Source organism: Sceloporus occidentalis, unplaced genomic scaffold (assembly GCF_023333645.1).
Source record: "Sceloporus occidentalis isolate IW3139 unplaced genomic scaffold, rSceOcc1.0.p SCAF_11, whole genome shotgun sequence".
NCBI classification, from domain to species: domain Eukaryota; kingdom Metazoa; phylum Chordata; class Lepidosauria; order Squamata; family Phrynosomatidae; genus Sceloporus; species Sceloporus occidentalis.
The window spans coordinates 23804125-23948303 of NW_028316991.1; the positions used below are offsets into that span (position 1 = coordinate 23804125).

Here is a 144179-nt window from a genome sequence, read left to right on the forward strand (position 1 = left end):
GTATACAATATATTATTTACAGCTTTTACCTGTATGGCAACTTTCATTAAAAAAATTAATTATATACGTAGATAAACATATATATATATATATATATATATATATTTATATTTATATATAATGTCTGAATTACTTGAGTACTTAAGTAACATTCTTTTACTGATTAGTAAATGTACTTGATGTTGGCAACCCATGAGATAAATGTTGGTATTGGCAAAAAAGTTCCCCACACTGAGCTGAAGCTTTATGGCCATGCTAAAGAAGTCCGTTCCTCCATAGACTTTCATTAGTCTGAGTGTCCATCTGGGTGATTGAGACTGAGCTGTTCCATTGTCGGGGTAGTTAGTAGATTGGGGATCAGATAACAGAGCGAGAATCATACAAACGGCTGATATGCAGCTGCCTGAAAACTTTATATTATGGGGCAAAAACTACAACTTTTTTTTAGTCTGACACTAAAAATAAGAAATAGTTGGATATCCTCTCTAAGCTTGTATGGAATGGGCATAGGACTATCCTAGAACCAAGTAAGGTTTTGACCAGGTAAAGAAATGGAGTTGTTAGGTGAGTTTTCGTACTGTGTGTATTGGGAGTCTGGCTTATGTCCGAGAGTACGGGAAGAACTGCGTCTTTATGAGACTCGTCTGCACATTTCAAAATATTCCAGAAAAATACACAGAAAAAGTTCACACAGATGATATCTTAGATACGTGGTTCCCATGCCTCCAGACACAAGACAGACAATATCCCTCAGGCGTTTAGTGTATCTCCAAGACACGGAAATTACTAATCCCTCAGACAAAGGCAATGGGCTTCGCTCGACTTCATTGATGTCAGCAGAGGTTAGCGATTAATATCCATTCAAAAGGGAGCCCCAAAGTTTTAGCACAAGTTAAGTGGATACATTTTTACACGTACATTCCCGACATATGCCACCGAATTAGAAGTTCCATAGACTTATTTATTACCACATTCACATAAACGCTATCTAACATATGAACATAGAATCTGCCGGCAGATCGGCCCCATTCGGCCCCCGCCTAGTCCGCCTGTTTCTTACTGGTATAAGGACGCAAACCTTAATCAGTCGTTGGTCTCGTCTTTGATTCAGGAGCCGTATGCTTAACTTGCCTGGAACATATTATCTGCTGAGGTAAAATATTCACAAAGAGTTAAACAGACATCAGCAAAACCACTTTGCTTCTGGCTGAACCATAATGGCTGTAATGAGCTTCATCTGTGGCAACAACCTGCGCTGAGACCACTTAGAAAGTTTGTGAGGCATGGAATCAGAACACGCGGGGCCGGGTGCTGCGCAGTCTTGACTTTAACCCCTTAAGGACAATGGGCGGTCCCTAAAACCCATTTAAAACAATGCATTTTGAGCCCGTAGCTTTGTCATTAAGGGGTTAAGCGAGTTATCGAGGTGAACCAAAGTCTGTCAGACATACCCCATCAGGCCTGGACCAGCAGTCTGGAAGCCTGGGCAGTTGCCTGGTGGGCCGGTGGCCAGTAGGGTTGCATACTTACCGATACTGAGTATAATAATGCAACATGCGGTCGCACCTATCCAGCCGGTGGCGGCACTTACATCATTTGGTGGGTCGCTGGCCTTAAAGTGCCAGGGCCGCTTAGTCATCCCTATTCTAGCCCAAAGTCATAGACAGACAATGTTAGGTATGTACGATAGAGAGGCTACTAATCTCTCAGAGAGACGAGAGTTTTGTCAAGGGTTATCTCTAATGAGCAGCCTAACATACATACTAACACCGGCAAAACAACTTGTATGTTTACTACCACGCCAGCTGCTTGCGACTTTAAATGCTGAAGTTACAAGAGAGGGCACACAAGTTGAATGACATCTTGCATGCCCTTATCTACAAGTCGAAAAATCTTTAAAAAAAATTAAAGAAAAAAAGGGAAAAAACTATTGCAACTCACAAGCAACTTTGGGTGTTGATGATTTTGCTCGCTTTTTTTTCAACTTGCATTAATTTCAGGGTCCTTTTTTCAGACATAATAAAAAAAAAAATCAATAAACCGATGTTCTGCCACATGCAAGGAAAACATATGCAAGCAGGTTAAAAAAAAATCCTGAAACCAACATAAACTCAGGGTCTCTTAAATACCAAGACTAGAAGAAAGAAGAGACTGTTCCCGGAAACCGAGGCCAGTTGGATGGCACGACGATTCGTTTCTATATACAAATTCCAAAAACATTGCATATGCTTTCAGTAATGGCAAAATAATTTATTGTAAATATAGATTAAATGCTCCTTGTAAGCTTAATAATAATACAAAGGAAAATAAAGAAAAAAAAAACGCCATTCTTGAAAAAATTTGTCTTCATAAAAAGTCACCCTTTTAACAGCAGGTTAAGTATCCCGTGTTTTGGAATGCATTGTTATTGTTAAGGAACGTATCTGCAGTTATATGGAAGGGTTGGTGTCCAAGGTTCTCAGGCCTGGTAATCCTACATCCGCTCTCTTGGGGGGTAACTGCAGCTCGAACATCCTGGCTATATGAGGGTGCTACTTTGTAGTGGTAGGCTCACTATAGCGTTAGATATCGCTGTGATTGTCCCCGAGCCCTTAGAGTTTTTGTGCAGACCCACAATATCTACGTTGAGTTGCTCCGGGTGATGCTTCCTGAAGATGCTCCTCATGGTGGACTGAAAGTTGTTGGTGACAAAGCAGTAGACAATAGGGTCCATGCAGCTGTTGAGGCTGCTGAGGGTCACCGTAACATGGTAGACAATGAGGCTGACGTTGCGTGATATGGAATTGCTGACGCATATGGCCACCTGGCTGACGTGAAAGGGCGTAAAGCACACGGTGAAGATGATAAGGACGGTGATGAGGAGCTGGACGGCCTTCATGCGCCTCTCGCGGCTTTGGTTCATGAGGGTCGACCTGGATAAAGCCCACATGATCCTCAGGGTGTAGAAGGTGATAATGATCAGAGGCACAAAGTACTCGAAGAATGTCAACGAAAACAGCTGAAAGAGACAGCACGATGGATGGTTAATGGTGGTGGTCAAGATTGTAAAGGTGACCACCACTGCAAATATCCAAATTAGGATGCATATCATTTTTGCATAGTTGGGGTTCCTCCACTTGCGCGACGCCTCCACTTGGACAATAGCCATGTAGCGGTCGACGCAGATGCAGGTCAAAAAAAGTATACTGCAATACATGTTAACAAAGTAGGTGAAACTGTGGACGAAGAAGCACGTGGAGCAGCTTCCCCCGCTGTAGTACATGATAATACGCGTCGGCAGAGAAAGTCCAACCAGGAGATCGGTCACTACCAAGTTTATGGTGTAGATAACCGATGTGGTCTTCGACTTTGTTCGAAAGCAGAAGACGTAGATCGCTAAACTGTTCAGCACGATGCCCACCAGGAAAATCATGCTGTTGATGACCATAAGTGCAACCCAGAGGCTGTAAAATGTTACGTGGAGGGTCTTATCTAGATCCGTTAACTGGTTTATAGGAGGGGAGTCTATATAAGAAGAAGTGCGGTTCATATCTAAAGGATAAACCGTGCCGTTGGTTTTCCGGTTAAAGAGACACTCCATCGTTACTTCTTCTCAGATTATCTGGGGGGGGGGAAACAGGACAGGAATTAGAAGCCTGGCCACTGGTAACATACACAATATAAAACATATATATAAAAATATATCATTTTTATGTGAATAGAACACATAATTAATAGAACACATATAATTAAATCTATCTTGGCTAAAAAAAAAAATAAATAATTTAGCGACCTCCTCGTTTTTCCAAATTGCGTAGTAGGGGGTTGGCGAGACTAAGATGATTTTTTAGGTGTCTAAGATGGTACAAGTTAGTTGACGCCATCCAACCTGTGACTTAAAAGAAGATTTCATGTTCGGCATTGGTACAGTAAAAGCAGGAAAGATACGGAATCCGCCTCCTAAAGACTTTGCATTAATTAAAAACAACAGGCTGTTTTTTAATACGTAAAACATCTCCGTGCGCAGGTTGGATAAATAAATCTTACCTTAGTGTTCTTTGGGGGAAAAAAACAGAGGTCCTGTAAAATGTGTCTGGCTCTCTATGCATAGGATGAGGATGTGACACCGGGCTGCAGTAACAAGCGGCATGGACTTTTCATGGAACCTTTAAGGTCCTACCACACAGACAGACGCCAGACGGACATGCCTGAAACAAGAAGGAGGCGTTAGGTATTAATATATACCCCCTGAAATTCTGCCCTCTCGGGGCAGAATAGATTTCTATTTATCTTTCTTTTTATCCACCTATCATGAATGTATTAATGTATCTATCCACAACCCTTCTGACATTCACATGAAGGTACATACAATTAGACTTAATAATATTATAACGCTCACTTTTTCCTTCTTTTTAAGGAGATTTTTAAACCGGGAACATATTATGTACTATTGCAAAAAAAATCACAAGCTTTGGTCGAAATTTTAAATGTGTATTTATTACAATTGAGATTCTATAGAAAGCATAAGGAACTTATCATCTCTGTCATGTAATATTAGTGATGTCATATATATCGTAATATATTATCTTATTATAAAAACCTGGGGAAAGAAATCAATTGACTTCTCAAAAGGCCCCAAAAGATAAATAATAAAATTATATATATAATCTCAACCGTGTATTATTATATTTTAAATACAAAAATCTCCCATTAATATCGGATTTTATTATATTATTTATTATTATTATATGCAGGAGCCGCCATCTTGCTGCTCCATTACACGGTTTAAATTAACCCCCCCCCCCCGCCCTACGATATTTGTGATAATAGCTTTACAGATGAACCTGCGCGGCTGGCAACAATATTTAGCGGTAGAGGCTAGTGTGTCAGGAGACTCCAGGAAGTGGCATACAAACTTCCTGTTTGGGTTGCCAATAGGATTCTTGTGCAATGTGCGCTGGGAAATGAAGAAAAATTTGCATGAAATGTCCGAAATATGCGTAAAGTGGATTAGAGCCAGAAAATATATATTAGAATTTAAAGAAAACATTAAATAAAAAGAATAATAACAAAAGATGGCGTTTGATTGGGTTATGATTCTATCTCTGATGCGACAATTTATTTTTGCGACATTTCAAAATGTGAATTTTCCTTTTCTTTGTTTGGATGAATCCTGAACGAGCCGGAGACTCGGGAACTGAAGGTGGACGGAGCTTTTGGAACATCTGCCGCGCGTGAACTAATGTTAATTTTTTTTTTTTCTCACCCGCGTTCCGCTCTGTTTAGTAATCTGCCCTGCGCCGTTTCAGTTTTTATGATTTAGCCTTCTGTGTTTTCAGCGAAGGGTTAAACGATCTGAGTCATTTTATTTAAATCTCTTAACTTATTTGACAGAACAGTTTTGTGAAATTTACCAAATATGGCTCTACAAAGAAAAGGGGGGAGAATTGTTCTCCGACTTGAGGACGAAGTACCCTCCGCGGCTCTGTCCTCCCATACATGTCACAACATCTCTCTGAACGCTCTCTTCCCATGACCCAAGGCTCCCGTCTTCCATCATCGTCTCCGTCCATTATTGAAAATAAGGCTCATCAGACTGTTTTATTTTCTTTTGATTTACTAAAACTTAGAGATGCTGTTCCCCCTACTTGCCAGTAATTGGATACAGCATTACAAACCCCGGTATTCCTAAATACCTGTAATCATCCATTTTTGTCTCGATCTTTTGCCATTTTTGTCATCTGATGCTAAAGCTGTTGCCGTAGGGAATCACTATTGAAGCTATATATATATATATATATATACTGTATATTAAAGCCCTATTATAGGTGTACTCACTAAATAGTTTAAAGGAACTCCCTCCTACATTAAACATCTTGCACTTTTCTAGTTCTGTTATCTGAGTCCCGGTCTACTAGGCAAACGCTCCGACTCCTTATCATACTGCCTGTGGGAAATAATAGAATGACTCGGTCTTAATCACCCAGCCGCACATTCTGACTAGTGAAAGTCTATGGAGGAATGGACTTCATTAGCATCACCATAAAGCATCAGCTCAGTGTGGTGTTTGAGCAGGGAAACTCACCCAAAATATCACATGACTGACAGCAACGGCGGCTCCAGGACTGCAGATAAAGGGAGTTTATTGGGACAAAATTAGATAAAATCAGGTTTTTGTCAATGATATTACTGTATACAGCACTAGGGTGTAGTACTCTATACGGGGCTGGGGGGTTATATTACTGTATACAGCGCTGGGGGGTTATATTACTGTATACAGCGCTGGGGGGTTATATTACTGTATACAGCGCTGGAGTTCATGCTGAAGGAGAGATATTTCCCATTAGACGTACCCTTTGAAGGCAGTAGCATTATATTAGTATGTAATTATTCAGTAATGTATCTACTGCTGGTATCACCTACAGAGACGTGACTCAGACAATGTTAATGACATCATTATTTGTCTCACGTAATCTCTATACTATACATGGAATGAACCTTTTATTAGGGTGAGCTTACCTCATATAGTTATTATCTAAACACTGAGTCACTGAGAAATCAAATAGTGATCCCGTTATTTATTATTTACGCGAGCGGATGGTGTGAAACGCAGACTTTTCAAAGACCCTCCTCTAGCCTTTTATAAACAGAGCACAATAATGACGAATCCTCTTTAAATACGAGTCAAAGAATGGATGACTCAATACGATAGAAAGAATACTTTCATTCCGTCCTTCTGAAAATTACAGGATGTCTCCATGGGTGGGCAATATAACTGTATATTATCCTATATAAATCTATATATATCTATATATATTATTTATGATGTCCTGATGAAAGTCTAATAAATAGACTGAAACGTTGATTAGAAAACTGCAGTTTCTGGAGTGATTACTTAAGGAAGTCCCTGGAGTACCGGTAACTATTTTTGGATGTTTTATATATATTATTCCCTATATATATATATATATATATATTGTTCCCTATATATAGCTATATCTATATATATATTATTCCCTATATATATCTGTATCAATATTATTCCCTATATATATATATATATATATATATATTGTTCCCTATATATAGCTATATCTATATATATATATTCCCTATATATATCTATATCTATATTATTCCCTATATATATATATATATATATATATATATATATATATATATATTTGTATCCAATATGTGTGTGTATATATATATATATATATATACTTATATTTAAAGAGGAGTCCTTCATATACTTTCCCTTTGACATGCATTAGGGTCTGTCCCCAAGCCTTAAAGTGACAGGACCTGATTTACTACCATGTTAAAGGAACACGCACATACGGTATATTGGATAAAAAAAAGGGGTGACCTGAAAAGAGATTTGTTAGAACAAAACAAAGTTTTCTGCAGCAGAAGGTGTATTGATATTGGGTCCAGTGCCGAGAACATGACTCGATTAGTTATAATACTAATTATAATACTAATAATAAAACCAAAATACATAATAAAGCCATTGACTCCTTCGGGATTTCAGTAACGGGCATTTCACATTTAGCCCTAAAATGGGGGAGCAGTAAACATACGGAGTGCACTTGGCAGAGTGACCAGGAGGAAGCAAAATATTTTTTTTTTGAGCATACTTTTGTTTTAATTATAATAATAGACATTGTATAATCAATTAATGTTGGTTTTATTAAAAAAAAATGATTTGCTAAAGTGTTTTCACCATTTTTTTTAAATGCCTTTTTCTACTTATGTTTTTTTTTGAGGTTGCTATTTCCTAGGGCCATCATCAGAAATCTTGGGGCCAACAAACCTAAAGACAAGACCACCCTGCCCATGCTTCTCCCACCACACCTCATACTCCTCCAACCATGCGGCCTCATGCATCACAATGGGGCCACCAGCCTCTAAAGCTCATAATGGAGCCACTAGGCCCCAGTGTCCTGGAAGGAGACACTAGGTATGGGAAGGGGACATTCAGTCCTAATCTCTAGACAGGAGCTCCTGGGCACCAATCCCTAGTAAAGGGCCATTTGTGCCCCAAAGCCCGCAAAGAACAGGGGTAGCAGGCCGTGAGGACCCAGTCCTGGCTCAGGTAGAGGGCTGCAAGGGCACTGTCCACAGAGGCCGATAAACCCTTTTCTCATCCTCTATGTCTAATATCATGGAGAGATGGAGATCGTATTCCACCTATCTGTTCTTGGAGAAACCAAAGCATTAAATTACTAAACCTGCTTGCTGTATATAGGAGGTACTGGGATGACCCTGGTACATGTATATATTTATAAACGTACACATTTATACACTGGGTAAAATATACACCTACATGTATATAATATATTTTTTAAGAGGACAGAGTGATGTGCTTAGAGTTTATTTCATACCCAGAGAAATAATCGGTACGATGAGAAAACCCTTTGACAGCTCAAGAATAATCTTCGGTGTTGAGATGTGTAAACGCCTGCTTTGTAACTGCTTGCGAAATGTAAATTCAAGGATAAGCGCAATACATAATTTGTTGTAACTGGTGGAAAATGTGTAATTCATGTGTTCTTTTTTTAAATATCGTAAGACAAACATTTGAAGAGTCTGTAGAAGGAGCTGTCACACAGAATAGGGAAATATATTGTATTTGGTCTACAAAAATTCAACAAGACACGTCGCAGATGAATCTTTTATTGTTAGGTATACCTGCCATAGGATATGGTAAATGCAGCAGATACATTCATTTACGGGTACAGAGGCTTTCTCATTTATTTTAAATACCGATTGATGAGAAAAGAGCCTTGATGCAATTTTTTTTTTTTATTTAAAATTCTTTTTTCCAAAACAAATGAGCAGATGATGATTACAAAAATTCAAGAAAAATGTAAAAAATAAGAATAAATGAAAAAAAAAAAAAAATTCCTCCTAACCCTTAATTCCCTAAAAGGAAAAAATAAAAAAAAAGCCTCAGTAATCTTTAATTCATTGATTAATTGTATTAGAATGTTGTACTATGGCTATGGAAGGGCTGGTGTCTGGAGCTTGAGTAAGAAAAGTTATTAATCTGAAAGGAAAGTAGCACCAGGGGTTACTCGTGGGATTCCCACCATGTATCCATCAAGTGACCACTTGTGACATCACTGGCAACATTTTAAGTAAGATATTGTGTGGGGGTGACGTCAGTGGTTGGAAATTGCCAGTTTCTGTCCAGTTGATGCTAAAGTTTTCAAAAAGTCAGATTTTCTTGGTGACTTAGGCAGAATATATTTTTTTATTTACTGGGGTCAACCACTGGAAAATATTAGCCCACAAGCCTAACCCAATTACCTGTTTATATGAGATTCAACACACATTTGTCTGATGGCACACTAAGAGCGCATTATGTAGTCCTGCTGAGCATCTGTTCAGCAAAAGGACCACAAAACTGATCCAGTCAGGGTGAAAAGGTTGCCAAGCATTACTGCGTTTTAGACTCCCCGGTGGCAATGAGTGGTATTGCAAGGGAAACACAAAAAGACCTGCCAAGCTTGCCATAAAATAATATCCAAACACCGTGATCTGTGCTCGCAAGGCAACCCATCACTGCCCGAAAAAAAGATATACGACAAACACGACGACAAAAACAGGGATCTGCTTGGACTTTCCAAGTGTAAAACAATCTGGTAGGGTTCTAGATCTTCTACCTTTTGTTAATGTAAGAAGGTGGTGACTTCTCAGTAGAGACCCCTTGGGGTTGTCTGTCTGCCATATGTGGGTTTTGGTAAGTTCACCTAAAAATGGGTTAACGTTGGTATTAAGAGAACCACTTCTATATTTGATAATGAAATAGGCTAAGGGACTGGCGGAAGAATTATATGAACAGAGATGGACCAAGATAGAAGAACAAGCCGATGGCAGCAGAGAGGGAAAGGCAGGGTAGATGATAAAAAGTCAGATATTAAAACTTTTTTTTGGAAAAGTGTTAATTACGGTAATATTGGCAGCAAATATTATAAAGCCTTTGATCAGCATTGGTCATCGGAACAGGGTTTTCTCTGAGAGATGTCCATTAAAAATGTAATAAAAATGTATATTTAATACCCTGTTTATATCATGTTGACCAACTTGTCTCCAGTTTATCGCAGCTTTACACAGTGTGTTTGGGGCATTTATCCAAACGCAACAAAAGCGACCGCTCTGGACTTCAAACCATTACTCAGATCTTTTTGGTGGACACCAGGGAGAAAAAAAGAGTGTTTGTCGTTTCTAAGAACCTCAGCCAGGGACCCCATGCGGGGGGGGGGGGGGTCTCAGCTGCAATGGAGGCTCTAGGGCAGTATTTATTCGGAGCCCTTTGTAGCAAAAACACACTCACATACTAACATGCAAACTTACTCTAACACCACACACTTTCACATACATGCACTTTGTCCCCCTCACACAACTAGGCTGTTCCTACACTATATGCTGGCACATACTCACGCTAACACCATATACTAACACCGAAATGATGATAATGCCATACACTAACACAGTCTAAAACCATATGCTGGCACACGCACCATAAACACCATAAACTAAAACACACACTCTAACACATTATCCTAACACACACTCATGCTGACACCATACACTAACATTTACACTTAAACTAACACCATACAGTAACAAGCACACACATACTTACAGCATACATGCACACATGCTAACACCATGTTCACAGTTATTATATATATAATATATTTTGGATAATATATATTTATAATTTTAGTGTTTTAGTACTGAACTAACTTATCCAATATCCAGCTGTTTAATTTTTTTACCCCGCTATATTTTTCCCTGGAAAAAAACAAAAGTAAAAGTTATTTTTGCAAAAGACGCGTACGTCATGCCAACCACAAGGGTCAAGCACTTGGATACAGCGGATGAGGAATAATCTTCACTGAAAACATCAAACCCACTCAGCGGTGCCGCAGACGGAGGATTGGATGGTACGTGTTGGGGGGGGGTGCAAGGAGTCTGGGAATATTAATAGTTCAAAGAAATAAATACTTTAATAACTAACAATGATTAGTAATTGACATTTTTTTTTTTCTACAGTCACATGGATAAAAAATAAGAGCTCTGCGAAGTCTAGGAGCCAAGGAACCTTGGGGAGATGCCACCTCATCTCAGGAGGCATTCTGCTGCAACTCTGGAGCTGCAACTTCTCCTTAAACGAAGCAATTAATTTTATTTATTATCGCGGGTTTGAAAAAAGTGCTTACAAAGTACTTTAGAATGCATTCTTTTTTTTTTTCAAGTCCAGGCACATGCCGCTTATGAAGACCACAACTCTCAGCCAGCCACCAGGCAGCTACTTGTAAACAAAGGCTGCTGATTTCTGTTTAGAACAGGGGCGTCCAACCTGTGGCCCTCCAGCTGCTGCAGGACTACATCTCCCATCCTCCTCAGCCAGCCCCTTAGCTGAAAGAGCATTATGGGAGGTGTAGTCCTGCAGCAACTGGAGGGCCGCAGTTTGGACGCCCCTGGTTTAGAAGCACCGGCCCTCAAGCCTGCACAGCAACAACAGCAAAATGTATGTGTATGTAAACACATCATACGACAGACACAATTGTGCCTTTTTTGCGTGTGTATACACACCCGTATATAACGCCAGAACCTTCACCAGGACAATAAGCGTATACATGCATTTATATATAGTTATTATTATATCATGTTGTATATATTTAGATATAAACCAGGAAATTCCAGGCGGTTTGTGTGTTTATAAAACGTGTTCCCCGGTGCGGGTATTTACAGAAAACACTCGCCGTGTATATAGTTTGTCACAGAAAGCTCCCTGTATCCAGAAGGTAGAAATCCATAGGGGAAAAGAGTCTTTATTCCTTGGTCAGGTGATACTATATAACCTGCCGCTGTAAACGCGAAGGTTGGTGGTGAAGAAATGAATATGAGGCCAATAAGATACCCCCCAAGTGTCCCTGCTTAATTTGTCCAGTCCCTACTTGGTACCCAAACCTCTGTTGAGAGACTCATTGTCCGTAGAAGTCGTAAGGATATTCGGCGCGTAAAAATAGGAAACCGGACCTAGACGCAAGATATTATTTTGCCATATTGGTAAACACTGTCACATATGGAAGGTAGATGGTAGCTGCAGCCTCTGTCTAATGGTTAGCGACCTGCTGCTGTGAATAGAGACGTTAATGTTGTTCTCTCTCCCTATATTTATCAACTTTTGGGGGTCCCACGCTGGAACGTTTAAGCATTTAAGGCTCCACTCACACATGTGGGCAAGAACCCTCTATCGACCCACAATTCCCACGCCCAGTGTCCCCGGTACTTCCCAGAGTAGGCCACCGGGAGCTCTTCCTCTTCCTAGGGAGTGGATTTGTGAAGAGACGCCTTTAGTGGGAGGGAAAAGGGTGGGGAGAAGGCGGGAAGTGGGAGGTAGTGGGTGTGGCCAAACACCGCTCCCCTGCAGAGGGAAAGAAGAAACTGACCCGGGGAAGTAGGGAATCAACTGGAGACTCCAAATCCAACCCGGTGGGGGTATGAATATGAGCTGCACACCAAAAAAAGTGTGTTAAAACGGGTGTTAAATGTTCAGAAGAACGTTAGATATATTAAATATGTATATATGCTTTATACATGAATAAAATGCAGACACCAAATGAGATCCTCAAATGATCGAGATCGATCCCCGGAGAGCAGGGGGCAAGCAAAGCCTTGGGGGAGCTCAAGTGGTTCCATTCTCATGAACATCATTACTTTACATTAATATAAGAACCTTTTTTTTTCCACATTCTGTAAAGTGTCCTTGCTACAAATACTTACTTTCATTTATTTTTCTTTTACCCCAATATTTACAAAGCTTAAAAATAAATGACGGGAACATCGCATTCTTTTTAAGACTGGGACTGCATAAATTAGAACGCTTTTTTTTTTTTTTTTTTTTATGGAAAATGCTACAGTTTAACTACTGTCTAAATTGTTATGGAAAAAAAAAGACTGTATTTAACTCCTTTCAGAATTTTGTAGCTCCACGCATCATATAAAACATTTACCTTAAAGCAGCCATATTTGTAATTGATTTATCAATAAATCAAATAAAGTCGAAGGAAGCTGCTATGAGAGACTCTTTCATGGCTAAAAATTAAATCCTTGCTTACAACAAATGCAACATGTGGCCGCATGTATCCAGCCGGTGGCCGGACATGCATTTTTTAGTGGGCCATCGGCCTTAAAGTGCCAGAGCAGCTTAGTCATCCCTAGTCCGGCCCTGGTTATGCGAACCTACACGTGCTGATTTCGTTTAGGTTATGCGGGCAAATAATGGTGATTTTTCTATCTCTATCTGTATCTAACCCCAAACCCCCCAATATGTAAGTTTTGGGGTACACTAAAGATGATAAAAGGGTTATCATAGTTAAACGGGCATATGCTAAATTCACTAATTTAACTTCAGGTTTTAGGGAGCACTATACCCTTAGTAAATAAGGGGTTAAAAAAGAAATATCATCACCATACAAACCAAGGGAACGGTCTAATCACCCAGCCCCACAGTCAATCCCTTATCACCTATTGTTTATACCCAACGTTATAATAATCTAACAAAATAATAATATTTTGATATTTAATTGGAGTTCAGCATAACTGGGAACTCTACAGGTCTGACCCGGAGTCTCTGGGAGAACTGCTGCTTTCCTGAGTCTCCGGGTCACTCTTCACTTTCTATGGGCAGGGGCGTGGCGGCACTAGCCACACCCCCATGAATGGCTAGCCCTACCCCTACATGAAGCCACTCCCCCAGAAAGGGAGCGCTCTTGTAGTCTGCTCTGGGAAGGTGTGCGGTTCAGTTGACTCTGATGAATCACCACTTACTGTTAATGCAAATTATTGGCAAAAAAGGTATTTCAATTGCAAGTTTAGTTGGTTTGGTGCCAGACAGTCGCACGTCGATGGGTCCCACATGGAAAGTTCCAGCACATAATCCTCAACCCTAAGATCTACTCGCAGACAACTATTACTAGACACAATCATGTTTCATACGTACCAAGAGCCCCCCAAATATCTCTTTCCTCCCCTGATGCCCCTCTTTTTCCCGGCGCTCGGAATGTTTGCTGGGTATGAGGGTATCGCAGGGTTCTACAGCCCTAAAAGCCCCGATAATGTGTATAGAAACAGCAGGAAATGGGTTAATAAATTAAACTAAAATCAACCACTTTACTCTATTTTTAAATGCTTTTGTTACATAAACAGCTAAAAAAAAGTCACATTAAATGTCTGGACAAGTAAAAGTGTCCCCCTCAGGCCACTTAAAATATCGTAGCGGTATGATCAGAATATATATATACATATATAATATATACATAGAGACATACATACTTACATATCACTACCTAATGATCATACTTGGGAGTAAAAACTAGCCAACCACCATATTGCCCCCACCACCATCCAAGCATTTCTACTCAATGTGTTTATCACCCCGCCTGCAAGTATTTTATGGGTTCTTACCCTTTCCTGAGTATAGAAAAAGTGGATTCAGCCAAGTAACCTTAGAAGCTTGCAATCGATTCTACATACGCAGTCTGCAGCGGCTGTCGTATTGCCCTCCACTCATTATAAGTAGTAAAGGTCCTATAGATGCCGGCAATGATTCATTTATGGATAGTGGACTTTTTGCAGGTTAAATAATCACACGCATATCCCCCCCGTGTCCGATAAAGCAGTGAAGCTGCCATAAGGAGGTGGGGCCAGCCCCCAATAGACTGGAAAGGGGTGGGGAGTGGGTGGGATCTAGGCGGGGCCAAATGCCGCTTTCCCCGCTTAGCACAATGTAGGGGTCTTTCGTGACCAAATATCACTACATGCAGAGGGGTTTTTACCCTGGGAACCGCCCTAGGCCTGACCCAAGGCAGCACTTACAGCGGCCCCCCCAGCCACGACTGCCCGAGAGGTTGATCTGCCCCACGGTTTTGTGGAAGGTGGACTGCTGCCCCCCTAGACCTGCCACCCCAGGCCAGAATATGTGGCTGATTACATGGAAACCTTTTATGATAGCACATATTATAAGAATAGCTTCCTTCCACCCCTGACTCCGTCACGTCTTGTAGGCACTACGAGAACCCATCGTCTACAAGCCACTTATTAGTTACCGTAACAGTATCTTAAATATTTTAAGTGCACTTGAACTTTCCCAATAAACGTTTCATGGGGAAAGTCTAAGCTTATGTAAATAAAAGCTTCCACTTCAGGTCGGACCTCGAAGCCCTTGGTTTAGCTGGAGATCAAAAATGATTTGTACCAGGGCAACCGCGCCAGAAATAAATGGTTATTTTTATTGGAAGAAGCCAGATGGGAGGCTTTAAATTGTTTCTCATGTCGTTAAGTAAAAATACACCACGAGACAAGTCCAGGGGGGGGGGGCGAAGGATCGAGAAGAGCCATTGTCTGAGCGCAAGACCCGATTAAGAAGCCTGGGGCCCTAGAGCACAAGAAGGGGCCCCTCTTTTTTTTGCCCCTAACTATAGACCCAGCGCACAAGCAATTGCTCCGTATGCCCCCTGGTTAATCCAGCCCTGACCCCGTGGCACTGAACAAGTTAATTGTACAACCAGCGGACAATTCTAAATTTATAATTGACTTATTTAATGTATATTGCAACTTTTCAAGTAAAAAAAAAAAAGAAAATAATATAAAAAAAGTGAAATTGTTTAAAACTTCAGTTTTGTTTCCTGGGAGAAACATATATTTTTAGAACGGAAAAATACCATAAAAAAATGCCTGATCTACAACCGCGTCCCTAGATATTAAACTTAGAATATATATTTTTTGTCCGTGTCTAAAGTAAAGCAAATAAACTTGTTTCCCGGGAATCTTAAAATTAACCCAGATATTGCCAGAGGGCTCACGATGTTTTTTCCATTAGCCACTTGCAATTAATAGAATCTGGCAAAGTACCACAATTCCACTGGCCGTGGAAGTAGAATATAATGTTAATTCTTAGGATTTTTTTTTTAATACCCAATAAATTCAAAATTTCCAGAGTTCTGTTCTCAGGGGCATTGAGATAGTGGGGGGGGGGGTTATTCGGTCGTATCTTGATTTGTGTCATTGCGATAAAATATTTATTCATATTAATCTAGACCTTACAGGGCATCGCCTCCATCCAGACAATATATCACTTATTCTAGATTATGTGATAGAATGCAGATCACATGGCATCCCATTGTACAGCGCTGCGGAATATGATGGTGCTATATAAAACAATAAATAATAATATCATAAATATCATAAAACTTTACCTGGGCTTTGCTGGGTCAACTAGGGTGACTGGGGCGGCTGGTTTAGCGGGCTAGCAGTTCCTCGGCTCTATAGCCCATCCCTGGCTATTTAAGCTTTCTTAAGGGGGAAGACCCCCTGTGAACATGCGTTGGAAAGCCTTCCCATTGACTTCAATGGGAATGCCGTCCTGTCGCTGATTGGCTGCTTCAATCAGTGAAGCGGATTGTTGGACCATGGAGGAGGCATTTGGCTGCAGCTTTGGAGCTGCAGCTTCTCTTGTATTTATACATTTCAAAGAATACGTATTAAAGTACTCTTCAAATATGCATTGAGCTGCCGGTGGCATAAAAATTCACCGTAAACAAAGGATTTCAATGAGTAGCAGATGGCAACCAAATATGACATCACTACATACAATGGCGGCCTGCAGATAAGGTTAGTTTAAAGTAAGAATAAGAAATACATTTTCAGTTCAGAAAGAAAAAAAAATCATCTTTTTCTACTGGGCTTTTCTTTCAATTTAAATATAAATTCATGCCTCTCAAATCCTGATGCCCCCTTTCCTCCCCTGATGCCCCTCTTTTCTAGGAGGTCAGAATGTTTGCTGGGTATGAGGGGATCGCAGGGTTCTACGGCCCTAAAATCCCCCATAATTTGTATAGAAACAGCAGGAAACGGCTTTATGAATTAAACTAAAATAAACCACTTTACTCTATTTTTAAATGCCTTTGTTTCATAAACAGCTAAAAAATAAAATAAAAACAAAAAAGCAGGAAATGGCTTTATAACACCATGTCAAAAAATGTGATAAAGCCACGCCCTAGCCACACCCACAACCACACCTCCTCTAAAAATATATTTTTTAGTAAATTTGACATTTAGAGGGTACATTTAAATTTTTATTAGTTTTGTTTTCTTTTAATTTAGGGTGGAAAGGGATTCCCCCCCCCCAGACTACACGCAAAGCGATTACGTGTTGGTATTTGGCGAGCTGGAGATCCGGGCCCTTTAACGGAGTCACCTGTAGAGTAACATCCTTACATCAGGAAAAAAAAATTTAAGAAAATGTGCTTTTTTAAATGAACGGCTGCAATACACAAAAGTTAAAAAAAACACGGAGAGCCCTAGCGGGGCGTCCTTCCGAACGTCTTACAGGAAAGCGAGGTCTTCAGACCGATGGAACGTTTGTTTTTTTCTTAGGAAACGCGATAAGGAGACCACGGCCTGCGTGATGTCTTCTGGAACGGGGCCAAAACATCAATTTGTCATCTTTTCCAAACGGTGCCACTGGATCTGATCTGCCCACAGGATGGGCAGGGCACACGCGTCCTATCGACAGGGCAAGAGGACCGGCGGCCATGGAAGGAGAACAACAAAAGGCCGTCCTATAGGCTCTCCAGAGCCGTAAACAAGATAATTAGGCTCTGGACTTTTTTTTTGTTCCATTTTCCTGTTTAATTTATTCTATTTTTATAAATCCCTTTTACTTTTCATCGCGTGTTGTGCTTACGCTGGTTTAACATTCGGTGCTTACGGCTCTTTAGTTTCGAGAATAAAAACGACAGATTTAAAAGTAAGGCCAAATTTCTGGGACGATCGCAGAAAATAGGTAGTGTAAAAAATACCAAGCGTTGGGATGCTCTGTAATAATGTGGGTTCCGAAATATTTTTCCATGGAAATATATATTTTTTATTATTTATTATATATATTTTTAATCTTTTAATGGGGTTGTAGGGACTATCCAGATTTCAACAGGTGGCGTCGGGAATTAGAGATGATTACCAGGCCTATGGGCCAAAGTGTTTCATTTTCACCAGCTACGTACCCTTTTCAAGGTGATTTGGGAGTTACCCCACCTCTGTGGGCCGTTTAAGTTGCCCCATTATCTCAGACATGATCCCTTCTGCCCCTTGTAAGAGCGGGAGAGGTGGGGGAAATCTTGGGGGCCAGGCCCTGAGATATTCCTAGGTATGGATATTGTTCAGACAGCACAAGCTCTGATAAGGGCATTTAGGGCAAATATATCCCGGCTCCTGAATTCTGCCCCAACATAAAAGAAAAATGAACAGCAAATCATGAAGAGGCGATCAGGTGCGTCACGGGAGAGACATCGTGCAGTTGGTAATGGCCAACAATTAGGTGGCCGCGCTAATTATACACCCCGGTACTGAATTTAATAAGACTACTAAATTAATGACCAATCAAGGCAATGATTCTAGGGCTCCATTTAGAATGGTAGCCATGGTGATCTCTGCATCAGAGATTGGGATGAGCCTGAAGCCACCAGGACTTCTGGATGAGAAGGACCTCTCTATGGTTGGAGAGGAACTTCCTGAAGCCCTTTTGCCCCTTAAGAAGGGTTTTTCCCAGAGACAACGGTAAAAATACAGGGTTTTCAACCCGAGACAAATCCAGACACCCCGAACCATTCCAGATATTTAGATATTAAAGGGAAAGCATCCTGTCCTACTCGAGCCCTTTAACTCTCCTTTCCTCCATCTGCAGTCACTTCGTAGTTGTGACTTTGGCGGTCGAAGCATAATAAACATTCACATCTCTGAATGAAAAGTATGTGTTCGTGGTTAAACATACCCACCAACACGTGGATTCCATCATTTAGAATTACTATGATTCTTAACCCTTTAATGAGTGCCGGGACAGCCCAAATATCGAGGGGGTTGTGATTGAGTTATACCACCTCCGAAAGGCATAGAAGGGTAAACAGCCTAATTTAACATTATTTTATTATGTGTACACGGCTAAAGTTGCATCTCGCCCCATAAACCCTAAGGCATAACTGCCGAGGGATTTTTGGCTTCTGTTTTAGTTCTGTTTATTAATATCCCTAAAAAAATAATATTTTTTTAAAAAAATTCTGTAAAAAGCATGTTAATAAACATGATGTCTCTGAATAAGACGAGTTATTCAACAGCAAATTTAGATGGGGTAAATCCATTTAAATTTCATATGAATACAGATCTGCCCAGGTAGGTTTAACACTTAACTTGGTATGGTCCAATGTGATTGGTATGGTCCAAGCCAGACACGTAGATAACTTCACATAAGTGAACAGCAGAAGTGGTAGAGGGTAATACAGTGAGGGTATTAAACACGCATGGGATAGACATACGGCTCCTGAATCTAAGACGAGAGCAACGACTGATTAAGGTTTGAGTCTTTACAGCAGGAGAAACGGGCGACAAGACGGGGGCCGAATGGGGCCGATCTGCCAGCAGATTCTATGTTTCTGTGTTAATAGCTTTTTTCTATACCGAGGGCACAAAGTGATTGAATGACATTTTATATTCACACGCACAACTATTAAAATCAAACATAAAACAAGCCTCCTCTCCAAAGCCCACCCTACACACTAATATCACAACGGGTTAAATATCCCGTTCCACTCCAATAACTCACATTCTAAGTCTTCTTATTACAAATCATCATTTTCTGAACTTACTAAATCATCAAGTATAATCAACAAAACTCTAAATCCTGTACTCCCCCCCCAAAAAAATATCACTGGCAGAACTTAACCCTTTGATTACTCTTAGGGGGTGGCAAGGACCCATACCACAAAGCGAAGAGTTAATAATTTAATATACATCTTTTTTCGCATCATACTCCAAAACAATAATATTTTACAATGTGACGGCGATCCAGGTAATCGGGCAGAATAAGGTATTTACACGTATAATAATAAAACGATCTGTAGCCATGACATCACAGTCGGTTTCATCGCATCTATTAGCAGAAAAAAAAAGGTTTAAAGAGGGAAAGTGCAAATAATGAGAACATTCTAAAAAAGAACGCGCAGAATGCGGGGTTATTCCGTCTGTTAGCGGTTCAGCGGAGTATCCCAGCGCAGAGCGACACGCAGAGCGACACGGTACTTACACGCGGTGTGCATGGGAAGCGTCCCAGACAGATGTTGCACACTTTGGATTCGGAGGATAAAGCTCTCACTCTTCGGCTCGTCTTCCTCGCACTGATACAGGAACCAGACCACTTAGTTTACTTTTTCTTTGACGTCAGCTGTTTCCCTCGTATCCCCAGTTCGGTTTAGCTAAAGGCAGTCCTTACAAGCCTAAAAAAAAAAAAAAAAAAAGCCGCAGACTGGATTGAAGTTGGAGAAAAGTCACTATGCTATGAACCAAGAACAGATTGCAAGCTCTTGGGCTCACGATCCCCGGATACGTCATGTTTCTCAACAATCCCGATGGATTAATTAACTCCTTTGTTCTAGAGCTATATATGTAATGGAATAACTTTAGATGCTTCCCGTCGTCATCATCATCATTATCATCATCATCATCATCATCATCATAACAAAAGGGCTTCATTAGATTAGAGAGAATTCAAGGCAGGGACGCCAATTTAGTAGAAAAGACCGCCTTGATAACTGCGTTATTATAGAAAGTAAAAATGGAATTGGATTTTGGAAAGCTGAAGACGAATACAGGCAAGAGGTTAGGGGGCATTTGAAGAAATTAATTATTTTACGGATGCTACATTTGTAGGTCTGCCACCCAGCAGAGGTGGTAAGGAAAATAATGTAAGGGACTGTTAAGAGAGTTTAGGGGTATGGATAGGGTGGAATGTTAAATTACATGTTAACAATGTATTTTTTACGCATTGAGATTTATTTTTTGCACAAATATTAGCGTGTATTCACAACATTAAGTTACATGTTGATATACAAATAGTAACAAAACCACAATAGAAATTAATTACAGGCTGGTGAAACCAAACACGCATGGTTCTATAAACATGTATAAAATCTTCCATTATTCTAAACATCATATAGACCTCTTCATATAGACAAATATGAAGAAAAAAACATAAAATCCCTGCCGCAGAGATCGCTGCTGCATGCTAATTATATATTTAATTATAATAAATATTTTATTATAATAAAAATAACCGCATGCTGGCAGCCGGCACATAGAAACAATTGTCTGATCCCCGCTAAAATGCCCGAAACATGCACTGGAACATCGATCTGTACCGCAATGATGATGAGGGTCATGGGAGTTGGAATCCACAGAACGGGAAAACTGCAAAAGGAGTGTCTTATTTATGGAAATTTGTATTTTATGCCTGGATTTGGTTTCTTTAGTATAATTTGGGGCGTTTAACGCCAGGTTGTGGGTGTCTACCTGCCATGTGATGGGTTGTGTAGCATGAACTGTTAAATTAGGATAAAATCCCTGAGACACACAGTTTAAAAATGGTTGGAAAAAAAATAATATAATATATATTATAATATAAAATATATAAGATATAATATATAATAAATATATAAGATATAATATAAAATATATAAGATATAATAAATATATAACATATAATATAAAATATATAAGATATAATATAATATATATAATATATACCCGTAATATATATTAAGAGTGTTTTATTCTGCTTTTGTCACGTTTTTACCAGTTATGTAAAATAAGTTTTTGTCTTAAAGGGACAGTCCAGTGTCACACAGAGCACCCTGAGCAATCTATGTGTATGAACTACATCTCCTGCATGGAAAATACAGGGCAAAAGGGGCAAATTCATGTGCTACGGAATATGATGGCCCATATAAAACAGTAAATAATAATAATAATAATTTGGTGGATTCAGCATAACCCCCCATGCGTTGGTAAGGGGGGCATCTTATAAAGAGGCCTCGCAGTTATTTGCATTAAAGTGCAGATGATGGATCCTCATTATTTTTCCTTTAAGGGACATCGTATTAGCGCCCAAACTTTCCCCCAATCACATTTTGCTGCATTCAAAGTTTAGGTTGGGAACACTTAATTGTCACATGACACAAAATGAGCCACTGATAGGCTGTTTCTATAGCAACAGGAAACGCTACTTTTATTCTGTTTATATGGTTAACCCTCTGCTACAGAATGACTTGCTTGGAATACAAGACGCTACTTTTAATGATAGCATCGCTTAGCTTAAAATTCTCCAGGGGTAATTTACTAAACATCAGCGTAGATTGTAAATCGGGGTCTTTTACCAACAAATGAGCAATTCATTTTCATATCTACTACACAGAGATTCTGGACCTTTCTAGCGTCTCTGATTGTAAAACGCTATGGAACCTGTAGGCGCTATATATATATATACTGTGTGTGTGTGTGTGTATATATATATATACTGTGTGTGTGTGTATATATATACTGTGTGTGTATATATATATATATATATACTGTGTGTGTGTATATATATATACGTGTGTGTGTATATATATATATATATATATATATATACTGTGTGTGTGTGTATATATATATACTGTGTGTGTGTGTGTATATATATATATACTGTGTGTGTGTGTGTATATATATACTGTGTGTGTGTGTGTGTGTATATATATATATACTGTGTGTGTGTGTGTGTATATATATATATACTGTGTGTGTGTGTGTGTGTGTATATATATATATATACTGTGTGTGTGTGTGTGTGTATATATATATATATACTGTGTGTGTGTATATATATATACTGTGTGTGTGTATATATATACTGTGTGTGTGTGTGTATATATATATACTGTGTGTGTGTGTGTGTGTATATATATATATATATACTGTGTGTGTGTGTGTATATATATATACTGTGTGTGTGTGTGTGTTTGTGTATATATATATACTGTGTGTGTGTGTGTGTATATATATATATATACTGTGTGTGTGTGTGTATATATATATATACTGTGTGTGTGTGTGTGTGTGTATATATATACTGTGTGTGTGTGTGTGTATATATATATATACTGTGTGTGTGTGTGTATATATATAATATATATACTGTGTGTGTGTGTGTATATATATATATATACTGTGTGTGTGTGTGTGTGTGTGTGTATATATATATACTGTGTGTGTGTGTATATATATATATATATACTGTGTGTGTGTGTGTATATATATATATACTGTGTGTGTGTGTGTATATATATATATACTGTGTGTGTGTGTGTGTGTATATATATATATACTGTGTGTGTGTGTGTGTATATATATATATACTGTGTGTGTGTGTATATATATATATACTGTGTGTGTGTGTATATATATATATATACTGTGTGTGTGTGTATATATATATATACTGTGTGTGTGTGTATATATATATATACTGTGTGTGTGTGTGTGTGTATATATATATATACTGTGTGTGTGTGTGTGTATATATATATATACTGTGTGTGTGTGTATATATATATACTGTGTGTGTGTGTGTGTGTGTATATATATATATACTGTGTGTGTGTGTGTATATATATATACTGTGTGTGTGTGTGTATATATATATACTGTGTGTGTGTGTGTATATATATATACTGTGTGTGTGTGTGTGTATATATATATACTGTGTGTGTGTGTGTGTATATATATATACTGTGTGTGTGTGTGTATATATATATATATATATGTAATGAACCTTTGATTTCTCGAACATTTATGATCATCCTCAACTGAAAGCTCCATTTTTTCTTGGACCATTTCCCTTATTTTGGAAAGCGAGTATATATTGGAAACATTGTGTTTGCGTATTCTTGTGTTTTTTCTCGCGGTTCCGTATATCACCCGGATGGAACGTCCTTTCCTGAGAAGCGCTGTAGACATAAAACCTGGAGCATTTTTCTTTCGTCTAAATCACATTTTGAAGAAATACATCCAGAGAATGAATGGAAGTCCTTCCATCCGTCATATAATGCGTCTAAACGCGAAATTGTTTGCCTTAACGCGGAATTCCGGAACTGTTGGAATGCGCTTAAAGCTACCAAAAAAGAATTACAATGAAAACAATGTCTCTATTCTATGAAGCCGGGCCGGGACTGGCCATCTGGCACACTGGGCAAATGGCCCGGTTTGGCTACTGGTCAGCATCGCTCCAAGTTCATAGCGGGCTGGTGCAGTCACGGCTGGTTGCTACGCGATCGATACGCAGAATATTCACGACGGGCTATTGTTTCGAGAGACTCAGGACATAGGCGGTGGAGGACAGGCCATTGGCATACCCGGGAACTTTTGGGCTACCTGGAGCCTACCCTTGCGGGATGAGGCCAGCTAATGTTGTGGGACCCCCCCATTTAAGGGTTAAACGGGTGGGCAGTGGGGCGGGTCAAGATCCCGCGGCCCAGAGGATTCAGGTGTCGACCCGGAGAACCGGCGATTGTCCTGGAGCCCCCGGGTGAAATCTGGAGAGTTCCCAGGTATGACCGTTGGGGGGGCGCCATCATAAAGCCCCCTTCCTGTGTTTCGCATGCTTTGTAAGCCTTCCATTTATTCCTGGAGGCCACTGAGGACACTGAAGAAAGAGGAAGCGGACCTCGGGACCCATTGCCAAATCCTCAGAGCTCCTAGGTATGCTAACATCTAACATATAGGCCTGCTTTCCTGGAACCGTGAAGGTAAATTCAGGACTTTTGGCAGCTATGAAAAGCCAAACAGATATAAGGATGACTCCTGTAGCTCCTCTCGTTACACGGATGGGTAATGGATGTGAGTTTTAGCGCCGGGGGTTAAATATAACGGGTTTCGCTGCGTCTCCTCCAAAAGCACCCATCAAATCCGATCCATTCTGGTGTTTGGAGAAGCAGGTGGATAATCTTTATAAACGTCCAGGAAGAACGGAAACAAACCCCAAAAATAAACAGGAACGTGACCTTTACGCAAAGCTTTAAACGATCAAAGAGCAGCGGGCGTGCGACTCACACGAGGATTTTTCACTCTCTAAACTCGCATTTGCGCCGATCAACGGGTTAATTGAGCCGCTCCACAAGAGCACTAATTATTCTCTATTAACCCATCCGTCTAGTCGCCCGTTTCTCCCGCTGTAAAGACTCAAACCTTAATCAGTCGTTGGTCTCGTCTTAGATTCAGGAGCCGTATGCCCATCCCATGCATGTTTAATACCCTCACTGTATTACCCTCTACCACTTCTGCTGGGAGGCTGTTCCACTAATCATCCACTACCCTCTTAGTAAAGTAAAACAATGTCAGCTAGATGCTGGCTATACGATGAGCCCACATGGACCAATTTTATATGTAAAAAATGTAATATATATTTAAAATCCAATAAAAAAATGCATCAACAATAAAAAATTAAACTTTTATAGATGATGCCCAACGGGGCCTATAAGTGGAGCCGTCATCCTCTAAAATCACCAAAAAAAGAATGATTTTTTTCCAGGTTATTTCTACCCAAAAAATATCTCAATATATAGAAAAGCCCACTTCCATCACAGCCTTTCAACGAAGCTTTAAGTCCAGATGTCCCTACATTCCCTCGCATCCATTGCATAAAAAAGGGTGTTTTAGTTATCTAATTCTGACATTTATCCCTTTGGTCAGGGGGGACCTGATTGGTCGTTTAACAAACACACCTATGGACCCATCGCTTTACTGTGTAATAAAAGCATTTTTTCAAAAATGTTGGTAATTAAGTGGCTATGGGTTTTTGGCATTCATTGAGGACTGACCTAATTCATCCTTTATAGTCCCCTGGTGGTAGATAAGTGGAACAGCCTCCCAGCAGAAGTGGTAGAGGGTAATACAGGGAGGGTATTAAACATGCATGGGATAGACATACGCCTCCTGGATCTAAGACCAAAGACTGATTGAGGTTTGAGTCTTTACAGCGGGAGAAACGGGCCGGACTAGACGGGGGGCCGAATGGGGCCGATCTGCCGGCAGGTTCTGTGTCTTGCTATTGATTGCTAGCGTTTGAGTTAAAAAGTCCGCGGTTCTGTTGTCTTGTGATTCTAATGTAAATATTCCAGTCCTTCTGTTCCATGTCACGGTGACAAGCCTTGTAAGCAGGAAGCAGGTAAGGTACAGCCGGCGGACGGACCCACCAAAACTTCCCCATCCATCTGTACACATTTCACGAAATTATGACATCGGGACGGAAAATTTATTACGCCGGGAATCAGGTTTATTGCAGACACAAAGCAGCCCACCAATCACCTGCGAGTAGTGTTATTTTTCACATCTATTTTCTCAGGGATTCACTGTATAATACCTCCCGACTGTCCTGGTTTTTCGCGGTACAGTCCTGATTTCCGGGGGCACGGTGCTGTTGCCCCACTAAGCTGCCCCAATCGACTTATAAAGCCCACTTGGGAGGACGGACCCCCCAGAACCAAAGAGAAAAAAGGGAACCTACTGGAACTGCAGCCAGGCACTGCAGGGGAAAGAATGAACGAGCGGCTGGCTGCAGAGGGTTAAAATAGCTCTTTGTAACATTGTAGCTGTGAAATAAATCAATGGGGCAAAAGATCGTCTTTTAACATTAGCCTACGATGGGCTACACAAGCATAGCTCCCAAATACCCCCGATTAGGTAATACTTCCCTGAAGTCATTCTTAATCAATCATTTAGCAATAATGCTGGAAATAGAACTTTGTAGGTCCGGTAGATGCTGACGCTTCGCAAACTTTGGTACCGAAGAGTTTTAAACTTTAAACTATCATCTTAAAGAGTTTTTTGCCCCGTAATATAATGTTTTCAGGCAGCTGCATATCAGCCGTTTGTATGATTCTCGCTCTGTTATCTGATCCCCGATCTACTAAACCCCCCGACTCCTTATCACACTGCCTGTGGGGAACAATAGAATGGCTCAGTCTTAATCACCCAGATGGACTCTCTGTCTAATGAAAGTCTATGGATGGACGGACTTCATTAGCATCGCCATAAAGCGTCAGCTCAGTGTGGTGTTTGAGCCGGGAAAGTCACCCAAAATATCACATGACTGACAGCGACGGCGGCTCCAGGACTGCAGATAAAGGGGGTTTATTGGAAGAAAATGAGATAAATCCAGCTTTTTGTCACTGGGGGGGTTATTATTGTATACAGTGTTAGGAATTCGTGATCACTCGGCACACTCTGCTCCGTCAGACGGGGGGGGGGGGGTTTGATGGGTCACTCGTGTGTGATTTAGATGACGGATCTATAGCTTTAAATACAGACAGCTGGATGGTCTCAAAACCAGCCCTTTTTGTGAGACCCCCCCGGAATATAAATAATTATTCAAAATAATGATTTTCCGTTCCCAGCCGGAGTTACTTTATACCTCTCTGTTTAAGAGACATAGAACAGCGCTATAGATTTAGCGAATTAGGGCCACGTCCAAAAATAATCATTATTACCGTCATCTCTATAGGGTAGTGTAGAGAAACAGATGTGTTATATGGGATACGTACTTACCCCTGCCTCTTACCCCAACCCCCCACCTGCCTTAAATAATGGGGGTTATGCTTTGTATATACTATGGGAGCAGCCCTCCTGTCCTTAGGATCTGCATCATTATTCCTCCCCATTACGTTATCTCTTCCCTTTCGTTGAGTTACTGCTCGTTTCTGATTGGTTCAGACAGTCTTTGTATTGTGAGTTGGGGTTGGAAAGGAGAGAGAGACCTTGATGAGATAATGCTGGCTCTGCCATGGGCTGCCATCGGCCTCAGTGTAACTTGTCTTAGAACTGGTGCAGGAATCGAGTAGAGAAAACGACAATTAAAATGACCCAAGCTTCGTAGGATTTTATTAGAAATATATATATTTTTTAACCATTTCAATACCGTGGTTATTTATCATATGGAGAGCTTTATGACTTCGTGACCCGTGAGGATCTGTTGGCGGGAGACGTTTCTTCCAGCGCCTGGGTCGCTCGGTATTTTTCTCATGCTCGCTCAGCACTGATTTCCTGGATTTTGAGTCCCGGCCAAGATTCTAAAAGGCAAATATTTGGCATACTTTCCGATGGCACAGCGGGCTCGTCAACATAAACATGTATGTGCCCCCCGATCGCAGCCGCACGACAAATATATCTTCAGCAAAACATACAGTTTTTTTTTTTTTTATATCTTCCGAATCATCCAATGGAAGAGCGGAAACTCGCAGCCGCTACGAATATGCAAATCGTTTCCGTTTCCCGCCTGCCGCGGATGCTCCTGCTTTCTGTATGTTGGAGATTTCTGATAATCACGTTTTTATTTTCGGGTTGGATGATAATCGCAATCATTAATTATGTTTAAAAAAAAAATAAAAATTTTGGGAACTTGTACTCATAATCGGTGTGTTTTTTCCCCCCCTTTACTTTGGATGACCCCTCGCTCTGTGACAGCTGTCACTTGTGGGGGGGGGGGGTTATAATGATCAGATGGCTCCTATTGGTCAGGGGTGTTCCCATCATCATCAGCCCAGTCCTGACTGGCTCTGCAGCAGTTAGAACATTAACCCCTAAATTCTGAAATCATGGCATTGAAGGGGTCAAAGCTGCACAAGGGAGCAAGGGAGGGTCTAGGTGGTCCGATTCAGCCTCTGTCACCGAGCCCCTGCAAATAGCGTTGGGCTCAGAGCACCTGCAAGATTTTAATACGGGTTGTATATATACGTCCGCAGGGTTCTCGAGCGGGCCCCACCTTGATATCTGACGGCCGCATATGGCCTGCTGGCCACGTGTTTGAGGCCCTTTGTCTAGGGGTCTGTGTTGGCCTCCATTCGGCTGCCCCACCAGATTAAAAGGTATGACCCTCAGCCATCTCTATAAGAAAAAAATAGATATAACCGTATCAACCCAACAGAAAATGGAGTCTTTAGTCGAAGTTGTTAACTTTTATTGGGCCAACAGGAGATAATGTTACAAATGCTTTCGGGACCTCAGAGGTCCCTTCTTCAGACATCTTACAATCCACTAGAATCTTCACTCTGTGAGTTTGTCCAGAAGTGTTTATTACATGTAAAGACCAGCTCAGAGCCCGCAATAATAAAACTAATGACTCTCTTTAAACCGTGGGATCGGGACCCCTAGGGATTCGTTATGAGTTTACCTGGGGTCTGCACAGACGCCTCTGCTGCTATTTCAGGACACAATTTCCTTCCTAAGCAGAGACACGAGCACTAAAAAAAAAAAAAGTATTATTTCGGCCTTCGACAGCTTTTGAACTGAGAGTGTGCTCAGAAATCTGTACTGCTAAAATTTCACGGAAAACAAGGACGTTTCAGGCTGTAACATAATTACAAAAGGGTTTCTAACCATCAATTAGCCTTTTAAACTTAAACTTGGATCAGCGAACACAACGTGCCATTGGAACACAGGAGTGATGGGAGTGATAAAGGGCCGTTGGAACACAGGAGTGATGGGAGTGATAAAGGGCCGTTGGAACACAGGAGTGATGGGAGTGATAAAGGGCCGTTGGAACACAGGAGTGATGGGAGTGATAAAGGGCCATTGGGACACAGGAGTGATGGGAGTGATAAAGGGCCGTTGGAACACAGGAGTGATGGGAGTGATAAAGGGCCGTTGGAACACAGGAGTGATGGGAGTGATAAAGGGCCGTTGGAACACAGGAGTGATGGGAGTGATAAAGGGCCGTTGGAACACGAGTGATGGGAGTGATAAAGGGCCGTTGGAACACAGGAGTGATGGGAGTGATAAGAACACAGGAGTGATGGGAGTGATAAAGGGCCATTGGGACACAGGAGTGATGGGAGTGATAAAGGGCCTTTGGAACACAGGAGTGATGGGAGTGATAAAGGGCCGTTGGAACACAGGAGTGATGGGAGTGATAAAGGGCCGTTGGAACACAGGAGTGATGGGAGTGATAAAGGGCCATTGGGACACAGGAGTGATGGGAGTGATAAAGGGCCTTTGGAACACAGGAGTGATGGGAGTGATAAAGGGCCATTGGAACACAGGAGTGATGGGAGTGATAAAGGGCCGTTGGAACACAGGAGTGATGGGAGTGATAAAGAGCCATTGGAACACAGGAGTGATGGGAGGGATAAAGGGCCATTGGAACACAGGAGTGATGGGAGTGATAAAGAGCCATTGGAACACAGGAGTGATGGGAGTGATAAAGAGCCATTGGAACACAGGAGTGATGGGAGTGATAAAGGGCCATTGGAACACAGGAGTGATGGGAGTGATAAAGGGCCTCTGTACGCCTATGAAGAGATTCCATTAAAAAATCATCCATTTCCAGCTACAATAGACATTTACAACATTAACCCCGTCTGCGCTGGATTTCTCATCCATTTCAAGTTATTTTAATGGACAAAATTAGGTTTTCTTTTAAAAACACGGACATTTCTATATATATATATATACGTCCGCATGGTCCTCAGGTGGGCTCCACCTTTAATGTCTGGCGGGCTGTATTTGGCCTGCAATGTTGGCCACATGTTAGAGGCCCTCGGTCTAGAGGTCTGTGTTGGCCTCCGTTGTACTGCACCCTCAGATTAAAAGGTATGACCCTCAGACATTTCTATAAGAAAAAAATGGATATATATAACCATATCAACCCAACAGAAAATGGAGTCTTTAGTTGAAATTGATAACTTTTATTGGGCCAAAAAGGATATAACATTACAAATGCTTTCAGGACCTCAGAAGTCCCTTCTTCAGGAATTATATGGTAAGTAGTTTGCATGATCATTAACAGCACAGCGTAACTAAGATAATAGCCCTGTGAAGGGCAGTAGATATTATCTATCTAGATTTCAGTAAGGCGTTCGACACTGTCCCCCATAAGATGTGCTTTTGTGCAAAGGTCTGCGATAGGGTGGTCCTTCTTCCAGGTGGAGCAAGTCAAATGCGAATGATTTAAGTAAATGAGAAGAATGGTTGCGTGTGGCAGCTGCAGTTTAATGTTGATAAATGTTAAATAATGCACTTGGGAGGTAAGAATCCCCAATCCCTGTTCTGTCAGTGACCCCAGAAGAGAGGGACTTAGAAGTAATTATTTCTGATGGCTTAAAGGTAAGCAGACAATGCAATAAAGTGCCGGAAAAGCAGACCGGATGCTGGGTTGTGTATGGAGAGGATTAATAGCAGGAAGAGGGAGGAGGTTCCAGGTCTTACCAAAGGTGTTGGATGGGGTTGAGGTCAGGGCTCTGTACGGTGTGCTGAAGGGGACATACCAAGTCATTTTGGACAATGCTTTGCTTCCAACTTTATGGGAACAGTTTGGCGAAGACCATTTTCTATTCCAGCATCACTGAGCCCCAGCACACAAAGCAAGCGCAATAAAGACATGGCTGGATGAGTTTGGGGTGGAAGAACTTGACCGGCCGCACAGAGCCCGGACCTCAACCCCACCGAACACCTTTGGGATGAACCGGAACGGAGATTGCGAGCCGGACGTCTCGTCCAACATCAGTGCCGGACCTCACAGACGCTCTACTGGATGAACGGGCAAAAGTTCCCACAGAAACTCCCCAAAATCTTGTGGAAATCCTTCCCGGTAGGGTGGAAGCCGTTATAGCTGCAAAGGGGAACCAACTACATATTAATGTCTATGTATTTAGAATGTGATGTCATCAAAGCCCCTGTTGGTGTAACGGTCAGGTGTCCCAATACTTTTGTCCATATAGTGTATGTAGAAGAGCCTCCAGAAGGGGTAAAGACTGAGACAGACATACGGCTCCTAAATCTAAGACGAGACCAACGACTGATTAAGGTTTGAGTCGTTACAGCAGGAAGAGCAGGCAGACTAGACGGGGGCCGGATGGGGCCGATCTGCCGGCAGATTTTATCTTCCTATGATTAATACAGGTAGACCGGTCTGAGACGGATGATGAGACTGCATGAATTTATCATTTTTTTATAAAAGTGTTGCTGGCACGTGATAGGTGCAATGCTTTTATACATACATGCGATTCTACTGCTAGGAGATCTCTATCATTTATTATGCAAACGGTATTTTTAGAATACTATATATTTTGTTATATTATAAATAACGTGTTTTTCATATAGGATGTTCTACATTTTATAGCCTGATTTAGCTCCTTTAGATTATTGTATTTAACTTTTTTTGCACGGCTGATCCAATGGATGTTAGACGTTTGCTCGCTTTTGCAACATCTCAGTCCTCCATTCATCTCCCTGATTCCTACTGCATGCAAAAGGGGCAGCTACCCAGGACAGTGTCCAAAAACCATGACTGTCCTGTGAAAATTGGGACTGTTGGAGGGTATGCTGTGAGTTCGATACACTTACAAACCAGGATTACATGCGATGACTATTACTGTTCTTTTAAAGTTCTTTAACCACAGACTTTAAACGTATTACATCTGCCCCTTGATCGATGTCTGTGAGTACTGGGCTTCGGGCAAAGGCCGTGAACAGAGAGCCGCTGCTTAGGAGACGTACCCCTCTTACAAAAACATTTAACCAAATTCCAGCAATAGCAGAAAATGGCACTTTCCACCCTACAGAACATTTACTGGATTAGTTTTCTCCTTTCCTTTCTCTTTCTCTCTCCTTTTCTTTCTTTCTTTCTTTCGCTTTTTCCTTCTCTCCCCATTCTCTCTCCTTCTTCCTCTTTCTTTCTCCTTTTTCTTTCTTTCCTTCTTTCTTTTTTTCTTTCTCTTTTTCCTTCTCTTTTTCCTTCTCTCCCCTTCTCTCTCCTTCTTTCTCTTTCTCTTTCCTTTCTTTCTTTCTTTCTTTCTTTCTTTCTCTCTCCCTCCTTCTTTTTCTTTCTTTCTTTCTCTCTCCCTCTTTATTTCTCTTTCTTTCTCTCTCCCTCCTTCTTTTTTTTCTTTCTTTCTTTCTTTCTTTTTCTTTCTTTCTTTCTTTCTTTCTTTCTCTCCCTCTTTCTTTCTCTCTCCCTCCTTCTTTCTTTCTTTCTTTCTTTCTTTCTTTCTCCCTCCTCCTTCTTTTTCTTTCTCTTTCTTTTTTCTTTCTTTCTTTCTTTCTTTCTTTCTTTCTTTCTTTCTTTCTCTCTCCCTCCTTCTTTCTCTTTCTTTCTTTCTTTCTCTCTCCCTCCTTCTTTCTCTTTCTCTTTCTTACAGATGCCCTGTGCACATCAACTAATATATCACCCCGAGATAAATGTTTTATTTTTAACTCTATGACAGTTTTTTTTAAACACAGATGAGTTAATTTTTCTAGATGTGAAACACTCGCGGGAACCTTTCCTGCAAACACATCCTATAAACTAAACTGAGAGTCCAGATCAGGTCACCTTTGGTACGATGCCCACCGCAGAATAAAGGCCAGCACCGGATCGCTATTTCATGACTAAAAACGTATTTATAATTTGAAGAAGAAAAAAAAAAAAATAATCAGCATTTCACTTTAACCCTTTCAGAGCCAGATACTTGAGCAACACTTTGAGGTTACTTATTGCAAAAAAGGCTTAATGGAGATGTGTAAAGTCTCAGCACAGCGGAGGGCGAGAAGACTGCTACAGAAGAGAAAAAATAAGAACATAATCCTGATTTTTCAACAAGAAACTACAGGAAAACGACGCATTATATTATTATTTTTTGAAGATGTATACACGATTTGGGTTTAAAACATTGCATTAACTGGAAAGAAATATAAAAAAATGTTTTCCCATATCTGGAGGAACCTGAAGTATCCGTTTTCAGTTTTTTTCCGCAGTATAGTCCATCACGTCCCTTCTAATAAAGCCGCGTCTATTTTATTGGGAATTCCTACAGTGTAGGATTACCTCTCGACGCACGTTTATGTATAAAAGCGAGTTTGATGTTTCACTCACTTAAGTGAACGTTAAAATAAAACTATCGCTCGACAAGAAGAGTTCTGGCCGGGGGGGGGGGGGGCAGCGTGATCGGGACTATAAATAGGGGATCACTGAGACGTCGTTCTAAACAGGGAGATAAAAACAAAAACTTCAGCGGAATCCATTGGTTTATAATAAAAGTTCTTTATATACGTCTTTTTAATAACGTGCTAAAAGTGACGTGTTTATGTAACTGCTGGGATTACGGGCCGTTTCTTTATACTTTTATTTCATCTGGGGCCCTCGAATGATTACATCGTCGCGGGGCCGAAAGCAGGCGAATTACCGTTACCACCCACGCCTTTCATGTATGAGAATTAAAGGATTAGACCTAGCAATAACATATGTCTATCCCATGCATGTGTATTAGCCTCTACCACTTCTGCTGGGAGGCTGTTCCACTTATCTAGCACCCACCTGCTCCTTATTGTGGCCCAGGTCTATAAAGCTCCTGTTTAACCCTGGGAGGGCAGTGTTTTGCCGGGATCGCGCATACTCACTAGGGCTGGTCTCCAGGAGATCTACCCCACCTTCTCCATATCACAATAGCGGAAAATGTTACTTTCCATCCTACAGAAACTTTAATAGAAAAATGTTATTTCTTGCTCTTTCTCACTCTTTTTCTCGCTCCCCTTTTTCTTTCTTTCTTTCTTTCTTTCTCTTTGTCTTGCTTGCCCTCACTCTCTCTGTCTCTCTGTTTATCTTTCTTTTTGCTCGCTCTTTCTTTCTCTCTATTTCTTTCTCTGTCTCTATCTCTTTCTCTCTCAATTCTTTCTTTCTGTCATATATTGTTACTTTTTTCAAATCAATTGAGGCCTTCTTTTGTGACAACATCCATAGATTTAATACAGTTATTAAAACTACATAGTATAAAATGGGGTAAAATTAAAAAATCAAATAATCACCCAAAAGAAGCAAAGTCAGTAAAATAAATAACTCTAAATAAATTCATTTGGTGGTCTTGAGTTTGGAAACACGTCACATGACTAGGATCGCCATCTGTCCTTGGTATTTACAGGCAGAAGATGTCGCACCCCATTTTTCCGCTATTACGAATCAGAAATCATTAAATGAAACGTACGACCAGGAGAGAACAGACTGAGGAGAATAAGACGGCTCTGGTCCTTTAAGGCCAGTGGTCGGCTTATGGTGTAAGCATGGCCGATGGCTGGATGTGGCGTCTCTGGGTGAAGCGTCTCCAGAGAAATTCCGGGTTGTAGGTTGTCACCCACTGCCAGCCCACATCCAACGCACAACATCAGCGCAGCCCACCGATATCAGCGGGACCACCAACCAACATCGCCCTACGAGCAAATAAAAACAGCACTAGCACCTGAAGCCCATGCTTAAAAGTATGGAAGCAATTTTACTTTACTGAGAGGGTGGTAGGTAAGTGGCACAACCTCCCAGCAAAAGTGGTAGAGGCTATTTTAAAATTATAGGATAGGCAAACGGCTTCCGAATCTAAGACGAGGCCAACGACTGATTAAGGTTTGAGTCTATGCAGCCGATTTTGTGTTTTACAATCTTTTAAAAGGTATTTTTTTCAATTTGATATTTGACGTCTTCCAAGTGGGGTCATCGACCGTCTTACTTTGTCTTTTTATTTTCTCGTATCAGAAAATTTTTTTTTTTCCGGATTTGATGCTTGACAGAGGATAAGACATATCTTGGCAAAAAACTAATTTCATAACAGAGCACGGATTTGTAGACAGTAATCCCGGCAGCTGCAAGAGAGAGAGAGAGAGAGAGAGGGAGAGAGAGAGAGAGGGAGAGAGAGAGAGAGACAGAGGCCAAAAGTCCTTCTTCTGTCACGAGGATTCCGTAACAGTCTGTAAAAAGAAACATTTATTTTGCAAACCCGGTTTGTTGAATGTCTATCATGAGGCAGTTTCTATGATTTCCTCGGCTGGCGCAGAACATCCTTCCTGATGGGAGCTTCCATGTATGGTCACAGAATAGAGAGCAGGATTAACCCCTTGAGTGCTGGAGGTCGGGACACATTTTTCCACCCGGGAGGCCGGGACGATTTTCACAGTTTTGCTTTACTCAGATTCAGGTGGCGATCTTATAAACGGATCACACTTTATCCATAAAACTATAAACCGAGGCCAGGTTCCGCAGACAGACAACTGCTCTGAGCAACTTGGCTTGGGAGGAATGGGGATTTGAGTCCCCCTGGCAAAGCAACTTAGAGCAGCTTGGCCTGGGGAGACCAATGGCTTCGGTGCCAGTATTTAAATTTTGTCTATAAGAGGGACTCTATTGGTCGCCGGCAGGGAGCTCCTCTGGCTTCAACCAATGAAGGGCAGCTGCTCTTCCTTGGTTGATGCCAGAGGAGCTCCCTGCCAGTGACCAGAAGAGTCGCCTTATGGACCTTTAACTCCTGATGCCGAAACTTGGCCTGGGTAGACCATTAGCTTTGTCGCAAGGAGACAAAGGTCTGTAAGAGCGACTCTATTGGTCACCGGCAGGAGCCTCCTCTGGCATCAACCAATGAAGGTATCACAGGGTTCTACAGCTCTAAAAGCTGTTATATTAGGGACACTAGTGATCCTGAGGGTTTCTTATATTTCTAAAATAAATTTAATCAAACAATGCAATGCGTTTTCTGTCATCAGGAAAATATTTTATTTGAGCTAAATTAGTTACTTATTAGTCTATAAATTATTTACTTATTAAGTGCAAAATTTGATTAGTTAAACTATTATCAGCCAATTTTTTGGGGAAAAAAAAGTGAATTGAAAACAGAAAAAAATCTGGAAAAAAGTAAAGAGAAGCATGTTTCCAAGAACACGAGCCAGTGAATCCCCAGTGACTTTGTGTCCGAACACCGACGGAAGTGGGATAAACAAGGTGACATTTGTAGTCACAAAAGTACAGAGAATGAACAGAGCATTCAAACTGGAAGCAGCGGTGAGGGGGTAAAAAAAAGTAGACAATAGGAAGTCTTGGGAGGGGGCTTTAACTGCTGCCTTCCGGGGCAAGTACAGCTGAGTTTGCCCCTTCTGTAACATACACTAATGTTATAACACATATAACAGACTTACACACACACTTACAGATACACACTCTAACACACTTACACATACAGACTAACATTAACACACACATGCACACCAACATTAACACACATTTACACATACACACTGATATTACCGTTATGTTTTTATACTCATGTAGCACGCGGTCTGGCATCTCCAGCCACTTTGCCGACCACGGCTTTGTAGACCAGCGTCCCGTTGGGCATTTGCCTGGTTTGCCAGATGGCCGGTCAAGACCTGACAGATAAAATCAATGATACTCTTCTAATGGAAATGTAGAAAGTGGATATAGAGGCAAAAGGTGATCATTGTTGGCCTTATTTGCATGCGCCTACCCAGAATCCCTTGTGGTTGTGGCAGCACCATGAGATTTCTGAGGGAAAAACAAGCATTCTGGCTTGTCTGGTGTCTGTAGATGAGTGTTTAATAAAACTTCTTCTAATGGACAAACTCACTCCACCTTTTTTTAATGTTATGGTCATATGGCTGCAGAAACCACAACTAAATTTAATCCAACATATCGCCATGGTTACCCCTATGTTTCTTCTCCCATACCCTAGGTGTAAAAAAGACCTAGTAGACCAGATTTAGGATGTCCCCTTTTCTAAGGTTTCTCGCAATCTTCTTTATGTTACCTTTATTATCATTATTTTTTATTGTTTTAACCACAGGGCTGTTCGGCTCCAGTGTGCCCTGGGCAAAGGGTTTCCTCCCGGTCCAGGCTCCTGGAAGCTGAACTGTGCCCTGTTAGAGAGGCAGGAAATCGTGGATGAGCTGCGTAATGTATATTCTGATTGTGTCAGTACCAAGTATCTGTTGCCCACTGTAGCCCAGTGGTGGGAGTAAAGCTGCGCCCTTTCTTTCAGGCTAAAGGAAGACTCCAGGCGTGTGAGAGGAAGAGGAAATTCAGACGGCTGCAACGCAAGCTGCAGTCCCTGTTGGACCTCCAACAGTGCGGATGGGACGTGGATGAGGAGCTGGAGGAGACCAAAGAGGGCCTGAAAAGGCACTTTGAGAAGGAATCGTCTTCTTTTGAGAAGGAATCGTCTTCCGTTCCAAGGTGGAGAACCTGGAGAAGGGTGAGAAATGTAACTTTTTATTTTTCAGGAAGCTCAACTCCTCCCACACGCCCCTGACGGAAATGAGAGACAGCAAAGGCGTGGTACTGGAGGAGGTCCAGAAAGTGGTAGTCGACTACTACCGAGATCTCTACTCCCCCAAAGACACAGACCCGGAGGCTGCTGAACGGTTCCTGTCAGGTATCACTAACACCATTGATCCCGTAGGTCGTGCAGCCATGGACGCCCCCTTGACACTGAAGGAGCTGCACTCTGCCGCCAAATCCTTCAGGAAGGGCAGGACACCGGGCAGTGACGGTCTCCCAGCTGAGTTGTACACAACGCTGTGGGACCTCATCGGATGCCCCCCACGCTGAGAGAGGGAATGATCACGATCCTGTATAAGCGGAAGGGGGAGAGATGCGACCTGAAAAATTGGCGTCCCATCTCTCTCCTGAACGTGGACTACAAGATCCTCGCCAAGGTACTAGCCACCAGGTTGAAGAAAGTCATCAGGACACGATCTACTACATCAAGGACCGCAACGTCCGTGCCGCTCTGGTCACCCTAGACCAAGAGAAGGCATTTGATCGTCTGTCTCATGGTTTTATGGGTCAGGTACTGCGGAGGTTTGGGCTGGGGGAGATGTTCTGTTCTTACGCTAACCTGATGTACCTTGATATCCGCAGCTCGGTGCTGGTGAACGGCTGGAAGACTGACCCCTTCCCTGTCCTCTCTGGGGTCAGACAAGGCTGCCCTCTCTCACCTCTTCTTTTTGTCTGTTGTATAGAGCTCTTCGCCGAGTGCATCAGACGGAATCCAGAGATCAGAGGGATCACTGCGCCGGGCAGAGACAAGAAAGAGATAAAGTGCTCGCTCTACATGGACGACGTGACCATCTTCTGCGCGGATCGCCGGTCGGTGAGAGCACTCGTCCAGACGTGCGAGGACTTCAGCCGAGCTTCAGGTGCAAAGGTCAACTGCGGGAAGTCGGAGACCATGCTGTTCGGGCAGTGGGACCTGACTTCTGAGCCGATCCCGTTTCCCGTCAAAACCGACTTCCTAAAGATCCTGGGAGTCTGGTTCGGCAGAGACGGCGCGGCCCTGAAAAGCTGGGAGGAGAGACTCAACAGGAGAGACGCTTTATATAGCGTCATCAAATTCCGTAGCTCTGTACAATGGGTAGAATACATTTATTTTGTTTGTATTTATTTTTTCTTTGTATTTGGTTCTGTTCTTGTTTTATTTATTATGACCAAGGCTTTCACGCTGCAGCTGACAGGGCTGGACATGTTGCTGGTTCCTCAGTGAGGTTTCATATCTCAATTAAGCCAGGATTTGAGAAAGACGTTTTTCTTTTTCTGATTTATGGACATCTGGATCCTATTCCATGTACATCTTATGCTTTACATTTTGAACTTTAAAAAGTTATTAAAAATCCCCAATATTTATCATGTACACCGTTATATGTATATCATGAAAGCTGCCATCTTAACCTTCTGTTCTCAAGATTAGCATGCTTTTTCCTCCCCATTAATTTATCCTTCTTCTGCTATTAAGTTGCTGATTGTTGCTTATGATTCAGTGCAAGACCACAAATAACCCTACATTTTTCCCGGCTCAAACCATGTTATTTTTTCACATGTCCAAATTTTTTTATTTTTTTTTAGCCAAATAAAATATTATAGTTTATTGTTTCGTATCAGACATGTTGTCATTACATTAAAACATTTCAGTATCGCAGCAGAACATTCCGTTTGGGAATTCTGTCTTGATAAACAATTCGGCCTCGTTCTACGTGGACATCCAAGAAAATAATAATCTATCGCGTCAAGAGAAGAGCTAGATATGGATCTGGTCTGATTCCTTTTTACATAGAATTGTTTAAATTTCCCTATATTTCAGCATAAACCCTTACACCTGATTGATTATATTTGAGCCCAGCGGAGCCTTAGCCAACTGTCTCAGAGCCAAAGAAGTCGAAATATCCTATTATTTTACATGTGAGGTACTAAAAAGCATCAGAATAATATTTTCAAATAAATTCATATATATATATATATATATATATATATACACACACACCAATAGTTAGCTGAGATATGAAGGCCGGTTTATGAGTGAAGGATAGCGGCCCAATCTAAGCCCATTGATGTGGGGATGAACACTCATTGGACCAATTTAGACCTTGAACAGAGGACAGTAACAAGCCATGTCTTCTTTAAAAAGAACCTTCGTCAATCTAAACCAGGAATCCCATAAGACACAATGAGAAGAGATGACCCAGGTTGTTGGACTTGAATACTAGGTCAGTAGCTTTAGGTCCGTTGACTTTTATTAAAACACCACCCTGTCCCAGAAAGATGGACTCAAATCAAGGAAAAAACATTTGAACTAAATCAAACTATGCATGGAATCTGTAAATTAACCCATAAAAAAACCCAAGCCATCTTTTCCCCAGCACTGAAAAAATACATAAAAGGATTTAAAAACATAGGAACCCAGAACCTGCCAACAGATCGGCCCCTTTGGACTCCAGCTAGTCGCCTGTTTTTCCTTCTATAAAGACTCAAACCTTAATCAGTCGTTGGTCTCGCCTTTTAAACGTTTACCCAAAAGTGCACGATGGAAAAAGGAAAGCGTCACACATATGAAGTAAGATATTTTATTTTAAAAATCTGGGCTCGTTTTGCCAAAATGGTCCAGTTGTTTTTTTTTTGTAGCAATTTTTTACATCTTTTATATTTATTGTACTAGATAGAAAAAGAAATGGACATGGTACAGTACCAATGAGATAGCTCGAGCATCTCAGCCATGCCTTTCAGATTGGAAACCCCTAATGCCAGGGTGTTTGCGGCATTAATCGTTAATGACTTTTTGCGGCGTGTGGGGCAGCAAAACCCTGGCAGGTGAGTTATCTAGAGAGGAGTCTCTCACCTGCCGGGTCACCTTCAGAACCTTGTCCCAAAATGGGGTGATCAAGGGGCGGCTCCACCAAATGTGCCCCGGCTGGTGCCTCCAGCACCCATCAGAGAGAATTGGGGAGAACCTATGGAGATCAACAGGGGGTCTATACCATCTTGTATGAAGCTTATACGAAGCCCCCTGTATCTTGCGGGAGACCGAGAGATCTGCAGGTCGCCCTCCCTGAGTCGTAAATAAAAGGGTTTTGCGTCGGTGGAAGAACCCGAGAGAGCAAATGTCGTTGTGGATTTTTTAATGCACGCAGTTCTTCATATGGGGTACGTTTTTGGCAGCATTTGGGGTGAGGTCACAGACCTAACATGATGTATTAGCCGGTGGTAAGATAGCAATGGATTTTACATAAAAGAACAATATTGAGTTTTGATGAATAAGAATTTAGAATGTTGCTGATGGAGCTAAAAAAAAAATAACCATTAAACTGCCAATTGTTATCTGTTCATTTAGGTTAGGATCTTCCAATCCTAACCCCTGCTGTACATTCAAATGTAAATATTCAGAAGACATAATCAGAAATGTTTCCGGAGACGAGTTCTGGAATCCCCTACAATTGACTAAATTGGCACAAAATAGTGTCTTAAGTAATGAGTTAAAATCAAATTTCATTTAAATTTACAATCATACAGCAGCCACCCAAGGCACCGATATCATAATGACATTAAGACTGAATTAAGCGGGTAGGATACAGCCGCTATGTAGGGTTGAACGCTTAGCTACATCCACTTGTGTTAGGAGGTACTGATGTTCCGGGCAGCAGCCAAACAGGTAACACGAACCCTGCAATATGTATGGAGAACGCTTCACCTTCGTACAGCTTTAGCGTCTTATAACAGAACTCACAAGACGCCGTCAAATTAACTCTACGCGACATCATTCTCGCGACAGTATACGATCTTTCATTAGTTCGGAGATAATGTCTGCCCTGGAAGAGGGAAACGAATATTAACCCAAAACAGGCTACTGACTTGGCCTTGGGTCTCAGGTCAGCCATGGCGTCTCGGTATTCCGTAGTCTAGAACAGGAGATGTTACGTTAGTGGATTCCATTCTGGAGCTTTGCATCAAGTGGCCGGTGAAACGGGGGCTTCGTAGACTTATCTGTACGGCGAGCGGCTTCCTTTTCGAAAATTGCCACGTCCGATTGGCCTTTAAGGGAGAGATACCGGAGGACCACGGCGTGCCAGTTTGTGATTTCATCCACGTGCACGGGGCCTCCTAAAAACTGGTTTCGATTTAATCCACCTGTGGGAATAGCGGGGTACAGAAAAACATGTCCTTATGTAACTTAAATAAAAATATATTTAACCAGTTACATAGTTACCATGCCAACAACCAATCTACATTTGAAAGAAGGCACCGTTTTATATAATTCTTATTATTTGTATTGAAGGAAATTCTTGTCTATAATTGTTTAGATTGCCCCTTTCCATATCTGGATGATGAATGTTTCCTAATGCTTTTATCACAAGAGGTCAGGATAACCTGACTGTAAGATCATTCCGAATCGTTCACATTTTCCGATTTGCTGAAATGTAATTCGTGTCGTGGAACAAAAAAAAGACAGAGCCACCTACATTTCTGCCCTACTGCTTTCCAGATTTTGGTGTTAGGAAGATTATCTGAGTTAGTATGAGGGCAGAAAACTACACAAAGAAAAAAAAATTAAGGATCAGGCGTCACAAACGCAAAAAGTAAGGATTCAGACCAAAAATAGAAACAATGAGTTTTGGGTCCTGTTTGATGACAATGAACGAAAAGGAGCCCTGGCTAAGAAAACGGCCATCAAAAATGAGATTTTTTAGATGTTTTGAGCACCGGATCCTCAGTTACATCAATTACATACAGAAACACACCATGGCGGACCCTCACAGGGACGCTCAGAGACCACCGAACTGCAGTTTATTTGGGAATGTTATCGCCGATTAAGCGAATTGACCCTGGTAACGCTGCACAGGGGCTGCCGTTTCCCAGACCTGTCACCTTTGGCCTTGTTGGCCCAGTCAGTTATATACACAGCTGCTTACCCCTATGGGAATACTAATAGCTCTCATTCTTTTACCCGGAATACGCCACAGATCAAGGCAAGAGATTTTCTTCCAAAACAGTTTTTCCCTTTTAGAAGCTAAAAAATTAACGGCAGTTGTCCTCTAAAGAGCAGATAAAAGGTGAGACTCCAGAATTTCACTATTATGTGGAATATCATGAGTTTCTTTCTTTAACTCTTATTGAAACTATTCTTCAGGTACTTCTTCTTTTTTTATTTTATTTTTTAAAGTAAGTCTTTGACATTGTTATGTCCCAGGAGCCAAGCTGTTCCAGACTCCCCACACCGAGCCATCTTAAATACCTAAAACAGACCATATTCCTGGCCATTTGACTCTCCTTTGGTCTCTGGGTGTCCTGCCAGCCACCTCCCATGGCCATGGCACTTTCCAATAGTCAATGGGATCGAACTACACCATATGCTTGGCCATCTGACTCCTTAATGGCTCTGGGGAAGCTCAACTTACCATATCCTTGGCCAAGTGACAAGTAATGTGATTTCTTTACTATGTCCACCTCTCTCTCTCTCCCTGTCTCTCTCTCTGTAGAAGTCTATCATTACCTGCAATTTCATGATCTCTAGCTATGGTTACAATGTGTTTTTATGCATAATTAAAGTAATTAACCAATATGTGGGGGCTTTGAAGAGGTTACCTTCTGGTGATACTTGCATTGTTCTCTTGGCAGTGGTTCTAAGCCATCCAAGCGATGTATGTGCAAGAAAGTCAATAGAATGCGTGTCCGAAAATCCGTCAGCATCCTCTTCATTCATAACGTTCCTGGTACCGGCGGAGCAGACGTTCCCTAAAATGAAAACATCAGTAATAATTCAGATTTAAGGCTATTCACTTGCGTCGCTTGCCCAACTAAGTCCAATAACCCAACCATTCCCACAATTATCATTTAAAACTAAAAAAATGTTGCCCCAATATGAAAACACGGGATAATATATTTTTGTGGGCAGAAAAATCTGTTTTACGACACCCCGGGTTTCAGGCGCATACCTTTGTACTTGCACAGTAACTTCACGTAGTAAAATAAATTCGTGAGCAGGTTGAACGGAGACGGGGCTCCTGGTTTTCTGGTCATATCTCGGATAAGCGTCGCCCGTCCGAATTTCCACTCCGTGTCCGACTGAGCTTGTATCCGCTGGTAGGTGTCGCTCATCATGGCGATCAGCAGATTGATCAGAACAATTAACGTGACAATAAGGTAAACGCCAAAGACGAAGCGGACGATTACGAACGTGAACGGGGGAGTCCGGTCGAGGCTCGGAAGACATTCTGGTTCGACGAGACCGAAGAGAGAAAAGAATAAGAGGACGGTGATATCGATGGGATCCTGGATGTTGGAAATGTTCTGTTCGGGAGCGGTTTCATTATAAGTCCGATTTGTTTTAGATTCTGGATAGACGGGCTGGTAGACAGCAGACAGTTGCATGGTGAAGGCTACGTGAAACAAGCCTAGAATGACGGCAAAACGGGTTAGGTCCTTTATCAGATCTCTTATGATAATGGCCCATGGTCCAAAGAGGTGGTGAAAAGTGAGGAACTCCAGGAACTGGACAAAGGAGAGAGTCATGGCTACACCGAGGAAAATATTTCTGGCAAAAAGGCAGTGCAAACGTTCCGTATCGGTAAACAGGAACGCGAGTAAGTGGCAGAAGAAAGCAGCCGCAGAGAATCCCAAGACGAAAACCCGTATCCAGGCCAGTCCAGAGCGCTCCCCGTGGTGGGTGAGCTCCGACACCAGCGTCCCCAGTAACCAGACTAACAGCAGCCACTCGTTCCAGTACGGTATCGTGCGCCCTTCGTAAATCGGACTCACAGGCGGATAGACGATGGTTAGGATGAACAGCACGAGCAGGAATATATGAGAGGCCAAGTAGCTCATGAATTTTATGATTGGGATCTTGTGAAATCTGTGCTTCAGAGGCAGAGAAAACACAAGCCAAACCGGTGGACACGCCAAGAAGGTAAAGAAAAGAAGCACCAGTTTCCACGCGGCCCACTCTAAATTTCCGTACCAGACCTCGGACAAGTATTTTTGGACAGCGGGATGGGCAACGACGTCCTTTTGTTCGCACTCGATGAAGCAGTCCAGAATAGTCGTCCCTCGGTGGTCCACGGCTCTCAGGATATAACCTGCATTTTTACTTCCGGAAGCCACGGTAAGGAGTTCAGTAGCCATGTTCTCGCTGTACTTAGAAGCGTTTAGAAGGTCTACTGCCCTCTCTTTCTCCTTCAGGCTCGCAACGGCGAACGCTCTCGAGAGTTTGACAGCGGTGTCCAGCGGTGCCGCGGAATTAAGAACATATTCCGCTATTACCCTGTTGTTGTTTAACTTCCCGCAGACCATGAGATCAAAGACGAACTGGAAACATAATAAAATAATTATTTTACGAGAGGACCTCTGGAACGGAGATTTAAAACGATGTTCGGGTAACGAGAGGAGTTACCTTTCTGTCTTCCGTTAGCTTTAAAGTATTGCGGTCCTTCTTCAGTAGGAAGCTCACCACTTCATGGTGGTTTTCTGCGGCCGCGTACTGGATGGCTAGCTTTCCGTCTTTACACTCCAGTGCCGCATTGGCGCCACATTCAATGAGAAAGCGGACGGTGTCTAGGAAGCCAGACTTTGCAGCGAAATGCAACGGACACCACCCATTCTGGGGAGGAAAAAGGGCCATGGATAAAATGAGGACAAGGCAAGTATAAGGGTAGTATAATAAAAAGTGCAGTGTTGGATTTTGTGGGGGAAATTGACCCAAATATACTTCAATTGGCTATAAAATGGACATGTCATTGAACCACTGGAAATAAAGGACTGTACTGCACCTTGTCAGTCACATTTATTTCAGCTCCTTGACCAACGAGCGCCCTCATCAACTCGTTGTGGCCATTGGCGGCAGCCAGGTGGAGGCACGTTCTTCCTCGCTTGTCTTTCATATGCAGCTGGGACGTGGACTTACTTAGAAGGAGGCCGACAACCGACGTGTGACCGTTGTGCGCCGCGAGGTGTATTGGCGCCGAACCCTGCGGAGATCATATGGTGCACAGATCAAATACTTGGGAATGCGACTGTGTATTAGAGTTGTGACTACGGGGTCAGTGACCTGTCCACATAAGAAGACTTTTGGTGTCAGGCTTGTCCCGTGTCACACAAGGTCCAGCTGCCGACTTCAACCTACGATTACCCGGCTAGGCACCCAATGGACACCGACCACACCATATGCATGGAGAAAGAAGTAGGTAGAGACATCAAACAGAACATTTGATGGCTGTCTGTTATAAGAGAAGGGCTGCAATACAATGACAGTCACATGGAATGTCAGCAATAATTCGTTCCGTACCTGCCGGTTGGTGGCTGCGTCGGCTTGGACTCCTGGATAGTTCAGTAAAAGCCGGACCAGACTTTCGTGGCCGGATTGGGAAGCCAAATGCAATGGGGTATATCCTGACTTAAGATAAAAAAAAAGTGTTTAATGTAATAACCGGATGTGAAAAAGGACCGGGCAGAGAGGGTCGCCCTATGGAACCAAGCTTAAAAACTCCAGGTAGAGAGAGGGAGAAATAAAGTGCTTTGTGTGTATTGAGTTGATGTGGAAGAATGACCGGTAAGAGCAATCTAGAACGTGGCAGTTTATTTTAAGCAATCGCCAGTGAAAATAGCATAGAAGACATCATACGCTTACATGAAAAGAGACTATAATGGCCCGGGGTTGCTGTGTCTCCTGGCATTATTGTAAACGTTTCAATAAATTATGATAATAAATACCAATTAATCTGCAACAATGATTAGCATTGGTTTTCATTCATACCTCGCCTCCTTGATCTTTCATAAATAATAAGTCCGAGGCTGTTTTGGGGGGCTCGCTGTGCATCGAGGCGGGCACTTTGGTTAGGATTTCACGGACAAAATCGAGTTGTCCAAATTGAGCTGCCACATGAAGAGCTGTAAAACCGGTCTAAAGAAGGGTAATAATAATAATTCTTCATTAACTCCAAACTCAGCAACGGGGTACTCATGCAATGGCTTGTGATACAGAGAGAAGAATAAAGTTCAACTATTTCCAGTTTTGTACTGATCCAGAAGACCCCATTGAAGATTACATCTCATATTTTTATTCAATAAAATGGGTAATCGCCAGAGACCAGACATATGCTTATTTAGAGCCTGTGCTTTTCTCCTTAAGGTCACAAGAAGATACTTTCTAGATGGCCTTTTTAAAAGCAAGATATCCCTGCCCTTCATAGGCTATAAGTGATCACATTTGACCTTCTCATGTTTCTCTGAAGACCACGCCTTGGCGAACCTCTGAAGACCATGCCTTGGCGGACCTCTGAAGACCACGCCTTGGCGGACCTCTGAAGACCACGCCTTGGCAGGCCTCTGAAGACCACGCCTTGGCGGACCTCTGAAGACCACGCCTTGGCGGACCTCTGAAGACCACGCCTTGGCGGACCTCTGAAGACCACGGCTTGGAGCATATAAAATGACTTTACCTTGGAGCTGGTAATCCGGAATGAGATGCTTCCCTTTAAAGCCTCCAGGACATCGATATGCCCGTTCTTAGCTGCCAGGTGAATCGCTGTCATCCCCTCCTGCCAGGTACAGACAACACATTCAAGATTTTTTTTAGGAAAAAATTGAGAGATTTATTGGAATCGGGATTAAGAGGACCGTACAGTAACTGAGAGGGACCAGACTTTACATAGAAGACACTCCAGCGCCAGGTGCTTGGTTTGAGAATCTGACACTATTCCCCAGCATTGCAAGGCACAGGTCACTTTATGGGTGGGACTGTATCTGGATGTTCTAAAAGGTCTATAATTTATGTATAAAAAATACAAACAAGGAATAAGCAAATCTCTTCTGCCGATGGGATCCAACAACCCCAGACTACGTTTTGGCCTACATGGGTCTCATCAGCGAGTTGTGGTTGGTATCACAATTATTCATGTGAGTTCAAAGATGTTACAAAGTTCTTATTTCAACTTACTCCATTCTCGTCCGATGCAGACGCTCCGGTTTCTAACAGAACCTTAACCACCTCTGTGTGACCTCCTTCGGCTGCCAGATGCAACGGCGTGGAGTCGCTGGTCTGCAGCATCCAGAACAGAAACAAGAATCGTTTAAGACAAAAGCTATTTCTGGAAGCGCCGTTCAACCTTGATTTCTGCTCTAAAACAATAGCCGAGCGATGCTCGAGTTCCACATTCCAGTGAAAAAAATATATTTGAGGCCAAAAATGACATTAAAACAGAAGGAGACACGCACTTCGCCTGTACTTTCACCCTTTTTTGTTTGTAAGTTTTTATTTGGCAAAAAAAAGTTTGTTTGCCTATTCCGCATGCCACCAGTAGGGGGCTCGCGCCACCGGAATTAAACTACCGTATTTGCTCGATTATAAGACGAGGTTTTTTCAGAGCAAATGTTCTGAAAAATACCCCTCGTCTTATAATCGGGGTCGTCTTATAATCAGACCTCAAATAGGTCTGACTATGAGACGACTAAGATCCAGATCCCCGCAGCTGCAGGGAACCTGGATCCTCCTGTCTCCCCCGCCCCACTTACCGGTACTTCTGAGTCCCCGGTGTGTAGCTGGGGCAGCGTGTAGTCGTCTACGCGATTCGCGTAGACAACTTCCGCTGCAGCAAGAAGGAGGTGTGGCTAGCAGCGGGGGTTGTCTGCGTCCATCGCGCAGACCTTCCCCGGCTCTCAGAGATCAGAGTTCCCCGCACCGGTGCCGGTGCTCTGATCTCTGACAGTCGGGGAAGGTCTGCGCGATGGACGCAGACAACCCCCGCTGCTAGCCACGCCTCCTTCCGGATGCAGCGTAAGTGCGAGGGATCTACATCCTGCCCCGGCTACATGACAGGGAAGTCAGAAGCACCGGTAAGTTGGGGGGAGTGTTAAATGGGGGGCATAAGGCATTTCTGGAGGCAGAGTGCTCTGTGAAATGCCTTTTAACCCCCTTAATGCCACTCTGCCTCCAGAAATGCCTTTTTAACCCTCTATACGCCACTCTGCCTCCTGAATGCCTTAAACCTCCCTATATGCCACTCTTCCCCATAATATGCCTTTTAACCAGGCCCGGACTGGGACAAAAAATAGGCCCGGACATTTAAGCCTGAGCAGCCCATTTTTTATTTATTTATTGTTAAAGCCCACCCTTCATGTACCATCTTTGCATTTACTCACTCATTCACACAAATCATTAACACGTTCATTAATGCAGTCTCACAAATCATTCAAGCAATTCATCCACACATAAATTCATTAATTGTCATACGCATCACACAATTCATCCAAACATTTACTCATTCATTCTCATACGCATTCACACTACCCCCTCTCCCCATCTTATCTGCCCCTTATCACTATGTTCCTCCTTTTCACTATGTACCCCCTCTCACTATCTATCCCCTCTCCCCATTTCTCACTATCTAACCCCCCTCTGCCCCTTCTCACTGCACTCCACTACCTCACCCTACTTACAGGCAGGGCCGAATTGACTTAGGGGCTGATGGAGCTGCAGCTCCAGGCCCCTACCTTAAAATATGCGGCCTCATTAACACAGGGCCCCTTTAGCCCGCTGCAACTGCGACCGGGTCCGCCACTCTAAGGAGCCGGGAAGCCCCCACCAGGGCCGGCCTTAGGGGTCTGCGGCCGCACACGGCTTAAATTAAAACATCGGGTTTTTGGTTTTTTTTAACTTTATTTAACATCCTCCATGTTAAATAAAGTTAACAAAAACTTTATTTAACATGGAGGATGTTAAATAAAGTAAAAAAAAACAACAAAAAACCCCCCCGATGTTTTAATTTAAATCCTGTGCGGCCGCAGACCCCTAAGGCCGGCCCTGGTGGGGGCTTCCCGGCTCCTTAGAGTGGCGGACCCGGTCGCAGTTGCGGCGGGCTTAAGGGGCAGGTGCCCCTTATGCCCTGCGTTAATGCGGCTGTAGAGGCCGCATAGGCCCAGTCAGTCCGGTCCTGACTGGGCCTATTTTAAAGGTAGGGGCCTGGAGTTGCAGCTCCATCAGCCCCTAAGTCAATCCGGCCCTGCCGCGGCTCGGCCCACCGGGCAAATGCCAGGTGTGCCCGATGGCCAGTCCGGGCCTGCTTGTAACCCTCTAAATGCCAGAGTGGCATATAGGGGTATGAGGCATTTCTGGAGGCAGAGTGGCACATAGGGGGTCTAAAGGCATAACATGGGCACAGTGGCATATAGGGTTAAAAGGCATATCATGGGGCACAGTGGCATTTAGAGGGTTAAAAGGCATATCATGGGGCACAGTGGCATATAGGGGGTATTAGGCATTTCTGGGGCAGATGTGCATAACTGGGGGGGCAGGTTGGAAAATAGAAGGAAATAAAACCAAAATATTTTTCTCAATTATAGCTTTTATTAAAAAAAATAGTTTAGATGAATTAACATTTACTGGTAAAACTTTTTTCCTATAGGGTCGTCTTATATTCAGGCTTTTTCTTTTTTTTCCCTAGATTAATATTCAGATTTGGGGGGTCGTCTTATAATCGAGCAAATGCGGTATTTATAAAGTACCCCAAAAGTGTGTGTTTGTGTGTATGTGTGTGCAGGGGTGGGGGGTTCGATTAGGATGCTCAGATATCATTAGGTCAGAGTAGAATATAAAAAGAATCTGCCCATTCACCCTGAGAATTTGAGATCGGGGTAAAAGCCCTGTCAGCGAGAGGCTTTATTTTCATACATTTATAGAACACATACTGTATGTGAAATATACTCTCAGGTCATTTATTCTTCTGGCCCCTGTTGGATAGCGAAAAAAACTGACAGATTTAAAGGTTGCCTTTACCAGTTGTATAGAAGTGGCAGTGGATGCACGGAAAAGCCTTTCAACAGAGGAGTCGGCTCCAGACTATATGACCCCGATAGTCTGCCCATTAACCTAGAGACTGGGTTGAAACCTTGTGACTCAGGGGCAGACCCCAAATGGTTCCCAAAATTCTTGATGGGCAAAAGGAATAAGAAGAAAGAGAGGGGGGGGGGAGAGGAAAATAATCGCCTATGGGCTTGATTTTATACACCTGTCAGCCATAATCCCGGCTGAAACACCTAAACCCAATAATTAGGAGTGAGGGCCACATACTTTCGAATATATATATTTAATGTATATGATTCACTACACACCAAGCTAATTCACAGATTTAATATAAAAATGAACAGAATTTCACTGTTTGATACAATCTCGTACTTTTCCCAAAACCACAACGAGTCTAATGATTTATAAAACATTACGCAGAATTAACCATCGCTTAATCAATAGTTTTTTATAACAGCTCGGAGGCTGTGATCTTTTTTGCCGTTTCTCAGAAGGAAGCAGAATAAATCATCGGCGGACAGAGGCCTCAGCGATGATCGGTCGCCTGCCGCAGAACAATGGAAGCAGAGAGGAAACGCTTCACAGAAATCTCATTACCAGCGGCGCACGGCCGAGATCAAAAGCCGCCAGGAAAGGCGAGGACGTCAGGAGCCGTACCGCTACCATGTGAGGACACTCAATGAGTCCCCGTCAACAAATGGTGATTTAGAACAGAGACGCGTGGTCTAAATGAATGATCTAATCCCGATATAGTATTCATCCACTTATTACGTTAAAAAGCGTTTCTATGATGTCATAAATATATTCATAAAAATAATTATTATGTCATAGACAGGTGGTTAATGTGATAAGCGGATTTGAGATGCCCACAAATATTCCCGCAGAAAATATTTATTACATCATAGAAAGCCTTTTCACTTATTATGTTAAAGCCTTTCTATGATGTAATAAATACTTTCATAAAAATATTACATAATAAAGACACTTAATAGAAAAAAAAACCCCAAAAAAACATTCTGGCTATTTTTTGTGGTATATGGGGTACATTATATATATATAGAGAAGTGTGATAATGGTGTATGCCGGGCTCTCACCTTGTTGCGAGTTGTGGTGACGCCAGTTTTGTTGAACCTGAGGAGCTCCTTAATGACAGCGACGCTTCCCTTGGCGGCAGCGATGTGAGCGCATGTGGAGCCGTCCATATTGGCCAAAGTCACCAACTCCGGCTTCTGCTTCAAGAAGAGTTTCACCACTTCGGAGTGATCGTTCTCAGCCGCCAGGTGGAGCGCAGTCTGTCCATCCTACGGTGAAAGCGGCGAAAGTCGGATTTAGAAACACGGACAGAAGATACGTCTGGAACTTAAATAAAAGGATGAGAAGGGACTACAACTTGTGCCCAAACTTCCAGTTATTTGAATATTTATCCCAGTGGATGTATAGCTGCTTTGTTCCTATATTACTGACATTGACCTTCATACATATTTACCAACGCGGGAGCCGTAATAACCACCCTCCCAGCGCTGTATACAGTAATATAACCCCCAGCGCTGTATACAGTAATATAACCCCCAGCGCTGTATACAGTAATATAACCCCCCAGCCCTGTATACAGTAATATACAGTAATATAACCCCCAGCGCTGTATACAGTAATATAACCCCCAGCGCTGTATACAGTAATATAACCCCCCAGCGCTGTGTACAGTAATATAACCCCCAGCGCTGTATACAGTAATCTAACCCCCCAGTGCTGTATACAGTAATATAACCCCCTAGTGCTGTATACGGTAATATAACCCCCCCAGAGCTGTATACGGTAATATAACCCCCCGTGCTGTATACAGTAATATAACCCCCAGCGCTGTATACAGTAATATAACCCCCAGCGCTGTATACAGTAATATAACCCCCTCAGCGCTGTATACAGCAATATAACCCCCCAGCGCTGTATACAGTAATATAACCACCAGCGCTGTATACAGTAATATAACCCCCCCCGCGCTGTATACGGTAATATAACCCCCCAGTGCTGTATACAGTAATATAACCCCCTAGTGCTGTATACAGTAATATAACCCCCAGCTGTTACAGGGTCACCGTACCCAAGGCTGGGTACCCCTGTTTGAGGGCTGAGGAATCACCAGTCAGTCCCTCATACGGATCGCACTCAGCTATCCACGGATCATCCAGACCACCATTCGTAGTAAACCAAGAAGAACTCTCTTTATTACAAACACACAGAACTTATATACAATCTCAATGCAATGTGTACCGAACCCAACCCCCAATCCCATCAGCCACATCCCATCACAAATCCCATCAGTATACAGGGGATGTATCAGGTGAGGGGATTACAGAATACAATGGGTTCCCCCACCTGTGTTATCCCCCCTGTAGTGCGGGGGCCGTCTGGGCAGACAGGGCTGTGTTGGCTGATTAAGAGCCCCAGCCAGATTATAGGATCGTCTCTTTGAAGGCTGGGGCTGAATCCACATCAGTCTCTGGGCCGGTTACACAATAAACACAATATAATATATTACCGGGTCACAGTATACAGAACCGGACACAAAAGTGCTCCGTGACCCGGCTAAACTTCATATGACACATGAGCCAGCTAGCCTGGCCCTGTCACACCAGCGCTGTATAAGTAATATAACCCCCAGCGCTGTATACAGTAATATAACCCCCCAGCGCTGTATACAGTAATATAACCCCCAGCGCTGCATACAGTAATAACCCCCAGCGCTGTATACAGTAATATAACCCCCAGCGCTGTATACAGTAATATAACCCCCAGCGCTGTATACAGTAGTCAGCCAGCATTGACAAAAACCTAGTTTTATCTCATTGCTAATTAAGTCTTCATCAATCAGAGTGTCCGTGATGGTGATTAAGACCGAGTCATTCTATTTTTCCCCACAGGCAGTATGATAAGGAATCGGGGGGGTTAGTAGCTCGGGGGTCAGATAACAGAGCGAGAATCATACAAACGGCTGATATGCAGCTGCCTGAAAATGTTATATTATGGGGCAAAAACAAGAACTCATTTCAAAAAAAGAAAATAGGGCAATATTTATAAATGATTATTCCGGAACCAGCAGTAAATTGTTTAGCGGGGGCTCCTTTATTACCGGCCGTTACGCTGCACGCAGATCTCATGGGGTTTTCCGCCTTTCAGAAGCGTCTGGGAAAAGCTCCTAGGATTGCATGTTATACGGAGGCGGCCGAGGGGCGATCGCCGGTATCAGACTCAGATAATCACAGAGAGGAAAGGGAATAACTCGACGGGAAACTTCCCGGCAGAACCGCTCGGGACTTCATTCAGGAAGAAATAGAGCTCGCTGCAGACGGCGTGGGCTTTAAAGATCCGCATGCCAGCGGCAGTGACCGTGTCTGCTTACATATATCAGAACAAATATTATGGGAGCGAAATGCGTCATACTACAAGGCATAAATAAGGTTAACTACGTGATAACAATGCACAAATGTGTCGACGTTTTAAACAGAAATGGGAAGGGTGGACCGAAGAAGAGGCTATAGCATGATAGTGGTTTTAGGAAGGGTAGGGGATGCATGGAGTAGAATTCCAGCAGAGGTGGTGGAGGTTAATACGAGAAGGAGAATTGAATCTGGTTTCACCCCCTTATGAAGCTATAGAGGACATTGCCCCCTATTATGTTCCTACTGTGCAAAACAAAATTAACCCTTTGGAATGCCCATGAAAAGAGGCCACCGCTGGTTGGGTGGGATCGGGTTTATATACTTCCACCCACCAAGTGTTTAGAGTATTTATTGTTTCCCAATAAACCTGAATGGAAGGCAGTAGTAGCGCTCGGGAGTATACGCATGCTCCTGCGCAACCAGCGGCCAAATTACAATCTGTTACCAGGTATTTTTCTGCAGTTTCTTTTATTGCTTGCTTGTTGTTAACTTGCGTGACATCGACACATTGGTGAATGCAAATGGTACGTTGTTTTATGCAGATTGGCAGTAGTGGAACCGCGAATTCCCTGCAGCTGAACGCAGGCATTTTTGTTTTTTTTACAAACTCGCATGCACTCGCACTTTAATGAAAAATGAAAGATACGATCATCCTGACCTCACTCGCTAAACAGAAGAATTCTTAATATCGTCGTTGTACATTAAGACCTGAAGGGTAAAACACGTGATGTGAAAGGAAAGCATGGAGATTTTCTTAAAAATCCGATTTAAGAAGAACAAGGAGTCCTGAAAATAACATCTATTTTTTTAAAGCATTTTTACTTTTACAGCATTTTTTCCCACCTGTATAACTTTTGCACAGAACGATATATATATATATATATATATAATATAAATGCTGCTTACGGTATCGATTACATTGACATCCGCCTTCATTTTTAGTAGACTGCTACATACATCCAGCTGACCATTCATGGCAGCCAAGTGAAGCGGGGTCCGCAGGGTCTAAAGAAGATTAAAAAGAAAGTAATGAATGGAATCTGTATCATTCTTGTTGGTGTTATTTAGTGAAACGGGATCCTTGATGGAAAATTCCCACATCACAAATTCACCGTGCGTTTTATTTTACGGATCTGGTAAAGATGAGAGCCAAACCGGGAACCAAAGAGGCAGAGAAAGCACCTAAGAAGGAGACCTCAACGCAAAGCAAAATACTTACAGAACAAAGAAAATCAAGAGTTTGGGATTTTTCTCTTTATATCTGGCCACAGGAGATATTAACCGAGCGCAACAACCTAGTCCAGGTTACAGTTTCCACCCTTAGAAGGGTAAATACTGGATGGCAATAACCATACCCCCCAAGCGTCCTGTTACCCTGGGACAGTTCCCGTTTTCAGGTAATGTCTCGTGGTTTTGCAGGCAGTGGGGGATCTTGGGCTGGGATAACAATAATAACGACGACATTGTATTTGTTAAATGTGTTATTATTGGTGATATTTGGTTTTGACCCTATTTTTTTACCAAGGTCATAGCATCGATGCAGGCCAGGTGGGTCTCCACAAGGATCTTCACCAGGTGGTTATACCCCTTCTGAGCGCACAGATGGAGCGGCGTTAGACCGAGCTTGGTTTTGGCGTTCACAAACGCCTTGTGCCGAAGCAGGACGTCTGCTATCTCGTCGTGACCTTTCTCCGCTGCAAGGTGTAGAGAGGCTTTGCCATGCTGGATAAGGAAAAAACGGTGTAAAAAGAAATAAAAATAACTAAAATTAAAAGCAGGGACATTTCAGGGTTCTCGAGGAATTAGTGAATTAACCCCTATGCGTCTTGATTAATTAACCTCCATTAATGTCATCAAATCAGTTGGGTCTATTCACTAAAGGGGGAGGTGACAGGAGCGCATGCAGTAAACTTATGTTTTCACCATACATTAAAACAGTCCAATCCCAACCCTGCTCGGTTGGCCCTGTATAATGTATAGTTAAATCCCTGAGGTTTCTTTAGATTCGTTCATTATTATTTGAAGGGATACTACAGAAAAATAAGTTCTGATTTATTGTGAATTTAAAAAAAACAAAAAAATAGTATGTATTCAGTGACAGATTCCAATGTCCATAATCCCCCCCCCCCCCAAATGGCAGTACACAGGCATTTAAATAAAATAAAATAAAAATGTATTACATCTTTTATTTAAAAAAAAAAAAAAAAAGTTTGGATTTTAAATAAACCTTCATACCTCATCAAATACATCAACACGTGCATGATTCTGCAGCAGGATTTTTACAACCTCAGTGTGACCCCTCTCCGCTGCCACCAGGAGTGGAGACCACCCATTCTAGTTAAAAAAAATAAAATAAAAAATGAAATATTATGCAAAAAAATATAATTATAATAAAGGAAGCATAGTTTTTTTTTTTGTTAAAACGTGTATTCCGTAAAATCTCAGGCATAACGAGCACCGCTGTATAATACTCAGGTATAACTTTACGAGTTATTATTCATTCGATAGATAATAATTTGTTCGGTTAAAAGTTGTTCAAAAATATATATTGCACAATAAAAATAAAAAAATTAAAGTTTGCTTATAAGTGAAAGTTTAGGCCACGATCAGAGAATCTGATCAATAATCAGTGACCTAAAACATCACTAATCAGTGATCCATTATGTAATAAAAAAATTTAAAAAAATAATAATAAAAATTATTTATATTAATAATGAGGCCTGGATGCCCCCCCCCCCCCGACTCTCTCTGATGGGAGGTGGAGGGGTCTGCAGAGACCTGAAAGCACCTTTGACTCCAGGTCAGTGCTGTTGAAGATTGTTTTTTATTATTACTTTTTTTTTGGGGGGGGGTAAACTCTTTCAGTCCTGGTGCTCCATACAACCAAAGCATTGATTGTGACAGGGTCCTTAAGACGCCAAGGTTAACCCCTTCAACACCAGGATTCTTGAAAAAGGGGTAAATTGTGCGTATTACATCAGAGATTTTACAGTAAATATATTTGTTACTATAGTCATGCCTCCCGGCACAGACTGTGCTACAATAGACCTTGCACCATCTAAGCACCATCAGGCCACCTGAATAAGAGACCTCTGAGGTTCTGAGAGATTATAAAATTTTGCATTTTTAATATGTTAGTGCAATAAACGTTATCACCTTCAGCTAGAAAACCATTCTGGTGCAAACTGAGTTTTTATACTGAAAAATCCAACTGAACGAATGATCCACAACGAAACAAACCTTTGCCTGCTTGTTCATCGCCTGCTGGATTTGGTTGCAGCCTATATGTCTGATCATTTCAAGTAAGACATCTTCATTCCCCACCCCGGCGCAGTAATGCAACGGCGTCTCTACCTTCTGCAACATGAATTGAAAATGTATCTGAATTAATAGTCATTTATATAAACTTTGAAATCATACACGTTTATGGTAAACTCAATTCCCTCCCAAATCCTATATTTATATTATTATTATATATCAATATTATCAATATATACCTATATAATTTTTTTATTTATTTATATATTTTTATATATTTTATACTCTTAAGTTTTACTGAGACGGTGGTAGATGGGTGGAACAGCCTCCCGGCAGAAGAGGATAAATCAGTGGATATACATACAGTGGAAAGAAACAAGATGTGAAGGATAAGCGTAAAAAGAAGCCTTTCCGTAAAATCTGTGGCCCTTTCCCCACTGTATCCCCCCTCCCCCGCTAAGCATGAATCACATGTCGATTTATTTTGCGGAAATCTATTATAAAAAATGTAAAAAAATCCAACCACCTTTTGTATTTTTTGATGCCGGCTGTTGCCGGGGGTTAAAGTTCTGAACTTTCACCTTAAAGTACTTTGCGTTTATTTTTCAGACTCTACGCATAAATATTAATTTGGGGAACAGGCTGGATCTTGGCAGTTTGGGAGAAGGCGAGAGGCTTTCATGTATCGGGACTGTCAGAGGAAGCAGATGTTGGAGCCAAATTCCAAACACCGTTTACAAAAGTCGAGGGATTTATCATAAACACAGAGACGCGGCTCTAAGCGGGGAAATGAAATGGGATATGGGGCTGGATGGTATCCCTGACATTAACCCTTTAACGGAACCTCCAAATCTCTTCTAGACACCTTTTGGTTCTTCCCCGTACCCCATCTTTTTGATTTCCTTTAAACCACGGACGGCGATACGAAGTCGCTTCATTGATGCCGATGGCACTTTAAGTGGGGAACGAGTCAGCGGCTTGACACTGGAAGGGTTAAACAACCTAACAATAATATGATAATATGGAACACTACGTCAAATTAATTGCATGTTGTTGGGGTGTCCTGTCCATAAATTATGTTTATTTTTTATTTTTTGTATTTTCAAATATTTTGTATCCCAGTACATGTACCCAGACATATTTTTTTAAGGAAACTCCACTCCAAGGGCTCAGTCTCAATCAGAAGGACTTCATTAGCATCGCCATAAAGCATCAGCTCAGTGTGGTGTTTGAGGAGGGAAAGTCACCCAAAATATCACATGACTGACAGCAACGGCGGCTCCAGGACTGCAGATAAAGGGAGTTTATTGGGGCAAAATTAGATAAAACCAGGGGTATTACTGTATACAGCACCAAGGGTGGGTTATCTTGCTGTATACAGCGCTGGGGGGTTGTATTACTGTATACAGAGCTGGAGGTTATACTACTGTTTACAGCGCTGGGGGGGTAATTTCCGGTATACAGCGCTGGGCGTTATTACTGTATACAGCGCTGGGGGTTATATTACTGTATACAGCGCTGGGGGGTATATTACTGTATACAGTGCTGGGGGTTATATTACTGTATACAGCACTGGGGGGTTATATTACTGTATACAGGGCTGGGGGTTATATTACTGTATACAGTGCTGGGGGTTATATTACTGTATACAGCGCTGGGGGGTTATATTACTGTATACAGCGCTGGGGGGTTATATTACTGTATACAGCGCTGGGGGTTATATTACTGTATACAGCACTGGGGGGTATATTACTGTATACAGCACTGGGGGGGTATATTACTGTATACAGGACTGGGGGGGTATATTACTGTATACAGTGCTGGAGGTTATATTACTGTATACAGCGCTGGGGGTTATTGTCACAGGGTCAGGCTAACAGGCTATTATTTTCATGTTAAGTTAGCCGGGTCATGGAGCGTTCTTGTGTTCAGTTTGTGATACCATGACCCGGTTTATTGTGTAACCGGCCCAGAGACTGATGTGGATTCAGCCCCAGCCTTCAAAGAGACAATCAGGTAACCCGGCTACAGACGGCTAAGACGGCACCCGCACTACAGGGGGGATAACACAGGTGGGGGAACCCATTGTATTCTGTAATCCCCTCACCTGATACATCCCCTGTATACTGATGGGATTTGTGATGGGATGTGGCTGATGAGATTGGGGGCTGGGTTTTGTGTTCATTGAGTTAAGGATCTATATAAGTTTGGTTTGTTGTGCAATAAAGAGTTCTTCTTCTGGTTTTACTCAGAATGGTGGTCTGACTGACCTGTGGATAGCTGAGTGCTATCCGTATGAGGGACTGACTGGTGATTCCTCAGCCCTCAAACAGGGGTACCCAGCCTTGGGTACGGTGACCCTGTAACATTGGCTGGCAGCGGTGGGACGAATCCCACAATTTGGGTGAAGTTCAAACCATCAGCCGGGACCCTGACCGCAGATATATGGAGCGGATCTACAACAGCCTAAGACGGGAGACGCTGAAAGATCTACTAGAAGCTCAGGGTCGGTCAACCAGTGGAAAGACTAAGGCTACCTTGATAGCGGAGCTAAGAGAAATGGATCAGTCTCAAGATGCAAGGGAAGAGAGCCTCGGACTGAGCACTCTGCAGAAAAATATCCAGTGGCATCTGTCTCTGTACCCCGGAGGAGCAACGCAGGAGCAAGTGACGGCAGTCATTGAGTTATGCCACCGGGAGCAGAGCCAGAGAGGATCCGTGTTCCCCAGCCTAGGGGAACAGACAGCCAAAATACCATACCAGGCGATCCAGCCCTTCAGAGACCCTGAGGACGAGATAGACCAGTACCTGGAGGTCTTTGAGAGACAGTGCCTTACCCTGCAATTGGAGCCGAACAAATGGGTGCCGCTCTTGGTGAGTAAACTCACAGGCCGGGCTAGGACAGCATTTGAGTCCATGCCCACCGAGGACTGCCAAGACTATGGGAGGGTCAAGGAACGGTTATTGGCCCGCTTCGGAGTCACCCCAGAGGCACACAGGGTGAAATTCCGCAGCCTGCGGAGATCCGAAGGGCAGTCATTAGGAGAGTGGACCCACCGCATGAGACGGGCAGCTGAAGGCTGGATTCGAGGACACCATGCCAGCACCGTCGAGGAGGTGACCCAACTCATCCTCCTGGAACAATTCTACAAGTATGCGCCCCCAGCTGTGTCTGAATGGGTAAGGGACAGAAAACCCCTCACAGTAGATGAAGCTGCGGTTCTGGGGGATGAATATCTTGACTCACGGCGCACTTCTCATATAGATATGAACAGAAGAGGCCAACCTGTAACTTCCCAGATTCGCCCTGTCTATCCGTCCCGGAACCCACCAATGACGGTTACATCGACATACCCAGCTCACCCGGCGCTCTATAATGCATCCCAGGGGGCACGCCCGCCCTACCGCAGTCCAAGTCAAGGGACCCGAGGATTGCCACCTCGGCTACAGCGTCTGGAGGGCAGGACCTGCTTCCGATGCGGGCAGGTAGGACACCTACAAACTGCCTGTCCTACTGCTACACGACCCACTGTAACCATCCCGGGGCAGACTGCCCCACCAACGGCGTACTGTCTGGGCAATGAGGAGGACTTTGGTGTACTACATGAGGTAGACCCGGTCCGGGCTGCTGCAGGAGATAACCGAGCTCACCACCGACAAGAGGTCTGGGTCAACGGCCAATATGCCCAAGGACTCCGTGACAGTGGGGCTACCATTACGCTGGTAAAACCCAGCCTTGTCCCCTCGTCTGCTTATCTACCTAAAGCCGTAGCAGTCAGAGTGGCCGGAGGACATGTCCATAGGATACCCACAGCCCGGGTACAACTTGATTGGGGCACTGGGACACGTACTGTGGATGTGGGACTCATGTCCGAACTCCCAGCGGAGGTGCTGCTGGCTAACGACCTGGGACACTTAACCTCTGCCTACACCGAGACCCTTAAACCAGAGGTCTGCAATGCGATAACTCGCCAACAGAGCCAGAGGGAAGGAAGGTCACTTGAGGAGGAGACCCAGGTAAACCTTGACCATGCCCCTGACAATATCCCTGACTGTAGCCCAGAAGATGTGCAGGATGGTGACGGGAACCAGAGCCCCGACCTACCCACCCCAAGTAGCCCTGACGGAATTCCCTATACCCCTACCAGCCCTTGGGCTAATGCAGCTGAATTCCGTCATGAGTCTATTACCGATCCTACCCTGGCAAGGTATCGGGAGAGAGCTGGGGCTGAGCCAGAGGGACAGGCTGGTGATCGAATCATATGGAGCCAGGGGTTGATGTACCGTCTCACAGAGGGCCAGAAAGAGACTAAGGTGCCCAAACGGCAGCTGGTTGTACCCCAGAAATATCGGGCTACACTACTACGAGTAAGCCACGATATACCCCTGGCTGGCCACCTTGGCAGAGACCGCACGATCACCCGCCTAACCCGCAATTTCTTCTGGCCAGGTCTTACCTCAGATGTGGTGCGCTACCTGCGTACCTGTGATGCATGTCAGCGAGCCGGGAAGCGCGGAGACCATCCCAAAGCCCCGCTACACCCCCTACCTATCATTGGGGAGCCCTTCAGTAGGGTAGCGGTAGACATCGTAGGTCCCCTACCCCGACCAAGTGCCTCTGGGAAAAGATACATACTGACGCTAGTAGACTTTGCCACCCGGTACCCTGAAGCCGTTCCCCTCGCTAATGTTACCGCTCGCACAGTGGCTGATGCCCTGATGAGTATATTTTCGAGAGTAGGGCTACCCCGAGAGGTATTCTCGGATCATGGGTCGCAGTTCTGCGCAGAACTCACCCGGCAGGTCTGGGATCTATGTGGGATCCGAACCCTGCGCAGTGCCCCCTACCACCCCCAGTCCAATGGTCTATGTGAACGCTTTAACGGGACATTGAAACAAATGCTCCGGACATTTGCGGTCACATACCGGGACTGGGAGAAATTCCTGCCGCACCTCCTGTTTGCATACCGGGAGGTGCCCCAGGAGTCTACTGGGTTCTCACCCTTCGAATTACTTTTTGGGAGACGTGTAAGGGGACCCTTAGATTTAGTCAAGGATCACTGGGAGGGGGCTGAAAAAGAAGGGACCCCCCTACTGGAGTACGTCCTGAAGCTTAGGGACCGGTTGACGGAGCTCACTGCCTCGGTGGCAGAGAGTCTGCGATCAGCCCAGGGTAGGCAGAAGGGTTGGTATGACCGTACCGCTCGGAGCCGTACCCTGATGGTAGGGCAGAAAGTGTTGGTCTTGAAGCCAGAAAAAACAGATAAGCTCCAGGCCGCCTGGAAGGGACCTTATCTGGTGGTGAAGCGGCTCTGCGACACCACGTACCTGGTCGCCAAGTGTTCAGATGAAAGGATCCAACGAACCTTTCATGTGAACATGTTGAAAGCGTATCAGGAAAGACTAGAGGATGTAGCGGCCATATGTGCCCCAGCCGCGGACGACCCAGAGAGTCTACCGCTCCCAGAACTACCACGAAAGGGCGAACCCCCTGTAGGCCCAGAGGGCGTAAAAGTGTCCGAGCAGCTGGAAGCCACCCAGCAAGAGCAAGTTAGAGCCATGCTGGACCAGCATAGGACCGTGTTCTCCCTACTCCCAGGGTGCACCTCGCTCACGGTACACCGAGTCGAGACTCCAGGGCATTCACCCCTTAGACAGGCAGCCTATAGGGTACCAGAGGCAGTCAGGGCAGAAATGCGGACTGAGATAGGAGAGATGCTCGACATGGGGGTCATCGAGCCATCTAGGAGCCCCTGGGCATCTCCAGTTGTATTAGTTCCTAAGAAGGACGGGACTACCCGCTTCTGTGTGGACTATCGGAAGCTCAATGACCGGACCACGACAGACGCCTACCCCATGCCCCGGGTCGATGAGCTATTAGACCGCATTGCCCGGGGGAACTTCCTTACTACCTTAGATCTCTGTAAGGGGTATTGGCAAATTCCGCTGGACTCGGACACGGTTCTGAAGTCGGCATTCATCACTCCCTTCGGCTTGTACCAGTTTAAGGTCATGCCGTTTGGGATGAAGAATGCTCCGGCAACCTTCCAGCGGATGATAGATCGACTCCTCGACGGCCTCCAGGACTATGCATGTGCATACCTGGATGACATTGCGATCTATAGCGATACCTGGGAGGACCATCTGGTTCATCTGGGTATCGTACTAGACCGTATACAGGCAGGCGGACTGACCCTCAAACCCGACAAATGTGTGATAGGGGTATCCGAGGTCCCATACCTGGGTCACCGAGTGGGCAGAGGGATGCAACGCCCTGAGCCGGCTAAGATAGAGGCGGTAGTCCGCTGGCCGACTCCACGTACAAAGACCCAGGTGTTAGCTTTCCTAGGCACCGCCGGGTACTATCGGAAATTTGTAGCCGATTACAGCTCCATAGCAAAGCCCCTGACGGACTTGACTAAAAAGAATCTCCCCAAGCAAGTCCTGTGGTCTCCAGAGTGCGAAACAGCATTCCAGACCCTGAAAGCTGCACTTGTCACCGCACCTGTCCTAGCTGCTCCTGATCCCTCTAAACGCTTTTCTGTACACACAGATGCCTCTGCTTTTGGATTGGGAGCCGTGCTAAGTCAAGTAGGGTCCGATGGCCGTGAGCACCCCGTAGCTTACATCAGTCGTAAGCTACTACCCCGGGAGGTCGCATATGCCGCCGTGGAGAAAGAATGTTTGGCTCTGGTCTGGGCCCTCAAGAAATTTCAGCCCTATCTCTATGGACGCTCCTTCACCGTGCTCACGGACCACAATCCTCTAGTTTGGCTCCATCGTGTAGCTGGGGACAATGGGCGACTGTTGCGATGGAGCCTGGCCCTGCAGCCATATGACTTTAAGGTCCAATACCGGCCGGGTAAGCAGAATGGGAACGCTGATGGCTTATCCCGACAATCAGACCTGGGTGTGTGAACTGTGTCATCTCGGACAGCCTCCAACCGACCCGGGTGGATCTCGTTGGGTCTGCCGGACCGTTGGTCAAGGGGGAGAAATGTCACAGGGTCAGGCTAACAGGCTATTATTTTCATGTTAAGTTAGCCGGGTCATGGAGCGTTCTTGTGTTCAGTTTGTGATACCATGACCCGGTTTATTGTGTAACCGGCCCAGAGACTGATGTGGATTCAGCCCCAGCCTTCAAAGAGACGATCCTATAATCTGGCTGGGGCTCTTAATCAGCCAGCACAGCCCTGTCTGCCCAGACGGCACCCGCACTACAGGGGGGGATAACACAGGTGGGGGAACCCATTGTATTCTGTAATCCCCTCACCTGATACATCCCCTGTATACTGATGGGATTTGTGATGGGATGTGGCTGATGGGATTGGGGGTTGGGTTTTGTGTTCATTGAGTTAAGGATCTATATAAGTTTGGTTTGTTGTGCAATAAAGAGTTCTTCTTCTGGTTTTACTCAGAATGGTGGTCTGACTGACCTGTGGATAGCTGAGTGCGATCCGTATGAGGGACTGACTGGTGATTCCTCAGCCCTCAAACAGGGGTACCCAGCCTTGGGTACGGTGACCCTGTAACAGTTATATTACTGTATACAGCGCTGGGGGGGTATATTACTGTATACAGCGCTGGGGGGGTATATTACTCTATACAGCGCTGGGGGGGTATATTACTGTATACAGTGCTGGGGGGGTTATATTACTGTATACAGCGCTGGGGGGGTATATTACTGTATACAGCACTGGGGGGTTATATTACTGTATACAGCGCTGGGGGGTTATATTACTGTATACAGCGCTGGGGGTTATATTACTGAATACAGCCCTGGGGGGTTATATTACTGTATACAGCACGGGGGGTTATATTACTGTATACAGGACTGGGGGGGTATATTACTGTATACAGCACTGGGGGGTATATTACTGTATACAGCGCTGGGGGGTATATTACTGTATACAGCGCTGGGGGGTTATATTACTGTATACAGCGCTGGGGGGGTATATTACTCTATACAGCGCTGGGGGGGTATATTACTGTATACAGTGCTGGGGGGGTTATATTACTGTATACAGCGCTGGGGGGTAGTGTATACAGTGCTGGGGGGGTTATATTACTGTATACAGCGCTGGGGGGTTGTATTACTGTATACAGCACTGGGGGGTTATATTACTGTATACAGCGCTGGGGGGTTATATTACTGTATACAGCGCTGGGGGTTATATTACTGTATACAGCACTGGGGGGGTATATTACTGTATACAGCGCTGGGGGGTATATTACTGTATACAGCGCTGGGGGGGTATATCACCTGTGTAAAGACGTTAATGTCTGGGCCAATTTTTCATTAATATTAAATGATTTATGTGCAATTAGCACAAATTATATGTAAAACCCATTTCTTGTTATAATAATAATTAATTACATCGTATCGGGGGAGTTCTCACCTCTGTTGTGGTGCGTGAGATGTCCCCGTTATATTCCAGGAGGATTCGGATGATTTTCACGTCCTCTTTCTCCGCGTTGATCACGTCTTTATTCACCGCTGCTGCCAAATGCAGAGCCGTCTCCCCGTCCTGAAACACAGGCAGCGGCGTGACCGTCGGCCGGCAGAGAGGACCCCCGTGTTCACTGCCTCCCTCATTATTTCTTTTGCCATGCTTTTTTTTAATTTAAATTTAAATACATTTTTTAACATTTTTAAGTTTTTATCCCTGTGGAATGTAATGGCGCTATATAAAAAAATAAATAATAATAATAATAATTATTATTATTATTCTCCCTCCATAATCCCCAAATCTGATTCCCCCTATTAATTTACTGATTTAATAAAAGTATTAAATACCTAGAAGTAACTTAAAACACTACATTGAGAGTACGGTTTGTAATAGGAAGGCGTATCTTGGCCAGACAAAAAAAAAGGAATAAAATAAAAATAAAATAAAAAAATTAATAATAAAAATGTAATTTAAAAAAGCAGACAATAAAAATGAGTGCATTTCAGAATTTGTTGAATGAGTAATTATAGTGAGAAGTTGTAAAAGTGATCGTATTACCATAAATTACCATAAAACCCGATGGACCGGTCCAATATTACACCACTGGGGAAAAAATTCCACCAGAAACACTCTTTTTACCCAGAACGTCCAAATTTATCATTAAAATGACGTGTGGACCTTTCTTTTTTTTCTTCTCAGTCGTTGGACCTCGGCTTGTGCTCCCCGACAAGGCTTTAACCCCCTTTTTTTTTTTTAACCCCTTAATGACAAAATGCATTGTTTTAAATGGGTTTAAAGACCGCCCATTGTCCTTAAGGGGTTAAATACAGAGATAAATGTTATGGCGTTAATGAGATTGTTTTCTAGGCTCACCTCGTTGGGCTCGTTAACGCATCTGGCGGCAGCCGCCGGGCTCTTTTCGCTCGCCAAGTAGTGAAGGATCACCTCTACGATGGGTGGGTGGCAGTGCCGGACCGCTGTGTGCAGTGGGCTTTCTCTAGCCTGGAAAGGCAAGCGCAAAATTGAGGTCAGCGCTATTAACCCATCGTGTCAGGGCCGGATTAATGTGGGGGGGGCGGTGTCTCTTTAATAAACATTGTTTGTAGGGTACTGTAAAGATGGGTGGCGGGTCGGAGGAGATATCATCTATTATCCCACAACTATGCCAAGTAAATCCCCTCACTGTATTAGCCTCCACCACTTCTGCTGGGAGGCTGTTCCACTTATCCACCATCCTGTCCTGTAATTAATAGTTTTCTGTTGCATTCTGGGATTTTTAAGAATGTCCGTAGCTTCAAAGTGTGACGGGGACCAACAATCCCAAATGATTATCCACAATACCTTCGAAAGCCAGGCGAGTTCCCCTCCATCTTCGATCAGGGCAGTAATCATCTTTAGGTTGCCGTGGCGAGCTGCTATGTGCATCGCGGTCTCCCCGTTCTGTCGATATAAATTATGCCGTTTGTTCGTTAAATGATCAGGGCAGAGTTCTTTTTGAGGGTGACTTTTTGGGAAGCTGCAGTATGTGGCACAATGTGGCAAAGATAACAATTAGCATATGCTGTGAAAATCAACTAACGGGGAGGAATAATCAGCTGCTCAGATGGTATACGCATATGGTGAATTTTTTAATTGTTACGTGATGTTATAACTTGTAGCATGCTGTTTACTCATTGTACAGCGCTTTAGAACAGGACGGCACTATACAAATCAATAAACAATAATAATTACTAATCCTTCCTTGCTGAGGCTGTTACTGAAGGGTACGTCGGACATGTATGGGGAACACTTTGGGGTACGCCGGGATATGATGTCATACCTCGATGACCTAAACGGTAAATATATCTGTTAATTTGGGGGGGGGGGGCGTCCCCTGTTACCTCTGTCTCTACGTTGACATCGGCTCCGCTCTTCAGCAGCATCTCCGCCACCTTCTCCCCGTCCTTAATGCGCGCAGCGATGTGCAGCGGGGTCTCCTGCCCCTGCGAGGAAGAAGTCTCAGATATCCTCACCGGTGTAGGGGGTGGGAAGCATGTACTGTATACGGTCAGTAATGTCGGGACGTATAATAACACCTAAGGCAGCAGCACCCCCAGCCGCCCCATCCGCCTGCCTTAAAAGGTGCACCGTGAGCTGGGATATGACGTCATACCCGTGTCACCTTCTAATGCTCTCTATGGAGGCTGTGCTGAAAGATGTCCTGATCGCCCCACCTCGACCTGCCGCCCGCTATACGTCACTGAATGGGTGCAAAAAATGCATGAATGACAGAGACATAACTTTACTTGAGGGTCAGAGGCTTAGATGGAACGTAAGGAAAAAACTACTTTACTTAAAGGGTGGTGGATAAGTGGAACAGCCTCCCAGCAGTAGTGGTAGAGGGTAATACAGTGAGGGTATTAAACATGCATGGGATAGACATACGGCTCCTGAATCAAAGACGAGACCGACGACTGATTAAGGTTTGAGTCTTTACAGCAGGAGAAACGGGCGACTAGACGGGGGCCGGATGGGGCCGATTTGCTGGCGGGTTTTAACTAATGCTACAGTGTGGCCCTTTGTTGCCCTCTAGCGTTTGAATGTTGTAATAACGGGTAGCATTAAAATTCAATAATACAGCCTTGTAATTTAACGATGATCCCACAACTCTGCAAAACTAGCATTTTCCAGCCCAGAAATATTCTTTCTCATCCATTACAATGAAATGATTAACAATGGGGCAAAAGGAGCACTTGCCACCGGGCCCCTGGTGTAAGCCCCCTGTGCGGCTCACCTTTCTGTAACATTGAAATATTTTCCTGCATCGCACCGCAGGGCCAGGGATGTGGGGGCCACTCGGTGCACGACCCCCTCTACCGGGGTCACCGTGCACTTTAAAGCATATGATAGCTGAGGGGCCCCTTTAAATTTTTGTGTGGCCCCCTGTTACAAATACACGGAGGGGGCAGAAAGGGCTTTTTGCTGGAAAGACAATCCAGGAGCTGGGGGGGCGACTTACCTTCCCTCCTTTGAGCTGCACCTGCGCCCCGAAGCCGAGCAGAGTCTGCACCACGTGCGGCTTGCAGTTCTCGGCGGCTATGTGCAGCGCTGTGTAGTTATCCTTGGTCCGCGCATCCACGTGAGATCCCTTCTGCAACAGAGCCTTTACGACGGCTGCGTGTCCCCTCTTTGCCGCCGCGTGGAGGCACACGGCACCTGACTTGGACCGCGAAACAAACCATCAATTATGCTTTTAAACTTAAAAGTTAGATCAGCGAACACAACGTGCCATTGGAACACAGGAGTGATGGGAGTGATAAAGGGCCGCTGGAACACAGGAGTGATGGAAGTGATAAAGGACCGTTGGAACACAGGAGTGATGGGAGTGATAAAGGGCCATTGGAACAGAGGAGTGATGGGAGTGATAAAGGTCCATTGGAACACAGGAGTGATGGGAGTGATAAAAAGCCATTGGAGCACAGGAGTGATGGGAGTGATAAAGGGCCATTAGAACACAGGAGTGATGGGAGTGATAAAGGGCCATTGGAACCCAGGAGTGATGGGAGTGATAAATGGCCACTGGAACACAGGAGTGATGGGAGTGATAAATGGCCACTGGAACACAGGAGTGATAAACAGCCATTGGAACACAGGAGTGATGGGAGTGATAAAGGGCCATTGGAACACAGGAGTAATGGGAGTGATAAAGGGCCGTTGGAACACAGGAGTGATGGGAGTGATAAAGGGCCGTTGGAACACAGGAGTGATGGGAGTGATAAAGGGCCATTGGAACACAGGAGTGATGGGAGTGATAAAGGTCCATTGGAACACAGGAGTGATGGGAGTGATAAAAGGCCATTGGAGCACAGGAGTGATGGGAGCGATAAAGGCCCATTGGAACACAGGAGTGATGGGCGTGATAAAGGGCCATTAGAACACAGTAGTGATGGGAGTGATAAAGGGCCATTGGAACACAGGAGTGATGGGAGTGATAAAGGGCCATTGGAACACAGGAGTGATGGGAGTGATAAAAGGCCATTGGAGCACAGGAGTGATGGGAGCGATAAATGGCCATTGGAACCCAGGAGTGATGGGAGTGATAAATGGCCACTGGAACACAGGAGTGATGGGAGTGATAAATGGCCACTGGAACACAGGAGTGATGGGAGTGATAAACAGCCATTGGAACACAGGAGTGATGGGAGTGATAAAGGGCCATTGGAACACAGGAGTAATGGGAGTGATAAAGGGCCGTTGGAACACAGGAGTGATGGGAGTGATAAAGGGCCATTGGAACACAGGAGTGATGGGAGTGATAAAGGAGTGATGGGAGTGATAAAGGGCCATAAGAAGCTCATATGAAGTTACCTTATTAGGCATATGCAGCAGAACCCCCTTCTTCAAAAATGCCAGCGCAGTTTCTGGATGCCCGCACTGTGAAGCGATGTGCATGAGGGTACTGCCATCCTGTATGGGATATTATAAAACACACAATGATAATGTTAGAAGAAGAGGCCAGAATCTAACACTAGAGGGTCGGAGGCTTAGATGGACTGTAAGGAAGCTTTACTTTGCTGAGAGGATGGTAGATAAGTGGAACAGCCCCCAGCAGAAGTGGTCCTACTTACTTTAGTCCGAGCTAAAACGTTGGACTTAAACTTTTCAGTGAGAATTTCCACCAAACCGGTGTGTCCTCTTTCTGCGGCAATGTGCAGCGGGGACCGGTCCATCTGCAATGGGTGACAATACCCGCGTGTTAACATCATTCACAGGTCTGAGGGGATATATCCATTCATTTTAGGTTAGTTTTAGGTTTTTAGGTTAATTTCCCCACCTCCCACACCTGGCCCCTCCCACTCCTATAAAGAGCAGGAGGAGTACCGCTGTGATGGAGCGGCCTGGCGGGAATCATCCCAGTTTTCGGCGCTCACCTTGTCTGCTATGTTGGGGTTGGCTTTGCATTGATGTAAGAACTTCAGCATGGTCTCGTCTCCTTCCCAGGCCACGACGTGTAACGCGGTCTGACCTTCACCCTAATAATCGGATAAAACATGCGGCAATCAGTCATTTTTTGCCCCCATCATTGCCCCGGTATTTTTATGGACACCCCCCTACGCAGCGCGTCTTCTTCCAGAACGTTAACGTTGGTGGATAATGCGAAGCTTTGACCCATCCCTCCTACGTGTCTGGTTTTTTAGTTCATGTAAATTATTGGGGTTGCATAAATAAAAGAGTTATTCTGTTTTGTATATGCAGAAGCCGCCATCTTGCAGCCCTGTCACAGGGTATAAACCACTCTGTCGCCCTGAGATATCTGTGATAATAGCGTTACGGAGGGACCTGCGTGGCTGGAAACAATCTCTAGCACTAGAGGCTCATGCGCTGTGCGCTAAAACAATCCGGGGAGAGAACAGGAAGTGGCTTACAACTTCCTGTTTGGGATGACGGGAGGATTCCGATGCTATCTGCACTGAAGGATCATGGGAAATTGAGGGGAAATTTGCATACCTTTGATGGATTTTGCTGTTTAAAAAATATAAATCCCAAATATCTTAAAAAACAACTTTAAATAAAGTTTGAAAAGTTTTGAATAAGCTTATTATACGACAGATACTCACATTCTGACAGTCGACCGAGGCTCCGTGTTCCACTAAGGCCTTGGCCACTTCTAGGTCTCTCTTTCTACAACACGCATGGAGTGCCGTGTCGCCATGTTTCTGTTAACAAACACGCATCATTGTTACATATTATAAGTTGTGTCACATCGCCCTAACCTATAGGGTCATATCGTTCAGAAAAGATGTCTGGTTTCCTATATAATTAGTATATAGTTTAATATATATATTTATATCACACATATTATATACAGACGGGGATCACTCTGTATTTAACATACTTTATTGTTGGCTCGGAGCTGGACGTCCGTCTGCACTGACAGAAGTTCCTTGCAGACACCGAGGTTACCCGATTCCACCGCTAGAAACAGGGGGATGCAGCCGTCCTACAACACAGATAAATATATTACAAAAGAACATTTGTTTTAATTTTTTTTAATATAAATGTGATACTTCAGCTGTAATTGATCAGAAGAATTAATAGATATTGTTATATATTTAGTTATATTATGATGTAATAGATATTGCTATGGCAACTAGCTGTCGGGTGTTAGTTATTTTTAAAATATCCTTAAAGTTTCAAAACTTGGAATGTTTCTTCTGATTGGACCGTTCCATCGGCTGCTCCAGCAATGAGACTTTTTCAAAAACTTTGCACCAGAATCACCTTTTATACCCCAAAAATTCCAAAACTTAGTTGGTTAAAATAATTCCAGTAAAGGGAAACCTTTTTTTTTAATGAAACAATTGAATAAACATAGTGGTATGTTTTGCTCTCAAGAGCAATACCAAAATATAATATTTTTAATGTAAAATGTGTTAAATGTGTGGGTTTTTAGTTTTTACTTTTCTTTTTTTGCTGATTTTTTTATTGTTATCTCTCCAGCACAGAATAATAACGCTTTTATTGTCCTTAAATTGATCTGATGCTGTGAAATATGTTTTTCGATAGTCCCGATAAACCAGGCATTATTTTGGACATTAATGTGGTTGTCAGGACTGTCCTGGATAATTCAAGACTTTTGGCAACTATGCTCCTATAGCAAGCTGTGGCTGGGCTTCCTGGCCAAAGCTCGCTAACCCAAAGTCTTCTGGCCAGTGGCTCATACGGAAACGCAGTACACGGGGAGGCCACGCCACAGACGTTACATGCTTCTGCTACTCATTCCTTTATCGCATTACCTTGTCCAGGGTGAGTCGCGCCTCTTTGTGAGATGCTTTCAACAGGGTTTGGATCACACCGATGGCCCCACTTGGGCGAAGGGCCGCAAAATGGACAGGTAGCTGGTCCTTGGCCTATGGGACAAACAATATATAAACCTAACTTTGGCTGATTAAATTAATGATCGTTTTGAGATTTGATAGCTTTTATATTCTGCAACTTCAGATGAAGGTCTTAGACAGTGAGGGTATTAAACATGCACGGGGTAGGTATACGGCCCCTCAATCTAAGACGAGACCAACGACTGATTAAGGTTTGAGTCTTTACAGCAGGAGAAACGGAAGACTAGACGGGGGCCGAATGGGGCTTATTGGTCCATCAAATTCTATGTGTAGATTCTTATAGCAGTTTAGGAACACATCCACCACTAGATGGCGGCGTCTCAATCCCAATGCAGGGTCATAGAGAGCGTTCTCCAGTGGAGAGACTTTCCCTGATATTTGTTCTTTCCAGCTTGAGCCCTTAAATTTCACAATTTAAATGTTATTTTGGATTATGAAAATGACAGCAACATTCTCCTTTGTGTGTCCTAATGAAAATACATGATATGCCTACTCTATCGCTTATGGCTCAGAAGGCCAGGGCTGCTTTAATCATTCTTATTGTGCCACGTACCCCACCAGGGACATTCGGATCTGCCTTCTTGTTCAGCAGGAGGCGGATAATCTCTTCTTTAGAATAAGCCGCTGCCACGTGTAGAGCCGTACGATTGTCCTGAAGCGAAAAAATAATATCTAATGAACAGGGAATAGAAGATAATGGCTAACGAGGTGATCTTAATTAGACATTTCTTGGTCTAGGCAAAATACTTGGTCCGGCTTACATCGACTTCTGTTTAATAGGACAAACGCTTTATTTTCTTAACGGTCTGTAGAGCAATTTTCGTTGATGGTCAACAAATGTTACAGATTTAACGAATATACATGGATAGGCAGGAAGGACATGTACTCGTACAGGTTAGAGAGGAGAGAGCTGGTTGAAGAATCTGACCAAATGTGATCAAAGACGAAGCAGGAACTTTCCATTGGCTTCCATGCAAATGTTGCACAGTTAAGCCCTCTGCGCAAAATAGCTTTTTGTAAGTACAACTTTTTTTTCTGAAAACAAACAAATTTAAGATAAAAAGTATGTTTTTTTTTTAACGTTTCCATGGATATTTGGAGCTAGGATGGTTAAGTTGCATTGCAGGGATCTTCTCAGAGCAGGCCACCTGGAGGTCTCCTTCTTTTGTGGGAGTAACTTTGTGAGGGGCGGGGCTAGTCACCCATAGGGGTGGGGCTAGCCTCAAACAATATTGAATGTATGGAAAATAGGAAAAAAGTGGGCGTGGTTAAACACAGCTTCTCCACCCTGGAGAAAGAGAAAAGGGAGCTGGAGACCCTGAGAAGCAGCTCTTAACCCGGAGACCCCGGGCCAAACCCGGAGAGTTTCAAGGTACGGGTGTACTAAAAGATTGTGCGTGTCTGTGGTTTGGGGTGTAACGTACCTCTGTATTTTTACTATTTAGCAAAAAATGTAAAACTGTATTACTTTAGATTTTTTTTTAGCTACAGTGACAGCTCTGTACATCGAGAACTTGTGACTAGCGCCTGTTAATGATTTCGTACCATCTGTAGTCACTTTCTGCTGGAGACAGATAGTTAGTTCATTGATTTCCCAATTCCTCAGGTTGCCAGGTGGTATCCATCGATAACAAACTTTGGCGACCAGAAGGCATGTGCTGCTGCAATGACCTCAACCGCAATCATTAACCGTGGAGGTGTCAGAGGACACGTCTTCCCATATACATGAAGAATAATCAATATACCGTCTGTTAGATCAGCCTCACACAACTCTGTTCGATTCCCCTGTTCTCAACTCCTGTAAGAATGTTTTTTCATTTACTGAGAGGGTGGTGGGTAAGTGGAACAGCCTCCCAGCAGAAGTGGTAGAGGGTAATACAGTGAGGGATACACATACGGCTCCTGAATCTAAGACGAGACCAACGACTGATTTGAGTCTTTACAGCAGGAGGAACGGGCGTACTAAATACCTCTCTTGTAAAGTAGCGTCTGCGGCTATAACCTTTCACTATTGTGAGTTAATAAAAATGTTTTTTCGGTGTTTAGGCGGTGGCTTTTAGTGTCTTATTGCCTCCCCACGGAAGAACAGTAGAAGGTCACCTCGGAAGAAGAGTCTCTAAGAGCAAGAACTCATTTGGAAGGTCATCACCAAGTGCGAGGGGGTTTAATGTGCTCCCTATTCACGTGAATTCCGATCGCGTTGCTATGAGAAAAACGTTGGCTCTGATCGGAAAACCTCCCGCGGTCAACGAAAAATCCAATAACTGCCCGTCGGCCACAAAACCACCCGATAAAAAAAACAACAAAACAAACAAGGAAAAAAACAAAAAACTTTTAAACGAAAATTTCAATAAATAAAATTCCATCCATTATTGTGCGGCTCAGTAACCATTTCTCAAGAAAGTAGATAAAGCCCAGAAATAGGCAAAGGGGATGTAAGTATGGAATACACATCGGGCATGTTTACTGTAAAAAGTATTAATTCATGATTAGTAAATAAATTAAACATAAATAATAAAAAATAAACAATAAAATAGTGCTACGGAATCCGCTGCGGCTCTGTTCATTAATAAAATAAGTTCTGGATTCTGAGAAGGTCCCTCCTCGCCAAAGCGATTCCAGAATTATATGGAATATGGACTCTGATTGAGTTGTACGGTGTCTATATTAGAAACATAGAACCTGCCCGCAGATCGGCCCCATTCGGCCCCCGTCTAGTCTGCCGGTTTCTCCTGTTGTAAAGACCCAAACCTTAATCAATCGTTGGTCTCGCCTATCCCATGCATGTTTAAGTTTCCTCCCTGGATTACCCTCTACCACCTCTGCTGGGAAGCCGTTCCACTTATCAGCCACACAAATTTTATTTATATCGTTTCAGCAGGTTCTCCAGCACCATCTGTTTGGGGGGGGGGGGGAATTTTCTTTGAAAGAATTCCCTATTTTTTCTCTTTTAGGTGTTCTTTATTATTGCATTAGGTGGACCCTGGGCTAGCAGTAATGGTGAACGGGGTTTATAGGTCTAGAACTTTGTGTTCTCGAGTATAGAAACCTCCTGGGTTCCAGGTCTTTGCGTGAGTTACTGATGGGGGGGGGTATTATTTACTTACCTTTGTTCTCTCGTTAAGATTTACGCCCAACTCGAGGAATCGTTCAACAATGGAAAGCCGGTTTTCTTTAACTGCGATCATAAAAGGTGTGAGGCCAGATTCCTGGGGGGAAATCAGAACAATTTCAGCAATCTACTAAATTCACCTTAATAATAATGATAATAATAATAATGATAATAATAATAATAGATAATTCTGTGTATCTGGTGCCGTGTTACATACATACATACCGTGTTCGCTGGGGCTGTTTTATATTAATAGGGTCCGGCTCAACTCCAAATGCTCCTTAAAGGGGCTCTATTATTGGAAGAGTCTCTTTCCCACAGGGACTGTCTTTCAATACCTTGGCTGACCCCATCATATCTCCCAAGTGCCCCTCATACCCTCCCAAGTGCCCCTGTCATACCTTCCCAAGTGCCCCTCATACCCTCCCAAGTGCCTCTGTTATACCTTCATAAGTACCCCTGTCATACCCTCCCAAGTGCCCCTGTCATACCTCCCAAGTGCCCCTATCATACCCTCCCAACTGCCCCTGTCATACCCCCCAAGTGCCCCTGTCATACCCCCCCCCAAGTGCAGGCACACAAAAACACATAATGCATGTATACTTAATACTAATGTTTTATTGGATCATCACGGGCATCTATTATCTGCCCAACCATTCCCTGACTGGCCATCTGGCCCATCCGGTAAATGCCCCGTGGACACGTGCCCAATGCTGCCTCCTCCGTACCATTATTGGGATTCACGTGACGGATCCTATTCCTAACTGGCCTTAAAGCGCCGTACCTGCGCCAAAATCCACACAACAATTTATATAATGGCAACAGACGTTTACCCCGGGGGTTCCATTAAAGATGACCCGGTATGTTCTTTGGATGTAAGTGTCACTATTTTATGATAAAATGTAGCCATTGAGCTTCTTTGGGTTCTTTGTGAAGGCGAGCCTGGTAGGTTCATACCGAGCATGCGGAAGCAGAAATAAGACTAAAGTGAGAAAAAAAGACTATTATTTCCACCTCTCGCCCTAATGCTCCGTCTCTGAAATAAATTACTAGAATCCAGGAGACTTGGACACCGTCCAGAACGTTGCATTCTTCTCTCCAGCTCCGTTAACAATGAGCCAGTGGTCGGCTTTCCTCTCTGCCGATCTCCTTTCAGACGTCTCCTCCTCGCACAATGGCCGTCTGTTCAGCTCGGTCATTATCCTCGGGGAACGTCTGCGGTCCGCGTGAGACATTTCCAGGCAGTGTTCCTGCGCAATGTTTTTATTGGAGCGGTTACTTGACAGCAAAACAGTCGGTAGATACGGAGATCGGCCCTCGGCCCTCGGCGAGGACAGGTTCATAGGAATAAGCGTATGTGTTGAGTGACGTGGGCAATGTAATCCGATTCCCCGTGCGGGAAACAATTATTCCGGCACGCTTGCCAAGTTTTAGAAGTTTTTTTGTTTTCTGGTGGAACACCTGCTGATTGTTCTGAATTGTGTGGTATGACAATGCGACACCTCGCGTGTTACGTGGCCGGTGGAGCGATATGATGTCACGCAGCCATGATTCGCGGCATTCTCATACCTTGGAACTGTCTGAGTTGGACCCAGAGTCTCCGGGTGAAGCCCTGCGTTCCTGAGTCTCCAGGGTCAGTTTCTGACGGCATGGGGTGTGGTGTTTGGTCACACCCCGCCCACTTACCCTCTAGTGAAGGCTATCTGTTGCTAACTCCACCTCCATGCATGGATTGCCCTGCCCCTTTGAAGCCACTTCTCCAGGAGAGAGAGCTCCAGGTTGCCTACCCTAGGAAGCTCACAGGTATATCCATTGTGCCTACAAAACACCTGTGCAGTCTGGTCAGAAGCCACAGGAGGTCCATCTAGTGAGACCTGACCGAGGGCAGGGCCCCCAAGAACCACTCTGCAACTGGAGTCCTCGCTGGGGAGCCCTCCCTGGGATATGATGTCCAGGGAAGGTATAAATGGGCCAGTTGAGAAGATTAGAGATCTTCCTTGTAACTGGCCCATGGAGCCAATGTCTTTTGATCAAACTAAGGATAATGGGGGGGGGGCCCAGTGGCCATAGTGGTTCAGGAGAATATACAAAAATGGCCATAGTGGTCTAGGAGAAGACACAAAGTCAAAACAATGCAGAGTCACATTCCCATCCAAAGAAGAGACCTCTGAGTTCCCAAAAACGTATGTGATGTACTACTGTTGACTGAATAAGGTATCACCTTCAACTGAAGACTCCAATGGCGACAAAAAAACATTTTTTTATAGAAATTTAGTAGCAACGGCTTCAAATTCTGGTCCAAAAAGGTCCAAAGAGAACCCACAGAATGCACAGAGCTCAGCAATAGACAAAGTTAATGAGAAATGTCATCTTTTGTGTAACCGAATAAAGAGATATGAATAAAAACCTGTATCGGTCCTAGAACTTTGGGAAATTATTGAGGAACTGGGAAAATCTTTCCCGCCATCAGCGAAACTCTGCTTTATTCTTATGGTTATTTTTATCGTTTATATAAAGCGCCAACGTATTCAGCAGCGCAGCGGCAGACCCAACGTTAGCCGTTACAAGTCTGGAAGCTCTGGAATCCAAGGATTAGTCCATAAGCATGGAAGGTTCCCGTTAGACATCCCCTCTCCGAGGCGTTCCCCGAGCCGGCTGCCGGTAACTATGTCACGCGCCAGCAGATATGTTCCGCCGAACACGGCTCCTGCCCAATACATAGCTGGGGGGGAGGGGCAAATGCGTGTGTGGGGGGGTTAATGGTACTTAAACATACCAAAATCAGTACAGTACATGAGACCCACCACCAGAGGGGCAGCTGGCAAGGGGCGCGTGTCACCCACCCGTCAACAATACCCCTGCATCTACTTCTGCTTCCAGGCAGCCTTGAACCAAAAAACACCACTGGACATGATTAACCCTTTATCATACATCAAACACCTGGAAGATATGTTATTAGACAGGATAATGGATCATAGAGGCTGTCTGTAGGGAAGATGAGCGATATATAACGTGTGGGACACACTAAGTACGTAGAGGAGTATATTGTAAATGATAAATGCCCCGAAGTATGTTACAAAGTATTTCCCAATTGAAAGGGTGGTGGATAAGTGGAACAGCCTTCCAGCAGAAGTGCTGGGGGTTAATACGGTAAAGGAATTTAAACATGCATGGGATGGGCATTCGTCTATCCTGAATATAAGACAAGTGACAAAAAAGACCCCTCAGCAGACAGAAACATCAGAAGACGCGATGGGTTTTATCTGTCTACAGATTCTAAGGCGATGGCTTAGCGTTCGGGCACTAAGTTAAATCATTCTTAAGGCCAGGAAAAGCCCAGAAGTGCGTTCATTATTTTCACACATTTTCCAAATAATTCCATGAGTCCGGGGCTGTCAACAAGATGCATAAAATCTGCCGGCAGATCGGCCCCATTCGGCCCCCGTCTAGTCGCCCGTTTCTCCTGCTGTAAAGACTCAAACCTTAATCAGTCGTTGGTCTCGTCTTAGATTCAGGAGCCGTATGTCTATCCCACGCATGCTTAATACCCTCACTGTATTACCCTGTAACACTACTGCTGGGAGGCTGCTCCACTTATCTATCACTCATGTGTCCCATCTGCAGCTTTTTAATGATTCAAACGTACACAACACACTCACCGAAACATTAGTACAACTGAAACATATTATCAATATAACATAACAACAACAAATCTTCCGTATTACCCACTTGGTCGTTTTCCGAGGAGCCAAGGTCCCCTTTATCGATGCCTTTGAGCGTTTGCTCCAGCGTTATCCACTCCCCTCTGCTGGCCAGCTGCAAGATTTTGCTGCCGGAATCCAAAATGTTACCGGAGGCTTTTTCCGAATCAGACATTTTTTTTAGAAATTCTATATTTTAGCTCTAAGTATTCTATCTATAATCCTCTCGATAAAACGCTTGCATATTTAGAGTGTATTGTTGTCTACCGTCTACGGTGGCTTCTCTGATGGCTTTGCTCCTGCTAATTGATGTCGGTTAGGACTCCCTTCTTGGTAGGAGGTAGGAATAGTTTTCTTTTTTTCCTCCCCACTATTTACACAGACTCCCAATCGCAAGGACTCCTATTAAGCCTGGCTCAATTAAACGTCCCAGACTCCTCCTGTGTATCTCCGTTTCCTTGGTACCAGCTTTTTCTAATGGGGGGGGTGGCTTTTCTTCCAGTTGAAGGGATTTTAAAACAATCTTAAACAATAAAATACATTATTTTAAAAAATGCAATTATAGGGAAATAGCCCCCCGATAACCCAAAAGAAAAAATTATTTAAAACTTATATTTTTAATCGTATTACCATTTAATTTAAAAAAAAAAAATAAGTGTTAACTACATTGTGTTCTTCATTTGAAATTTTAGGTTGTAAATAGTTTCTTGGATCATTTTGTCAAAGGTGCGAGAAAAAAGAATTAAAAAAAAAGAAAAAACAAAGAAAAGCAATTAGAATTGGGACAGAGAGAAAGAATTATAGACTGAAACAACACAAAAAAGTACTAAAGCAATAGAAATACGGTATATATTTTTACAAATAAAATATAAATTGTTGCTGATTTATGTCAGATTTTTATTGATTGGGATTTAAAAAAAAGAAAAAATTAAAAAATATTACATTTTCAGTAAATTGGTTTGATTGCGTTTGGTTTTTGGGGGGATTTTCAGTTGTACATCAAATTGATTCCTGTCCATTGTATTAATAAAATAATGTAGAATTATATCCCAGGTCAGACATGGAGAGTTGCCTTGGTATTATCATAAAGGGGCAACTTGGCCCTTGTATGAAAACTCAGTGCTTAGATGTTTCCTCTCAGACAGCTCACCTCTTCAATGTTTAGTGAATAAACTCCTAAACCAGGGTAGAGGGTCATAAACATATTACAGATGTTACAGGAGGAGTAAGGGGACCTAAATCTATCTTTATCTATAAGGGGAACCTAAATCTATCTTTATCTATAAGGGGACCTAAATCTATCTTTATCTATAAGGGAACCTAAATCTACCTATAAGGGGAACCTAAATCTATCTTTATCTGTAAGGGGACCTAAATCTATCTTTATCTATAAGGGAACCTAAATCTATCTATAAGGGGAACCTAAATCTATCTTTATCTGTAAGGGGACCTAAATCTATCTTTATCTATAAGGGGGACCTAAATCTATCTTTATCTGTAAGGGGGACCTAAATCTATCTTTATCTGTAAGGGAACCTAAAACTATCTATAAGGGGAACCTAAATCTATCTATCTATAAGAGGACCTAAATCTATTTTTATCTATAAGGGGAACCTAAATATTAGATTATTCACCGTGGAAGATTAAGTCCGGAATGTCACTTTCTACTCCAATATTTTGCAAGGCAGAGAGCGCCACCTAGTGCATTTCTCAGGTTTTTCACTTTTTCTTTACCTGTTGCAGCGTTGAAACTGATAGAAACATAGAATATTATGGCCGACACCATCTGCCCATTTTTCCTGATTTCTGACATTTTGGGATGCGGACGAAGAAAGAAGAGAGAAGAAAGAAGACGAACAAGAAGATGCAAGACACGGAAGTGGTCGGCAGAGAAGGTAGGGAGCTGTTGAAGTTAGGATGAAAATTTTTAACTTTTTGATTAGTTTTTTTTGTTCGTTTCCTGAGGGCTCTGGCCTTGTTATCGGAGATTCGTACAAATTTCGGTAAATTTGCACCTCTTTATTTAATTGCGTGTAAAATACAGGGAATTTATTTCAAAAGAGGAGAAATGTTAGAGCAAGAGGCTCAGGTGGAATGTAAGGAAGTTTTAAGTGGAACAGCCTCCCAGCAGACATGGTAGAGGTTAATACACTGAGGGGATTTAAACACGCATGGGATGTATGATGGGCCGAATGTGTCTGATCTCCCGGCAAATTCTGCCGTTTGCTTCAAAGGCATTGACCGGCGATTGATTTCCAGGAATTATCTGATTATAAACCGAGCCGAAATGATATAAATATCTTATTGAGAACATTTGTACAATCCCTACGGGGAATTCACACAGAAGGTTAAGGTTCTACCAGCACGGCAAAGAACTTAACATTCCTTCTTCCCGTCCTGCAGATTATCGCGTCGGCGAAGAAGGAAGGAGAGAAACGCGGGTTTGTTACAGTCATAGAAAACCATTTTAAGGCTTCTGGGAATCATCTGAGCGCCAGGCAGGACGTTTACAGGAGAACCGCCAGCGTCAAAGCTTTATTTATTAAATCTGCCCCCGACTTTTTTTTCGCCCCAAGGTATAAGGCATAGCTCCCAACTGTCCTTTTTTTAAGGCAGTCCTCATTTTTGTGCACGTTCCTGCCGTCCCACTCGTGTCATCGGCCCAGGGAGCCGCAAAATCAATGGAGGTCTGTGCTTTTGTGGCATCGACCTTCATGGCGCCACCGATTCGGCCTCCAAATGACGCTGAGAGCCACAAGGTAGCCCCTTCTATAAGCATTCCTGGGAACTCTCTGGCTTTTGTCCGGAGACTCCGGGTGAAGAGCCGTTTCTCCAGGTCACCGCCTCTCCCAGTTCCAAAAAAAGGGAGAGTTGACTTAATGGGGTGGAATACTCATGCTGATCTTTAGAACAGGGAGTTAAGATGTCTGCTCCCGTAGGAAGGGGATTATTCCCCTTATATCTCTGAGTGCCTCCTTTACCACCCCGTGCGTACCCATTGCTACAGAGTTTAGAAGCCTTTGTTACTCTCATACTCAGCAAATATTCTGAGCTCCTAGGATAGAGGAGCGCAGGAGTTTGGAGGCCCAAATAGGGACTGGCCAAGCTGAACAGGGAGACTTGGTCGGTATGCGGTTGGGTTTGCTTTTAGGAAGTGGCTTAATTCTATATTTGCATCCAAAGCAAAAGGGACCGCAATGTGGGGTTCAGCGAACAGACCCCCTGAAGCAGTGGGGTTTCCTATCCCAGCTGTATGACATTTGCCCAATTTCTGCTTTTATTAAATTAAAACGCTTTGGTCCTTGGACTAAAAAAAACCAAAAACCATCGCATCATCAAATATTTACAGTTCGGTATCTTAAATAACTGCTTCTGAATATTTTTCCTCCATTGATGGCTCCGCGTTCCATTTAAATCTGGATTATATAACAAAAAAAATCCCAGCACAAAGCGGACGTCATTCAGTTTGTTGCGTTCCACGAGGGACAAAAAAAAACAAACAAAAAAAACCCAACACATAATAAACCAGCGATTTGGGTCAGAAAGTCCAGAAACACTAAACAAATAACAATGTACAAAAACATTTCACTTTTTTATAACAGCTACACGTGATCTCCAATGGGGGGGGATGGGATATCCGTTTATAACGCTGTCAGAAGTATAGTCATAAAAATCCATTTATTTCTTAAAATTCTATTCTTATATAAATAAAGGGCCAGGCAGACATTGCCAGGGATTTCTTAAAGAACCCCCTATATGCAGGTTACATACAAATATATATTTCTTTAACAAAATAATACATGGGGAATGCCTGAGTACCAAACATTCTTTTATTTTAATTCATTTAAAATTAAATGATTTATTATAGGGACGGGTGGGTATTCTCCGAACACTAATTTCCATATAACTGGGCCATAAGTACTCATAGGACCAATGATAAAAAGGTTAATGGGGGGGGGGGGGGGACACACCCAAAACTCTCCATTTGCAATTTATATGCTCATTTTTGTATAAAAGGCAAGTTGTAGGGAACATGTATACATTATGTTCATACGTGTGTCACAATTTCTATAAAACATTTTTTTTGTGTTTACAATCTGAATTTTTTTTTTTTTTTTTGTGTTACATTTTTGGTTGCAAAAAAAACACGACATTTTCTTTGCAAGACAGTTTTAAGTCTTCATTAGGAATGTCTTCATAGTAAATACCCCCCCCCTTACCCCTCCATGCTGCCCCTTAGACCAGGGGCTCTAAACTACCGCATAAATTGTTTTATATCCCAGCAGAACACCGCAATACCTTTAACAGCCTTTCTTGTACTTTTTGTTGTTGTTGTTAATTTTACATGTTAGGGGCAAAAAGACTAGTTAAAAAAAATCCTTGGTTTCCTGGAAAAACCAGGACATGTTTTCAAATACCACCAGAAATTTGCATTTTAACACTAAAACTGAAAATTAAACTACCGAGAGGCACCTGTGAGAAATCTGTGCAGAGACACCTTGGAGAGAGAGAGAAAAAAAAAATTAACACAACCCAGAGCTTCATGAAAATGCATTATATTCTAGACAACACACATTATATATATATATATTATATATATAATATATATAAAAATAAAAAAAAAATAAAAAAAAAAAGCCGTTTTGCACAAGAAGAAAAACTGTACAAAAAACCCAAACTTATTTGTGAGTTGCTTTTTTTCAGTGCTAAAAAGTATTACATTTCAGCATGAAAGTTAAGATTCTTATAGATTATACATTTGTCATAATTCTGCAGACAGAGGACAGTGGCATCGCCCTCCGCGGAGCGGTAGATTCAACCTGTACAGTAAGGTCTGACGCTAGCTGGTGTTGGCTGAGCAACATGGGAGTTGAAGTACACGATCAGCTAGAAGGTAGGTGTCCTCCCACCCTCAAGCTTAAGCAGGTAATAGATATGGATAGTGAGAAAAGAAAAAAAAAAAAAAAAAAAGAAAAAACACATTCTTCAAAACCGATTTAATTTTCTTTTCACCATTCAAGAAACGACTTCTTAAACCAGAGAAGTGTTTTGTTAAAAATCTTGTAGTGTTTTTTTTTTTTTTTTAAATCTGTACCATTAAACCTTTCTATCCCCAGGGCGGGTGTGTAAAAAGCAAAGATACAAAATCCTGATTAAGATAATTTTTTTTGCAATTTTTATATATTTACATACACATATATTTACACATTTTATTTTAATTATTTTTTTAAAGAATTTTAAGTCCGGGCACAAATTAAAAAAAAACGTGCATGTGGAACTAGAGGCCGGCAGGGAAGGAGCCGAGATAAAAAAAAAACAAAAAAATAAAAATAAAAGTAACATTTTTTTGTCACATAACCGATACTTTTTCTTTTTTTTTTTTTTTCGCCCACAAAACATTTTGACACCCATAATTTCAGACATTTTTTTTTTTTCTTCTGGCTACACTTCCTGTAGGCCCAAAATGCAAAAGCAGCAAATTGAACAAGAGAAAAATATACAATAAAATACAAAAACATCTTTAGAGCGAAAAGTTAAAAACATTTCAACCATATTATATATCCTCATAGATTTAGAAGAAGAAAAAAAAAAATATATATATATATATTCTGTACCGGACTGTCTAACCGGAATTTTACATCACATTTTTTTAAATTTTTTTTTAATTACAGAATATAAAATTTTGTTCATCAGGTCTGGCTCATTGGCAAACACACACACACAGAAAAAAAACAAACTGTTGTGTGTACAAAAAAAAAAAAGTGTGACATCACTGCTCTGGTAACATTACATCACAAGGTTAAACTGTAACTTTACAGAAGTAAACAAAAGCATCCTAGACTAGAACTTACAATCTTTTTACTTGGTTTTAAATTTTTTTTTGCCGTTATCAGTACAAAATGAAAACAATCGATAGTCCGTATCGTGAAACAGCCCGCTGACGTCATAGTTTGTGTAGGGCGAGCGCGCGCCTTGGCAGATATTCCATCTTTACATGATGCAGCATTTATTTTTATGGTTATGGGGGTCCTTAAATCGTAGCCTCTGCTTCGGCCGGTATTTTTCCAAGTACGTCAGCTGCTTACTGTTGATGGCGCCTCTGCGTTTCCTGCAAACGAACAAAAGCCCCGTTAGCCACGTTCCGGTTTTATTTTATTTATTTATTTTTAGTAGACAATCGCAGTTCACTCTGTTTTCTCTACGGGCCGGCCGAGGACAGGCTTAACGCTGCGATGGAAGCAACGAGATGACGCCGCAGACGTGGCAGCGCATTCCGCGGCTAGTACGGCATGAGAACTTTGCGGGATTTCCTGGACCCTTCGCAAAACTCACAAGGGCTTTAAAAGATAAAACAGACACCACAAGGCGCGCGGTGCGGACCGCGAGGGGGAGGGAAAAGCCACCCGAGAAAGGAGGTTAGAACGCGGGCGCATTACCGACATGCATGGGGATTTTTTATTTTCTTCCAGAAATCAGTTTCTGGGAAAGGTTTTTCCTTCGTACAAAACAAGGAACAATTCAAACCAACATATTAAAACATATTTTACAATATAAAAAAATTATTTTACATTTTTGGTTGGAGGGTAATTTATTTTTTTTCTTGTTTTTATTTTTTCCTTTTTGATTTTTTGTTAATTTCTTTGTATTTATCAGATACATACTGGTGGTCTTCAAAGTCTATTGCAGTCTTACTTTTCATGACTGTGATTTCAATTTCCATTTATTTTTTTTACATTTTGTTCCCCCCCGTTAGAGGAATTATCCATTGTTTCCCCCTCTTCAATCTCCAATCTCCTTTCCTGATGGTGTTAGAGACCCCATTCAAATTAATATGGGGGGGGGATAATGAAGCTATAATTTTAAATCTCCCAGTTTAATGCATTAGTTTTGTTTTTTTTTAATTTTGAAACGTCAGGGCGCTAGAACACCCCCCGACGCAGTGAAGCTGGAGTTTGGACGGCACTTACTGTCTGATGAACTGGATGGCATCTTCATACTTCATTCCGCTTTCAATCAAAGCGAGCGCAACCAGAACAGGAGCCCTAAACAAAAAAAACACAAAGCTGTCAACGTATTGGCACAAAACGGCAAGTTTCATTACAAATACAAAGCCATACCTGCCAACTGTCCCATTTTCCATGGGACAGGCACCGTCCAGCCAAGCGGTCTTGCTTTTAGGGGCAGAGGGGCTCATGCTCTGGTTGGGGAGACGCGGCTGTCACGGCACCGACCTCCGCTGCGGTTCCTGTATGGCCATCTTGCGGTGCTCTAAAGTTGAGCGCCACAAGGTGACTGTCCAGGTAAGGTTGGTGAATAGTCCTGGTTTTTCCAGCCCTGCCGTCTCAACCTTGGTTTGGACACCTGAAAAATTGTGGGGGGGGCTCAATACTGCCCCCTTATTTATGAACTTCTGCCATAACATAAGGCAGACACGGCAATCGCTTTATCTTGTGGCTTAATTTGATGACATAGCAGCTCTCAGAGTAACGCAATGAGCTTCTACGGCGGCAGAGACATGGAAACTGCTGTGCGGAATTCTGACCCACGTACCGAAAACATTCGCATTGCTTGCGGTTAACCATTAAGAAATATTTTTTTGAAAAATGAACCTCAGTCTCCGATATACCTTCCTAATCCGGCCACGCAGTGAACCGCTACACAGCAGCCGGGGTCTTCGCAGAACCTCGCTTTCAGTAAATTCAGCCAATCTTCCACAATTTTGTTGGGGGGTGGAGCGCCGTCATCAAACGGCCAGTCCTTGGAAAACACAAAAAGGAGTAACATGAGACAACGCTATCAATAAAATTAAATGTATGCAGAAGCGGCGGCATTCTGTGACTTACACAGGTTTATTTATTTTTATTTTATTTTTTTACAAAAATATATATTTTTTTAAACACAAAAGAAAAAAAATATATATTTTGTGCCCCATTACATACCTATGTATAAATTTGGAGCATTACAAACGGAGTTGACAGCATGGGGAGGGGCATTCGAGAAAAAAAAAAAAATATATATATATATAAAAAAAAATAATAATAAAAAATAAAAAAATTGCTTTGCTTTCTTGGTAGAAGCAAAATGTTTCATTTAGTGCGCTACATAGAGCACTAGTACTGAAATGGTTAAATAATCACATCACAGATAAGCCATCGCCCCCCCCCCCAATACTGCCTTTTTATCCATGTTCCAACTACAGAGGTTTTTATTGGAGGGATAAATATAGAACAAATATCAAAGCCTCTTTTAGGGTCAGCTATTTATAGTGTAATGTAAACACAGAACAGGCAGAGAAGGTCAGATCATTTAGCGCTTAAAACCCCTTTTAAACACGGCTCGCTAGGAGACGGCATTTCACAATCAGGTGTTAAAAGATATTTTACTAGAATTTGCGGTTTAAATGAAAATAACAAAAGTTAAACCATCGCTATTCTAAGCAAAGCGGACGGGTCGCGATTCCGCAATAGAATAAGAAACATTTACGGTTTATATTTTCTTTATCCCCCAGGTCGCCTCAACAGAAAAAAAAAAAAGTTTGCAGGAAGCATACTTAAGTACACTTCCTGCATACGCTCTATGAGTCTCGTGGAGGTTGCTATAGGCAGCAACGGCCAATCATGTGTACGCTGTTTGGCTAGCATGCATGCGATTGGCTGCTGCGACACCCATTGACGTCAGGGGAAAAAAATCGGCTTCTATGCCTTCGGCGGGAGTGATACAGAGGGTCGGCAGGAAATATACTTAAGTATGCTTCCTGTTTATCTTTGTTGCTTTTAGTAGAGACGGCCTAGAGGAGCAAAAGAAAGGGGCTGATGAAAGAGCTAATGAAAAAACCTAAGTAGATTCTACTATTTGTCCTGAGTTTAGAAATACCCAATGTATTAATAAGTACCGGTAGCGTTTTGTGATTTCAAAACCAATTTTTCCCCAAATCTGGTCATTCTTCTCCCATGTGCTATTTTGGGTATCTTTAAAGCCGGCCAATGCAATTTACCCCATCAAACCTTATATTTTTGAAAAACTAGACGCCTCAAGGTATTTCAAATGCTGGTATTTTAACCCTTTCCATGCACTAATTCTACCACCAGCTTGCTGAGAACAACAAAAAAAAGGGGGGGGGGGGCAAAAATTTAAGTTAAATCTATTTTTTTTAATATAAAAAGAACATTTTGTTTTATATTTCTATGATTTTAAAAGAAGGCCCCGCTTCTGGTGAACAAAATGTATAATTTGTGCGGGTTCATCAAATACAGAAAAGGGGGGATCGTGTTTTAACAAACATACGGTAAAGACAACAAAAAAAATATATTTCGGTCCTTTGGTTATAGAAAACCTGTGGCACTAAAGGGGTTAAAGAGATCAATAAGCCTAACTAACAGGACAAGACCGGGGGGAAAAAACCCCACTCACCATAACCGTGATGCCATCTTTTTCCAGAGGGGTCTTATCGTACGTAATTTCGCAGACTCTCACCACGGTCGTAGCACCATATTTCTTCAGATCCTGCATGGGACGGCAGACATTAAAAACGGTCAGAGGACAGCGCAGGACAAGCAGCGGCGCTACCTTCTACCCCGTCATCCATCTGCGTATAATACCTTCTACCCCGTCACCCATACAGAACGCAGACCAAGAGATATTTATCATTAAAATAATCAATTTAATGGCAAAAAGGGGTACCTTAAGTAAAAATAGCAGCTTTTAATAATTAGGCAAATAAAATCCTGTAAACTGTAACCACAGAACATCTTCCAAACTCCATTTATAAAACCCTTTTAAAGAAGGAGATTATAATATATATATATATATATATATATATATATAGCATTGCGTGTATTTAATACATTACAGCGACGCAGCCACCGGAGACATCTGGTTCTACGGTTGGTCCTCACAAGAACCATGACTCTCCAGCAAAGATGTTCTGAACGCAGCCACCCATATTGTATTTACTATGATAAACACCATTATTGGGTATTTTAAGCAAAATCAATAAATATTTACACTTAAGTTGGTTTCAAGTAACAGTTTTGGGAAAAGAAACCGAGGAAGGAGTTTCTCGATCTGCGAAAACGTTAAACGTTTAGCCTTAAAAATATTTAATCCATAAAAAGCATTTTTACCCTAGCATATTTAAAAAAAAATAAAGTGCCCCATAACAGGTCCAAAGAGTTTAACCCTTCCTTTACTTTTAAATAAGTTTTTTAATACATGTATAATATGCAAAATATTACTCTATTGTAATAACGCTACTGGAATAAAACGTAATCCGTAACAGGACAATTATAATCAGGACTTTTAGTCCCTAGTATAAAATATATATATATATATTAATATTTAACATTTTATATTGAGTTTTAAACAGAAAAATATATATACAACTAATAAATATTGAAGCTAGTATATCTTGGCTCCCTAGTATAAGGCTTTTTCCCCACGCAGTGGGACCACCGTTAGACCCCTGGCCGTATTTATCAGCGTAAAATCTGCAGCGATTCTAATAAGTTCTAAAATTGGAGCAATCGCTATGGAAACCAATCAACTGTTTCTGTTGATCGGACACAGAGTCGCTCCAACGTCCCTTTGCTAAATATCACTCCTGACCTTCCAGATCATAAAAACAACCCGTCTGCCAGCTCGCTACGGATGACTCGGACTCTAATTGTACAACCCAAGGCCGATGTATTTCTAGTATTCCGACAATTTTCAAGCAATAAAGCCAATAAAAAGTAGACATCAGAATTTAGATGACCTTCACCCTATAATTATTGCGGGGGGGGGGGGTGTTACGGCTATGCGGTTGGTGGCAGCCCTGATTCTTGCCTATGTCCCATTGCCTCGCAGTAATAGGGGCAGCGAGCCCCCCGGCAGCAGATACGGAGCACAAATGTAATTTGAGTTGCTACAAAATATCTAAATGTCTTAAATCAGAAAAGAAAAAAAAAAGAAAAAAATACGAATTTGCATAAAAAGTCCTTCAAGCGCTGAAAACGAACACTCCGGGGCTTCTGTGCAGCGATTCCGAGAGCCAACTGTGGCTACGCATGACCTCATATAGCATATCTGCCCTCGGTGTAAATATTAAAATCACACAGCAAGTTCCTAATAAATAAGGGGAAGAAAATAAAGCTTTTTTTTCTCTGCGATTCTAGAATATCGGTAAAGATGTTTAAAGGATTCGGAAACGGGCTGACTAGATGGGGCCGAATAGGGCCAAATTCTAGGTTATTTTGTTACCAGAAAACCGAATGTTCGTTACTCTTGTAGAATCTCAGAACTACTGATATTTAGAAGACCAGGGCAGGGGGTATTTTTGACCCTGTAGAACATAGGTGTTAAATTCTAAGCCTAGTCAGACGTCTTGATTTCTGCTTTCACTGCTTGAACACAGGTGAGTTTTGAGTGAACTGTACGCGCTAAAGAATGGGTAAAACTCTAGAATTCCTGGATTGGGTGGAGAGAGAGCTTCAGGACAAGAAACAGATCACAGTTACTTTTACATAGATAGCTTTCAATAGTTACAACTGTATCAATCATTTTTCATTGTCAGGAAAATCAAACCATATAGCACAAAACTCCAGTCCAGACAGCCCAGGAATTCTATGTATCCTTTCTTGAAGTGCGAGCGTGTGTAGGTGTCCATAAGCGCGCGAGCGTGTGTGTGTGTAGGTGTGCGTAAAGTGTGCGTGCGAGCGTGTGTGTGTAGGTGTGCGTAAAGTGTGCGTGCGAGCGTAGGTGTGCGAGCGAGCGTGTGTGTGTAGGTGTGCGTAAGTGCGAGCGTGTGTGAGCGAGCGTGTGTGTGTGTAGGTGTGCATAAGTGTGCGAGCGTGTGTGTAGGTGTGCGTAAGCGTGCATGCGAGCAAGCGTGTGTAGGCGTGCATGCGAGTGAGCGTGTGTGTGTAGGTGTGCGTAAGTATGCGAGCGAGCGTGTGTGTAGGTGTCCGTAAGTGTGCGTGCGAGCGAGCGTGTGTGTAGGTGTGCGTGCGAGCGTGTGTGTGTAGGTGTGCGTAAGTATGCGAGCGAGCGTGTGTGTAGGTGTCCGTAAGTGTGCGTGCGAGCGAGTGCGTGTGTAGGTGTGCGTGCGAGCGTGTAGGTGTGCGTGCGAGCGTGTGTGTGTAGGTGTGCGTAAGTATGCGAGCGAGCGTGTGTGTAGGTGTCCGTAAGTGTGCGTGCGAGCGAGCGTGTGTGTAGGTGTGCGTAAGTGTGCGTGCGAGCGAGCGTGTGTAGGTGTGCGTAAGTATGCGTGCGAGCGAGCGTGTGTAGGTGTGCGTAAGTATGCGAGCGAGCGTGTGTAGGTGTGCGTAAGTGTGCGTGCGAGCGAGCGTGTGTAGGTGTGCGTAAGTGTGCACGCGTCTTTAGAGGATCAACATTCATAACATAAGATGAGTCACATGAAGCTTTGGAGTCCTCAGGAGGTTCCAAACTTCTTTGGACAACCAACAGATTCCACGAATAGAATCCCGAGTTACGGAGAAGGGGTCAAGCTTTCCGGCACCGGAGATACGTCCAACAAGACTCAAACACTCATAACATCAACGCTATCATTCGCTAGGTAACCGGAAGAAGATATTTTGGCCAAAACGTGACGTTCCGTGAAAGACTTCTGGAAACTTTAGGAAAACACCTGAAAACTTTAGAACACATGCTTTGTTTCCTTGAGGCCACCCGAGGCCATCTCAAACAATCATCTTTGACCGTAGTGAGCCCGATAGTCTGGAGCTCATGTTCTACGCATCATCATGTCTCGTTGGCTGTCCACCAGCGATTTAGGTCTTACCTCGATAAACGTGTTGAGGGTGGCATTGGTAGGATTATGAGTAATCAGGAACCTCATGTTCTTGTAGCAAACCTCCACTGGAGCCGGACGATTAATACGAGCCATGGCGATACAGCAGATACAGAAAAAAGGTGAATCCAAACAAAAAAAAACCCCAAACCTTATACAAAATTCAAAAACAAATATTTTGCAAAACCAAAAAATGCTGTACAGTATTTTTTTCTCTCTTGACACAAAGTAAAAAGCAGCAAAAAATTTAAATCCACCACATGCGTGCGAGGCCACCAGAATTTCTCAGTTTTCTCTGATGAAAAAAATAGAAAAAAAAAAAAATAAAAAAAAAAATTTCGTGCAGCAGAAAAATAATTACATGTCCAGAAGTTTTATTGGAAAAAAAAATAAAATTATATATATATTTGATAAATATATTTAGATAAATCCAGGTAGTGCGGATGCAAATTGTATTAACCCTTTTGTCTCAATCACGTTACCCCATCGGGATATATTATGTATTTTCCACCGAGGGCTGAGTGAGGGCTCGAGGCAGAAAGTGGCAGGCACGGGGGGCTGCGTGTGTCGGGGACCTCCGAGCGAAGGGTTCTAATGGTGGCTTCCACGTGCCGAGAAGTTGGCGCGGGGCGTTGGACAGCGTTTGTCTGTCATGCGCAGGCGGGGTGCTGGGCGTGGCAGTACTCAAAGATTTTCACCAACTGCTCCATAAATGTGAAAATTGTCCTGCAAAATAATAAATTTTTATTTTTTTTTTAAAAATGTATAAATCTGTCAGGCTGCAAAAAAAAAAAAAAAAAATTAAATTAAAAATAATCTAAAATAAATAAAATTTTGTGTGTATAATTATATATATATATATAGCAGCATTTATACGCACTTGTTATACGTCTCTGCTTCTGCCCTTATTGTACAGGGTATATTGAACATGCGCTAAAGTAGACATATTGACTAATTGACGATGGCAATCGCACACATTTTGGGGGGGGGATGAGCGTCAAAGATGAATGAATGTAATTTTTATAGCTGAAATGTGGCAGTAATAAAATCCATTGAATAAGCCCCAAAAACAAATTTCACATGAAAGCAGGAAAAAAAAAAAAAAATAAAAAAAATTGCAAAAATGTAATTCGTTATTCCTCCTGATTGTGGGGTATTTGCAAAAAAAATAAAAAATAACAGGGCAACAACACAATAAAAGATTGTAGTCTGTATGTCTAAAACGTTAATTTAGGAGAAGCTGCAGCTTCAGGTTTCATGTGTTTTGGCTGGTCGAAGCAGGCGGCCCCCTGAAATCTGGAGTATGGCGCGCATGCATAGACTGTACAGCTCTGCGGAATATGATGGCGCTATATAAAAACAAACAATAATACTGGAAAGCAGATATATTTAAGGGGGGGGGGAAATCTAATGAATCCCTCCAAGCAGCAGGGGAAAAGTGCATTTGATGGCCGCGTGTCTCCATTTGTCAAGGAACTTTAGACATGCGACTTAACAAAAAAAAAAAAAACAAAAAAAAACAATTAGGTGAATGGTCTCAAAACCACTATTTTTTCATTGAAATACAGGAAACGCAAGAGAACAACCCCCCCCCCTCCCCCGTATAAACTTAGGGCGGCGTTGATGACACGTGGTAAACAAATTACGATGACAGTCCGTTTCGGAAAAACAATCGGAGGATGCCGGCCAAGGCTGGGTCACCGGGGAGGGGAAAACCCCAAACGGTATGTATTTATAGAGCGACGGATACAACGAGCAGCACCAAAACTCGGCGTAAAAGGGGTTAATAAAGGACAGGAGGGAAGTTTATTTCAAAGGAGGAGAAAAGTTACAACCAGACACCGGAATCTAACACCAGAGGGTCAGATGGAATATAAGGAAGTTTTACTGAGGGGGTGGTGAATAAGTAGAACAGCCTCCCAGCAGAAGTGGTAGAGGGTAATACAGTGAGGGGGTTTAAGTAAAAAATAAGTTTAATCTCACTTTATAAGGAACAGTTTACGTCCCATTTAAAATGACCAAAGAGGAACACTTTTTAGTTGGTGTGGTTTCTGCACACATTATCGGGGCTTTTGGGGCTGCAGAACCCCGTGATACCCTCTTAACTGTCTAATATCCAAAGCCCTTGATATCCATTCTCTTTTTTACCTTTTCAAAGTAAAAAAATGACAACACAAAACACACACATCTCCGCAGATCTTAAGACCCCCTTAGGGGGATGTTTTTCCTACGCACCGCAAAACACAACTGTACTGGCTCAGGACGGTCACCAAAGAGTTAACTCTCCGAGCGCATCTTCTGCCCAAGATATAAGGGAACCCCGTTTCACGGATACAACAAAATAAATAAAATGACTCGTCTGCGTTTCAGGGTTACACGGAGAAAAACAAATATTTAACCGCAATAAAGAAATTGGGCAAACAGGTCCTTGCAAAACCAGAGCAGCAGAACTATCCAAACATCATCGTGTCCACGTAGATCCCACAGGTTACACTAGTACCAAGTATCTCGCATCTTCGTAGTAAGACTAGGGATGGGAGCCATTTTCGGTCAGACCAAAACTAAATAAAAAAAAAAAAAAAAAAAAAAGATATATATACACAGTATCTCCCAAAAGTGAGTACACCCCTCACATGTTGGTAAATATTATATTATATATTATATTATTATATCTGTTCATGCGATAACACTGAAGAAACGATCTCATCTCTGCTACAATGTAACACAGCGAGTGTACGGCCTGTATAACAGAGTAACTTTACTGCCCCCTCAAATATAACTCAACACACAGCCATTAACCCCTCAAATATAACCCAACACACAGCCATTAACCCCTCAACTATAATCCAACACACAGCCATTAACCCCTCAACTATAACCCAACACACCGCCATTAACCCCTCAAATATAACCCAACACACAGCCATTAACCCCTCAATATACCCCAACACACAGCCATTAACCCCTCAATATACCCCAACACACCGCCATTAACCCCTCAAATATAACCCAACACACAGCCATTAACCCCTCAATATACCCCAACACACAGCCATTAACCCCTCAAATATAATCCAACACAGCCATTAACCCCTCAAATATAACCCAACACACCGCCATTAACCCCTCAAATATAACCCAACACACCGCCATTAACCCCTCAAATATAACTCAACACACAGCCATTAACCCCTCAAATATAACCCAACACACCGCCATTAACCCCTCAAATATAACCCAACACACCGCCATTAACCCCTCAAATATAACCCAACACACAGCCATTAACCCCTCAAATATAACCCAACACACAGACATTACCGTCTAAACCTCGGCAACAAGAGTATCAGCCGTTTAATAAAAAAAAGAAATATATATATAAAAAAAAAACTTAAAAAAAAAAATCTCAAACATGAGACTTGACACTCGAGAGAAAAAAAAAAAAACAAACCAAACCCCGGATAGGTTTAATTAATTAAAAAAACCAAAACATCCCACTAAAATAAATCAGAGTAGTCAACTTACAATGACGGAATGAATTAATAGAACATACAGACGAGGTATCTCCTGCTTACCTGTAAGCTGGGGGTAAGGGTGATTAGCTGCTGGCCGTGGCTGGGTCGTAACAGAGCAAGCGTTCCAGAGTTTCTGAGCCGAATTATATGCTCTGCCTGGAACCAGTCACGGCTGCCTTACCCGAGCACATGATACGGACAATACCGAGCGGCTAATGTCACACACAAACGCAACTCTAATACTCTTACAGTAACTAAGCCTTTCTTCCTCCTCCTCCTCCTCCTCCTCCTCCTCTCCCGGGCTGGGTGGTGAAGCAGGTTCCTCGCTAGGTTGTGCCATACCGAGCAATCAGTATCTGCTGATTAAATCGGCCTCCACATCACAGAAACCGTATTCATCCGGCTGGTATGCAGCGCAGCGAGCGAGGAATGCTCTCTATCTATTGTATTCGGGTGCCTTAAAAAAAAAAAACAAAAAAAAAACAAAAAAAAAAAACTTTCCCCAATAAAAAAACGAAGAGGAGAATTCCCGAGCACCGAAAAGCAAACTGCATCTCGGGCAAAAGATACTAAGCGGTTAACACGAAGAAAGCAGGACAGAAACCTGCTATCCTTAATCTTTGTGTGCATAAAGTCTGATGGAACTTAACAAAAGCTTATTAAAGTACAATATATACATAATTTTTTTTTTATTTTTTTTATTTACAGATGAAATTGTTACAATTCTTAAAAATAAATTAATGTTTGGGAGGTCATTAAATGCATAAAATGGAAAGCATCAACTGTAGCCACCTACAAAGAATATTGGTTTTTGTAACAACTTGTTTATTTTTCCAATTCTTCTTTCCTCCTCTATGGCCCCTCTTTTCTAGGAGCTCAGAATGTTATGTTTGCTGGGTACCAGGGTATCACAGGGTTCTACTGCCCTAAAAGCCCCAATAACGCTCCTCCATAAGAACGATTTAGAATGTCAGGGGTTATGCCCCCTAATGCCAGAATTTCAAAAGAATTGAAGATAATTGAAAGAGTGGGCACGTGTGTTAAGCCAGGTTGGGTTAGCCACAAGAGATTAGAGGTCCCCTTGCGTAACTAGCCCATTCAGCAGATCTGCCCCTAGATTTTGCAGCAAGGAGCCCTCGCCCCTCCGTCCTGGGCCAGAATAGATTGCTGGGTAAGAGATACAAAACGGTTCACGGTAGAGTTACACCGAAAACAATACATTTGGTGGTACCGTTAAATTAGCTAGACCGATGACATCACTCCTCCCGACAGTCCTTGTTTTAGTGAGAGGTCTAGGCTACTAAAAGCTGGAGTCCCAGTGAAAAAAAAAAAAAAAAAAAAAAGTTTTTTGAGCCTCAAAAAACCCCCTTTATCTGCAGACCTGGAGGCGCCGTTGCTGTCAGTCATGTGATATTTTGGGTGACTTTCCCGGCTCAAACACCACACTGATCTGATGCTTTAGGGCGATGATAATGAAGTCCAGCCCTCCATAGACTGTCATTAGCCAGAGAGTCCGACCGAGCCATTTTGTTTCCCCACAGGCAGTATGATCAGGAGTCGGGGTGCTTGTGTAGAAGATAACAACAACAACAACGAACGAGTTATTGTATCTACCGACACCGCTGGAGACCTCAGCATCCCCGAGCACGCCGGTTTCCATGGCACCAGTAAACATGTTTTGCTTTGTAAAAAGTTTAGTTTCTTTGTGTCTCTGCTCGCCAGTTATAAGCCAATTAGCTGCCATCACGAGAACCGAAGAGGCATCTCGAGTGTCCACGGACACAATCCCCGGACCACGCTCTAACCGGGCGCAGCAAGAATATATACGTCTACCATACATGTTATTGGGGGGGGACAAGTTGCGTTCGCTAATCCAGGGACTGACCGAAGCATGCTTTTGAATGAGCTGGCATTCTATAATGCATTCAACCCAAGTACCCTGTGTTCTGCAAGACAGTCCTGATTTTAAGGCAGTGTCCGGACGAACAAAGCTGTAAAACCGATAAGCCCCCAAGTTAAGAAAAATTATTTTGTGGGCCGACGCTACCAAAAGATTTATACATTTGGCAACAGTTAGCAAGAGATCTCCTTATCTTCATTCCGATAACTTAAGCAATTACCATATACCAAAAATAAAATAAAAAAAAAAAAAAACTTTAAGGTTCATTCACAAAGTTCATAGTCTTTCCGAGCCGCCTGTATCCGTTTTGGGTGCAGATTTTGTTTGGGAATCTGCTTTTCAGTTTGTTTACGTATTGAATCATCAACGAGATCGGCTGCTGATTGGTCTATTAAAAACATTTTAATTACTAACCCCTTGCCATGTAGGTTTATCTTTATTAACATTTTTAAAAACATTTACCTCCTGTAATGAATCACATTTTTAAAGTTATGAAAAATCCAGTTATAGATATAAAAGAATTGTGCAGAAGATTGGATTGTTTCGGGGGATACATCGCACTCATCGGGAAGTCGCGAGAACCATTATCTGATGGATTTCCAGTCCTGAAGTTCTCGGTCTTCTCCTTCCCACCACCCTTATAATGGATGCCTGAACCAATCAGCAACAACCAGCAGCTTAACAGGGCAGAGATAACGCAACGGAAAGGAAATAATAATAACGTGTCCGGGCCAAGGGGTGCTGTAAAAGTTTTAAAATCATAGGCATTAAAGCGCATGATTAGGAAGGTTACAGGTGCGATAAATACCCCCTTCGGAGTTGTAAACACGGAGTGTCCTGTGACAAGGAGCAAATATAGCGCGTGGAGCGTATGTGCGTCTTTTATTAATCGGAGAAGCACATGCGCCGGGCGGTGATGAATGTTACCTGTCATCTCGGGAAGAATTAGTGGGAATAACAGATGTAGTGAAACGCGCTTACAACCGGATCGTTAAGTCCTTTCAGTACTTGCAAGAGCGGCGGATTCCCGACCTCGTCTGGCATGAAGAATATGTCCACGAGGTGTTTGAAGAGTTCCTCGCGCTCCGGTTGCCACAAATATTATATTTAGTGACAACGTAATTAAAACCAGGTGGGGAGAACGCGACCCGAAAGGTTATCTCCTCCAAACGTATACGCAGACCCACACACGCACACACACACACACACACTGGGCTTGTCTGTTGGAACATAAAAAGGGACAGAGATATGTTTGCAACGCAAATCCAGAATTTCAAGGAGACACTGAAGGTCACATGTGACGATTGTGTGCGGCTGCACGGCGCCAAGTACATATCCTCAGCTCGTGATCTGGGTGAACCCCAGCGAAGGTCCCGGTGAACATCGACACACAAACAAACGCCGAGAATTTAACCGGATCGAGGCGGTCCCGGCCATTGCTTGATGGATCTTTGGTGACCATTAAAGATCCCATCGGAATCCCGCCGACGGCCCAAGCTGGAAGCCGCTTCCGGGACCCCAGAGTTAACGTTCGAGGTGCCCCAAAAACCAAATATGTCATTATATTATCAGGCAGGAGTTCGCTGCCAGGTTTTACGAGCCAACTCGTCAGGAGTGCCATAAAGCGACTGGGCCACACGCTCCCCGCACCACATGACTCCGAATGGGCGTCTCCCAGAGACTAAGAAATGGCCACAGACAGAAAAATGTCCAAAATTGTGGACAAGGGACTAACAACGGGAGAATCACACAGATTCATTTTACTTCTGTAGACTTTATTTTTTAGAGGTTTTTCTGCATATCTTCCTTTTTGTACGTCTTCTGTAACTGCTTTTTATGTTTAAGCACTATTTTATTTGTATTTATTTATTTATTTTTTTAACTATTTCAGTCTCCTGGTTTTTATTTATTTATTTTTATACTAAGTTCCGTCTTTGGGCTCTAATGTTGAACTCTTTAGAGTTCAGAGATAGCAGGTTACCGATTTGGACATTTTATGTATGCGTTTATTATTTTTACTAAATTTAATAGAGATTGAGCAGTTCAAGGGTTTAGTACCTTAAACAGAACTTGGCGGAGGATAAAGTTTCGTGGACGTGAAGCGAACAGTTTTTGGGGGTTAAGATGTAGCTGCTCTGGGTCCTGCGGGCTGGCGTTTGCCATTAACCCTTTCACGCCCACATTTGAAATATTGTTCTCCTTTACCAACAAAACGTCGAGAAATAACGCAGCAGAAAAAAGAAGATTATTTTTTTAAAATTTTATCTGGGGAGTTTGAAACGCTAATAAGCTCGTAATTCAGGCATTCGCTGGAGGGTGAAGATTCCGTCAGATGAACTCTCTCGCCAAGCAGCGCCCCCTGGAGACCGCCTCATAGCAGCGCACCCGGGGGGGGGGCAAACTGTGCGGTTCCTTTCACAAGGCAAAGACAAAGCCCCGAACGCACGCCACATTCCTACCACAGCAACATCGGGATACATATCATACAAATTACTGTAAAAAGGGGAAAAATAAGTAAAATTTGGGCTCCAGTCTTCACTTGAATGACCTAACTTTTTCATACGCTTTAATTACAGGATCGCATTACAGGGCAACGGCCAAAAAAACCCAAAAAATAAAAACCCTATAGATTGTGCTTTAGATCAGCCAATAAATTTTAATCAGCCGCTTATGGACAAGCGAGCGATAACAATGGGGAGGAATAATCATCAAGCAGATACTGTGCATATTAATATATAGACACTCGTAATTATTGAGTTTAAGTGTTTCTGCCGCACCCATTGCAAACAGGTGTATAAAAAAAAAAAGTCCATAGCCGTCTCCGGTAAGCCCTGCCAGTGGAACGTACGGGAGAGCTCAGCGACGTTAAAACGTTTGCCACAAGTCAGTTTGTGAAATTTCCGCCCCGGCCCGCCGTAAGGGCCATTATCAGGAAAATGAAGCGTCTAGGAGTAACAGCTCTGCCATGAAGTGGTAGACCTTGCGGTGCTTAAGCTTATTTATTCCCTTGTTGTATTAACCTCTACCACTTCCGATGGGAGACCATTCCATTCATATACCACTAATTTATATACAAAAAAAAAATAAAAAAATAAAATATATATATACACATACACACACAAAAAGCGGGTGAGCGCACAACCTAAAAATCATAAAAAGGCATGATAAATATAATATAAAATATTCAGATCCCAGGGTAGCTTCTGGAATAATAATGACCGATGAATACACAAAACAAAAATTCAGCGCATGCCCAGCGAATACTATTAAAAAAAACCACTTAAAAAAGGTATAAATATTGGGGATTCCGTCACGCTATACGCCCGTGTATCGCTTCGCCTGCCGCTACATCAACGTAGCCCAAGTTTGGCGAGTCCTGTCTAGTTCTTCACGACTACTAAAAAGCAGGTCCCTTTACATGCAGGGGGTCCCCAGAGCGGGAGAGATATAAGCGCCGCTGTGTAGAGCTCTAATACAGCTTTGCCAGAGACACGGTCATTCGAGGACAAACAACTTGTACTGAGGTTTCCTTGTATGATTTTACCATTCGACAAATAGGAGACCCAAGTTTTTTTTTTTTTGTTGTTGTGTTTTTTGGTTTTTTTTTTTATAAATAAAAAAAACAAAAAAAAAAAAAAAAACACCACACCTCTGGCAATGGGGATATTCCACCCCATTGAGTTTTTTCTCCCCTGTTAAGTTGCTGATTGGACTTCCATATAAAGCAATAGTGCATAATTTTCTTTATGTGTAATATATTATATTATAAATAAACACGGCAACCTGTCCGAAATTCTACTAAATTAATTGGGGGGGGGGGAGAAAAAAAAAAAAAAAAAAAAAAAAGGTTATGGATTTTTTTTATTTGTTTAAAAGAACAAAATTGGAAAAACTAATTGTCGTGACTTTTAATTGAGTTTCTGGGAGTGCCCGTAAAAAGGAACCAAAAGCGACTACCACAGCAGTTTTAAATATTTTGCAACAATTTGCAGTAATAGGAATTGCCAACGGCGTTATTAGGGCCAAATATATGAAAAGTACAGGTCGACACACGATTAACGCGATCGCACAAAAACTGCACAACGTAGAGACGCGACACTAACCCTTATCCTGCAAGCATTGCGCAAGGACAGCGGACATCAAAGGAGAAATCCGAGAACAAGAGGCCATAACCTAAAACTAGAGAGTCAGAAGCTTAGATAGAATGTGAATCTACTATACTGAGAGGGTGGTAGATAAGTGGAACAGCCTCCCAGCAGAAGTGGTAGAGGGTAATACAGCGAGGGTATTAAACATGCATGGGACAGACATACGGCTCCTGAATCTAAGACGAGACCGACGACTGATTACAGCAGGAGAAACGGGCGACTAGACGGGGGCCGGATGGGGCCGATCTGCTTACGATCTATAATGCGGTTAAAGAGCCACTAAACTAACGGATGTACCTTGTTTCAGCTTCACGCGGCAGTCGGTGCATAATGTGGAAGCCGCCATCGTAACTTCCGGTTTTTCAGGCCGCTATCCCTTGCCTGTTAAGTCGCTGATTGTCACGGATTGGTTCAGGCCATCTATGTAATGGGGGAGGGGCAGGAAATGGATCGCAGGCTCGTGCCGCATTCCAACAGGAATCTTCGGTGTCACGTGAATTTTAAAGCAAACAGCTACACAATTCCAACGACTGCCAAACTAAAAAGCGCAAGCTACCCTTAGTTTGACCACAATTTGTTTGGACTTTTTTTTTTTTTCTTTTTTCTTTTAAATAGAACTTTTATTGTGGCAGATTCATCAAAATGACCAGAAAATCCACCGAACTCAGCAAAATGCCTTTAAAAACGTGGCATCCAAACTGTTAAAATAAGCTACTAAAAATACATAATTGAAGAAAAAAAAAACAAAAACAAAAACCCACAAACTTCCAGAGCTGCAGGCGACGCGCTCAGAGGGTTCTACGTGGGATCCCAGAGAGGGAACCCGATAATGTTTTCAGGATCACTCCGTGTCCCGTATTCCAGATTCTTGGTTCTAGTCCAGAAGCAGCGAGATCGCGGCCTCCCAGGAACGCACACCGCAATCCTCCGTCCGCTCCGAGACGGTAAAAACACATCTGTCTGGAACCACGGCCTGGATGTCGTAACCCTGCGGAACCCACCGCCTGAACTCCAAAATTATAATATATATACCGTATTTGCTCGATTATAAAACGACCCTGATTATAAGACCTCGTCTTATAATCGCGCAAATACGGTATATAATAAAAAATTAACCCCCCCCCAAAAAAAACAAAAAACACCCAACACTGATTTTAAGCTCGACAAAGATTACACAATTATATTACAGAAGCTTTATGGACAAAAAAAATTCCAATAGAATCTTTGCCGTTAAGCCTTCTGCGTTTGTATAGCCATCAGCGCCTCGACACACTACCGCTAGCCAAATCCCATCACCCTCAGTAGCCAGACGGTGCCGACCAATCACAGCCGTCACGTGACAGCCAAATGTTTGTAAACACTGCGCCTCTCTCCTCGGTCACTTTGAAGCCAGAGAGGCAGATACACAGTAACACAATGCCATAGCAACAAATCTATACACCCCCGGCTATATATATATATATATACACACACACACACACACACACACACACACACACACACAGGGCACGTATTAGAAGTGTAATTGTCAGAATTCAGTATGAAAATGTATTTTTTTTTTTTACACTATTTTTGTATTTTTAAAAACACCCACATTTAATAGACTATACAATACAAACACAAGTAAAAAAGAAAAAAAAAAAAAATTACAAAAAAATCCGACAACAACCAGAGAAGCCAGGAGAGATTTTCAAGTTTAAGGGCACTTAAAAATAAATAAATAAATAAAAATATATAAAGACAAAAAGACGACCACAAAGTCACACAACAGCTCAGGGGCTCCAGATTACAAAATAGACTAACCGCAGAAGCATTAGCGGGGTTAAAGATCCATTTATCAGGTCCCAATTCTCAAAACCATTTGAAGGTCACATGATGCATTATCGGAAGACTATACCTGAACATAAACTCAGGGGGAAAAGAGCATTTCCACAGAAGACCCATAAATAAAATAATAAAAAAACAAAAAAAAACACACTACTTTAAGAGTAAAAAAATCTGCTAAAATAAAAAGACAAAAAAAAACAAACCCCCAACTACTTACGGATAAAATTCCCATGGCCTTCCAGCTATATGTTGCCCTTGCAGATGTTTTGCGTGAGTAGCTGCTCGGGGATAAATTGTATCAGCTGAGATTTAGCTAAAGCTCTCTCTTTCTTCACTCTCTTTTTCTTGCCGTTTTGCAGGGATTTCCCTCCTATCAGCTGCTGGGAACTTTCGAACGTTTCACAAACGTCAAAAGGTTTCCCAATTTGGATTCGGAGCAGAAATCAGTAAATCTTCCAGGCAAAGCAAATAAATAAGCAGGACTGTGAGAAATCTTAAACACAAAACGCTCTCTGAGAGCAAGCTCAGGGTCCAAAATCAGCCTGCCTTCCCAGAGGGAGACCCCCAATCGGCCGGGGCAAATGCAATCGTGGCATACTAACCCGTTAGGCACCCTAGATACCCCAAACTTTTAACCTAAAACAAAAAAAACCCCTACGTCTCCTTTTGCCCCCCCCCCCCGAACAAAATCCACCATTTTTGCCATGTAACTTCCATGTGCGACGCGTAGAGAGATCCCTGGGACCCTGGAGCGCCCCTTTAACTGCATCAGGGTCCAAGACATCTGATAATATACAGTATTTGAGATCGCTGGTTTCTGAGCCGCCGGTAAGCAGAACTGCCATGAATGAATGTAACCGCTGACAGAACAGCACTGATGCCGCAGGCGGCCGGCACGGTTCACTTGAAGTGGCCCCGGGACAGGGCATTAGTTCAGCCCTCACTTAGTTTTTGAATAACGTTTTCAGGCGGCTGCATATGAGCCGTATGTATGAGTTCTCACTCTGTTATCCGATCCCAATCTACTAGACAAACACCCAGACTCCTTAACATACTGCCTGTGGGGGAACAGTAGAATGGCTCAGTCTTAACCACCCAGTCGGACTCTCTGACTAATGGAAGCCTATGGAGGAACGGACTTCATTAGCATCGCCATAAAGCATCAGCTCAGTGTGGTGTTTGAGCCGGGAAAGTCACCCAAAATATCACCTGACTGACAGCCACGGCGGCTCCAGGTCTGCAGATAAAGGGAGTTTATTGGGGCAAAATGAGATAAAAGCAGGTTTCAGTTAATACTGACCGACATTGCTGTATACAGCCCTGGGGGTGCGTGTGTGTGGGGGGGTTATTACTGTATACAGCCCTGGGATGTATAGCTCAAGGAGAATTTTTTTTTTTCACTTTAAGAACGACTAATAAAAAGGGAGTCTGTTGACCAGTCTTTTTACCGACACGTCCAGCACTGTAAGGATTACATTTTTATATCGTGGGATCTACCCCCCCCCACCCAAAAAATAAATAAATAAAAAAATTGTCTACTAAAATCCTCTTTCCAGAGAAGAGCCCAGTGTTTGGGGGAAAGCAGAGGAATCGAGGCATTTCCTGCTGCTCCTTGGAGAGAGGTCTGGGTTCAATTAGCGATTCTCAACATGAGCTCCACGGGAAGGGAATCGCATCCACAGGGGAAGCCAGCGACACCGCCAGCGGACAGCTGGACTCCGCTACAAATAATATCCTCACACAAACCAATGGCTTGGAGGGCGTGCTTATTCCTCTGCGGAATATTCAATGAAATGTATAATTAAAATATTAAATAATAAAAAAGGTCCTTACATGATGGTTTTTTTTTTGCTAGAAATAAAATAAAAAAAAAATAAATAAATTTAAGTGGCCCTTGGGACATCAGATGAAACCTAACTATCCAAACAAGTTTGTTAAAATAAGAGCAGCCGCTCAACTCCATAGTTAGTTACAGTTATAGAACACGGCCAGGAACATTATTATAAAACAAAAAAAAGATCATGTATAGCTTGGCGAGTAAGAGGTCCTAATCGCAAGTCTTTTCTTGCAGATGGCAGCAAAGGTCTGCAACATTCCTGATGTAACAAGCCGAATGGCCAGCGATTTAAGTAAATTAGAAGAATGGTTGAGTGCGGCAACTACGGTTTAATGTTGATAAATGTAAAATAATGCACTTGGGATGTAAGAATCGTGCGGCAGAATAAAGAATTGGGAACCCTGTACAGTCAGCGACCACAGAAGAGAGGGACTTGTTTCTTAGGACTCAAAGGTAAGCAATGCAACAGAGAAGCAGGCAGGGTGCTGGGGTGTATGGCCGGTGGCATTAATAGCAGGAAGAGGGAGGTGAGGTATTGCCAGAGATCTGTTGAGTATTGGGGGCCGTTCTGGAGACCCTAGAATTGGATAGAGTCCAGAGAAGAGGGCGACTAAAACAGAGGAACCGTTTCCAAGAAAGACAAAGGGATCTCAATGTGTAAGGCTTGGATGAGAGGAGATGAGATACAAACAGAGCTTTAACAAAGGACAGGAGGAGAAATGTTACAGGAAGAAGAGGTGTTCTAAAGCTAGAGGGTTGGCGGCTTAGGAAGTTTTACATTACTGAGAGGGTGGTGGATAAGTGGAACAGCCTCCCAGTAGAAGTGATAGAGGGTAATACAGCGAGGGTATTAAACATGCATGGGATAGACATACAGCTCCTGAATCTAAGACGAGACGACGACCTATTAAGGTTTGAGTCTTTACAGCAGGAGAAATGAGCAGACTAGACAAGGGGGCCGGATAGGGCCGATCCGCCGACAGGTTCTATGTAAATAAATCATATACCATTTCATAACACATAAGAGGGGGGGGGGGGGGGGAACTTCCCTTTAAATAAAATGTATTCCGCATTGTTCAATAATACAGAAACGTGTCTTTTTTTTTTAATACTCTGCCAGTAGGAGCAAGAAGAAGGAATGCGTTAATTAAACGCGTCCGCGGAGACTTATGTTTGCAGGGATCGAGTGGAAAGCAGTTTTTAATCACTAGACCACCCTGCAGAACTTGTTGGCCGGGAATCAGGAAGCCGCACAGATCCCTCGGGCACACGGAACGATCACAGAATAATGGCCCTGCGTGAGAAAGCCACGGAACTCCCTACGTCGGGATGACAGGGAAGCTGTGGGGTGCAGGACTTATTGCAGTATCTGAGTTCCTGTATAGGATCGCGCGAGCACAATATATAATATATACACACATTGTACAGATATACAGCATAGCCACATCTACACTGCATACATCATTCTGTAACAATACACTGCAGCATAACCCGTTAAACATGAAACGCAAAATGATCCTAAATCCAGAAAATGTAAACACCTGACCAAAAAAATGAGATTGAAAGTCAGTGATTTGATGGGATAAGACTGTAGTTTGGGGTAGCCGTATTAGTCCAGTGTATAAGAATGCAAAAAAACAGAATGTTGCAGAATCTTGTAATACCTTTTTTTATTGTTTTTTTGTATGCATTTCTGCTGTTATCCGACCCCCAATCTACTAGAAAAAAACCCGACTCCTTATCATACTGCCTGCGGGAAACAATAGAATGGCTCAGTCTTAATCACCCAGATGGACTCTAATAGTAAAAAATAAAAATAAAGTGCGGACTTTAGCATTGCCGTAAAGCATCGGCTCAGTGTGGTGTGTGAGCAGGAACGTCACACAAAACATCGACCGAACAAATTTACATGGAAGACACTGTGGGGGATTTGGATTTAAATACACCCCAAATTCATCTGCAAGACCACGCAGATTTCATACGCAGCAGAGTGCTTGTGATGACTGGAGGGTGCCTTTAAGAAGCTGCAGGTCTAAGGCTTAATTCACCAAGTGCCAGCCAGGTAAGTCTGGGGCTATTTTGTACATCTGCAGGCATAGGGTTAAAATATATATAAATAATAATAAAGTTTAGAATTCACATAGAAGTTCTCCTCTATTCTAGGAGTTGCGACATGCCCCAAAAAGACTCCTATTTGCATCATTCAAGGTCAAGTTTACATACAGGCCATGGGATAGCACTGTTTTTTGAAGCAGAGCACATCCGCCGTGCCCTTCGCCCGCCGAGATTAATCAAAAAGGTTAAGTAAATAACGAAGAAAGACAAAAGTCACTAAGAAGTCACTCTTACACGCAGTAAACACGCAAGCCCGTAACGGTTTCCGTGTTCATTTAAAGGGACTCTCCTACATCACATGACAGCCGAGGTCCCTTTAGGTTTAAAGGTCCCTTTAAACGTTCACCGGTCGGTCCCCTCCGGCTCTGATCTTGGCTGGCGCTCTCACATCCGATTGGTTACTTAAAACAGCCAATCAGTGGTGCAAAAATGGCGCCACACAGAGGGCCCCTCCTACAGGTATTTCATTTTATTTTTTCCCCACAGGTGTAACGAGTGAACATTCCCACGCAAGCATTTTCTCCAGCAAGTATGGCCGAGCTGGCCCTGTATGATGTATAGCTTAATAGGTGAAGGGGCATTTAAAAGAACTATTCACGCTTTATACAGGGCCAACTGAGCCCTTCACCCGGGAGAAGCTCGCTGCGGTTGGTCCTTCTTCATGCAGATGAACTCACTGGCAAACTCCCCCTTTCTTGAAAAAGATTTTGTATAATATATAAATTTGGATCATTTTAAGTAAAAAAAAAATAAAATAAAAAAAGAGAAGAGCTTTTTTGTACAAAGAAAAAAAAAATATTGCCATGTACACTGCAGGGCACAAATCATGGTGCGGAAAAATGAACCTATTAATGAAAAAAATTTCTTAAATCCCCCCCAAAAATATATGTAATTTTTATAATTTATATATATCTATCACACACACACACATATAAACACTTTGTTCACGAAAAACAAACATTATATTAAAACCTGGGATCACCGTATTTGCTCGATTATAAGACGAGGTTTTTTTCAGAGCAAATGCTCTGAAAAATACCCCTCGTCTTCTAATCGGGGTCGTCTTCTAATCAGACCTCAAATAGAGTCTGATTAGGAGACTAAGATCCAGATCCCCCGCACCGCTGCAGGGGACCTGGATCCTCCTGTCTCCCCCCCCCACACTTACTTACCGGTGCTTCCTGCTGTATTGCCGGGGCAGCGGGTTGACGTCTACGCGATCCGCGTAGACAACGTCCGCTGCAGCCGGAAGGAGGTGTGGCTAGCAGCGGGGGTTGTCTGCGTCCGTCGCGGATACCTTCCCCGACTGTCAGAAATCAGAGTTCCCCGCACAGGTGCCGGAACTCTGATCTCTGACAGCCGGGAAAGGTATCCGCGACGGACGCAGACAAACCCCCGCTGCCAACTCCACCTCCTTCCGGCTGCAGCGGAAGGAAACGTCAACCCGCTGCCTCGGCAATACAGCAGGAATTTGGAAGCACCGGTAAGTGTGTGTGCGTGTGTGTGTTAAATGGGGGACATAGGGCATTTCTGGAATGCCTTATACCCCTATATGCCACTCTGGCACTTAGGGGGTTAAAAGGCATATTATGGGGCAGAGTGGCATATAGGTTAAGGCATTTCAGGAAGCAGAGTGGCGTTAAGGGGGCATTTAATAGAGCACTCTGCCTCCTGAAATGCCTTATAGAGTGCTCTATACAATGCCTTTTAACTCCCTTAATGCCACTGCCTCCTGAAATGCCTTATACCTCCCTATATGCTACTCTGCCCCATAATATGCATTTTAACCCCCTAAATGCCAGAATGGGATATAGGGGTATAAGGCATTTCTGGAGGCAGAGTGGCACATAGGGGGTCAAAAGGCATACCATGGGGCACAGTGGCATATAGAGGGTTAAAAGGCATATCATGGGCCACAGTGCCATATTGGTGTGGCAAGCCTGGGGGCAGATGTGCGTAACTGGGGGACAGGCTGGAAAATACAAGGAAATAAAAACAAAAAAAATATTTTTCTCAATCATAGCTTTTATTTAAAAAAATAGTTTACATGAATTAACATTTACTGGTAAAACTTTTTTCCTTTAGGGTCGTCTTATATTCAGGCTTTTTCTTTTTTTCCTAAGTTAATATTCAGATTTTGGGGGGTCGTCTTATAATCAGGGTCGTCTTATAATCGAGCAAATACGGTATATATTAATTACCAGACTTTGCAGGGGGGGAGGGGGCAAAACCATGAAACGGGATAAATATGTTATAGAAGGGAAGTATAGGGAACAGTCCTGCCAGGACATTGCTCTGCCACTATTGTAAAATTGTTTTGTTATTTTAAGTCAATATTGCCAACTCCGCCCCCTCCAAAAAAAAAATAAAAAAAATAAAAAAATAGTTCTACAATGGAGAGAAATGGGCACCCGGGTTTGACCCAGACATCCACCCCCACCAGGGAATTTGCATTCACAATGGCAAAGGTAGTGTTTAGACCCCGATCTTACGCCTCTTGGAATCCAAAAAAATAAGTTACAATCCGGTGCCAGAGCCAAGCCAGAACCCTCGCCCCGGGCAGAGAGCCAGAGAATCCCGGCTCAGGTTACTGTTACACATTTCCGACTCTGTACCGGCAGCGTTCCGCCTCTAAATCCTACCGGTTCTACGGGGGATTCCTGGTCATCAGCAACACAAGCACTGAAGACTTCACGAAAACTCAAACGCCAGCGGAACCTCAATGCAAATAAATATTACAGGATCTTCGTTGTGCTATGGGAGTATAATATTAGTAAATCAGACATAAAGCAACTTTCCCGGCTCAAACACCACACTGAGCTGATGCTTTATGGCAATGCTAATGAAGTCCAGCCCTGCATAGGCTTCCATTAGTCAGAGATTCCAACTGGGTGATTAAGACTGACGCATTCTATTGTTTCCCACAGGCAGTATGATAAGGAGTCTGGGTGTTTGTGTAGTAGATTGGGATCGGATAACAGAGCGTGAACATTACATTTTGGGGCACAGATGAATGTGGTTGAAACACTAACATTGTTTCATATTGTAAAACTTGACTTTGCAACATGATGATCAATTGTATAAATATACAGGCCACATGTCTGATAAATAAATCTTGGGCCACAAAAAAAAAAAAAAAAAAAAAAAAAAGGAATAAAGTGATTCGTTAAAGGAACATTTTGGGGGGCCCCTCCACAAATAATATTCACTAAACTTGAAAAGGGTATAGATGATATGGACTAGACTTTGCTCTGGGCTGACGTATATAAAATTTATAGTTATTAGTCATATAAAAAAAAAAAAAAATTACACATATGCACAAATATACATCTTTTCAAACATTTTAATTATTTGTTTTAATTCGCAAATAAAACTGATTTGGTTTGTCGAGCACTGGGAACCCAGATGGTGGTGTGTTCTGAATGAAACCCACGTCAATGCAGCTATAGACCCGGCATCACATTGGCAGGGCAGATTATTTTAATATTAGAATACATTGCAGAAATCTCTTGGCTCTCACTTTGCTTTGGAGACTCCAAAACTTTAGAGACCTTCGCAGCTCCAAGATATTGAAATTTTTTTTAATTCTATTTATTTTTTTAAATACACAAGTCCGTTCATCAACGGGCTGAATCTGAAAGAGCCTGACCTCTCGTTTAACACATGGGACTACCCAGACATCTCCAGAAGTTCCTGTGTGAAACCATGCAAAGTTAAGCTGCCAACAACGGGTAGAAAAAAAAAAAAAAAGTTCCCAGGGATCCAGAAAATTATTAAAAATACCCACGAGAGCCAAAAAAATATAATAAAGCACAAGGGAGCTATGTAAGCAAAAAATAGATTGTTAAACAAAAAAAAAACAAAAAACCCCATACAAATTAATATGAGTTTACAATTGCGTGGATACAGGAGCGTAATAAACACAGTTAGAGCCATTCTAGGGTGGAAATAAGATTTAATAATGCACAAATTTAAGTTGTGTACCAATGGGAAATGTCACTAAAACAAACTTGGTAGGTTGAAAAATTACTGTATGCAGTGCCGCCGGGGGGTGTGTGTGTGTGTGTGTGTCATATTACTGTATATAGTGCCGCGGGGGTGTGTGTGTGTGTGTGTGTGTGTGTGTGTGTGGGTTGGGGGGGGTGTTATGCGCAAAAGAGAAAAATATTTTTTTTTTCTATGGGACTTTTTTTAAATGCACGTAGAAAGAACAAAAATATCAGTTGCAATTCAAGTCTTATCTGAAAAAAGTCTATTAAACAAAGGGAGGGAAGGAAACATTTCTCAGGAAAAAAAAAAAAAAAAAAAAAAAAAAGAATGAAAAGGGAAATGAGCTAATGGGTCAGGTTAAGGTGAAATGACAGCATTTACTACTCCGATAACAGGGTGGCAGATCCATGGAATATTATTTCAGGGAAAGGAAAAAATAAAAACACAAAGCGGTAGCTATAAAAAACAAAAAACAAACAAAAAAAAAAAACCCACAACATTACTCCATGCGCCAGCTACACAGACACCTTGCAATATTTAAAAAAAAATAAAAAAAATGGAACAGATGCAAGAAACTAAGTACTTATGATATAAGACTAACAAAAAAGTTGATAAAATATTTCATGCCAATTTTGCTGACAGACAAGGAATATGAACCTAGTATTAAGCAAAAATATATACAAAAAAAATAAAATTAATCGAGAAAAGGTTCATGGCAATTTTAATCAGAAATGAGGAAAACAAATATACATTGTGTGTGTGATATATATATATATATATATATATAATACATAATACACACACTGGCCACTGACCTGTTCAATTGCTTGCCAACACAAACAGCTAATCAGCCAATCACATGGCAGCAACGCAATGCATTCAGGGATGTAGACGCGGTCAGGACAACTCGCTGAAGTTCAAACCGAGCATCAGAACGGGGAGGAAAGGGGATTTCAGTGACTTTGAACGCGGCGGGGTGGTTGTTGGTGCCGGACGGGCTGGTTTGAGTATTTCAGAAACTGCTGATCTGCTGGGATTTTCACCCAAACCATCTCTAGGGTTTACAGAGAACGGTGCGAAAAAGAGAAAATATCCAATGAGCGGGGGCTGTGTGACGGAAATGCCTTGTTGATGTCAGAGGTTGAAGATGACAAAGGCAACAGTAGCTTCAATAACCACCACCAATAACCAAGGTATGCAGAATCCCATCTCTGAACGCACAACACGCAGAACCTTGAAGCAGAGGGGCTACAGCAGCAGAAGACCCCACCGGGTGCCGCTTCTGTCAGATAAGAACCGGAAACTGAGGCTACAATTCACACAGAATCACCAAACTTGGACAACGGAAGACGGGAAGAACGTTGCCAGGTCTTAGGAGTCTCGATTCCGGCTGCGACATTCAGATGGCCGGGACATGAAAGCATGGATCCATTCTGCCTGGTATCAACGGTTCAGGCCCCCGGTGGTGGAATGAGCATTGTTTAAACGCAACAGCCTACCTGAGTATTGTTGCTGACCATGTCCATCCCTTTATGACCACAGTGTACCCATTGTCTGATGGCTCCTTCCAGCAGGATAATGCACCGTGTCACAAATCTCACATCATCTCAAACTGGTTACTTGAACATAGCAATTACTTCACCGAACTCCAACGGCCTCCGGAGTCACCGGGTCTCAATCCAATAGAGCACTTTTGGGATGTGGTGGAACGGGAGATTCGCATCATGGATGTGCAGCCGACAAACCTGCAGCAACTGCGTGATTCTTTATGTCCATATGGACCGAAGTCTCTGAGGAATGTTCCAGCACCTTGTAGAAACTATGCCACAGAAAATGAAGGCAAAAGGGGGTCCGACCTGGTACTAGAAAGGTGTACCTAATAAAGCGGCTAGGGAGTGAAAAAATTAGGAGGAGAAATGTTATGAGGTTTGAGTGTTTACAGCAGGACAAACTGGCAGACTAGACGGGGGCCGAATGGGGCCGATCTGCCAGCAAATTCTGTTCTTGCCATAGCAAGAAGCAAGGTTGTAAAGGTGCCCACAGCCGCCCCCTATGTGGATGCCGTCTTCACCATTTTAGTTCGTTTTTCATTTATTATTTTAAGAAAATTATCCCTTCTCCCTGACAAAAAAACATTAAAAGATGTGATTTCTGAATTTTATAGCCTATGTTTGTAGGAGTAAAAAGCATGGAGTTTTTTTTTGGGTTTTTTTTATGGAAGAAGCCAACTTTCCCCGCATTCCAAAACCCACAGGACGGAATATGCAGATATATACGCTGTGAATATGCATTATATCACGCACATACAAGAGCAATTCAGAACTCAAGAAGTTTATAGCCATGGTATTCTGGGCTAGGCAGTCAGGGGTTAAACTTGCACAAATTCACAAGCCACCCAGAAGAATTTTGCACTGAATTGGGAAAAGCATGGGGCCGGCCCTTGGCCATTCTTCTCTCTGAATGGAGGCCAGACATCAAAAGCATTCCAAGCATCTGGTAAGGTCATACGGAGAATTAGAACCACGGCTGCCCCGGCTTTCCTGCAATTTCAAGGGTTTGAAACACTAGCCCGCATTCCACAGAAACAAGTTAGGTCTTTCTCGGTGGCATCCAGAGGTTTAAAACTCCGGAGAAAGCATTTAATGTAAAGGACACCCTACAGTTTGCGAGTACAGAGGAAAGAGACTCCGGAGTAATCGTATCCAATCATTTTAGAGAAGGACAATGCAACAGAGTGTCGGCAGAAGCAGGCAGGGTGCTGGGGTGTATGGCTGGTGGCATTAATAGAAAGAAGCGGGAGGAGGTTCTGACACTTTACAGATCTCACCTAGAGTATCGGGGGCCGTCCTGGAGACCCTAATCATTAGAAAGACTGAAAAGTCTAAAGTCCACCACACGTCCTGCTGTACACGCGCAAAGATTCCTCTGTAAATTTATCAGGTCGTCAAAGGAACTCTGTCATAACCAGAAACTTCTGTTTCATCATGAAATGGTTAAATAGGGGCTTTGGGGGTCAAAGAAAACCAAGCAAGTCTTTCCAACCAAGCAGCTCCATTTATTGCGCAATCACCAACCTTGTTTACCATATAGCTCAGGACCCTATATATGGAGATGTTGCTACTTCGGCAACATGCAAGGTCAGGGATGTTCCTGCTGACGAGCATCATTTATAGTCAGTCAACCTGTCATGAAAGGGGACTAATTTTATCTAAACCGCCTCCTGACCAGCGCTGACCCCGCAGCCCAGGTAAGGATACAAAAACACTGCGTGTTCTCTCAGCGTCCAAAATATTACAAAGCTATCCGGTGACCATCCAGGAGATGCCGCCGTCCAGAGTGACGGCGACAGCTGGACATCCAGAGCTGGCTTCTCGTCAAGCAAGGATCCCAAGAACAGGGTGAGAACGCGGTCTTCAAAAGAACGTTGGCAGCTCCAAGGTTCCGATCAAGGTTACGCGGGCAGATGCGCCACCGGGCTACGGGCAAAAGCAGAGTTGTTTTTCTCAGATGTGATGGAAAGTTTGACACCCGCAGACATGCGAGAATTTGCTTTGGTCCGAGTCTGTTAAAATAGCCCTGGTCCTTAAGGGGTTAAAATGGTCTGTATACAATTCCCTTAATTAAAAAACAAAAAACACAACAATCTAAAAACTATTAGGTTATACCGCCAACTCATGTGCCAATCTATACCCTATTCATAGCGATCTATTATCTATCCCACCGCAAAAGGGTGGAGCTTCCAGGCAACATCCTCTCCCTTGGTTCCTCCAATCGGGGAAGGAGGATGCTCCTGGGAGCTCCCGCCCTCTGCCGGGAGTCCCGACGCATGGCCGAAGAAAGAAGACACTATGAAAAGCGAACGGAAGGCTGAAGAAAGTAGACAGAAGAGTGAAAAGCAAGAAGATCTACTTTCCCAGACTACAAAAAGGATTGGCACATTCCGTCTGGAACGCAGTAAAGCAACATCCTCAACTCCGACGCTTAATGTCAACAAGACAGAGAGCTTCTTCCTATGCAGAAAGCAGCCAATGAGTGGCAGGAAAGCAATCCCATTGAAGTCAGCGGAAGCGACCCCCGCGTACGTGGATATTCTTAGACCCCCCGGAACTCACCGAGCATCCCGCGGGTTTCCTGCACGCTGATGAGTGCGAGTAGTGCTTGCGAGTGTCCCTTTAATACATGAAACACCATCATGGTAAAACCAACATCAAAATGACTCTGTGGAACCAATAATAATTTCTGGTTATTCGGGGATTATGAGATTCTTCCCCCCCCCCCCAAAGGACCGCTTTCTGCTTTAAGAACCTTGGGGTCCGAATCACCCAACTGGGGTGGAGATGATCGGCGGTAAGAATATATCATGCACAAGGAACGCATCTAATGCACAGAAAATAGCTGGGGGGGGGCAAATGCAGATTCTGCAGAACCCCCCCCATGCATTTGCAAAGGGTATGAAAATGTAAAGCTATCATATGCATTAGGGTTTATCTGATGGCTGCAGTGTCCCTTTAACTTGTTTCCATGGATACATCACATTTCAAAAAGAAATAAAAAAGAGGGCTGCAGCAGCAGAGAGCGGGGGCAATTCTTCTTAACATCGTTACTCAAAGCCCATAACGATCTGTAGCTGCGCATGAAATATTTCCGCCCCCAATCACAATGCCGGCCACCTGGAGGTTTTGGGAAAAACTCACTGACTCGGTTATTACAATGAGAAACAAGCGCAAGCTGCGAGCCGGACCCCCTTAACCCAACGTATCCGGTGGTCTTTGTCAGTCCTGGTTTTCTCAGACCCTCTGAATGTAGGGACTGCAATAAACGCTGCAGGAATTGTTGGCGCTATACAATTAAAAGCCAGTGTTAGGTAATAAAGTTTACCGCCAACAAGCTCACCAGGCTACCGGCCAACGCTGGAGGCCAGACCACAAAAATAATATGGCGGTGGAGGAGGAGGGACTTTAATGTAGCCCCACCCACTCCAATCTATACATATCCTAGTCTAAAGGCACTCATTTAGTTAGTAATTCATTAAAAAGTTAAGCCTTTTTGAGTAGTTTGAGCTTTTAAGAATTGAGAGGTAGATATGTGGAATAGCTTCCCAGAAGAAGTGGTAGTGGGTAATACAGTGATGGGATTTAAACATGCATAAAAACCAATGTAATTTTCAAACTAAAATGAAAATATTGGGGCCACCAAACTAACGTGCACTATATAAAAAGTAGGGGGCATGCTTTAAAGGGTGATGTCACTTAATTACACACAAAGCATCCTTACAATTACCTACCCCATAGGGGGGCAAAAACATTCTGTTTAATGCCATAGGGGCAGGGGGTAACTTAATAGGAGAGCAATCAGGAATAACCCAGGACCATTTAAAACAGCTGCTGATTGGACCCATCCCTTTGGCTTTCAAGGTGTGCACCGGAATTATTTCAATAAGCTCTTATGCGACTCATGGAGCAGCTGTCATGGAAACTGAGACAACTACTATTAATTGCTCCAAAAAAAATAAAAATAAAAAAAATAGAACTTTAATATGAAAAAATAAGAGCGGGCCACATATGCTCCAGGCCAATGGAACAAGAAACCATTTTATCCGGTATTACATTTTATTACCTAATAAGCCTACCTTAATAACAATTATTACGATGCAAAAGAAAAACGCGTTGGCAGGAAGTGCCTTTCAGGACAAGACTGTAATAAATATATATATAAAAAAAAAAAAAAAAAAAAAAAGTATCACTTCCACATCCAGAAAAGTTTAATAACTTGATGCCTTGGCCATAAGACGTTGCAATATTCATATAAAAAAAGAAAATAAATAAAATAAAAAAAAGGCAGGCGTCATAAGATCCCCTGTGAGACTATCACAAGGGGCCACTCCATGTGCTGGTGTGAGCATTCCCCGGCCCTCGCAAGCATTCTTAACCCAGTAAGAACCAGTAAAGCACTGAAACGCTGCAACAAGCTGAATCGGCCAAACAGCACACAAAGGGTTAAACAGTATACTTTTGGAATGCTCTGCTCCATAACCTCCTTCTAAGAGCCAATTAACACATTCAACACATTAGGAATCATGAATCTGGGGCAGATTTTTTTTTTTAAAAAAGTAAAAAAAATAAAATAGAATAATTTGTATCACAATATGCAGCAATTCATACAGAAATAATGACATTTTATGACACCAATTAAGAATTTTATTTATACATGTTCAAGGGGTCACGAATAACTATACATTTTCAGATGCTAGGAATAATTCATAATTAAAAATTTATAAAAATAAAATAGTTTTAACCGAAATTACACATTATTATTATTATTTTTTTTTTTATAAAAAATAAATTATCCTTTTTTGACCACCTACGCTGGCATTCATGCTCCCTTTAATTACCTAAAACGCCTAAAGAGGAGCCCTAGCTAGCCTAATGAGCTTGCAATCTATTACACTCTAGTAGGGCAATACAAAATAAAAATAAATCTACTCATTTTTCTTTAACCAGATTCCAAAGGCAGGAGACCCCAAACAGTTCTTCCCAGTGGCGTTCCCCCCACCTATGTCTGAGCGAAGCCCACTCCACATCTTATATTTAATCTAAATTAATATCTCCCATTAGGCGTTAATAACACAGATCCAGCCCTATACCATCATGACGTACAACAGCCAACGTTTATAAACAAAAAACAGACACTTAAAACTTAAATTTTGGGGAAAAAAAGACCCCACTAGAGTTTAAATCTTGTGGGTTTATGAAGCACCGGAGGGTTTTATGGATATAAACATTATTGGTATCATTAAAAGAAACGTACAAAGGGTGCAATATGGAACTTTTAAAATAGTTAATAAACGCTTGCATTCAAAATTCTCTAAAAATCCCCCCAAAAATTGTAGCTTTCCACCTGCCAAGCAAAGGCCCGGCAACCCGCCATCTCACTTGGGATGATGAGAGTTGTAGTTCTCCAATAGCAGAAAAACACTGTTTTTTCTTTTAGAAATAGACCTTTTGGTGTTTTCACCAGACCAATTGATCGTAACCTGCACGACGCCAGGGTGCAACAATGTATCATATATAATAATGTGTGTAAGAGAGATATATATATATATATATATATATATATATATATATATATTATACACACACACAGACACCGGGGCTGGTGGGTCATCAGGGGGGCCATCACAGGGGGGTCCCGGTCACCAGGAGATGATGCAAAGTTTAGGTCAGACCCAGAAAAACAAACAGCCCTCATTACAGTATATGGCACATTAACCCACTGAGTGCCAGGTGCCTTTCAGGACTCCATAGCAATCTGTTGCAGGCTTGAAATGACACTTGAGGTGGGGGAGCCAATGGCTGCTCAGGCACCATACACAAAGGAAAAGCCCTGCCAGGGGCTGCACTCACAGCCTGCCTCCGCCGCTTGGATGCTGGGAAAGAAAGGGGGCTGGTTGGGTGGTCGTGATGTCCGCAAATAAAAAGCCATTAACCCTTACCGCGCTGCATCCTACAGCAGTCGGATCAATTGGCATCCAATGATCCGAGCTATTCCTGAAAAGCCAGGAAAGGGGGTGGGGTGCAGATATTGGGAGACCAGGAACAAAAGGGGTCTGTGGGAATTTTCCAAGGAAACCCAGACCCCTGTCACTGCGCTCGGCACGTAAAGAGTTAAAGGGCAGACCGCATCCCCCAAACACATACGAGACAATAAAAGGGACCCGGTGCTTTAATGTGAAGAGGGGGCGGTGTCAATTTTTTAAAGCGCTTTCTTTTTTAACCCTGCAAAAGCCAGATCTGCAGTGGTCTCCTGGCACTCAGAGGGTTAACGGACAAGCAAGCAGCGGATTGAAGCCCGAGTCATGTCAGGGGTTAACGATCGACCCCCGTCCGTGCTGTTGCCCCCAAAGCCGTACTTACCGCAGGCAGCTGACCGTAGTTCCCACAGCGAGCGTCGACACTCCACGACCCCGCACTCCCAGCCCTGGCCGGCTCTACTCAGCGATAACCCCGCCCCGCGATAATAACCACGCCCCTGGAGAGGAAATCACGCCCCCTGCCAGCAAAATCCGCTCGCTGGCTATAGACCCCGCCCCCACAACATAACACAAATTTCTCCATGAGGTCCCTGACCAATTATTTTCCCGGAAGAATAACCCCACCCACTAGCCGCTTCGCTTTACTCCAACGCCTATATAACCTTACCCCACGCCCCCGCACCCTATCCCCGCCCCTTTCCTAATCCTACACATCCTATACCCCACCCCCTAAAGATTCCTCCCATTTCCACCTCGGGCTTCACCTCCTCTCACCGCCCTTCAGCCTGTGATATCCGCCCCCTTATGTCACTGCCCCCTCAGTCACGTGACTTCTCAGCCTAAATTGAGGGAGACCCTGTGAGTGTCCTCAGTTGACCCGGGATATGAGTGGGAAGGAGGAACCCCCGCCTCCTGTGACCCGGGCAGGCGGACTCTGGGGATGGGGTAGATTTAGTGTCCCGGGGCAGGGGCATCTCATCCAGATTCCAGATACATCTGCTCTGGTCTTTCCATACCTGCCAAGTACCCCTCTCTAGCTTGGCCAAACTCCTGTATGCCCCACTTTCCTCCACGTAGACTTTAACAGAGAGGGGGATCACGGGGGTTAAAAGACAATTAATGTATTTTATATTCACGTTTCGGCTCCTTCTATAACCGGAACCTGACAAACAGTGAAAATCAGACCCGGCACTTTAAGGCCAGCAGCCTGCCAGCAGATCGGCCCCATTCAGCCCCCGTCTAGTCGCCCGTTTCTCCTGCTGTAAAGACTCAAACCTTAATCAGTTGTTGGTCTCGTCTTAGATTCAGGAGCCGTATGTCTGTCCCATGCATGTTTAATACCCTCACTGTATTACCCTCTACCACTTCTGCTGGGAGGATGATCCACTAATCATCCACTACCCTCTTAGTAAAGTAAAACAATGTCAGCTAAATGCTGGCTATACGATGAGCCGCATGGACCAATTTGTCTATCCCATGCATATTTAATACCCTCTACCACTTCTGCTGGGGGGCCCTTCCACTTACCTACCACCCTCTCAGTAAAGTAAAACTTCCTTCCATTCCATCTATTTTTTATTGTCAATTCTGAAATATATTACGCTTTAAATGAAGGTTTTTATTTTCTCGTTAATTATTCAATGCCGAATACTTTTATTGGCTGGAACTATGGAATGTGGTGTCATTAAAGGGACATTTACATTATTTATTACATTATTTAAGAAGAGAATATAAATCGACTAAAGGTCGGGGTTTTTTTTTTTTCCTTCTATGAAATATTTCCTATTTTTATAGTTTAGCCAAATTGCAAATCCAGAAATACAGGGTGGGGTTATTTTTTATTTTCTTAAAATACTGTTTTTTGGATAAAATGTGAAATATCTCACTGGCGATGCAGCGGTACCTTTTTTTTTCGTAACGAGAGGCACATGTGTAGGGCAGTTGATCCCACAGAATTAAAGGGACAGTTTAATGCCAGTGAGCAGCCCCACTAAGGAAGAATGCAAAGGCACTTGTCTAAGGAAGAAGCTCCAGCTCTGCAGTTGCAGATTCACTTCTCCTCGATTGTTTGCTTGGAGCAGCCAATCAATGACGGGGAATTCTTTCTGCTGAAATGGGATCGCGTTACGGGAGGGGGGTAGATTTTTTAAGGTCTAATTCACAGAAATTCACATTTTAGAATTGTTAGCGGTTCGGTGTGTCTGCAAATCTACCTCCTGTTACCCCGACTGACACCCTTTTATATCTGACACCCGAATTCCTCCATGTTAACTGCAACCTGTCACCCCCAGCACTGTATACAGTAATATAACCCCCCAGCGCTGTATACAGTAATATAACCCCCAGCGCTGTATACAGTAATATAACCCCCAGCGCTGTATACAGTAATATAACCCCCAGTGCTGTATACAGTAATATAACCCCCCAGCGCTGTATACAGTAATATAACCCCCCAGCGCTGTATACAGTAATATAACCCCCAGCGCTGTATACAGTAATATAACCCCCAGCGCTGTATACAGTAATATAACCCCCAGTGCTGTATACAGTAATATAACCCCCCAGCGCTGTATACAGTAATATAACCCCCCAGCGCTGTATACAGTAATATAACCCCCCAGCACTGTATACAGTAATATAACCCCAGCGCTGTATACAATAATATAACCCCCAGCGCTGTATACAGTAATATAACCCCCCAGCGCTGTATACAGTAATATAACCCCCCCAGTGCTGTATACAGTAATATAAACCCCCAGTGCTATATACAGTAATAACCCCTAGCGCTGTATACAGTAATATAACCCCCCAGCGCTGTATACAATAATATAACCCCCCAGCGCTGTATACAGTAATATAACCCCCCAGCGCTGTATACAGTAATATAACCCTCCCAGTGCTGTATACAGTAATATAAACCCCCAGTGCTATATACAGTAATAACCCCTAGCGCTGTATACAGTAATGTTGGTCGGTGACAAAAACCTGGTTTTATCTCATTTTGTCCCAATAATCTCCTTTATCTGCAGACCTGGAGCCGCCATTGTTGTCAGGCATGTGATATTTTAGGTGACTTTCCACACTAAACTGATGCTTTATGGCAATGCTATTGAAGTCCGCTCCTCCATAGGCTTTTATTAGTCAAGACTCCTGGACTGGGTGATTAAGACTGAGCCTTTCTTTACAGGCAGGATGATAAGGAGTCAGGGTGTTTGTCAGGGGATTTATACACCAACGCTTGTGCACAAGAATCAGCAGTTGAGTTTCTGTACATTGCAGGAAGAATATAATTAACCGTTTATTGGCACACTGTTTGGCTAGTGAATCTGGGAAATACTCGCCCAGCTCTGCAAAGGATTATTAACGGATCGAGAATGAGGCCGCGGGTAGAACCGTCGTCCCCTGCATGAAAATGGTGTCAATGTTCCAAGATTAACTCTATCGCGGCATCCAATATACCAGCAGACAAAAGAACGCGTTGGTACGATTGTGTTCTACGGCATTCTGTTACCATGAGAACTAGAGAAACCGAATTCATCATTTTAAACCCGTCTCCATGATGACTGGCGGCTTCTTTTTTTTAAGGAGTGTCAGAGATATCGACTGCCTATCACGGGAGTGATCAGATATTGCCAATGTAAAGAGATTTATGGGGGGGGGTTTATTAGTTATTGATTTATATAGCGCCATCATATTCTGTAGCGCCGTACAACTGGAGCTAAAAAGTCATCAAGGTGGTTAGGACAGAGAAGATGAAAGGGTAGCGTACATGGACTGGTGGACATGTTCAATGACCCCCCCCTCGAGGCTTATTATTTTACCCCAAGCTCCGGGCAAAAGGGTAAATGGGCAGCTTCTTAGGGAGAGACTATCAGGGTAAATGGGTCGTTTCCCAGGGTCAGCGAGGTCTCCAGGAATCATATTTAGAGGGCACGCCGGGGGCCACATCTAATTACTTACAGAGTACTTTAATATGTATTGTTCATAGGCGTGGCTCTAAGGGTCACTTTGAGGAGGTTTTTTTTTAACCCCCCCCCAGAGACTGAAATTTAACAAAAGGAAGTTTTACTTTACTGAGGGGGTGGTAGATAAGCGGAACAGCCCCCGGCAGAAGTGGTAGTGGGTAATACTGTGAGGGTATGCATGGGATAGACATACAGCATATGGACGGGGGCCGGATGGGGCCAGCACTGTAATGCCCCCCATGGTGTAATTCATATTGTCATTTACTGTGATACCAAAGTATAAAGTTATCATCAGGTTCCTAGAAGTATCTTTAACCCCATGAATGCCGCACAGATCTGGGCATCCTTAATGTCAGAGGATCATACAGTAGGTGGCATTCTGTATAATGAACTCGCCACAGACAGACTGGGGCGGTGTGTATGCAGTGCTTTGATTGGCTCCCAGTGAGCTCCATCAGCCAATGCCAGAAGGTTTTATTTATAGAGCCTCACTCTGAGTCTGTGCTGTGTGGGAGAGGAAGGCTGGCAGAGCGTGCGGGCCAGACAGGGGAACGTGGGGCAACGCATCATGTTAAGGGGAGGGAATGCCCCCCAGATGCCCCTGCCCAGGGTAAATGTGAACTTCTGAGACAAAGGGGTAACTTATTTTGCATAAACGTGACTGACTGGGCAATGTATGCGGCTAATGGGGCAGATTCCTTCATTTTAAACAAAAATCTGACGTTTTCATGGAATCCCTGTGGGTGGGTTGATTTAGGATATTATTAGGTACGAGGTACCCCAATCACCGGGGCAATGGCGTCTTCTTCTCACTAGGGGGCAGATCTTCCTACCCCCTACCCCTGAGGTTCAGTCACAATAATGTTTCCATAACAAAGACAACCGCGTAAACACGCAAAAACCGGGTAAACACGCAATTCCAGCCAAATAGCAGCCCAAAAATGTTAATTGTATGTAGACGTCACGCCAAGAGTATCGGCGTGTCCGAACGGGGTGTAGAGGCGCGGCTGCAGCTAGTCCTGGTGGTCATTTGTTGAATTACAAGCAGAAACCCTCCAAAATATTATGGCCACAGGGTTTAAATTAAAACCACAAGTCTCTATAGGTATCTAATGCTGCTTCTCCATTGGCCAAAACATTGTTTTGTTTACTTCTCGTCAACAGATTTGTTAACGGATATCGCTGTGGCCCCCAAATCCTGTAGAACACCCCCAAATCTCCGCGCGTACCCTGTGGTCGTGGATACTCGGATCTTTCTACCGTTATTCCTACTCCTGAAAGGCAGCCGGTAAAACCGACCCATTCGATGCCAACGGGGTGAGCTCAGAATATCTTAACCCCTTCAGTGCCAGAAGGACGAGCGCAAAGGCCGGCAATATTATTTTAACCATTTCAGTGCCTGAGAAGTGAGACTGGAGCTCAGGAAAGGCTAACCCTATGGGTACCAGAGAGATGAGCGCAAATGGTAAGATATAATTTTAACCCTTTCAGCGCTGGATAGGGTGAAATCTTAGTATATTGTTCTAAACTTTCGGTGGCCGAAGGATGCTTAGCATATCATTCTAGCCTGTTTGGTGCCAGAAGGGGTTGAACTGAATATATTATAACCCTTTCAGTGCCAGGGGCATTAGTTAAAGGCCATCAAGATTAACTATTTCACTGCTTTAAAGTGAGATCGGAGCTCAAAATTGTAATATTGTAATTCTGCATCAACTCTGGGCTTGGTATATGATTCTAACCCTTTCGTTGCCAGAGGTATAGACTCAGGACTTGGCATCTACTCACACTTTCAATGCCACAGAGGTAAACTGACTCTTTCAGTGCCAGATGGGAAAAGCTCATTTCTTAATATATAAATTTTAACCTATTCACTGCTGGACAAGGTGAAGTCAGAGCTTAAAATATCACCCTAACTGTTTCTGTGCCTCAGGGGTGGACTCAGAGGCTCGGGATACTCTGATTAGTATATACTAACCCTTTCAGTGCCATGTGGGTGAACTCAAGGGCCAGTGTGTTATTATATAACCATTTCAGTGCCAAACGGATGAGGTCAGATCTCGGTAAATGCTTTTCAGTGCTGGTCCCCGATTTAACCGGCCACCCAGCGTCCCTACCTATCAGTGCCAGAGAAGTGCTCTCGTCAAAGGTTAACGCAGTTCATCGTGACGGTTGTCTGGAAATTGAAACTGATGTTTTTCCAGATGTTGGCCAGGTGCACAGGAAATAGTAAGGAAATTGTAGCCCTTTTTGTTAAAAAAAAAAAAGAAAAGAAAGGAAACAATAATCTACATGTTCATCCAACAACAGGAGATGATTTCATAATAATCACAGTTCAGGCAAATAGAGCTTTTTTTTTTTTAAATTATCTTTTTATTTGTGAGAATATAATTTATTTAGATATATTTTTTATTTGTTCTAAGGGGGGACAGTCACATTCCACATTATCGCCCGTAATTATTGTTTTTATTTTTATTTTCCAGTAATGGCTATTTCCTCTTATTATTTATATAATAAAAATAAATTATTTTCCGTTGTGCAATAGGTGGTTCATAATAATTGAACACAGCCGTAGACTGGTCATTGGGCATACCCGGTAAATGCCCAGCGGGCCAGTGCCCTACGATGCCTTCCGCACTCGCGCGGTAGCGTCCTGGAGAGCGCCCGCCAGCGTAAAACACTCAACCTCGCACTGGATATAGCAGACAACTAATTTAATTTTGAAGTACCAGGGCCAGCTTCTTAATCCTCGGCCTGGCCCTGGTTACGCCCATTTACATTTTCCTTCTTGTAATATTGTAAAGCAACCATTTTAGGAGTGTTTTACACCAATACTAACCTTTAAATACCTTTTAATGCCATAATCCTTAACGTAAAGTTCTTGTATAGTTTGATCGAGGAAAAAGCCCAAAAGGGTGGGCAGAACAGATGAAGATGGCTTTTACCTAGAGTGTAAGCTCTTGCGTCCCAGGCCCTTTTTCCCCTAATGTGTCGCTCTGTCTAAATCTCTCAGATCTAGTTTTGTCAGACTCTTTGAACGTAGGGACTGTAGGAAGCGCTGCGGGAAGCGTTGGCGCTATAGAAAAGCGAATAATAATAGTTTATAGGACTATAATGTAAGATTTTGTGGAAAGTGACAAATCGTCATGAGAGAAGACGCTAAAATGTCAGATTCCGGCTCCGTTACTCCGCCGGTTAATTTACTGCTATTTAAAGCCCGTCCTAAAATTGTTACCTTAAAGGAATTTTGGTAATTACAGCGACGAGTTTCTCATAACGCCTAGATTTAATTTTTTTCTCGCGTGGGAAATTGTTCTCTGCAGAACTAGGTTTTTTTTCATGTTTTTTTTGTATTTCTAAAAATTCTGAGCAATTTGCAGAGTTATCGCAGGAAGAACAAATCTGAATTTTAAATAAACAACTCTAATATAGTTATCCGTATAAAATACTTTGCTATGAGAATCATGGGAATGGATGTAATATTGTTTCCTTTTTTTTTTGTTTAATTTAAAGAATGTTCTCAAATAAATCACATGAAATATGTAGCATGTTATCAACGAGCAGACAATTTTTATATGGCCGTACGGACCAAGATACCGTAGATGTCCCTCGGCCCTGGGCTATTTCAGTGTTATTATAGCCCGCGTGTAATATTGTTTATATGTAATATATGAATGATAAAAACGCCCCTTAATGTCCAACCCCGTCGGGGCTCGACTTACCGTAATTCCTTAGATGTCCAGCTATAACAAAATAAGTAAAATTGTATTTTGGGCTTTATTAACTAAACATTGAATAGTATTCTGGTTAGGTTAGCCTTATTCACTAAACTTGCAGTATCAACAGCTGAGTTTGCCCTGCGCAATGTATTCATAAAGAAGGATTTTATATCTAATAACCATCTAGCTATGAGTTACAACGATATAGCGTCCCAAAGCATTCTGCTTACAATGGCAAGGTTAATAATGGTCAATGCCCACAATCCAGTCCTGTCCAATGCATGTTTGACCAAAATGGTCTGCTTGAAAGAGCACAGAACGGATACAGTCAAGGTGCAAATGTTGTCCAAAGCACTTGTTACTCCAGGCTCCCCTAGTGGCTACAGGGGGAACTGCAAGTAATTAATAAACAGAATCCCCTCTCCTCAGCAGTGGCTCAAAGTCTTTAAATCCAAGCAATTGCCCCCTTTACCACCCCCCTTTGCATAGATTGGGGGTCGGTTAGGTGAAACTCGTCTTGAATTTTCTTTGTTTTCCCGATGAGGACACAAATATTTGCATAACTGCTGCACCTGGTTAATGTTCGCCTCTCCCAGGCCAATGAAAGTTGATGTTGCCATTTTTCAGCTGTTTTAACCACATTCTGACAATAGTTGTTTTTTGTTTTTTTCGTTGAGTAACATTTTGATTTTTTTATTATTATTATTTTTTTTTTTTTTTACAAAAAAGGAAATAGCATTTACTAGAATTAAAGGTTATTTCCAACAAGCTGTATTGTTCTAAAAACATCACTTTTAAAATAGCACAAAACAGGAAATCGTGTTCACGCCAGCCAAAAAGCACACGTTGAAAGCTACAGAACATAAACAAAGTGTGAACATCTGACAAATTAAGCAAAAAAACCCCAAAACACTTTGTTTTTGGACTTTGCCTAAATAATCATCCAATACAGGTTCTTATTGTCAACGTTCAAAGGGACTTTTAAGCCATCGTGTGCGCTTTAATGAATATGATAGCTGAGAGGTCCCTTTAAAGTTTGGTTTGTGTGCCCTTGTAAACGCATTGGGGGGCTTCAGCAGAATCAAGCGAGAATTCTAGGGGGGTCTAATGAGACCACCCCCCAATCTGTATTCACAAAAAAGCACTCCCTTTAATTTAAACGGGATTGCTTTCCAGCCTCTGATTGGCTGCTTTAAAAAAAAACAAAAATGCGGCGTGCAAATGGTTAATCAGTCTTTCCTCTGACACTGGAGACAAAGCTGCAGAATGTTCATCGACAGATCAGCTTTTAGATATATAAAAAACATGAAATAAAGATTCTAATATGGCTGACCGTTACCACGGTAACAAGCAGCAAAGTGTCAGCATGCTGGCAAAAAAAGCCTTATCCCTGTGACGGGCTTGTACAATCTGTGCATGCGCAGTCAGCGTATTTATGTGGGTTAAATCTCGCGTACCTCTAAACTGGGCTGACATACGCTCCTGCCCATGCATAACCCCTAGCTCAGCTTGTTCCTGAGCAAGTGTCACGCACATGGGTAAAATTGGCAGCGGCACAATAACAGACATCGATAGGTTGTTGCCGTATCAGCAGAGAAAAGTTTTTGTCTTTATGTGATTAAAAGTTTAGGGAAAAATAAATAAAATGACGTTTTCTTTTTCTTCTAAGGGCTGCTTCCTTACAACGCTAGAGAATGCAAGTAAGGTTTTGTTGAAGAGCTCCTTTTAGTGATAGGGTATGGATTAGGAGACCAGGACTGGCCATCTGGCACAAAGGGCAAATACCTGGTAGGCGCTGCCCGACTTGGCTTCTGCCGCTCCGACAGCGGATCATGAAGCTGCGGTGAGCGGCTACCGGCTGGATATGCCCGGCCACCCGCTACGTGACCATAAAAACATCACGTGCCATGTCCAGCTGTCAGTCACGCTTACGCTATTTGGCGGCTGCTGGCCTTAAAGTGCCAGGACCGCCTCCCTATCCCCAGACTGGTCCTGAATGAGGCAAGAGGTGTTTCTAACCCGGTAAGGAATAAAATCATTCATAGAATCTCCGCTCTCTGAACTCGATAGTTTCAGCGCAGTTGATATAACCCGCAAGGTCTGTTTGTCAGTTCGAGGAGCCCTGGTTTTTTAGTGGGCGCAAACAAGGACGTACGTGATGATAAAACTGTGTTTTTAAAACACGCAACAAGGATACATTTCCATTGTTTAGTTTGGGCGGTATCAACAGATAACAGTAAGGTTACGCGGCAGGCAATGGGCACATAAACACAAGACGGAGAAAAGCTATTCTTTTGAGCTTTTTATTGAGACTTCTCTGTTCTAAAAATGATGAGGACATTAGATTACAAAGAAACTTAAAGACATAAAGTGTGCGCCCCCTCCCCATTTGATGCTGTTTCTTTACAATTTACTTTTTTTTAACAAAAAAATGTACTGTTCCCCCAGATAATGGTTTATATTTGAAGTAGAAAATGGCACAGTGCCGACACCGTGTGGTTGCTATAATTATTGCAGTTTGTTGCATTATTATTTGGTAATTACTCTCCTGCTCTAAAGACTAAGACCTTAATCAGTCGTTGTTCTCGTCTTAGATTCAGGAGCCGTATGTCTATCCCACCCATGTTTACATTCCCTCTCTGTATTACCCTCTACCACTTCTGCTGGGAGGCCTTTCCACTTATCTACCACCTTCTCAGTAAAGTAAAACATTTATTGGACCAGCATAGGAAAAGATGTAAAGTGTATTTTTCAATCCATCGTAATTGATATGCTAGGAAAGTGGCCCCCTTTGATTTCAATAGGAATTTTATCCTGCTAGTGGGTAGCTGCCTCTAGCAGCCAAAACCCGCTCAAAACCTTGCTTTGAAATCTTTGGAATGCCATGAAAATGGCACAATTGGCTAAAAAGGTGATGATCTGTGTAGACACCAAGACAGGATAGTGCATGTGATGAGGTGTGCTGCTGTGCTTGTGCTGAGATGTTCTGCTGTGCTTGAGATGAGGTATAATGCTGTGCTTGAGATGAGGTGTGCTGCTGTGCTTGCGTTGAGGCGTGCTACTGGTGCATGTGCTTGGGTGTTCTGATGTGCTTGTGCTGCTCTGTGGTGCTGATGATTGTGTTGAGGTGTGCTGCTTTCTTTGGTCTTCTCCGGAGGTCCTGGCTCTCCGCGGTGTTAGCCAGCCCTGGTGTAGCAGTTCTGAGTCTCAGCGCCATACCTGGGAACTCTCTGAGCGTCCCCGGATACTCTGGCTGGATACGTCTCCGGTACGGGGGAGCAGCATGGCAGCACGTCCCACTCCCCGCCCGTGTCCCCATTAATTATAGCGCGTGTCCAGCGACATCAGCGGGACCAGACGTGACCTGCATCCCAGAACGGGGTTCCGGGTAGCCAGACTCAGGATCTGTATCCAACTCATGTTCTCTCTCCTGACAGAAAATGCTTCACTCGCTCATTCCTGCCGTGGATTTAGACCCTGCGATCCCAAAGCTCCACTGCCCATCTTTAGAATACTTCAAAGAGAACTTCTTGACGTTACGGAAGCCGGTTATACTGGAAGCCATCATCGGCCATCGGCTTTACATGAAGAAATGGAGGTAGGAAATAATATCGTTAGTTTCCTAAAAAAAAATTCCAGTGATTATTTATATACACTTCTGATTAAACGCTCCGGTGATTTTTAATGGAATCTTTATCACTCCCATCACTCCTGTGTTCCAGTGCCCCTTTATCACTCCCATCACTCTGTATTCCAATGGCCGTTTATCACTCCCATCACTCCTGTGTTCCAATGGCACGTTGTGTTTGCTGATCCAAGTTTAAGTTTAAAAGGCTAATTAATGGCTAGAAAACCCTTTTGTAATTATGTTTCAGCCGCAAATGTCCTTGTTTTACATGAAAACAGCCGAGTGACCCCAAACCTTTTAAATGGTAGTAAAGGGAAAGACCCTCTTTCAATCTCAATTAAAATGAAATGTAAATTAAAAACATGATCCTTCTTTTAAACGGCGAGAGGTTGTGATGTAATAAGGTTGATACATTGTAGTACATTGTTACCGGTTTGCAGGGATAGAATCGACACCTGTTATGGATTTGTAAAAATTGAAATCTTGTGAAATATATACATATAGGAGGGATGTGGCCCCAAAATGCGTCACTCGAGGTCCAATGATACCGGGCTCAGCCCTGGAAATAGGAGGTGCTAACGAGGAAGGATGGGATGGATTAGTACTCGAAAGTTATTAAAGACATGCTAAGGAATCGGAGACTGAACAACGTTGAGTAGTGGAAGTTATTTCAAAATCCATAATTTGCTAATTATGGGAAAATAGAAACCTTTAGAAATGAAAAATTATACGGTCCGATATCACTGGAATTAAGTTATGTTTGGGGTTACACAAAGTGGATTAGTGAAAATTGACTTTTATTTGGGACATTCCTATCTCCATAAATCACAATATACTATCTGTTTATGACATCATAGAAGCAGAAGCTGTCTTGTGATGTCATATCTATGTAGATCTGTGGACAACGGCAGCTGTAATTATACAATGGGAAGGAAACAATAACAAAAAAATGTAGGTGTTTCTCCAATTTATTATGATGTTATGTGGAAAGAAGGAAAAAAAAACCCCAGTTTGTGTCTTTTTCCAATTTTGCAACAAACTGGGGAAAAAATTCCTTCTTGAATATTATGTTTGCACTGGGCCAGAGCTTAGTCCATCCTTCAGGCCATCCAGTCTGGAGTCACAAAGGAGAAGCCAGAAAGTGTCTGGCTGCTCGAAGACGAGGAAGAGAAAGATGATGATGAAGAGGACGAGTCCTCTGTGCTCTCCAAGACTGATGGAATCTCTTGAAGTGTCTGCAAGCGGAGATCTGATGCTGGTGTCGGCCGGTACGGGGGAGCTGAACGGCGGCTCTCTAAATCCTTCCAATTAATGTCCTGAAAGAATGGATGCCACCTGATACACCCCGTGATCCAGAGGCGAAAGTCAGGATCCTTCATCAAAAGGTGCCTCAGGATGTCCGCAGCTTCTTTGGAGATGTCTTTGACATTCCGAGGGCTTCCATGTATAATGGAACGCATTACTGCCTCCTCGCAGTAACCGTGATAGAACGGTAACCTTCCATGAAGCATGCGGAATAAAATCACCCCGAAGGCCCACCAGTCCACGGCAACACCGTATGCGCTGTTTAGATGTATTTCGGGGGCCATGTATGAGATTGTTCCGCAGTCTCCTGTAGTTTGTGCTGCTCCAAAAATGTCTTCTGCAACAAGACCAAAATCGCAGATCTTGGCGTGGCCCTCTCCGTCAAGCAAGATGTTGTCCGGCTTCAGGTCCCGATGTATAACTCCGCGAGCGTGGAGGAACTGGATGCCGCAGATGATTTCAGCCGAATAAAATGCAGCTGCGGTCTCGGTGAGGCAGCCCACCCTCTTCATATATGACAGGAGACTTCCACCAGCCATATACTCCATCACGAATAAGGCGCAGGTCTGTGTTTGGAAGCCTGCATATCCGTGGCACAGGAACGGGCTGTCCCGAGCCATCTCCAGGATTCTCCTCTCCTTCAGTAGGTACAGGGGCTCAACGGCTTTCTTGCGGATGATTTTGACCGCTACCATAGAATCTCTTCTAGGTACAGAAGCCAACATGACTTTTCCAAACCCCCCTTCGCCCAGCACTGAATGGAAGATGAAGCTGGAGGGCGTCATGGGGAGAAGGCTCCGAAATTTCTTCGCAGTAACGCCACTTTCCACCTGACTCCTGTGTCTCTTCATGGGAACCTTTCCCCTTCTGCTCTCCTCCAGATGTTCCTCCGCTCCTTCTTTCTCCTGCTGCCACAGAATCTGGCTGTTTTTCTCGCTGTATTTGCAGCGCTTTTTCTCATGTTCGGAGCTGTCTGTGCTGCTGCTTCGGCGTCTTTTTGTTTCCTTTGCCCTCAGACACAGGCTGCTCTCCTCCCTCTCATTAGCAGTACGCTTGGTCCTCTTCCTCTCTCTTCCTCTTTCTTCCTCGTTACTGCTACTCTCTTTCTTCCTTTTCAGGACAGGGTCTCTACTGGCCAAGTGCTCCTTCTTGTGGTTCTCACTCTTTTTGGCGGTGTTGGTGAAAGCTGTTTTCACTCTCTTGAAAAACTTCCTGACTTTTCTGGGGCAGCATCTCCTTACAATCCACCTCAGTCCATGGAGTAGATGACAATTCTCCATAGCTCTGCTTTTAAAAGGTTCTCCTTTTAAATCTCCACAACCTCCGATGTCGTTGGTAACAACACTTCCAAGTTCGCTATCACTAGCTGCTTACAAGTGCCAAGCGCCCAACTACACTGAGCAAGCAGTGGCGCGCGCTCCGGCTTTATAGCTGTGATGATGTCACAGACACGATGATGTCACAATGCACAACGAGGGTTCCGTGCTTCTGCTTTACTGCTTTCTGGCCATAAAGACTTTAGTAGGGCTGCAACAACTTATCGATAAAATCGATAATTATTGATTAGATGAATCGATTTTTATCGATCACAAAACGAGGGTTTTGTCAGAGCAAACGCTCTGAAAAATACCCCTCGTTGTATAATCCGTTTGTGACAGCAGCAGTTCCTACTTACCAGTCCCTCCCTGCAGTCACGTTTGATTGGCTGCAAGGAGGGACAGGGAGAAAGAAAGGGGCGGGGCCAATCGGCAGTGACTGCAGGGAGGGACAGGGAGAAGGAAAGGGCGGGGCCAAACTGCCGTTTCTTTCTGCTATAGCGTCCACATAGCTCAGGAACTCATCTAACTGTGAGTATAAAATTAATATTTGGGCTGCTGAAAGTTAGGGGAGGTGGGGGTTAATTTAGGGGCAGTTATAGTTAATGGGGTGTTTAGGGTTAGTTTAGGGGCAGTTGTGGTTGATGGGGTCTTCAGGGTTAATTTAGGGGCAGTTGTGGTTGTCAGGGTCTTCAGGGTTAATTTAGGGGCAGCTGTGGTTGATGGGGTCTTCAGGATTAATTTAGGGGCAGTTGTGGTTGATGGGGTCTTCAGGATTAATTTAGGGGCAGTTATGGTTAATGGGGTCTTCTCTCAGGATTAATTTAATGCTGAGGACTGAGGGTTAATTTAATTAATTTCATAAAGTTAACTTAAGGTGCAGTTAGAGGTAAAGTGGGGCAAACCGAGGGGAATCTAAATCCTGGGGGCAGTGAAGATAAACCCTGTATTTATTTATAAAAGTATTGTGTCTGTGCACTATGGCATATCAGGGGGGTATACGGCGTACCTGGGGAGGACGGAGTGACATATCTGGGGGTATAAGGCATATAGGGTATATAAGGCATATGTGGGGAGGGTGGAGTGGCATGTCGGGGGGTATGTGGCATATCTGGGAGGCAGTGTGGCAAGCCTGGGCTCAAATGTGCATAACTGGGGGGCAGGTTGGGAAATAAAAACAAGAAATGCATTTTTATCAAAGTTTTTTTATGCTGCCGTTTGTTTTTAACATCCTTCGTTACTTTATTAAATTATTTTAAATAAATGAAAAATTTACATTTTTGGCCAACTAATCGATTAGGAAAATAATCGTTAGTTGCAGCCCTACACTTTAGTGGATTTCTGTGAATTTATTGATGGGGCACTTTTGTATTTATCAAATAAAATGAATTTAAATACTGCATAGAAATATTCCCCATCCTGCATGAAAAGCCATAAATTATTTTCTATAATTTAATCTTTATTATTATATTTTCCAATAAAACAGACTATATGGACAAAAATAGCATACATACAATTTCCAATTTTGTACAATGTTTTAGGGATAAATTATAATTATTATCTCATGACTGTCAGGAACCAATTTTTCGCTGCCTGAACCATGGGTTTTTTATACCTGTGGTGTTTACATCCGCAACCATTAGTGGCCACTCTCGACCCTCTGGAGCACTCAGAACTCAGGTGTAGGGCTGCAACTAACGATTATTTTAATAATCGATTAGTTGGCCGATTATTTTTTCGATTAATCGATTAATCGGATAAAAAAAACCAATATGCAAATTTTTAGTTTATTTAAAATAATTTAATGAACTGGATGTTAAAAAACAACTTAAAATTTACATTAACATTCCTATTTTGTTATGATGTAATAAAAAAACAATATTTTCAAAGTACAAAAACCCAAACACAATATTTATGAAACAAAATAACCCCAAACATTCTGAAAAGAGGTGGACTATTACTGTTCAAGAAACTTTGCCCCAGCCCTGGTACTTTGCACCCAGCACTTTGCACCCAGCACTTTGCATCCAGCACTTTGCACCCAGCCCTGGCACTTTGCACCCAGCACTTTGCCCCACCCCTGGCACTTTGCACCCAGCCCTGGCACTTTGCACCCAGCACTCAGCACTTTGCCCCAGCCCTGGCACTTTGCACCCAGCACTTTGCACTCAGCACTTTGCACCCAGCCCTGGCACTTTGCACCCAGAACTTGGCACCCAGCCCTGGCACTTTGCACCCAGCCCTGCCACTTTGCACCCAGCACTTTGCACTGTGCCCCTGCACCCAGTCTCCAACTCTGCCCTGCACCCAGCCCTGCCCCCACATTCTGCCCTGCCCCCACACTCTGCACCCACTCTGCCCTGCACCCACACTCACACCCTGCCCTGCATCCACACCCCCACTCTGCCCTGCACCCAGTCTCCCACTCTGCCCTGCACCCCCACCCCCACTCTGCCCTGCACCCAGTCTCCTGCCCTGCCCCCACACTCACACCCTGCCCTGCATCCCCACCCCCACTCTGCCCTGCACCCAGTCTCCTGCCCTGCCCCCACACTCACACCCTGCCCTGCATCCCCACCCCCACTCTGCCCTGCACTCAGTCTCCTACCCTGGCCTGCCCCCCCACCCCCACTCTGCCCTGCATCCCCTGAAACCCCACCCCCACCCCCGCGAATCGCTCTGTGCGAATGGAGCCACTCGCACAGAGCGATTCGCACAGACATGAAGAATACTTACCTCCGGAACGCGTCACATCCGTCACGCAGTGCAGCGCGTGCAGCGGAAGCAGGGAACGCTCGCGGAGGTAAGTAAAAGGAGCCAACAACGAATCGATCACTCGATTAATCGATAACGGAAATCGTCGACAACGATTTCCGTTATCGATTATTATCGATTTTATCGATTCGTTGTTTCAGCCCTACTCAGGTGTGCCTTGTTACCTGGGTTGAGCCCTAGTCTACATCCAGCTGGGCCTTGTTATCTGGATTACCCTGCGTTTATGAACCTGCCCTGCCTTTCAGTGAGGGCCTTTGTATTGAAGTCTATGGACTTTCCTGCTGTGGCTCTGCACCTGTACTGTTCCTGGTTCCCTGCTTTGTGTCCTTCCAAGTGGACTCCCTGCTTTGTGTCCTTCCAAGCGGGCTGTGTGCCTTTTGTACCCTTCCAAGCGGGCTGTGTGCCTTTTGTACCCTTCCAAGCGGGCTGTGTGCCTTTTGTACCCTTTCAAGCGGGCTGTGTGCCTTTTGTGCCCTTCCAAGTGGGCTCTCTGTCTGTCGTGCCCTTCCAAGCGGGCTCTCTGTCTGTCGTGCCCTTCCAAGCGGGCTCTCTGTCTGTCGCGCCCTTCCAAGCGGGCTCCCTGCCAAAAGACTTATTACCTGTATTTTATTTTGCCATACGTCCGGTTACTTGCTTAGACTATATTACCCTTATTTGCTGGTCTTGTTATATACATGAAATACACTGCATTACCTGGATTTCTGTTTGTGGTGTCTTTGTTTGCATAATCATGCACCGTGGGTTACATACTGAACCCCAAGTATCCCCTGCGCATGGGCTCCTACCTGACCTGATCACCCGAGTCCTGACAGAATACAAAGGCCCTGACTGAAGGGCAGGGCAGGTTCATAAAGGCAGGGTAATCCAGATAACAAGGCCCAGCTGGATGTAGACTAGGGCTCAACCCAGGTAACAAGGCACACCTGAGTTCTGAGTGTTCCAGAGGGCAGAGGGTGGCCACTAGTGGTCGCAGATGTAAACGCCACAGGTATAAAAAAGCCATGGTTCAGGTAGCGAAAAATTGGTTCCTGACAATGACATTTAAAATATCCCTATTCAGTCTAATAATTCATTCAGAATCGTAGAATTCATAAGAAGGAGATTTTAAAAAAGAAAAAGTATAAAGGTATGTACCACGGAGATAAATTTATAATCAAAATATCACAGTTTTCAATGGGGAACAAAAAAAAAAAAAAAGGATTGACTAGGTACAATTGAGCCAACGATGCCAAATTATTTCGTATTTCTTTTTAGCATTAACGTCTATATAAAAATATTTTTCTGCTGAGCATTGATGATTAATCTGGGATTTAATCTCTAGCCAAATTAGAAGGGACGAATCTCTCCAGTATCTGGCTAGACAGATTTTAGCGGCCAATATGATATTTAGCCAAAGAGTTTGGTTGTTCTTATTAATATCTGGTAAATCTAAGTGGAATAGAAACTCTTGGGGGGAAAGTACAGTATTAAATCCAAATAACTTTCAAAAAAGATCAGATAACTGACTTTTTATCTGACATCACCAGCATAAAGCTCCTTTTGATGGTTGGAATTTGACTATACGGGCCGGGACCAAATACCATCTCTGCATTAGCTTATAAAATTGTTCCTGGAGATTAATGCAGTGAGATGAATTTCGCGTAACCTGCCATGTTTTATGCCAGGAAGTTAAAGCAATGGAGAGATCAAAATCTTTTTCCCAATGAATTTGTGCTTTGCTCTTCTCATAATTGTTGTTAACCTTAAAGAGTTTCAGAATCTTAGATATTATTTTCTTAGAAGTGGTAGAAGTAATAAATTTATGCCAAGAAGTACTATCAGCAGGCATAGTGGAAGTAAGAAAATGCTTAATCCTAATATACTTGAAAATATCTTTTACCGGAAGACCGTAGGTTTCAATTAAAGAGGGAACAGAAGCCAATTGAGAGCCAACATAAAGATCATTAATCTTTTCCACACCCATCACCCTCCATCTTTCCAATGAAAGGTCAGGTATAAAACACATCAAAACACCTATCGGGCAACATTTCGCAAATTTTATCCCTTCTTCCAGACGTTTCTTATTTTTAAAGAAAGAATGTCATTGATAATAAGACTAGAAATTTATTTTTTTTGAATTGAAGTTGAGGCATCCAAAAGAATAAAAAAGGATCAAAATTCTTACAGACAAATTTCTCTATGTCGTACCTATCAGGAACATTTTTCTCTTTCGTCAGATTCCAAGCTAGCATAAAGGATAATTGGGAAGCTTCATACAGTTCGGTTAAATTCGGATAACCGAGACCACCAAAATCTGTACTTCTCTTAAGAAGATCATTAGGAAGTCTTGCCTTTTTCACCGCCCAAACAAACCATGAGAATAAATTATCCCAATCTGACAACATTTGCTTAGGCACTTGATAAGGAATTAGTCTAAAGAGATATAAAATTTTAGGTACGATATAGGCCTTAAGGATATTTATACGCCCCATCCATGAAGTCTCCAACTTTCCCCAATTTACTAGCATAGATTTTACATCGATGAGAAGTTTTTTATGATTAACAGCAGAGGTTTCTTCTAATATAGAAGTAATTATAATCCCCAAATATTCAAACTGAGTCAAACCGGTATCGATATGAACCTGAGATTGAATTAAACGTTTCTGAGGTTCAGAGAGATAGAATGGAACCACTTGGGTCTTAGATAAATTCAATTTATAATTAGAAAATTGGCCAAACATCGTTACTCCCTCTAACAAAGCAGGAATAGATGTCGAAGGAAAAGATAATGTTAAGAGGATATCATCAGCGTAGAGAGTAATTCGATAATCATAATCACCAATTTTTATACTCTGCATGTTTCTAGAATGTCTAATAAACACTGCTAAGGGTTCAATTGATAAAGCGTATAGCAGCGGAGCTAATGGGCAGCCTTGCCGGGTGCCATTCTGAATAAGAAAGCAGTCCGACTCTAACGCAGGGCCTTTTATTTTAGCCGATGGAACTGTGTATAAGGCCATCATTGAGTGAAAAAAGGACCCATAAAAACCAAAAGCACGAAGAGTTTCGATCATAAATCTCCAGTTCACCCTATCAAATGCTTTTTGGGCATCTAAAGCCATTATAACCGATGGAATTTTGTTTCTATGGATAAATTCAATAATGTTGAAGATCCTACGGGTATTTTCATCCCCAGCCCTACCAGGCATAAAGCCTGCTTGATCGGGATGAATTGAGATCACTGATCACTTGAGAAAGTCTTGAGGCCTAAATTTTAGAATATATTTTGATGTCAATATTGATGAGAGAAATTGGTCTATAGTTGGTGACCAAAGAGGGATCTTTCCCTGGCTTCGGGATAAGTGAAATACTGGCTTCTAACATTTCTCTAGGAAATTGTTTACCCGAGGCGATTGCATTATATGTTCTCATTAATATAGGGGAGATCACCGGGTCTAACATCTGAAAAAATAAGGCTGAATAGCCATCAGGGCCCGGAGCTTTCCCCTGTTTAAGCTCACGAATTGCCTTAGATATCTCTTGTATTCTAAATGCTTGATTTAATAATAACATTTTTTCTTCTGAAATTCTTGGAAGAACAAGTGTCTCTAGAAATCGGGTGCCGTAAATTATTTTAACGAGTTGTCCATTTGAAAGGACCAGATCCTGTTTGATGACCAAACTAGTTATGCAGGCCTACACCATACACCCCAACAATCCTGGATTTGCAGGGCAGTCCCGATTTGAAGATCTTTAATCTCCTGTTCGTCGTGACATTAAAATGTATCACTATTATTAAAGTAAAAGTTTTTTGGGGTTTTTTTTAGGTGTCCGTGGCAGCTGCATATTCGCCGTTTGTATGAGAGTTCTGTCTCTGTTATTTTAGACAATGTACTTGAGAAGCCCCCCGACTGCTTATCATACGGCCTGTGGGGAACCAGACAATGTCTTAGAGGGACATTTCGGTAAATGAGGAATTGGACTTTTAGATATTAAGGCTTTAGTTCCACTGCCACAAATAATCAGCGCATAGAACAACATGAGATGAAACCAACTTTCCTTCCATGCTAAGCAGCCTTATTGTATATCCGGCCCGTGACGTATTGTGGCCGAGGCCGACAGTCCAGAGACACATTTTAGTGTTTTACTCTTTATATTTTGGTGCTAATAAATAATATTTCTTATCATGAATATGGTGTAATAGGAAGCTTTGAAATAATTTTATCTTTTGGCAGGTACTCATGATTAAACATACATGCTTGAGTCTTTATGGTGTAAAACACCCTCTGTCATGAAGGGGTTAACTTCTAAACTGCAGAAAGTGGTGCAGCGCTGAATGAAGGTGTGTTTTTATGTCGTATTGCCCCAATAAATATCATTTAACTGCAGTCCAGGGGGTAATATATGAAAATAAACACATGATTGGGGACAAAGAAGAAAAGCGGTCTCCCAGGTCCAAGCCAAATTTGTCGATAAACATTATATATAAAATATTATATATCGGCGCTTCGCCTGCTAGGAATACATTTGGAAGAAATACCATATTTGCTCCTATAAAAGACAAGGAAATGCTCTGAAAAATATCCCTCGTCTTATATTCGAGGTCATTTTATAATCCGGCCTCAAATAGAGGTCTGACTTAGGGCTGCAACAACTAATCGATAAAATAGATTAGTTGAATCGATTTTATTAAATATAAGATGAGCAAATGCTCTGAAAAATGCCCCTCGTTTTATAATCTGACCTCAAACAAAGGTCAGATAATAACACTAAGATTCAGATCCCCCGCTGCGCTGCAGGGGACCCGGATCCTCCTCTCTGGCAGCCGGCGGGCGTCTGTGCGATGCGCGTAGACAACCTGCGCTGCTGCCGGCACTTCCACTGGGGCTTCACATGACCCTCTGGTGCTCAGTCATAGAAGCTCCAGCGAAAGTGCCGGCAGCAGAGGTTTATCTACGTGCATCGCACAGATGTTCACCCACTAGGCACCAGGGAGTCTGGAGCATGGGGGCAAATCTTGGGGTGGGGGCAGAGTAGCATATCAGGGGGCATTTCTGAGAGGGGGCAGAGTGGCATTCCAGCGGGGCATGTGGTATATCTGGAAGTATAAGGCATATCAGGGGGCAGAGTGGGATATAGGGAGGTATAAGACATATCTGGGGGGCCAGAGGGGCATATAAGGCATATCAAAGGGGCGTATAGGGGGCATAAGGCATAGCTGGGGGGTATAAGGCATATCTGGTGGTTATAAGGCATATCTGGGGGGCAGGGTTGCATATCAGGGTATAAGGCACAGCATTCTGTCCGAAGATATATTAGCCATATATGCTAGTGTGCTCATTTGCATTTATTCAAATAAAATATATTCCCATGATCCTTTCGTTTAATGGTTTAATACAAAAAAAAACAAAATAAGTAGAAAAAAAGAGTTTGCAAGTTCGACAGAATTAATGTCCGCGAGTACGGACATCTAACTGTTGCATCGGGGAGACCAGCGGATCATGGGAATATATTTTATTTAAATAATTAATAAATGAAAATGAACACACTGCCACATATGGCTAATATATCATCGCACAGAATGCTGCCCTCTGTTGGTTTTACACTGAGTAGCATAATAACTTATTAAGCTATTCAATGTATCGTACCAACAGAGGGCAGCATTCTGTCCGAAGTTATAATAAGTTATTATACTAAGTTAAATGTCCGTACCGGCGACTTTGTTGGATGCTGGCACGGACTTTTAACTGTTGCAGCAGGGTCCCAGGTTTTTTTTTTCTTTTCTGCATAGCAACTAGTGGTAAGGGGTCGTGTGAGTGAGCCTATTGGTCGCTTGCACGGCCCTTTACCCTACGGATTTCTGCTCCCGTTAATCAACGCAGCATCTCAGGGGTTAACGGGAACGGAAATCAGGAGTTAAAAAGGCCGTGCGAGCGAGCCCTATTGGTCACCTGCAGGGTCTCGCCTCTGGCTTCAACCAATTGGTTGATGCCAGAGGAAGACCCTGCAGGTGACCAATAGGCTCACTCGCACAGCCCTGTAACCCCTGACGACGAACCTGCGGGTTTCCGCTTCAGTCACGCTTTAGATGCCGTCAAGATAAGGTAGGCTAGATGGGGAAGGGACCGGGGAGATTAGTAGACGAAGGCGAAGATTCTTCGTGGTGTGTGTCTTCGTCTTCGCCTACGTTTTACCGGCACTGTCTTCTCTTCTACATGTCTTCGGAACGAAAACGAAAACGCACTCTTCGTGTTCGTTTTCATATTTGCCCGAAGACGAATGCACAAGTCTAATAATGAGATACAATGACAGACGTTAAACTGTCAATTTAAAGTTTTTTACCCTGCTGTTTGTTTTTAACACCCAGTTTGCTCATTAAATTATTTTAAGTAAAATTAGCATATTATTTTTGTATCCGATTAATCGAAAAAATAATCGGCCAACTAATCGATTATGAAAATAATCGTTAGTTGCAGCCCTAGTAGTGAGCACTCACATGCAACATTAAACTTAATATCGGTAATTTGATGCAACTCATGTTCTCTTTCCCGACAGAAAATGCTTCACTCGCTCATTGCTGCCGTGGATTTAGACCCTGCGATCCCAAAGCTCCACTGCCCATCTTTAGAATACTTCAAAGAGAACTTCTTGACGTTACGGAAGCCGGTTATACTGGAAGCCATCATCGGCAATCGGCTTTACATGAAGAAATGGAGGTAGGAAATAATATCGTTAGTTTCCTAAAAAAAAATTCCAGTGATTATTTATATACACTTCTGATTAAACGCTCCGGTGATTTTTAATGGAATCTTTATCACTCCCATCACTCCTGTGTTCCAGTGCCCCTTTATCACTCCCATCACTCTGTATTCCAATGGCTTTTTATCACTCCCATCACTCCTGTGTTTCAATGGCCCTTTATCACTCCCACCACTCCTGTGTTCCAATGCCCCTTTATCACTCCCATCACTCCTGTGTTCCAATGGCCCTTTATCACTCCCACCACTCCTGTGTTCCAATGGCCCCTTATCACTCCTATTACTCCTATGTTCCAATGGCACGTTGTGTTTGCTGATCCAAGTTTAAGTTTAAAAGGCTAATTAATGGCTAGAAAACCCTTTTGTAATTATGTTTCAGCCGCAAATGTCCTTGTTTTACATGAAAACAGCCGAGTGACCCCAAACCTTTTAAATGGTAGTAAAGGGAAAGACCCTCTTTCAATCTCAATTAAAATGAAATGTAAATTAAAAACATGATCCTTCTTTTAAATGTGAGCTGTTGATCAAATGTGCAACGGCGAGAGGTTGTGATGTAATAAGGTTGATACATTGTAGTACATTGTTACCGGTTTGCAGGGATAGAATCGACACCTGTTATGGATTTGTAAAAATTGAAATCTTGTGAAATATATACATATAGGAGGGATGTGGCCCCAAAATGCGTCACTCGAGGTCCAATGATACCGGGCTCAGCCCTGGAAATAGGAGGTGCTAACGAGGAAGGATGGGATGGATTAGTACTCGAAAGTTATTAAAGACATGCTAAGGAATCGGAGACTGAACAACGTTGAGTAGTGGAAGTTATTTCAAAATCCATAATTTGCTAATTATGGGAAAATAGAAACCTTTAGAAATGAAAAATTATACGGTCCGATATCACTGGAATTAAGTTATGTTTGGGGTTACACAAAGTGGATTAGTGAAAATTGACTTTTATTTGGGACATTCCTATCTCCATAAATCACAATATACTGTCTGTTTATGACATCATAGAAGCAGAAGCTGTCTTGTGATGTCATATCTATGTAGATCTGTGGACAACGGCAGCTGTAATTATACAATGGGAAGGAAACAATAACAAAAAAATGTAGGTGTTTCTCCAATTTATTATGATGTTATGTGGAAAGAAGGAAAAAAAAACCCCAGTTTGTGTCTTTTTCCAATTTTGCAACAAACTGGGGAAAAAATTCCTTCTTGAATATTATGTTTGCACTGGGCCAGAGCTTAGTCCATCCTTCAGGCCATCCAGTCTGGAGTCACAAAGGAGAAGCCAGAAAGTGTCTGGCTGCTCGAAGACGAGGAAGAGAAAGATGATGATGAAGAGGACGAGTCCTCTGTGCTCTCCAAGACTGATGGAATCTCTTGAAGTGTCTTGAAGTGATCTGATGCTGGTGTCGGCCGGTACGGGGGAGCTGAACGGCGGCTCTCTAAATCCTTCCAATTAATGTCCTGA

At 43.0% G+C, this 144179-nt stretch overlaps 3 protein-coding genes across 6 annotated transcripts; all 3 read right to left on the reverse strand.

The window, feature by feature from the left end:
• Window positions 1–2518: 2518 nt before the first annotated feature.
• LOC149305713 (G protein-coupled receptor 20-like) lies at window positions 2519–3580 on the reverse strand. Its single transcript, XM_089477303.1, has one exon. It carries the CDS (start codon window positions 3578–3580, stop codon window positions 2519–2521), a length of 1062 nt encoding a protein of 353 aa, XP_089333429.1.
• A 38323-nt stretch (window positions 3581–41903) lies between these two features.
• Window positions 41904–79788, reverse strand: LOC149305714 (uncharacterized). Its single transcript, XM_089477304.1, has 27 exons — window positions 79638–79788; window positions 73354–73472; window positions 72699–72812; window positions 71798–71902; window positions 71520–71618; window positions 70833–70934; window positions 70530–70631; window positions 70270–70368; window positions 68921–69121; window positions 67803–67904; window positions 67264–67362; window positions 66796–66924; window positions 65872–66000; window positions 57455–57571; window positions 56450–56548; window positions 55736–55936; window positions 55121–55219; window positions 51869–52075; window positions 47913–48014; window positions 47416–47514; window positions 46731–46877; window positions 46263–46370; window positions 45748–45945; window positions 45372–45578; window positions 43918–45286; window positions 43568–43717; window positions 41904–42112 (listed from the first exon to the last, which is right to left on the reverse strand). The coding sequence occupies exons 1-27, from the start codon at window positions 79786–79788 to the stop codon at window positions 41904–41906; spliced, it is 4863 nt and encodes a 1620-aa protein (XP_089333430.1).
• A 5816-nt stretch (window positions 79789–85604) lies between these two features.
• Window positions 85605–92496, reverse strand: LOC149305715 (protein tyrosine phosphatase type IVA 3). Of its 4 annotated transcripts, none has more exons than XM_089477370.1 (5): window positions 92464–92496; window positions 89025–89117; window positions 87241–87371; window positions 86582–86656; window positions 85605–85722 (listed from the first exon to the last, which is right to left on the reverse strand). In XM_089477370.1, the coding sequence occupies exons 1-5, from the start codon at window positions 92494–92496 to the stop codon at window positions 85605–85607; spliced, it is 450 nt and encodes a 149-aa protein (XP_089333496.1). The 4 variants fall into 4 exon arrangements, with proteins under 4 accessions (XP_089333496.1, XP_089333494.1, XP_089333498.1 ...); XM_089477368.1 differs by having other exon boundaries at window positions 92392–92496; XM_089477372.1 differs by lacking the exon at window positions 86582–86656.
• Between the last annotated feature and the right edge of the window lie 51683 nt (window positions 92497–144179).

Coding starts and splice junctions, on each gene's coding strand:
- LOC149305713 (XM_089477303.1), bottom strand. CDS start 3,580: ATGGAGTGTCTCTTTAACCGGAAAACCAACGGCACGGTTTATCCTTTA.
- LOC149305714 (XM_089477304.1), bottom strand. CDS start 79,788: ATGTCTGATTCGGAAAAAGCCTCCGGTAACATTTTGGATTCCGGCAGC. Junction 67,905..68,920: donor TGCAGCTCAAAGGAGGGAAG/GTAAGTCGCCCC, acceptor TCTTCCTCGCAG/GGGCAGGAGACCCCGCTGCA. Junction 52,076..55,120: donor ATGTCAATGTAATCGATACC/GTAAGCAGCATT, acceptor CTTTCACCGTAG/GATGGACAGACTGCGCTCCA.
- LOC149305715 (XM_089477368.1), bottom strand. CDS start 92,496: ATGGCTCGTATTAATCGTCCGGCTCCAGTGGAGGTTTGCTACAAGAAC. Junction 87,372..89,024: donor AAGATGGCATCACGGTTATG/GTGAGTGGGGTT, acceptor GTGTTTTCCAAG/GACTGGCCGTTTGATGACGG. Junction 86,657..87,240: donor TGCGTGGCCGGATTAGGAAG/GTATATCGGAGA, acceptor TTTTTTGTTTAG/GGCTCCTGTTCTGGTTGCGC.